Here is a 144,179-nt window from a genome sequence, read left to right on the forward strand (position 1 = left end):
TCAGAGGCGATGGTGACTATGTGATGCTCATTCTGGTATCTCCAGAGCCTCCCAGCACCGTGTCTGTCACATAGCAGGCACTCAGTAAACATTCATTGAATGAATAAATGAAGTTGCTGATGCCCCTTTTTAAAATTTCAAATGGGAAAATAATGGTTGGTAATACTACAGACAGATTTTTAATTTTAAGAGTAAGGATCAAGGTTTTGATGAATGGATACTGTTCCCTAGTTTTAGAGGCTAAGTATAGACTTTGATCACTAAATGACTCATATTAGTACTAAACTAGCCAAACACGTTCTTTCTCTCTAAACAAACAAACAGAAGTCTCATAGAGGTTTTTTGTTAAAGTTTTTACAGTGTAAAATTGTAAGCTTGGACAAGGGGATAGACAGTTCCCAGCAACTTGGCTCCTGGTTGGATGCAGGTTCTACTGCTTCCGTGTGCATGGGTGTCACCACCCTCCAGGCTCACCCAAATGGAAGGGGCAGCTCTGCCCACTATTCACAGACAAGTCCCAGCAAAGACTCACCCCAATCTTTTTGGTACAAATTTTACAAGGGCCAACCCAAGGTATATCCAGCTTACTGTAGTTATTAGCTCACCTGGCAATTCAGGGTCAAGGGACAATAGGATCAGGGAACAAAAAGGAAAATGGACTAGTAAAACAGAATAAAGCAACTGGGATAGACTTCTGTTCAACACTCAAGCAGAGTCATTGTCCTTTGAAGGATAGGAGGTACCAAAAAACAGCACAACAGGAATAAACCCCATATAAATCACTGGAGCATCCACTTTCTGTTTACAAGGAAAAAGCTCTAGTCCATCTTTTACTTTCTATTTTTATATTCATGAGAAACAAACAAGTACATTATAAAATGAATTATGGATCTCAGCATTAACAGCTGAACAGATAAAGGAATTTAAATAAAAAATTATGATCACGATGAGATACCATTTCACACCTATTAGGATGGCTCTTATCCAAAAAATGGAAAATTACAAGTATTGGAGAGGATGTGGAGAAGTTGGAAGCTTTGTGCATTGCTGATGGGAATGTAAAATGGTGCAGACACTGTAGGAAACAGTTTGGCAGTTCTTCAAAAATGTATACATAAAATTACCATATGACCCAGCAATTCCACTTTTAGGTATATATCCAAAATAAATAAAAGTAGGGACTCAAACAGATATTTCTACACTAATGTTCATAGCAGCATTGTTCACAATAGCCAAGAGATAGAAACAACACTATGTTCATTACAAGACAGATGAATGGATAAACAAAACGTTTATCATACAATTCAGTCTTAAAAGGGAATGAAATTTTGATATGCGCTACAACATGGATGAACCTTGAAAACATTGCTAAGTAAAATAAGACAGACACAAAGGACAAATATTGTGTGATTACACTTATATGAAGTTATCTAGAGTAGTCAAATTCATAGAGCCAGAAACTAGAATATAGGTTACCAGGGGCGAAGGAGAGGGGATACTTATTGTTTAGTGGGTACAAAGTTTCTGTTCGGGATGATGAAAATTTTTTGGAAATGAATAGTGGTGATGTTGTACAACATTATGAAAGTGCTTAGTACCACTAAATTGCACACTTAAGAATGGTTAATATGACCAGTTTTATGCCACACATCTCTTACCACAATAAAAAAGAATATATTGTAAAACCTGTGAATATTTCAAGTATCTTCACAATATCGTACAAACATCACCACCAGCTGCTGCCACCTCCCCCAGAGGAGGTGTTCCATAACACAGAGTCAGGCGAAATGGGATCTGCTGACGTTCACTGGATGCTCGGCTGGCCTAGAATCGTTTTCCTACACCAGGAACTGGGGGAAATGGGAGCTGCCCCTCGGCTTCTAAATCCCCTGGAATAGCTCTTGCACAACGCAGGGCTGTGGGGAAGGAGGGACTGGGCTCACCACTGCCCCGCTCAGCTCCTCCTTAGTGAGCAAAGGTTTGGGTGGGGGGAACTGACACCACCGCCTGGTCACCCATCCAGGATAGGTCTTCTGCACGGAGCTGGGGAGATGGGAATTACTACCTGGCTGTCAAGCCCATGGCAACAGTCTTGTACAACATGGATCTGGGCAGGTGGGGGGCAGGGGCGGTGCAGACATGCCTACCACTGTTCCTACTGAGTTTCTGCAGATTTTGTTGAATACACATTCCTGAAATTGTAAGTTCTTTGGTCCATCTCCAGAGATTTTGAATGGTTATCTTTGCTAGTTTTTACCAGTTTAATAAAGGTCTCTCTGGGAGTGAGGTTGCACTGGGATCCTCACACCGCTGTTCTGGGAGCCCCCTCCTTCGCCACAGAGTTTTAACCATAATGGAAAGATGCGTATATTTGAATAGCAGCATTTTGTACAGATCCCCTTGAAGGATACTCCTGGTAAGTTCATGTGTCGATTTTATACCCTTCTTACAGTATTCCAAGGAGAAGCAGAGATGATGGCCACATCCAATCTCAAGTCTGTCTAAAACCCTGCTGGAGGTGGTGCAGTGGTGGCCAAGTCCTTGGCTCAGAGAGCTAACAGTCTGAATAAGGAGAAGCATCTGATTAGATAAATCTGAGATCAAAAGTGAAGTGTCCCTGCAGGAAGGTAAGAGGATTAGCATCTTGGAGGCACACAGAGCTTTTGGAAAGACAAGCCCTTTGAAATCCACAGAATCACCTGTGTTCTTCAGAGAGGCACTCAGAGTGACTTCTGCAGGGATTAGACCCTGTCTGCGGTGCTTGCTTCACAGAGACGCATCATCACATTTGATGAATGTTTATCGAATGTCCCCTGGGAGAGTGACATTGTCATTATCTGTTTCTAAGGCTCTGGATAACCTTGTTTCGATTTGTGCTTTCTCTTCCTGTAAAGATGTGGCTATTGCTGGGGATTTCATACTTCTTTTATGTTTAGTTGGTTTTTAAAGAGTGAGAAGAGGTAGCTGACTCAATGTTCTATACATGCAGTCTTGCAGAACCACAGCTGAGGGTATTAAATAATATTCTGACTTGGATAAACTGCCACTCAAAGTGAAGGTGTTTTCTTCACCAGGCTTGCTACAGGTTGGAAGGGAAACTGCCCTTCAACAGCGGCAAATGACACAGCCGTCATGTCTGCAAGTCCAGAATGATTGATAGATTTTACCTCATCTATTCCCTCATCTCACACAGGTTGGAGACCAGTTTCATTATTACTACTTTCTAGAAGAAGAAATAAAATTATTTTCCGGCGTGCTCAATGTGATGAATTGCTAAAACGAACGAAGTAACCCCTTTAGGTTTCTCTTAATGTATCTCTCCATTTTCCTTCCAAAGGCCATTTGTTTATTAAGATCTGCCCAGTGAAGAGACCTGTAATGCATATTTCAAACATCAATTTAAAATGATTCTTCATGTACGCTGCCAGAAACTAAGAGCCCCCCCCTCCCATTGCCTCTGTGATCTCCGGCATGTCCTTCCAAGCACCCTCCCCCTTTCCCCCTCCCTGCCCACGTGCATGCTGAATAGCAAGGATTTCTGGCTGCACTTATTGTTTGGGTCAAGTTCAGAGAGTGTTCTTGTGTTTCTTTCATCATCTAATAAAGATGGGGGGCAGAGGTCAGGGGAAGTACGTCTTGGAGATGAAGGGCAAATTGAGATCTTTGATTCAAAGACTGTGGCTCCATCACTTTCTCTTACATTGAAATGGTATTCATCCCACACTTCCTACTGCAAATCACTCTGGTACGACGTGACAATGCAGCAGATACACAAGGCCTTTTCCCACATCACACTACAAACACAGACACCCTCTCCGGGGAACCTAAGAGAAACTTTTGGGCTTCCACTTCCCCTCGTTTGTTTGAAGGATCAAGAGAACACAGTTCCATTTTCAACAAAAATTAAAAAGGAAAATCATGAAAAGAGCCAACCTCCTTTTTTTCTCTCTTAATATATTGTTGCATCCAGGGAAGAGGAAACAGTGAGCGCCACTGATACTGGGTCCCCAGAGACCCTGTAAGGGTCACTCCCCAGCTCTCAGATGAGCTCCTCTTTCTCCACTTGCAGAGCAAGTTCCTAATGGGGCTGCAAGTTACTCTTGGCTCAGGGCTGCTGTGCAAAAATGAAATGCCATGGTGCTTCAGGGGACCAGGCTGCGTTCGCACCTGGGATTTTACAAGGAGGACAGTGTTTAGCTTTAAGGCTTTGGAGATTCGGATAAGGAGATTTGAAAAACCGTGTTCCTGCCACCCTCCATAGGCCTGTAAGAACTGTGTGTTCCTTAAGGGCAGGGACAGACTCCTGCCACACATTTTTGTTTTTTATTTCTTCTTAAGGTACTTACTGTCTGTGGTGCCGTGGACCAATTCACTTTGGGACGCAAAACATGACAACATCTTGTTCATTCTGCAGTGTTGCAAAATAATGTGTGCACTGGATAAAATTTTCCAGATAACTGGACTGTCACCCTTTGAGAACTGAATAGTTTAAAATGAAAATGGATTTGGAGTACATTTAGTTAGTAAATATGGTAGAGAGGATGAACTGTTCTTTGACTGTGCAAGTCCATTATCATGAACATGTATTATTTTACTGGCTGGATCAGAGATGTCTCCAGGGCCTGGGGAGACGAAAAGGACTCTTTGAGCCTCACCTTACAGTCTTGGAGTTCTAGCCTCCTTCCCTTGGTTTACTGAGTTCTAACTCTGTGTCCCTTTCTCTTCACTGCTGCCATTTCTTCCCAGGATCCGTGTAATAAGGTTCACTGTCTTTTTCAGTCTCAACTATTTTCTTTTTCGCCAATCATAACCCAGAACAAAATTGAGAGAAACCAGATGGACTTACTTTTACGTATATTACTTGGCGAACATGCTCTTGCCAAGAGAGTAAAGAGCGTGGGTTTTATGATAGCTATAAAAATCTAATTCATCCTTTCTGTCATTATGTGAGGAGATGGACTTTATATCAAGTGGCATTCTACTTTGTACTTAGAAAAATATGTATTTATCTTGTTATTAAAATTAAAATGTGCTTTAAGCAGAACAAGTCGATGGGACCTCCAAAACAGATTTGGAAGCATCCATTTCTAACTTCCTCTTTGCTACCTTTTAAATCCAGGCCAGTATTATCTTCTACAGACTATTAAAACTGCCTCTTACGCAGACGTAGAGAGTGGACTTGAGGACACGGGGAGGGGGAAGGGTAAGCTGGGATGAAGTGAGAGAGTAGCATGGACATATATGCACTACCAAACGTAAAATAGATAGCTAGTGGGAATCAGCCGCATAGCACAGGGAGATCAACTCGGTGGTTTGTGACCACCTAGAGGGGTGGGATAGGGAGGGTGGGAGGGAGGGAGACACAAGAGGGAGGAGATATGGGGATATATGTATATGTATAGCTGATTCACTTTGTTATAAAGCAGAAACTAACACACCATTGTAAAGCAATTATACTCCAATAAAGATGTTAAAAAAAACAGAATTAAATGTAAGACCTGAAACCATGAAACTTCTATTAGAAAACATAGGAATAAAGCTCTTTGACATGGGCAAAAACCCCTGCCTCTTAATGGTCTCCCAGCATCATCCTGGCTTCCTTTCAACCCACCCTTCACACGATAGTCAGAATGAGCTTTAGAAAATGTAAATCTCATTATTTCACCCCCATGCTCAGTGGCTTGCCGTGTCAGCCTCACCTTGCATCACCCTCCCTCTCCTGCTGTGTTCTCCGCACTGTCCTTCTTTCCTTGGCCACGTCCCCTTCAATCACAGACCTTTGCAGATGCTGTCTGCTCTGCCTGAAATGCTCTTGCCTTTGTTTTCTCCATGGCTGGGTCTTTCCATCCTTCAGTTCTCAAATTAAACGTCACTCCCTGACCACTCTAATTAAAGTAGATATTCACTATTATTGTCTATCTAGAGTAGAGGTGTGTGCATAGACATATGGGAGTGAACACAAAGTATGAAAATCTTTGTATCACATGCTAACACCCATCAGATAGCATCCACCATGGAGGAACATTAAATAGTGAGGCAGACACGTGACCTTGCCAGTTGACTTCAGCCCTCTGTCAACAGCCACTCCAGTGCTGTAACAAAGAGCATATGAATGAAGGGGCCACAGTGGCAGAGATGCAGGCTACACATGAGCACAACAGCATGAATTGCATTGACCAAGGCTGATCTATCGCTGAATATCCAACATACCAGCAATGAAGACTGATGCTGAGCTTGCAATATGGCACCGTTGCTCAAGAAGACCAATTGGTCACTTGGTGAGAAGTTGACTATACCGAGTCCCTTTTGACTTGAAGAGCCAGTAGTTCTTTGCCTCAGGAATAGATGCACAGTACTTCAGATGTAGGTTTGCCCTTTCTGCTGGTAGGACCTCAGCCAGCACTGCTTTGCAAGGGGTAGGGTTATGGAGTGTTTGTTCTATCGGCACAGAATCCTATATAATATCACATCAAACCATAGAATTCACATTACAGTAAATGAGGTGAGAGGTGGGCCTATGACCACAGGATCTATTGGTCATATCACATACACACCACCCAGAAGTGGTTAGCTCCCTAGAGCTCTTCTTGGAGGAGATACCCCACAAGGATGGGGTGTCATCCTCCAGTGCATTCATTGAATCAAAGACTTTTATATGGTCCTATGTCCTCAACAGGAAGAATGCCTGGGTCCAGGGGTAAAGGGTGGAAGCAGGAGTGGCCCTACTTCCCTTCACTCATGTGACATGCTGGGAGACTTAGTATTTCTCGTCCCTGTGACACTGAGCTCTGCAGGGTTAGCAATTCTTCTCCTCAAAGAGGGTACACTTCCACCTGGGGCATAGCAAGAGAACCACTGAATGATAAGCCATGTCTGTCGCCGGGGCACTTTTTATTCCTTGTTTCCAGGGACCAGCAGATAAGGAAAGGAGTCACCATCTTGGCAGAGGTAAACCACCTGATCAGCAGGAGAGAGTAAGGCTGTTGTTACACAAGGGGTCAGGGAAGAATGCGTACGGAACCCACCTAGGGTTAATTTGGCATTTCCTTCCCCACCTGTGACTGTAAATGAACAGGTACAGCAACTCCATTCTGAGAAGGACATCTGTCTTAGTCTGTTTGGGCACAGACTGAGTGGCTTACACAACAAACGTTGATTTCTCACAGTTCTGGAGGTTGGGAAGTCCAAGACGAGGTGCCGGCAGCTCCTGTGTCTGGTGAGGACCCTCCTCCTAGTTTGCAGATGGCCACCTTCTTGCTGTGTCCTTACGTTGTAGAGAGAGAAGACTCTGATCTTAGCACGATCCCATCATGGGGGTCCCATCCTCATGAATTTATCTAAACCTAACTATTTCCCAAGAGTCCTACCTCCAAATACCATCTCACTAGGGGTTAAGGCTTAAGGGGCACAGGGGGTGGGAAGGACAAAGCCATTCGGTCCAGGGCAACATGATGACCAAGGCTCAGACCCTTTGGAGATGAGGGTCTGGGTCAAGCCACCTGGAAAGCCACTGAGCCTGGCAGAGAGGGATCTAGACAGGTAATGGGGGAAGGAGAAAATGAACATCAGCGTGTCTCCTAGACTAATGGCAGCGATGGGGCTGAAGTTTACCCACTACTCTCCCTTTTCTTAGTTCTCCCTCAGGGAGAGAGGCCCACTGGAATCCTGGAGAAGATGTTCTGTGAGTGTATGTGAAGAAGTGGATTGGAGTGATGCAAGAGGTGGGCTGCGGCAGACGCAGAGATGAGTGACCCGGTCTCTCTTCAGAGACGGCCTTGTGCTAAGCTGTGGGCAATGCAGTCAGCAGACGCCTCCAGCCAGCAGCTCCCTGAGCCCCTCAGGGTCTGTCCCTGCTGCAGGGTCACACCTTCCTGAGGTCACGCTCTTCCTGGACAGCTCACATCTGGAGACTGAGCAAGGCGGGTGCGCAAAGGCCTGGACGCCTCTGCCCAGTGTGGCACAGCTCCGACGGGCAGACCTTGCCCCGGGGCTGCCCACCATGTTGGGTGAGGCTTGGTCAGGCATGCATTACAGTCTGGATTCTCTTTGCTCAATCTTCTCTCCTCTCCCTTCTTTTCACTGGTACTGATCCCTATAAACATCTTACACCCAAATCTGTCTCAGCATCTACTTCCAGAGAACCCAACCTGCTACAGGCTATATGCTTGGAGGGCAAAGGAGGAACTTGCTAACTAAGTAATTTGGAGCAAGTCATTTCACTCTCCTGACCCTCCAGTTCCTCATCAGTAAAATGGAGATAATAACCTTTGCTTCTCAGGGTTGCATGAGGCTTAAATGAGATTGAGTGTATAAGTCACCTGGCACAGTGCTTGGCAAGTAACAGCATATAACGTTTAAAAGGGAGGTTTCCTGAGAAATGGACAGCTTCCCATGCTGACACAGCTTTGTGAGTGCTCTGGTGAAGGGAGACAGCTGAGTGTTCAGTTTTCTGGCCAATTCACTGATGGTAATAATAATGGCTAAGTCTTACAAGGCATACACTGTGAGCGAGGCACAGGAGTGTCTTCGTATATTAACTCACAAAACCATCTGGTGAGAAGGTGCTGTTCTGGGTCCCATTTTACAGATGAGGAGACTGAGGCACAGAGAGATGTTCACAAATTCATCTCAGGTCCCAAAGACTGGAAGTGAGAGAGCTGGGCTTTGAATCCAGGAACCTGGCACCAGAATTTGTGCTCTTGCCCACGAGAACATACACTGTACAAAGAACTCGACGCAGAATAAAGTAATCCTGCCTCTAGCCTCCCACTTCTCCATGACACCCTTCCAGAACTAATTTTTCTGAATAGGAGAGAAGAGGATGAGGAAGATGTCACCTGCCTGCTGCTGAGCTGAAGTTTATTAATCCTTTTGAAGCCTTAAGGGAGGGAGACATCACCCGTGTCTCCCTGGGGCCAAGACGCCCACCTGTAGGAACTGCTCTGGCAGATCATCTGACGGCAGGAGTAAGACATTGACAGTGGCAGCTTCCTTGCAAAATTTCAGGTATTCACAAATAATTAACTCAGTTTTTTCAACACGTCTTTATTTGCTTAAATTAACAAAATATAGGTTACATGCTATGTTCAGGTAAACTGCTTTTTCACTGAAGCAGAAAGCAATATTCACAACTTGGGTTGCTACACACTTTGAGTTTTATTTTTAAATAGCAAGCCAGAATTCTGTACAAAATCAACATCTGGTGTAATGTTGTCCAAATATGTGAAGGATTTTAAATGTTAGCTCTGTTACATTTTGTTCCAGCAAAGCAGACAAAGATCGTAATTCAAAACACGATGTTAATATTTTATTAAATGCCCTCAGGGCTTAATAAATACAGTATGCACATTGGGTTGTCTCATGTAACTACTCACATACAAATATACCAGTTACCCTTCTGGGGTCATGGAAAGTCAGCCTCAGTCTCATGGCCAGTGGGGAGTCAAATTTTTAAAAAGAGAGAATGAGTTGAAAGGCAACAACAGGGGGTAATCATAGGCCGGAATAAGAAGGATAAAAGAAAAATATGCCAGTTGGCTGGGTCAGTTGGTTGGTTCAAAGACAGTGGTCAAAAGCCTGGAAAGCATTTGGTAGTGACCTATTTTCAGAGTGTCACAATGTGATGGATTTCATGCTATCCTGGTCCTGGGATTGCTGATGACCTTGGATGGTTTCCTCCCTTAATTCTCTTGAGGATGGCCTCATGGCTTCTCTTTCAGACTTGCATCCTGGTTAATTAGCTCTAGGCAAGGTTGGCCAACCCTTCCCTTAGCTCTGCACTTAATGCATAGGGTGCCTTTTTTTTTTTTTTTTTTTTGCGGTACGCGGGCCTCTCACTGTTGTGGCCTCTCCCGTTGCGGAGCACAGGCTCCGGACGCGCAGGCTCAGCGGCCATGGCTCACGGGCCCAGCCGCTCCGCGGCATGTGGGATCTTCCCGGACCGGGGCACGAACCCGTGTCCCCTGCATCGGCAGGCGGACTCTCAACCACTGCGCCACCAGGGAAGCCCCTAAACTGGAACACTTTTAAGAGTTAAGGTGACACTCTTAGTAACTACCTGGGGACAACAGGTATAAGCCCGGGTTGTCCCAGGCCAACCAGGATGTTGGTCACATACAAAACCAAGGTTTTAGCCTTGGTTCTCAGAAGGTCAGTGCATATGAACCAGTGGGTTATATCTAATTAAGTCTCTCGTATCCAGAGTCAAGAATGAAAAACAGGCTTTAGAATACATTCCATAACAATTTTTTATGACTTTTCCTAGACCCTTTTCTCTTCCTCCAAATGAAATTTTACTTGGAAGCCTAACACATAAAACAGATGGAATTTGAGCCGCTCTGAGTGAAGTGGGGATATGGGTTGAGAATTTTCCCTCCCCTGGCAGCTCTAGAAGGGCCTAAGAGGGACCTCTTGCTTCTCAGCACACAATGTGGAAACCAGCATTCTAGACCATACTCTTTCCATCTCAACATTAACTTGTTCCTCAAACACTCCCACGTGATTCGTTTTGGGTGGAAAAGTCTACAGCTTGCTATTCTAGTTTTTCTAGTTCCTATTCCAGCTCCGCACACCCAGAACAAACTGGAAATCTGCAGCCTTTGTAGCAGGTCCTCAACACCTTGCTGCTGAAAGAATGAATATGTAACAGGACCCCAGGAGGAGGCCTCACAGAACACTCTGCCAGCCTCTGAGTGATGTCATCAGAGGCACTGATGAGCTGTATTAAAAATAATGGATGGAAGGCAAATTGCCCCTATGAAGATCTGGATGGATTCTTGGCCCAGAGTTGTGCTGGTAACCGCAGAAAACCACACTCTTCCCTTCACCATCCCCTTTGCAGGTGCTCTGACCTTGGGGCATAGATGGCAGTAGCCAACACAAGCAGCTTTGGCACGTTGTAGTGGTGGTGAGGCTGGGCGAAGGAGGCTTAAGCAAGGCAGCGGGAGGAACACATCAGGGATTGACAAAGCGCACGTGTGACTGACAAGAACTAGATGAGGCTGACGGGGAAGCACCTTGGCCAAGAGAAAAAGCCAGCATTCCACAGGCAGAGATGGGCCAGGTCGTCTAAAGAAATGTACTGGTAACTTTGGGAGGAGAAGAAGCAAATAATAAACAGTACCTAGCTCTACAAATACGAGTTGAAACTACCAAGGGACAGTTTTTACATAAACACAGACACAGTACCAGAGGGTCACTGCTTATGGTCAGTCACACATATGTGACATCCTGTCAGCACTGCTTTATTCGTCAGACGCCGGTGCCTAAGGGAAGCCTACCTGTGGGGCTCGACCCACCCTTGACAGTCACTGCCACTCACTGGACTCACGATTCACACATCTAGGAAGAAATAGTCACTATAGGCTGGCTATGTATTTTTAAACATTAAGTGACCATAAGCAACACAGGCATCATTTCTAGTACAAAAAGTGTGTGTTTATACAGTGTGTGTGTGTGTGTGTGTGTGTGTGTGTGTGTGTTTCCTCTCGTGAGGCTCTTACAGAACAGGTAAAAAGGCCTAAGTCAGCAGTATGATTTCAAGGTTTCCTGCTTTCTATCTTAATGAGTCTAAAGCCAGAAGCTGAAATATTTATGGAGTGCCTGGGAGGGGGTCTTGGGAGCCACTATTTCAGCCTAGTCAATCTTTCTCAACCCTGGCTGCACAGAAGAGTCATCTGGGGCAACTTGGAAAATAACCAGTGCTAGAGCTCCACCCTAGACCAATTAAATCAGGACCTCAGGGCGTCAGGCCCCAGCGTTGGTATGTTTTAAAAGGCTCCCTGAGATGATTCTAATGTTCAGGTAGCATTGAGAATACAGCCCAGAAAATCCTTTACTAGTGATTAGCCTATGGTTATTCTAATACTCTAAATAAGTTAGAGCTTAAATTTCAGGGAGAGTTCCTCCCCCCCACCCAGCTCCAGCACTGAGGAGGAATCCACTGCTCATGGGGTGACAACTCTTCCTGCAGCTGCTTTACGGGGCACGAAGCCTCGAGCAAGGTCTCCAGGAGGGAGCTCTGCTCAGGACACGGGGTTAGCCTGCAGACGCTGAGCACTGGCGGGCTATCTGAAAATATGCTCCAAATGCCACATCTGATGAAGGTTAGCAGAAGCCAAATGAGGCAGACCCAGGCAGGAATCTAAGTATTGCTGTTTTTTTTCCTTAGTCAAAATTATTCTTATTCTCTTGAAATGTTATCTTATATCTGCAGCAACTACTTGAGAACGTCCTCTTCAATAACTCACCCTCCTGTGTCATTTCTGGCGTTTTTTGATTATTTAATATAGCAAATTTTAAACTATATACAACTACTCATATTTTCATCTATCTGGAAAAATATTATACCTTTTACACATTCAACTAAAGAGTCATTAATAAGGTAACATGTCAAGCACCATATTTTTGCAACTAGAAAGAAATTTACCGTATTAGTCAATGGAAGATATAATTTCTAAAAGCACCTCGGCATCAGCTTACAGTTAGATGTCTAGAAGAATATGTACAGTTTATTACACTGGAGATCCACGAAATAACACTGAAGAAGACCTTGCATGTGTGTTAAAAATCAAGGGCCCAATGAATGACCTGAGAAGCATTTACGTGAGTGAGGACATCCCTGCTCACTTAGTCTGAGCCATTTGTAAAGATTCGTGCCCTTCTCCGCCTCCAGCAAACGAGAGCTCATGCGGAAAGCTGTACTTGCACAGCCTAGTGCTCATTCTCCAAGTGTAATTTTTAAACCGTCCACTTAGATCCCTAAAAGCACTGCTTGGTTTTCCATTTTCCTCTCCAGTAATTCTTTTAAACTCTCATCTCTGTGCTTGAAGTACAAGTAATCAGAAAAGGAGGGGCCCCGCCGAGCGCTCTGCAGGGCCCGGAGGAGGCCGGGACACTCGTCTCTGCGGGCAAACTCTCTCTCCCGGACGCCCTCGGGCCCGGGGCTGGCCCGGCTCTTCGGCTGGAGGTCCCCTTGCGGCGCGTCCTCCCCCGCCTGCGCCTCCGCCCTGGGGCCCGGGTCGGCCTTGGCGGACAGGTCCTGCGGCGCGCAGAGCGGGGGGCTGCGGGGCCCGAGGCCCGGGCTGTCCCGCCCCGCCTCGCAGCAGTTGTCGTCGTCGTCCTCCTCGTGGCAGGAGCTGCCCCTGGCGCTCTCCACATCCGGCTGGAAGGCTGGCCCCTTGGCCCGACGCCTCTGGGACAGGTCGAAGGGTTCCTCCTGCTGCAGGCTCCTCAGGCCCCCCGCCGTCTGCGCCCCGGCAACTCTCCCCCTTCCAAAACCTGCCGGAGCAAAGGCACGTTCAGGCCCCGGGAAACGTTCAGGTCGCTGGGCGGAACCCAGGGCCGGTTAGTGTAGCTTGCTTTTGCATTTGAAAAGCAGAGAAATCCCCAGGAAGGCTGTAGAGAGATGGGCCCTGTCACAGATGGAGTCTACATCGGTATGACTCCTTCCAGGGGAATTTGGCAACATGCAAGAAAAGCTTTAAAAATAAGCACACCTTTGACTCAGCAGTTACACTGCTGAGAATTTAAACTATGAGAACAGTCTGGCAGGTGCACAAGATGTATATGTAAGGATGCTCATCACCACGCTTCTAATAGTGAGACTGTGAAAACAATTATCAATTTAACGATAAAGGTTTGTTTAAATAAATAATAGTACCTCCATACAATGAAGGTATGACGTGTGTAGAAGGTACTTCTATGTGTAGAAGATGCAGAGACCTATTACTGATCATAAAAGGTATTCTCTATATCCTTTAAGTAAAAGAAATATATATTTATCATATATATTATTTATCATATATATTAATAGTGTAGATTCTATTTTATATATCAAAAACTATCTGGAAGGACATATGCCAAAATCTCAAAAATGATTAACTATGAGGTGATTTTTACATTTTCCTTTTCACTTCAAATATATTTCTTTTTATTTTAACAGTGAGCACACATTTTACCATAAGAAAAAAAATAAAACAATAATAGAGATATTTTCAACTTGAAAAAAACCCCAGATATTCCATTTGGGACCAAGGGGGCCACCCCATAACTGGGCCCCCTGAGCACAGACAGAGTAGGTAGGGAGGGTGCAGGAAGGTCCTCTGAGGAGCTCAAAAGCCCTTGTGTCCCACCACAAGGGTCCTTGCTGTTGGGCACAGTGATGTAAGAGGGTCTCATTTTTAGTTTCAGTTTGAAGGCCCTTGTAGGGATGGACTTTTCAGCAGCCAACAGGCATGTGGTAGCGCTCCACCTGATTTGATCTTGGAGGTGTCTGCCCGTGGTAAGCCAGCAGCCAGGCCCTGAGGACCAGGCGGGGAGGACTGAAGAGAGGGATGGGAGGGAGGGGGCTGGGGTGCGGCCAGACCCTGCTGCACAGGGGGAAGCAGGCTTCTGGGGCGGGGATGCACAAAGGAAGCCGAGGTCCAATGCTGCCTGCTTTATGGTGTGGTCAGGCGATGAAGCTGTCTGTAGCTTTAATCTTGTCAGGGGCACAGGGAGGATCTTTTTAATCTGGGTCTTGATTTTGGAGCCATTTCAAAACCTAGAGTGAAGAAATGCTAACACCTTTTGTAGTTGAAAACATTAAAATTGTTGAAAGTCTGTTAAAAACTTTCAAAGCAACTCTCTGATATATGGTGATGCTCTTGATTTGTCCAGAAGAATGACAGTCTTTAGTTGCCTGTTAGGATATGAGTATCTGTATGGGGTACGTCCTGGTGACCAAGTCAGGCTTTCAGACGGAGGACTGTCTCCTCATCACCTCCTATGTCTCTAGCCCTGGTGACTGAGCATACTTCACCTATTCTGGAAGAATCCAGGCCTAGCTTGGGAAGTAGCTCAGGCAAGCAGAGATGCAAAGAATGATTCAGAAAAAGAACATTCTCAGGGAAATAAAGTGCTTTTGTTTTTTAACCAGAATTTTTTTCAGGGCTTTTGTACAAACTCCAGGCCTTGTTTTATGATGATCACAGTTTCCTCTCAACCAGGAGTCACCGTAAACTCAGTGGGTGTTTGAGAAATCTGAAAGCTACCATCATTTTGTTTCACGCTGGGTGTGCACACGTGCATCCTATTCATGAATACGGGTGCCTAGTTGACCACCTCTTTTGTAAAGGGGTAGGAGAAGCAGCAAACGTGAACAAACCCCCCCCCCATGTTTCTACTCAGTGCAGTAAGCACTGGCTTGAGCCAGAAATTCTTGAGTTAGAATCTCAGTTCTGCCTTCAGACTTGCTGTTTGACCTTGAGCAGTTTATGTAACACCTCTTGGCCTTGGTCTCCATTTACATAAAATGAGAATTACGCAGTCTACTTTGTGGAATATTGGGGACGAGCAATAAAATCTAAGTGCGTCACCCTGTGCTTGGATCATATGTGAATCAGAACATATCGGCCAGTTAGCATGATATTGTAAGTTACGTATATGTGTGTCTTCTCTCCCCACACACAGGCCTCCCAGAGGGCGAATGAAGGTGGTCTCATTCCCCTCGTATCTGCCATGGCATACAGCACACTGCATTGGACAGAAAGCATTTACTGCCCATTTATTGAAGGACAACCTACTGAACCCAGTACGTGCGGAACATAAACTCCTCACTGCTAAGGAAGGGACCAAGAAGATGAAGGAGGCAGAAACTTTCATCAGTTCAGTTAGGGCTCAGCTAGGGAGACTCACTACTCTGCCTATGGGCCAATCAGCCCTACCAAGCAGGAAAACTGTCCTCGCGAGTTTCTGGTTGTGAACAGATAGACGAGACCTAGCCTGCTACAGACACACTTTTGCTGACAGCAGAACTAGCAGACCTGCCCCTTAACGGCAGTGCGATAAAGAGGATACAATAAGGCTTTAGAGTCAGAAAGGTCTGTGTTCAAATTCTCGGTCTGCTACTTTTCAGTTGAGCAAGTTAATGTTTCAAAGCCTCATAACAGAAGTTCCTCCACCCTGGAGTTACTATAAAGATTCACAGAGACCAAGCACCTGCTGCAGGGTCTGGAACAAAGAACTAATAGTGGTACCGAGTGGCATCATTATGATATTCTAATCTACCTCCTAAAATTCACTTTTACTTACTACCTTCAGATACCAGCTTTACGTGTGTTACAGCAACACTGACAACCTGCTCCCGCTACTCTGCTGTGGTCTTGAGAATTATGCTCCCTTTTATGACGGTAAGAATAACCCCCCAAAGTAAAGCTCCCTAAAGACAAGTTCAGCTCCCATTTGTTCCTCACTGGCCTGGAAGGGTGATTACCTTGAGAGTGGAGGCCCCGCTCCATGACCCCATGCTTCACTTTCATGTGGCGTGTCAGGTTCCCCTTCAGGGTGAACTTGCTGGGGCAGTAGAGGCACTTGAAGGGTTTGCTGTCAGAGTGCAGGTGCATGTGGCCCATTAGGTTGTGCATCCGGTTGAATTCCTTCCCACACAGCTGTGAAGACAGTGATGAAGAGGACACAGGTTACTCAAAGGCGGGGACCCTGCCCAGGCGACCACACCCAGGCCTGTGTGAGGACGGATGCGTCGCTACTTTGTCTGGATCTTGGCATTTTTAAGTTGCTTCCAAAGAAACTGTCCCCATGGAAGTCAAGGAGGGGCTGGATCGAGCCCAGGCTCAGCGGTAGCACAGGTAGGGTTGGATTCACGAGATTTTACTCCTGTTGTATTGGGATTTTTAAACTCAAGGTAAAAATTGCAAAGCTATTAAAGCTTCTTTTGAATGCAACCTTTTGGAAAGGAGAAAAGCTGCTCTGAAAGCAATTGCTCAAAGTGTGCTTCGCTTGAATGATGAGGATACGATGACTTGTTTAATATTTATGGAGTGTTTACAATATGGAAGGCACTGTCCCAAGTCTGCCATGGAATATCTCATTTAACCCACATCAGTCCTATGAGATGGGTGCTGTTCTCATCCCTATTTTACAGATGGACAAACTGAGGGATTAAGAGTAAAGACTGGCCAAGGCTCACAGCTGGAGCTGGGATAATAAACTCAGGTCCTCGGACACCAGAGGCCACACCGTCAATCACCACATCATACTGTGTCCCCCCAGTATAACTCTTCTGTTAGATTATATCAGGCAATGCTTTTCTAATTTTTAAATTTGCTAACTTTGGGGATGGATTTCAGAGTTAAAAGGAAGGAGTGTGTCTTTTCTCTGGGTAGAGATCTGAAGTACTGAAAATATCATCCTAGGTATACAAAAAGCAAACATATTTTATTCACTTTTTAAAAATTTCTATTTCCATCAAATTGCAAATACATGATGGACCACAGCAGTTCTCCAGCTCCTTTGGGAAGAACAGAACTGCCTTTTCAAAGGCAATGTGTGCAGATGCAGATGGTGTAAGACAGAAGCAGTTGCTCTGGGGTGCTTTCCTTGCTTTTCTTGTCCCCAAGCTTCAGCACAGCAGGGTGTGGAAGCTCCAGCCCTTCCTTGACTGTGATGTGAGGAATGCAAAGAAGGATTCTGTGTCTGTGCTGGGACCAGAGCATTAAGGGAGGAACATTCTCCTTCCCTTTTCCCTTCCCACCCTCAGAGGCTCATGTCGTGAGGGTAGTGATATGAGGCAAGAGGTGCCCAGAGAGAGGATGCGGGGTACGGCATCCTCCGAAGCTGACACCCGTCTTCCTTTCTCACCGAGAGATGTTTTCAGGGCCATTGTGGAGGTTCTGGGGTGAACTTTTATTAATGAAGACAGTGTTTTCTTCAGGTGGCTATGGAGGTGAGAGCTGAGCTGGCCTTGGAAGAATGGGTACACCTAACAACTGTGACCTTGGGAGATTAGCCTAAAGGAATGCGGGGCAGGAAGAGGAAGCCATCCTGGGATTACAGATTTGTCACAGATAATCCATGCATGAATAATAAACGGCTGGTTCTGTGTTTTTAAATGATTCCTATTTGGGGGTGTTACGTATTTTCCCTTTTTACTTCCTTACTAGCGAGAATGAACTCAGCATACTGGTGTACCCCACACTCAGTATTCAGAGCACCCCTCACCACATTCATTTGGAAAAGGTGACCCAAGAGGGGAAAAGCTGAGAGAGTGGGTCTAATTTAGGGGAAAGTATGGATACCGGCTTTCTCTTTATTCTCAACCGGGACAATTTATAAAGCTGTATCAGCCTGTGGCTGTTTTGCCCATGTGTGAGAGTTCTGGTAGAGTTCTCTTTATTAGCTTAGTTTATCCAGTTCTCCATCCTGGCTAAGAAAAAAAAAAAAAATTGAACCTAGAGCTTCTACATTAGGTATTTCCAGTCATGGGTCATTCTAGAACAGATATATCTCATTTGGTTCATGGGACAGTTCTGATTGTTTGGGGCAATGCTGCTGCTGGACTTGCTGAGCTGAACTGTCCTTCAGACCGCAGCATCTCTGAAGGCTCTGCCTGCCTTTTGGTTATAATCCCTGCCTAGCACCAGGCTTGACCCATGATAGTTCCTTAGTAAGCCTCTGTTGAGTGAGTGAAGGGGTGAGGCACATCGTAGCAGAAGATCTGAAAACAGCAAAAGCCATGGGTAGTTAAGCACAAGACATGTAGGTGGAGGGGAGATAGAGATTGGAAGGCCACTGCAGTAGCCCAAGCCTGGATGGGTCTCATGGTCCTATAGGCCAGACGGAGAGAACTGAAGGAAGAAATGGGTTCCTCTTTCCTTCAATGACTTCCATGGAGGGTGATACTCCACTTTTAGTTATCATCTGTGGTTGCTGAGGTATTAGAAGCTGGATTGGTCTGAATGGGTTTTATAAAGGAGATGAAATTTTAGCCTAACCTTGAAGAATATGTGGAGTGCCTTTTGATTTTGTTTTGACACAAGAATAAAGTCTCCTCATTAAATATGTTCAGACACTTCAATCAACCTTAAACTACAGGCACAGTAACTATTACTATTGTGGTAATGATCCACTGCTTGTTGCTGCTGCAACTGCTGTAACTCTGGGGTTGGAGCAGATCCTGTAATTCACCTGCCTGAGGTCGCAGCTCCCTTCCCCCGTCACCCTGCCTCCACCCAACACACGTGTGCACACGTGAAGAGGGCTACTGCTGGGTATTTTCCAGATTCTTCTGCAGCCTCAGAAAAGCAACCTTTTATGATCATCATAGCTGAGTGTGTGTTTTCTACTCTAATGCTTTTCTGGATCAATTCATTCAGTACTGAACTTCCTGGGACATTTTAGTGGTATATGGGGACATTAGGATGTTTTATCATTTTAATAAATGATATTGTCTCCTGAAATCAAGGCCTACAGCCTCAGGGAAGAAGATGCACTGTGGAACGTGGCTGGTCAGCTATATTATCTGATGTGTGATTGGTAAAGAAGACTAATTTTGTTGCTGTGGATAAAATTTAATTTTTATATACCAGAGTTACCCTTCATGGTTTATGATAGCCTACTGATAGCCAATGGAGAGCTTTCCCAGGGCTAAGCAATAATGTGTCAACTCTGAAAGATGTTTAGGGCACTAAAAGGTGTCCCAGGTAGTATTCAGAAACATAAGAACTATCTTCCTCTTCTCTGAGGCCAACCCCAGTATCAAGCACAGGGCTACACACGTAGTAACACTTAATGAATATCTAAGTATATGGTTAGGAAATAAACAACCAAGTCAGGAAAAATATCACGTCCTTATGCAAAAATTCCACAAAGCAGCCATGGCCAACTCTCTTGCGTGCCCCCTTTAAAGCTATACACATTAGTTTGCAAACCAAAATCCTCAGTGGCAGGAGGACAGAAACAATTAACTCAGGACCTGAAGTACTTGGACACCACTCACATCTCAGCGGTTGGGACCCTTAGCTTCTTCCTCTCAGCCTCTGACGCTTCCACAAAGCCCTTCGGTCCTTATCCAGAACACCTGGCCTCTTCATCCTTCTCAGAGGATTGTCCTCACATAACTATACACAAATGAATGGATATATTTTGTGTCTGTGAAATTTGGAGAGGTCTCTCAGTCACCACGAGTGAAGAGGGGCCACAGAAGGAGGACTGGGGCAATTAAAGACGGCACCCTCAGGTGGGGTTTGAGTGTGAGTGAGCTCTAAGCAGAATCCTTGTAGGAGAGGAGAGGAGTAGACAGGAAGGAAGAAAAGTTGGGAGGGAGCATCAAAACTCTAGTTTCTTCTCCTGGGAAAAGCAGTCATCTACAAGGCCCGCTTTCATCATGAGACATGAGGCTAAGAGCTTGCCCAAGTCAAGACTTGCTGAATCACCTGCTGCCAAAGTCTGTGGAGATGAAAGGCACAGTATTGGTACAGGAAGCTGCTGCAGTGATAAGGAGTCAGATGTCATCTTGCAGGTGGTCATCTCAACCAGTCCAGCCCTTTTGAACTCTCAGTTGCTCTAATGAGCAGTATTAGTGTGCTTCTGACATTAAATATCAGTTTTTCCACCAATACCCACTTTTATACCTACTTTTAAAGAGAGAGGTGGAAATCTGTTGCTTACTTCCCTGGTGGCACAGTGGTTAAGAATATGCCTGCCAATGCAGGGGACACGGGATGGACCACTGGTCCGGGAAGATCCCACATGCCGCGGAGCAACTCAGCCCATGTGCCACAACTACTGAGCCTGTACTCTAGAGCCCGCAAGCCACAACTACTGAGCCCGCAAGCCACAACTACTGAGCCCATGCGCCACAACTACTGAAGCCCCTGCGCCTAGAGCCTGTGCTCCACAACAAGAGAAGCCACCACAATGAGAAGCCCCCGCACACCACAACGAAGAGTAGCCCCTGCTCACCACAACTAAAGAAAGCCTACACACAGCAACAAAGACCCAATGCAGCCCAAAATAAATAAATAAATATATAGAGAGAGACGGACCTCAAGATGTAATAGGAAATGGGAACAAATGTTTTGAACTGTCCTTTTAAAATGGGTTGCATGGATCACTGGGCTTTGAGATGGCAGAACAGAGAGGCAGTGGTGAAACCCCAGAGGGATACAGAACTTGCTCCACTTTCTCTTCTGTAAAATGTCGATGATAATCTTAGTTTCCCATGAAGGCTTTTTTCAAAAAAAATAAATTTATTTATTTTTGGCTGCATTGGGTCTTCGTTGCTGCCCACGGGCTTCCTCTAGTTTCAGTGAGAGGGGGCTACTCTTCATTGCGGTGCGCGGGCTTCTCACTGCAGTGGCTTCTCTTGTTGTGGAGCACGGGCTCTAGGCATGCGGGCTTCAGTAGTTGTGGCTCGTGGGCTCTAGAGCGCATGCTCAGTAGTTGTGGCACATGGGCTTAGTTGCACTGAGGCATGTGGGATCTTCCTGGACCAGGGCTCGAACCCATGTCCCCTGCATTGGCAGACGGATTCTTAACGACTGAGCCACCAGGGAAGCCCCTCCTATGAAGGTTTTTGATTCAGGTAAAGAGATTGGCAAATAGTAAGAGCTCAATAAATATTAGCTCTTAGACTATCATTATCATGTACATTCTACATTCTAGAAATGGTAAGTTCTTTGTGGATAAGGGTACTGTCTTTTTAAACCAAATTATGTGGAAGGAATATTGAGGAAGGATCTCAATATTAAGGTATTGAGTAAATACCTGCCAGGTTACTTGAGGCATAAGAGAAATGTAAGCAGGTGTGGCTGAGGCAGCCCTGGGAATGTGGATGGAAAGAGAAGATTCATCCTAGATTGCAGGCTTTGGGGAGCCTATTATCTGGCTCTCTGATCCTCCGTCAGCCCTTTAAACAGCTGGCAGAGGCCCTGTCCCCTTATCTTTATAGAAGCTCCTAATTCTGGCCTCCTGACGCCCCTTCCCTCCCGGGTCCAGGCAACTTCCTGTGAGTCCCAGAGACAGCGCTGACAGCCAGAGTCACAGAGAAGTCGCTGTGCACAGAGGCAGAGTGATGGCAGTGGGCAACCACTGGGCTGGGGCCAGAGGCCCACAAAGCCAAAAAGAGGCACACTACTGAGACTGCGATGCACCAGGAAGCCTGTGTTTCCCTATTCTGAGAGGAAAGGTCAAAGAGCTGCAGCCTGCAGCCTCGGAGAATGGCCTCCGCTAAACTGCCCTTCCCTTACATCCTTCTCTCTCTCTCTCTCTTTTAATAAGAAGGGTGTTCCTTTCCTCAAAGGGAGAGAGAGGGAGGGAGGGAGAGAGAGACTGTAAACTGTCCAAAAGGACCGTGAGAAAACAGGAAGCTTTGAAAAGTACAAGAGAAAGCAAGATGAAATCTATTTGCAGGCGGGCCCCTGGGGACATGCGGGGCATTGTTAAGCAGGCAGTTCATACAGCTATATCCTTCCTTCTGCTGAGGAGGGCTTTGCTGCCAAAAGGCTGCTATCTGGTCACTGCCTTAACCCCCTCGATGCCAGCCTGAGAACCCTGATCCCAAGCACTGGGCCCCTGCAAGTCCCCACTGGGTTTCTCCCCGATGGAGCATCCAAGAGCTGGAGGGGGAGATGGAGCCAGTTTGGCGGAGGCGGCAGGGACCCTTTTCAGGGAGACCTCATCCTTTTCCATGTGTTCTTGCCTCAGCCTTCAGCCCTCTGCTTTGGGCCAGGCTGCAGATGACCTGGTGATTCATAACATCGGCAGCTCCCGGCTTCACCCATCTCAAAGGAGAATTTGTCCCGGAAATTCTGGATGACTGCTTTTCCTGGACAGGTTTCCCAAAGACAGCAGCTGGTTCTTTGCTATTATGGAGTGTGGCTGCTACGAGGAGAGCATCCAAGTCAACCCCTGCGTGCTTGCGCAGAATCTGGGAAGCGTATTTCTGAAACGTGGCTTAAGTCTACAGGCGCAGGTCTCTGGAGAAACTCCAGCTGGCTCCAAGAAGCAAGGAGTCCAGAAGTCGAGCCAATAGCAAAAGAACCCAGAAGGGCAGTAATTTTTTTATAAGAAGAAAAAAAAACCAGAAACCTTTCCTCCTCGAATTTTCCATCCTATTGTTAATGCCTAATCCCGCAGTAAACGAATGTTTCTGTTTGCTGTGGACAGCTGTTTCCACTGAGCCAGGGCCGGAGAGAACCAGTTCATGTGGCCACAGCGGGAGGGATTTATGTTAGGAAGAATTTTTAGTGGTGAGAATCCCAGGAAATTAGAATCTGTTACTTAAAGAGTCTCCCTTTTTTTTTTGGCAAGTTTTGGGGTACAGGAGATGGAGCCAACTCTTGGAATATGGCTGGAGCAAGGTCTGCCTCTTTTTTCCAGCCGTGTCAGTCCCATACATGGAATAACCCTTCCCCGTTACCGCAACAGAGCTCGGGTGTAGTTGTCTGGGCCTGTTCTCCAGCATCACCGTGTAGCCAGCCATCCACTCTTCTCTGAGGGCTGTGAACTGCATGGTGATGGGCAAATGGCCCTCTGTTCCTCTCCCAACTCTCAGACCCCAGCAACCCCTACCCAGGGCCAGATTTCCAAGAATACAGCACAACGTGAGTAAGAAGCAAAGTCCCCAGGACACCATCTGGAGATGGCCTATCCCACAGTGGGATCTGGAGCTAGTTTATAAATACACAGGGCCCCATTACATAATCTGCAAATTCAGACATGCTCTGAAATTCCTTTGAAATGAAGAAGGGTGATGGTATGAAGAGGACACCAAGCAGGTGGCACTGTGCAGGGAGACGGGGACGAAGAGAAGAAGAACCTGGCAGTATGTTCTGGCACTCGCCAGAGGACAGAGGCTCTTGATCGAGGTGACTGACACCTGTTCTTATTTCAGGAATGTCTAAGAATGGAGAAGGGCCACCTAAGTTTGACCAACATACACTTTAACATCCAGTTCTTTTTGTTCAAATGATACATACTGCCTTCTAGGCAGCCTCCGACCTCCCGTGGTCTCCTGAGAGAACCTGCTCATCAGGAAGAAGTGACCTGTGCAGATGACCAGTCCAATTCCTGTGCCAGGCCCAACTCCCACTGGAGAGTTAAACTGTATTCTATCACAGCTGGCATTTCCTGCTACAAGCCCCTCTCTTATGGGGTTTCATGGTGTGACCAGATATCTGGAGCCTTATCCACCCTCAAGGAGATGTCAGATTGAGTTTCTGAACTGTATAGTTGACCAGCAGACACCCTTTGAACCATGTGTGGTGTGCTATCATTGGGGTGAAGGGAGGCCTGGCATCACTGGGCCCATCATGTCCCATCATGTCCCGTCTCTATGCACTGGTACCAGAGAGAACACTCTAAATCCTCAAGGACCACTTGGTCCAAGATCCTCCAGGCCCCTCTGAGGCCCTTGAGGTAGAGAAACAGAACTGCTTCTGTGCCCCCAAATCACACACAGCTGGCAAGTCCTTTTCCTGCATTGGCTCTGCCCTGACGTATCCCTCTGTTTCAGGGATGTTTTCTGCCTGGTTTAACCACTACTGCTGGCCCTGAATTGGTGAGGTGGAGGAGGGAGCTGGCTGGTCTGGATGGACGTGGATTTTGGGGGGACTACGAACTATGCAATGGCTCCTGAGTATTTTAACGACTTTATGCGCCCCACCACCAGCTCATAAAAATACAGTCCATGCTCGAAGCCCAAGAGTAAACTCAACACAAGGAATGAAGAGGGGCGATGAGCCGCTGATAGCACCTCTACTGTAGGAGACAGTAAATCCCTGGCAGGCGGGAACAGCTCTGTAAAAAGTGAAGCGTTCAAGGGACTCAGCGAGGCGAAAGGGAAACCAAAGGCGTGTCTAAAGGGAGACAGAAGAGCTGGTCTGTAGAGTCCACAGGGTCCCGCAGTCAGGCCTGGCTTGACGGGTATGTGGCCTATGTGGTCACACGAGGCCCTGAACTCAGAAGTGTCCCGGGTTTGGTGTTTACGCTCTGCTTTCATCATCTTGAAATTCTGCATAGCATCTGAACAAGGGGGCCCCGTGTTCATTTCCCACCAGGCCCTGCGAATTACGTACACCATCCTGCACGCAGCTTCCTCCCCCTTCAGCTCAGATCACTCAAGATGGACATAAATTGACTTTCAAACCACTGGGAACTTGAAGGAAAGGAGGGGAAACACAAGTGGGTGGCAGGAAAAGGGCTGGAGGGAGACCCCTCCCTCCCCCACCTCCGGAGAATGCCCACACAGGTCTAGGGAAGCTCTGGCTCCTGACCCCTCTCACCCCGTCCAGGAGTGGCCAGCACAGGAAAGAAGTCAGCTTCACAGGGGGTTCCTTCAAGTGGGGGCACATGCTGCTGAGGGATTAAGGCAGGAACAGCCCCTGGAAGCAGGGAACCCTACTCCAGGAACAGGCATTGACAAAGAATATCATTGGGACCCCATCAGACACGCAGGACAGAGAGAAGGCAAATCCATTTCAAACAGAACGGCTCTAACGATATCTGAACGTGGCGATTTCCCTCTGCTTCCCCCTCAGCCCTCTCCTGTGACTGAGGTGTCACTTGCCAGTACCTTCCTTGAATTAAACTGCCCAATCCTGAGCAAGATTCCTTCTCATCTTAGAAGTGGAGGAGAGAAACAATGAGGGGAGGGGAGCCAGCCTGGGAAGCCTGAGCATTTCTGCGTCATACCCGTCAGCACCTTGGGCTTTACACGTCTCCAGCTCACACTTTACCTTAGAGCATGAAATAAAAACCCCACCAAGTTAATGTGACACAGAGATTGTAACGAAGATGCTCCATCATATTCAGGAATAAACGAGAAGCACCTCAGCTGACCCTGCACACAGTTGTTCCTCTGCCCACGCAAGCATCTCTGAGGTCACCTGAGGGGCTAGCCTTGGAATCTCTTCCATCCCCTCTGGGAGACCTGCCTTCAAATTACAGTGCTCAGTCCAAGTGTGCAGAGGGCAGGAGCGGGGTGGCAGGGGGGAGTGGGAAGGGAAGGGGACAGGGCTGGAAGCTTCTCTGACTCCTCTCTGTGTTCTACTCACTGGCTTGTAAGGGGAAGAGGGCGACACCTGACTGCTGCTTTCTAGAGCACCAGCTCTCACACCGCCTTCATCCTTTAACGACCTCATTCCTCAAATGGGCCTTCCACCCTCAGCGCTCCCTGCACTGGCTGTCTCCACGCCCTGTGCACCGATTCCACAGCGAGACACACAGGGCAGCTCCTAGGGCTCAGCTGAGCACAGCTGCGGTGGAGAGAGGCACAGAGCAGCAGACAGGCCTGGGCTTGGCTGCAGACCTCTCTGAGCCGCAGAGGTCCCTCTGATGAGACTGAGTAGAAGGTTCCCTGGAGAGTCTTCCTGCGCACCTGCACAGCCCTCTGAGCCCTCCCTCTCCATGCTCCTCCCGGGCAGCCGCCCACCTTGCATTTGAAGGGCTTCACATCCGAGTGGACGATCATGTGCGCCTTGAGGGTCTGTTTCTGCACGAAACTCTTGTAGCACAGGTGACACTGGTAGGCGCGGATGTTGGTGTGGATTAGCACGTGTCTCTTCATGTTGGCCAGCAGAGTGAACTCCCGCCCGCAGATCCCGCATTTGTGCTCCTTCACGCCCTGGGAGGGGTCAAGACGCAAAAGAACCGTGGTTAGCAGGTAGCAGACTTTCATCAGGACAGTAGTCTTTGCTTTTCTCTCTGCCACATAAATCCACGAAGGATTTGGTGAAAGACGTTGAGTTCCAAATGGTGTGCCTGTAGCCTTGTTAAACCACGATTTTCTTGAAAAGTGTTGATTACGTAATCCTTTTTTTCTTCTAAAAACCATAAACTAGCCAGACTGCTAGAGGAAAAGAAAGCTACTGGTTTTGTTGTTCCTGCTGCTGCTGGGGTTAATTCTACGGTAACAGTTCTCAGGGATTAATAAGACTTTGGTAAGAGCATCGTGGAATGAATGGTATGTGAAATGAGTCTAATCCGGCTTTCGTGATAATGAAAAAACAAAACCCCTTAAGCTGATAATATCATTTCCCATATGAAAACCAATGTCCTCTTGAGTCCTCATTAATGGATTTGAAAATCCAAGAAGAACAACTCACATCCACACTTCAAAAAATTACAACTCGATAATCGCCTCTTGAGATGGTCCCCTGGGCTCCCACGGGCCACAGTGGCCTCTGTGATTTGGCTACGGAGCCTCCAAGCCGGCTTCTGTCTGATAGAGCAATTCGGCAGAGGAAAGCTTTCTGAATTAGAAAAGGGGAAAGAAGATTTTCTAGTTCCCTTGCTGTTTGTGAAGTGTTTTAATACGTAAGCATCAATGCCCTCAACTGAAAGCACTTCTGGGGACTCTCGGCGTGAGTAGAGTATTATCTAATCCTGACTAACCAGTGCTTGTCTGAAACGGCCGTTGCAAGAAATCTTGACCCAGAATGACTTTTGGAAGGACCCAGAACCATGGTATTAAAACTAGGTTATTACAGGTGTAGAACAAGTCATTTAGCTAACAACTGTATCTTATAAAACCCATACGGCCTGATAGTCATAGTGACCTAAGGCAGGAGGGGCTCCAAGGTTCCCTCTGCCTATATTTTCATTTCTTTAATTTGGGACATGGTAAGAGAGTACCACTCCTCAGTTTAGGTGAGCCCATGGCACTAAAGGGTGAGTTGGGGTCTCTGTCCAGCTGCTTACTGGCTGCATAACCTTAGATGAGTCCCGCAGCCTTTCCTGGCGAAGGCTTCCTCATCTCGAGTTGAAGTGCTGGGACATGAGAACCCGGGGGCTCTTTCTAACTGGAATACTGTCTAGTCTAGATGATTGCAGATGGGTATGGATTTATGCTAATGAAGAGATCTAAATTTTAATGTCCTCCTAAGAAGATGAATTTTTAAAATGTGTTGCGTATTCAAACTGAGTTTAAAAGTATTAAATTAATAAAAACTATTTTCTTGATGGGTTTAAAATTTACTTCAGCATCTTTCTTCTCAACATCGTCCCTATACTTGGTTATGGTCTAGTTAGCACCTACTTACCACTGTTTTTGGAATTCTCTAAAGAGAATTCTATGAACAAAGTGAAATTCACATGTGGGCTGGCCTAGACCTCAAGTAAATGAGAGACTGGACACAGCTTAGGGGACAAAGGAAGCTGCTGTGTCTTTAATAAGATCAATGAAATCTCAGAGAGGGGACCTGCGGAGCTGCTGGGTGAAGGGAAAGAGGGAGTAGTCTTGATAGTTGTGTTCAAGAGCTCAGGTGCTAGAGATAGAGATGCTGGGTGACTTCCCATGGCTTGGTGTCTTCATCTGCAAATCTGGAGTAACGATACCCATAGGTAGCTCTTACAGTTGTTGAAGAGGATTAAATGAGAAGTACAGTACCTGGCACTTAGCAAGTGCTCAGTAAATACTACCTCTCACTGTTTGCTGACTTTTAATTAAAATGCATTTTGCTTCCTAATTCAAACAAGACCTATTTCAGATACTAGGCTGTTTCTTCCATTTTGAGTTCATTTTCTACCATCTTACAGAATTTTTATGTGTTCTAAAATGCATTTCTGATTCCTCTTCCACACATGTAGGAGTCCCTGAAATGAGCACATGGCCCTCCTGGTGGCTGACTCTCAGCTCAGGCTCCTTGTTGATGGCTCCTGCACTAGGCAGGCTCTGGATGCATCTAAGGTGCCTTTTGCAGGGCAGCTGTTTGTGCAGAGCCCACAAGGCAGTCATGCATTTTGTCCATATTTGGTCCTAACCTATCAAATGAAACCCACAATGCCACAGCAGAAATATTATCTTGGCTGAGCAAAGCCCTCCCCTGACCTTTCAGAATGAAAGAATGTTTTAGAAACTCTGGCTTGCTAGAAGTTTCTTCTGCCAAGAAAACCATTTGAGGTCAAGGGTGTGAGAGTAGAGTTCAGTGGGGCAAACTTCCCCTCTTGGAAGCTCAAAGCAGACCCAAGTTAGCTTGACTGGGTAAGATTTCAGGAACGCACCGGGGCCTTGTTTTAGTTCATCCAGAATGACTCCAGGGCTTTGTCTGCAAACTAGGCTGAACTTAGACATGCAGGCCTATATTTCTCCTTGAAGACCTGAGGCTGGGGAAGGTAAAACCAAACCCAACAGAGAAGAATGCTCTCTCATGCCTCCTATAATACAAGCCACAGAGCACTGCCACCAACTAGGCAGAAGCTCAATGGAGGAAGCACAGACCCGGCTGGACCCAGGCCAGGCTCTGCTCCCCTCAAAGCCACCTGCAAATGAAGCAGTTGAGGGAGAAAATAAAGCAAAAGGTAGCCACAACTTTAGCAGAAAAAGACCAAGAGAATGTTCTAGAGTTTTCTAGAAGGCTCCGATTCATGTATCCCAGGCACAAAGCTGGTCTTGGGTAGATAGGGACTGATGCACCCTCATGCTAGCGCCCCGGATGAAGTTTCCAGAAGTAAAATTTTAGGGATTCTGGGAGGCGAATAAGCAACAGCCCAAGCACCAGCTGCTTCCTTCATCCTTCTGCACCCTCCTCTCCAAACTGCACTCTTTCTTTCTAGGACCGCCCGAGACTCCAGAAGTCGAGATGGGAAAGGGCTTGATGGCTAGTCTCCTCATTCTCCCCCATTTCAAGGTGAGGAAGAAGAACGTCTGGGCTCAGGTAAGGGACGCCTCCTGCCCAGGGTTACACGTGTCAGGGGTGGGAAGCAGCGCGGGTCTCCTGGGCCCTCGGCCCGGGACTCGCTCCCCTCCCCTGGGGCCCCGCAGTACCTTGTGCGTGAGGGAGTGCTGCTTGAGGTGGTGGGGCTGCACGAACTCCATGCCGCACTCGGAGCAGATGTAGGGCCGGATGTCCTTGTGCTTCATCATGTGGTTCTGCAGCTGACTCGGGTACTGAAAGGTCTTGTCGCATTCGGAGCAGCTGTACTGGATGGGGCCGCGGTGCGTGGTGAGGTGCCTCTTCAGCTGGGCCAGGGTGGGGAAGTCGAGGCCGCACTCCACGCAGATGTTCTCCCGCCCACTGGCGTGCTTGGCCTCGTGGGCCTTGAGCTCGCTGGGGTAGGCGAAGCCCCGGCCGCACACGCGGCAGTTGTGCGGCTTCACCTCGCTGTGCTGCATCATGTGGCGCTTCAGGTGGCTGGTCTGGGTGAAGGCCTTGTGGCACACCTGGCATTTGTGGGGCCGCGTGCCCTGGTGGGTCAGCATGTGCGTGTGCAGGTGGCTGAGCTGCTTGAAGAGCTTCCCGCAGCGGCTGCACGCGTGCGGCTTGATGCCGCTGTGGCCCAGGATGTGGGTCACGAGGTTGTACTTGGAGGTGTAGGACTTCTCGCAGGTGGGGCACTGCCAGCGCTTCTGCGCGCCGCCCACGTCCACGTAGTAGCTGTCGTCGATCTGCACGTTCACGTCCACCCTCTCCACCTTCTGCTTGGTCTCCTCGCTCTCCCGCGGCTCGGCTTTGCGGGGCAGCAGCGGCTCCGGGGGCCGCTTGGGCAGGAAGGTGTGCCGGCTGAAGGGGAAGGGCGAGGCCGAGGGCACGAAGAAGGGGAACACGAGGCCCGGGGGCACTTTGGGGTAATAGGGGTAGGGCGTGGGCAGGAACGGAGGGGGCGCGGCCCACGTGGCGCTGGGCTTCACGGGCTCCTGCTTGACGGCCTTGCCCCCCAGGTGCTCCAGGCTGCGGTAGAACTGAAAGCCCACGTTGCACAGGTCGATCATCCGCGAGTCGTACTTGGGCCGTGGCGGCGGCGGCGGTGGCGGCGGCGGCGGGAAAAGCAGGCGGAGTTCCGGGGGCCCGGGGTTCTTGCTCTCCTCCGGGTGCAGGGCAAGAGCCGCTTCTTCCGAGGGGTGGTTATAGGGCATCTTGGTGGGCATGCTCTTCCGTTTGCGAGACCCTCCTCCTTCAAAGACCCCCGGGAATCCGTCTAGGTCTCCCGGAGGAGGCTCATACCGGAACTGGGAAAATGGCCCCCGGAGAGCTTCCGGGAATGGGTGTCTTGGAGGAGCTCTTCCTCGGGAAACCACTGGCTGCAGGCCGTGGGGGAAGGAGGGGGCCCTCTTTGCACCCAAACTGAAATGCACACCCTCGTCTTTGACCATCTTCATTTCCTTCTGCATCCTTGGCAATTTTCCTTTAAAGAGAAAGAAACTTATCGTTAAAAAAAAAAAAAAAAATCCCTTTTTCCATAAAGAGTTGTGGCTAGATGTCGGTACTAATTTATGAAGAGTAATGTTTGTTTAATACCACTCCCCATTTATCCGAAGGCTGTTTAAAATATCATATTTTCCCCCTTGCAAACCCGGTTACTAATATGGAAAGCACTGACCTCCTGGAGTGGGACCCTAGGGCTCCTGTGTAAATCACAGCCACAAAACCGTAGCTGGCGGCGGAGGAGGGGAGGTATGAGAGTGGGCTGGATTGGGAGGAAACCTGAGAACTCATCTGGCCATTGTCCCCATATGAGATGAGGGTACCAAGGCCCAGAGAGATGAAACAACATGCTTGAGTCCCACAGCCACTCAGGGCAGGAGTCAGAACTGGAACACATTCTTCTGCGACTTTGCAGCCTGAGATGGAATTGCATCTGCCAGATGGCGCTTTAAATGTCTTTTAGGGGCAGTTCTTCTCTAAGTGAATTGATTTCCACTGCCTCTCCCTGTCTAGGGGCCTTGGCTTCTGGAGGACGGGGATACTGAAGGCCACACAGGAGAAGGGACTTTACTGCTTAACTCAGATGTCAGGCTTTCTGAGTATCCACCCCCAGCCAAGTGTGCTGCTGGGATATATGGAGCAGATGAAATCAATGTGATTAAGAAAAGCATATAATCCAATGTTACAGAGTCATCCTGGCAATTCATGAATTCGAATCCTCCACCTGAAGCAACTTCAGGGAAAAAATTCCAAGATCGTGAGTCTCTAAAACTGCACTTGTGTCTCTTCCGTCACGTTGGTGTCATTCAGAATAAAGCTTGGCCTTTGGTGTTGGTGACTCCTGTGGTGCCTGTCATTTCCCTGCTGAACCAGTTACTGTGTCCTGGTGACAGCATCAGGTATGTCTAGGAGAGCCCGTAGGGCCCGAATCTAAACCAGGGGCCATGCTTCCTTTCACACGTCTCCTTGGCAGTTTTCTATCCTCCTCACTTGGATACAAGTGGAAAGAGCCAAGTGGCTGACTTCACATTTCCAGTGAAGCCCTTTCTACCTAGATCCTCTGAGCTTGAATGGGATTGGCCCCCTTTGCTCAGCAGAGGCTCCCACAGAACCAGTCAGCCTGGTCAGGTGTCAGGTCTGGCCTCAAGCCCCTGAAGACAGGGCTGGGATAGGTTCTGGACTAACTCAGCTCTCTGGCCCCGGGAATGACTACATGCTGAGCAGTGCAGGGTGAGGGTTCCAGGGGTGAAAGGACCAGTGATTTTCTGTAGTCCCTCGTGAGGCAAATGCAGTTTTTACAAGTACCTGGATATTCCCAAATCACATGTGTGTCTTTATGAGAGGTTTGAGAACCACAGCACAATTAGAACAGAAAAGGGTCTTTTTATGTTGGATTACCAATTCATACGCAGAAATCCAACAGAGGGAAAAAATATGTGCCCTTATTATATGAATATTTGGACATTCTTTAAAACTGTTATGTGAAAGTGTTAGAGAACTAAAGCATAATGTCAATTAGTCTTTGCTTTGTGTTTCTGTGAGTGGGAAGATAGCCCTGACTTGTCTTCTTTCTGTGGGTTTGGGGCTTAGTAATTAAGAGGGGGAGTTTGACTGTCCAGCCTGTGCCCCATCCTTTTTTTGCTTCTTCCTAAAATTCTTACTGAAATGCTAGGTCTTCTACCACTGCTGCCTCAAGGACCACGTACTTGTAGGAAGTGATGAGAGCAGTACGAGAATGCAATGTCTAGCTTTGTGAGTCCAGGAGGGGTGTGGGGACGCCATCAAAATGAGGGGAGTAGTGCAGCTGCTGTGAAAGGACCAGGACAAGGATGGAGAGGGCAGAGGCTCTTGGATCATTTCCTAGATCATCTCTTGCCTAATTCATCAGGTCCGGAGCCCTGGATTCACACACAGCTAACGAGGGGGTGGCCCTGGCCCACGAACTTGTTGCATCTATGAAAATAATTGGCTTTCAGACAAAGCTAATATGTCCCATTGAAATAGAGGGGGAAAAGTGGCAGCTCCTTTCTCTGGAATTTCATTTTGGCCACAGTTGGTTGTATAGGAGATCCTATTTGCAAAAAGGCTGCTCAGACTGGAGAGAACTGTTCCAGGCTGCAGTGACTAGGGCAACCCACAGCAGAGCCCATCCAAATGCAAACAGGTTCTGTTTTATTCTTATCTGGTTAAAAGTGGCAATGGCTCCTATGTCACATTAGAGAGCTTGATTGGAGAATTGGTAAAATAGACACATATCAGAACATGGGCCTTAACTTATTGAGTTTTTTTGTGTATTTTATCGTTAAAAAGCTATTTGAAAGTGCATGGCTAATGCGCTGTATCATACCAGAATGTTACTTACTTGGAAAGGAGTGTTATCACTAATTTTGAAACTGAAGTTATTTTGGTTTGTACACATTATCATGGTCTTTGTTTAATACTTTTGTTTTTAGTTGTGACATAGTCTACTAATTCACTCATTTTAATATATTAGGAGTGACACTTCTAATATAATGTTAAGTTCAAAAGCATATTTATTTTCAGTGTTTACATTTTTATTTTGTCACCATTGACCTAGTAAAGCAAAGAAACATTGTTGAACAGAGCTGATGTGATTTTTAACATAAACGGCAGAATTATGTCTCCCAAATCCAGAGATTTTACATATGTACATTTTCATTTCCTCCCTATTTTAATACGGTAAACATTTTTACCCAGTTTCTGACGTGTGCATATACATACCCCACCTCTAAAATAGTAGTCTGCCTGCTCTAGAATAAAATCAGTAACTCAGGAGGTTTCAGAAAGCATTGAGATCCATCCATGGACATTTTCCCAGACCCGTTAACAGCAGCCCCTTTCTGCATAAAGATCTGAAGGAGCACTGCCAATCCCTGCAGAGGTCAAGGAGAACTAGATCTGCTTCCTCCCGACTTTCTTGAGACATAAGCCAGCTGTAGCTGCTGCTAGTTATTAATACCGCTGTCTTTTGAGTCCAGGGTGCCAAGGAGAGCCCTGGGGGGTGGGTAAAAGAATTACCCCCCAAAACAAATCCATATCAGGGATGGGGAGTGTTGAAGGGATGAGCAGGGAAAGGATGTCTTCCTCTGGAGGTCATTTATCAGTCAACTTAAAACTCTGAACGGCCTCTGCAAAAATATTAACAGATTCCTAGAAAACCTGAATGTGTGCCACCGCACGCTCCCCTCTGTCTCTAAAAATAGCTCCGCAGGCATCCAGGACAGATGCGGGATTCCTATGTAGGAGGCAAGAGAGTCTTGGGGGCAGCATAGGGGGTGGGGGAACCACAGCCCCTCCCCTGGCCAGTAATCTGTGGCTGCTCCCAGAAAACCAGCAGGTTAGAAGACCATTCGTCACCAGGATGTGCCGAAATAATGTGCAAAAATAAAGAACTGAAATTGTCAAAGTAGACAGCTATAGGAGAGTGCAGAGCCTGAGGATCTGGGCATGAATGCTGGCTTTGTGTTAGCAGCTGTGGGAACATGAGCAAATTAATTTGGAGGTTTGATTTTCTCATCCATGAAATAGGGGTTGGGCTGTCCCCATGGGGTTGTTGGAGACTTAAAATAGAATGTGTATGTGAAAGTTTATTAACACTGGACAATATGGTAGTGCTCTTGAGTGGTAAGAAAGAATAGACACGAGAGGAGGGTTGGAGTGATGACCAGTGGATTGAAGCTGACTGACCTCTTCTCTGTTTTCCAAGCGGAAGCTCTTGGTCAACAGTGGCTGGCATCTGGGCCTCCTCAAAACCAAGGCTTTACCCATTTAGCCCGAGCTGGTCTTATCCCAGCAGTGAATGTGAACCACACTAAAAAAGGCCAATGGGTAAAGCCAGGATGAGTTTATTTATTCAGTGTGGAGATCAACCTTCTAGTATAAGAATACTCCCCCGTCCCTTCTCTATGGCTCTTTCCTCTTACGGACATATCTTTGAGCCTGCATTAGTAACAGATGACTTTGGTTACAAAAGGGATTGGGGATTGGGTGGGGACAAAGGGGACTGGGTGGTCTCATGAGCTATTTTAGCCAGTCTGTGGGAAGCTGAGGAATTGTTCCTATTTTAATATCAGAGGTCACCTTCCAAGAGACAAGAGGACCTGTTTGTCAAACCCAAAGTCTCAGACACTGGGACAGTGCTGGGTCAACACTGGCAAACCAGCTCTTGCAATGCCTGCGGGACTGTGAGGGCAGAGACTGGGTCTGTTTGATTCACTGCTGGGTTTCCAGTCCCCAGCATGATGCCTGATGCAAAGTAGATGCTCAGTAAACTGCTGTGGGATGAGAGAAGGAATGAATGGTTCTTGTTTTTAAAGTCTCCATATGGAACTTTAAATGTTTAATTTTATCTTACATTATTTAGACTGCAGGTGACTTTTGAGGGACATCCCTAATCAGATCATGAGCACACTCATATATTCTCGGGTAGTTATTGTGGGAAGAACCTGATTTACACACCTTGTGTGTGCTCTTGCTTGGCTCCGTTCCCAAGGTTACCACTCTCTGAATTGACCCTCAGGTTTAGGGTAAGCCCTAAATCCTGGCTATACTAATGCTAGGATATAAGATTCTGCAGCTCAGTCAGAAAACAGATGCCTGAAAAGTCCAATAGGCAGAAGATAGAAAGACCCCTGGACTGAAACTGAAACATAAACCAAGAGTGGGTGGTCACCCTGCACTCTTCCACCCCAAGGAAATGTTTGGGAAGTTGGTAGCATCTACCCCTTGTACTAATGTGGGGTGGAGAGGGAGAGGCCTCTGAATAATCATGGATCTTCATTGCTAGAGTCAGACAATGTTCTAAGGTTCCTGGCTTTCTTCCATATACACTCAATCGCCAAACCCAATAGGCTGTAAGTCAGGAAGCAAATGGTTTGAGGAGGAAAATATTCGGTTGATCCGTGTTAAAGGAAAAAGGGACTCAGGATGTCTTCTGTAACAGGTATTATCCATAAGAGTTAGTTATGAGGAAATGGGGAATGAATGGATTTTAAAAACAAAAACAAAATCTCTTTGAACCATAAATACCAATTAGAAATGCAAGGCTTAACCAAGATGAAACTACTTTTAGTTTGGGGAAAAAATTCTTCTAATAATGCCCTTTAATTGGGAATTCACCTACTGCACCAAAATATAAATATCCCCCAGATAAAATTACTGGTATTTTGTGGTTCTCATTGGAATCGGAGGTCAGTCCAGTAAATGCTATTAGAAGAGTCACTGTGAGTCAGCATCCCAGGGGCAGATCTATTTATCCCCACTCTACAACACTGATTTCTATTCATTCTGAAATTCATGAAAGAATATATTCTCTCACATTCTTTATTCCTTGAACGTTTCCAGTGTTTCATTGGAAAACATTACATTTTACTACTGGAGACAATGACTTCCCTTTTACTTTGAGAGGATAGCACTTTACTTACGTGGTCGGCCCTGGAGCTCTGCCCTCAACAAAGATGGAGGCAGTGAGGAGGTGCAAGTGGAGGAGAAGCTTAAGAATAAGAAGCAGTGCTGAGAGCAGCGAAGGGTGGAGAGTTGTGGGAGGATAACAGAAGGGCAGGATGGGAAATGTATGGACTAATTGCCAACCTCTCTCTGTTCGTACAAAGGGATCCTGTTATAAGGCTCCTCCAAAGTGGGATTTTATTGGATCACCTGGTTCTTTCTGAATTTGTGACTACAGAAAGAGACTTTGAGTTGTAGAATTAAACATTCTAATGATTCAGCATAATTGTTTTAATATATATGTAGTTGTACAGTTGAGTTCTTCATCTGCAGGTGTTTCGGCAAGTAATGATTCAGTCTTGCATCCCTGATATTGGCAGGAATAGAAGGATCTCCACATGCATCTGGCAGGTAGAGCAATATGTTCTAAAGAGATAAATGGTCTGCCTTGTCACTCCCTGGGTTAGAGGCAGAGTCAAGAAGAGGGAACCAGAAGCCTGGTAGCCTGATCTCAGAGCCCTTCTGGATGCCCCTGTGGCCCCTGTTTAATGTATAAACCTGAATTCCTTGCGCTTTGTTATAAAATGTAATCTGTCAGCTATGGCATGAGCTGAGTTTTCTAGGTTGGTCAGAAAATATTACTTGGTGATAAGACCTGTTCACATGTGAAATAGTCAACTGAACTCATATATTATTTTTTTTAAGTTCCTAAATACCGCCAAGACATAACATAAAGTCAAGTTTAGTTTTCCATTGTTTAAATTGTCCATAATGAGCATGCATATGTACCATTTACATAGAGATATATGTTGTAAAGAGCCTTATTAAGACAGCGACAAGAAATTCAGCTACTAACTCGCATAGGTTAAATGGATATGGGTTTCATTTAGGAAAGTGCTTAATGCCTAGGTCTAGTGTCTGAAAAGCAGGGATAAATATAATTACTTGAGCCCTGGAACAGTTGCTAGCATGTTGGGGTTATCACTGCCCTCATGACCCATTTAAAGGAAGGAAATGAACTGGAGATATGACTTAGCAGTTCTCTCTCCCATCTCTCAGAGCTAATATATCTCTTGGGGATGGAGCTTCAACTGGAATGTTAGAATTTTTCTCCTAATTTCTTTGGAGTAATGTCCTTAGAATATATCTCAATTTCGTTGTTGTTTTATGTTCACAGATCAAGTAAACTTGATACACCCACTCCTAGCCAAGCAAATAGACACATGCATATTCAAAAACTTCATTTTGTCTGTCTCTGAGGATGACTGCATATACGGTCTGATGGGCCTTAGAATTGGTAGATAATACCAGAAAATATGATGTCTGGCAAGCAAAAGTAGTAAGAATCAACACATAATAGATGAGGTTAGCCATCTGTGAAGGAACCTATTTAAAAATGTCACTCAAGGCAATATTTTTGTGGGGAGGGGAGTAAAAAACTGTTTTGTATCATGATTGTGGTAGTGGTTACACAACTCAAATAGAACACAAAAAATGAATTTTACTGTATATAAACTCAAATAAGTTAAAAAATATAAAAGCAACATACAACAAGTGTTACTCTGTACATTATAAAAGGAGTAATTGAGGATATTTGGGAAATATCCAACAACAGTTAAGGTGACCAGATTCTACTCTCTAATCAATTCATATCTTTGGAATGCATCCAATAATATGCATATGGTATATAAATAGGGGTACTGGGTTTTAAAAATTTGATGATCTAAATTCCTGCTCTATCCAAAGGGGAGACTTTATATATGGCAGATACTAGCTTTTTTTTTTTTTTTTTTTTTGCATGTATTCTATTCAATAAGAGCATTGTGAGGCAGGGATTGTGCATTAAGTTATACTTCAAGGTCTTCTAATCTTTGGCCCTTCTTGGATGTTCAGCAAATAGTCTTTAATTCCTCCAACACTCCTTGAACGTAAAGTAGTCTGCTATTAGTGGATAAGATCATTCTGGTGACTAGAAAATATACTCCTACCCCTTGTCAATTAAAATAGGTTGATATTGACAGTTAGGTCCATAGATCACTCTTATGAATGAATCACTTACCCTGAGACTGATGAACTGAGTGCTCTTACAAAATGGAACTCATGACTCTCCAAACCCACTGACCAAATCCTGAGTCATGTCAGCCCCACCAGGAGCTGCTACCTCATGAAGTCTACCTGAGCAGCCAGCTGCCTTCTTTCTCTGATACATTTCACTGAATATATTAGCCACACTGTCCCAAGTTTCTACAGGGCAGGAAGTGGAAAGAACCTCACCGACTGGTGGCTTTATGGAGACTTAGAGGTGAAACTTTCCATTCCACCAGAACTGGAAGAAAATTCCTCACTTCTCTGAAGTCTATCACATTTGTTTGATGTTCCACTCATTGAGTGGGTCCTGTGCTGCTAGTCACCTTTCTGTGTGGGTGGGTAGCTTATATTTCTAACAGAATCTGGTAGAAAGTCAGAAACTTTCCTGTTGCCTTATATATTGTTGGGATCTAATCATTACTTGGGAATTTATTTGACAAATGCCATGTTCTAGCTTGCTCTTGCTCCGTGATCCCAAGCAGAATTTTGTGTTACATGAAAGAAGGAATAACTGCTTTACCTGGCCTGTCCCAATTCATCCTGAGCCAACTTCACATCAATAAACTGCCAAGAACATCTCCAGTGAGGAGAGGGGTTTAGTGAAGGTATAGCAATGACTAGGGTTGTGCTTTTCAGAAAACATGGCCCCCTCTGCTTTATCCTGGCTCAGAATCTTTGGCCAGTATGTGCTGTATTCCTTTGACCTGGAAGATGGAATGTCTTATTACACTGAAGTAATATGAATGATTGTGGGAGGGCTCTGGAAATGCCCGAGGGCACAGTGATCAAATGCCACTGAGTCTCCCAGGGAACGTGTCACCGTAGAGTACAACATGCCCACGTTCTAGCAAACAATATCCCGGGAGGGCAGGCCACCACCATTTCTCTCACTCGACAACTCCAAGTGCCCCGTGCTCTCCTGGCAAATGCTCATGAGCTTTGTGGAAACACCCATCCTAATGGGCAAGTGGATCTGTGACCTCACCCTTTCTTTTTATTTTTACATGCGTAGGATCCCTGTTCTTTTTCTGCCTTCTGATGAACAATTACTCTTCTTTTTTTCCCTTATACTTTTTAGTTCAAAATCTTCTCACTGATCTGCTTTCTGTTGACTTTTCTATTGATTCTGCTCGCTAAAATCATTCTTGGAAAATATATATACTTACAAAATATATAGACTTATCTCCTCATGTACTTGTACCCATAACCTATCTTTGGCAAGAAACACAGGCATCTTGTAATATTAGTTGCCTCTGGGGAGAAAGACTGTATGGCTCGGGGTGGAAGGCTTGGGAGTCTATCTAGCAGCCAGGTTACCCACTTTAGGAGGGACCAGTCCCATCAGAGTCTATAGGAAGGTGCCGCTCAGTTGTACAGCTCCCTGGGCAGAGAGGAGACTTTTACATGTATACCCTTTCAACTTATATTTTTGTACACTGTGACTGCCTTAGCTATTCACATACTTGCATTTAAAATATAAAAATGCATATTGTCTTTCAAACAGCAAACATTCAGACAAAATTAGTCTTGAAAGCCCCTTCCTTTTGAATGCTGAACAATTCTCTTGAAGCGTTTCTTTGGACTCTCCATTTTTCTGCCCCTGGCAGAGTTTACCCTGGTTTATACTTTGGGCATGCAGCTTTATGACCCAGGCTTATATCAACAAGGAAATAAGTATAAGCAGCCACAAAGACCGCATGAAGAAAGTCAGGTGTGTATAAGTCACAAATAAACTACATTCAACCTTGGACGTTAAGATAAAGATGAGTCTGACTTGAAGATTCACAATAATTACAGAATCACACTGCAAATATGACTAATCCGGTTTCTCCGTTCTAGCCACCCCTGAGCTTTTCCTTGGCTCCTTCCCCAATGCTGAGAGGGAACACTAAGATGCTAAGGATGAGATTGTTGGATTGGGGGCAATGTCAGGTCCTCCCCCCGGGCCTCAAGGTAGTTAAGGATAAAAGTATGATCGTATTTATGCCACTGCAGAATCGTGAAATGTCAAAGCGCAAAGCATGCTCCAGCCCTCAGATGGGATTAGCCCCTCCTTCCTCTCAGCCCCCGAGTCTGTACCCACGCCCCTGATGTAGCCTCCGCCCGGAGTATTGCAGCCATCTGCCTCCGCAACACACTGTGGTCCCCTTGCGGTCGGGACTAATTCCCAGACTTTTCTGTGTCTTCGCTGACTTGTACAATGACTGGTACTTACTAACATTTTTAAGTGATACATTTTCAAATCGCAATAATTTTCTAGTCTTAAAATGATTTCATTCTGTTTTTATATGTAATAATATATAATGTAAGATACTCTAGGATTTGTTATTGCTTCAGCATGTCTCTGATTCTGGAATTTTTCTTTATCAATTTCTCCTTTCTAATAAGTTCTGTCTCATCCACCCCAAATGTTAACTTTCTACATAGAAAAAAGGACCAAGAAGTCAGTTTGCCAACACCTTCCATCCTGACCATTCATTCTTGGGTGGTCTTTACAAAATCCTGTTCGTTGTTCCTTGGACATGACTATTAGCTTCTCACCTTCTTCCCATTCCCATACCTAGTCTTCTAGTTCAAGTGCCCACCACATCACTGTAGGGTTACTTTCAACAGTTTCCATCCACTCTTCCAGATCTTCCTTCTCCTTCCTTCCAAATCCCTTGAATACCAATGCCAATTCCATCGTCTGAAAATTCATCAATTTTCAATATTTTTTTGGCTGCACTGCACGCTTGCAGGATCTTAGTTCCCTGACCAGGGGTTGAACCAAGGCCCCTTGCAGTAGGAGCTCAGGGTCCTAACCACTGGACCGCCAGGGAATTCCCTGAAAATTCATCATTTTTCCTAAGACAACTCTCTGTTCAGGATCCTACAACAATCGTGTGTAGAGATTGCTAATTGCTGCTCCAACATCCATTCCCCCTTCCTTGAGAAATGGAACCCTGATTTTGCTTGTGGTGACAATGTGCCCAGCAAAAACACTAAACTTCCCAGACATTCTTTCAGTTGGGGTACCTAGTGCCACAGTTCTGGCCAATACAGATGTAAGCAGAAGGCTGCTAGGAATTCCTGAGAAAGCCTTTGCATTCCTAATACAGAAACCACCCACTTTATCCTTTCCTGTCTCTTTTTTCTGCCTGAAATGTGGTTATAAGGCTGGAGGTGGAGCAGTCATATTGGAACCGTGAAGCAATAAAGTTAATGACAATGCCTTCCACAAATCGTGGCAGAGGGGAAGAGGGAAAGTGTCATTGTGGAACTCTTGAACCCACTTGGTGCTAGTCTTCTTGCTTTCTGAGAAAATGAATCCTTTACTTGCTTAAGAAAATGTATTCAGATTTCTGCGGTTTGTAACTAAACACATTCCCCATCTGATACACAGAGCAAATCAAATGTAAATATCTCTCCCTGACCTTCCAAGTCCTTTATAAGCAGGTCCAGCTCAATTCCCTTTTTCTCTAAAATTCTCTCAACCCCAGTGAGACCAGGCCTTCACTATTCTCTACACGGGGCAAACTAATTCCTACCTCTTTGCCCTTACTTAGATTGGTTGGTCATCCAGGAATATTCTTTCTATTGACCCACCTCTTCTTCCAGACTGAACTTAGATTCAGCTTCTTTCTGGAAACGTTTTTCCCTACTCTTATGCCCAATTATCTCTCCCAAGAAGATAAATCCTACTGCATCATCTCATGGAGCCCTGGAGATTCCCTAAGAAATTAAAAGTAGAACTACCATACAATTCAGCAGTTCCACTGCTGGGTACATATCCAAAGAAAACAAAACTATTATCTCAAAGAGGTATCTGTACTCCCATGTTTGTCGCCGCATAATTCACAATAGCCAAGGTATGAAAACAACCTAAGTCAATCTAAAGTTATGTAATCTAACGTTACAGATCTCCCCACCTTCCACCTCTCTTTCACAGCCCCAGCTTTACTTTCCTGGCAGAACGATTAGAATATATCTTGGCCATTCATTTATTTATTGTCTGTCTTGCCCCACTGGGCCATAAATTTTGTGAGCCTATGTTCTTCACTGTTTTACCCACCTAGAAGAGTGCCTGGCACATAGTAGGTCGACACATTAGGATCATTTGGGAAGTCTTAAACATGTAACACCCCCCACACACATGCACACCTAAAATAAATGCAATGCCTAGACCCCTCCCCAGACCTGTATTACATCAGGATATCTGGGGGTGGGGCTCCAGGTAAGGCACTGGTGTTTTTTAAGAGCTCTGTAGTTGATCCTCATGGCCATTCAAGGTTAAGAACTACATTAGGGAGGTGCTCGATACAGAGCCTACACAATTAGGGAAGCACGAGTGGGCATGAGGGTGGCGGTAAAGGAGGGATTCTGATGGAAGAATCCCTGTGACTTGCAGTCATCCCTGCCTTTCCGCCTCCCACCCAGGCTCCTAGTGATGGGGTGTGAGGGTGAGGAGAAGATTCTTCTCTATGCCAAGGCTGAGTTGATGAAGCGTAGTCCATGGCAGTGGCCACTTTGGGGTCCAGGTAATCCACAAAGGAAAGCATCCTGGAGAGGTCATGCTGTACCTGGTGAGAGGGAGGGCACCACAGTGCACTATTGTCACACATCCAAGTCCTAGACTGGAGAACCCTCCTGACCCCTTTTCCTCCTCCCAGGCCTCCAACCCACCCCAGGGCCCTGCCTAGCCACCTTGCAAGAAGCTGAGCTGGAGGTTTGCACCCACCCTTAACGCCCCACCACAGGGATGGCTCTTCTTGGCTCTTTTAACCTGCAAAGGTTGACAATAAGGAAGAGGTACAAGAAGATTTTCTCCCTACATGATTATGATACTTCTGAAAGGTTGAGCTGTGGGATTTTTTTTTTTTTTTCACTTCTCTCCTGGAAATCACCTCCATATGCTGACTGGACTGTAGGATAAGACTTCTTCTTTACACTGAGAAAGCATTTCCCGCTATATTTAGGAGACAAGTGGAACTGCTATTTTTTCAGCTTCCTTAATGGCTTTCAATGCTATTTGTCAAGGTTGATTTACTTAAAAAAAATTTTTTTTAAATTTTCTAACAATAAACAACTAGATGTAAAATCTTCCCTTGTACTTTGATTGGTGGTTCACACCTTTTGGAATATCTAGCTCATAATTTCAGAAGGAAGCAGCTGGTACTTGACGTTTAATTCCAACAAAATGCCTCATTCAATTCCCCCTCTCCCAGATAGGGTATACAGGCAATTGGAAAATATTCAATGACACTGATCCAAGTGTCCACATTAAGTGTGGAGAAAAGGTAGAGTATGCTTTTAATATCCTGGAAACTGAGCTAATGGCATTGAAATGTCTGATCTTAAGAAAACATGCTTGTGGCAAGAAAGGGTGACTATTTTAGCTGCTGTTGATATCTGCATGGGGAACCTTTGAAACTAGGGTAAACACACAGGTTTTTGTTCCTGAGTCTGAGTGAGTGTTTTACCCAAGGAGCTTTGCTGTAAATCAATGGTTTAAGTATTAATAATGATAGGTATTGTTAACTGAGGACTCACTGTATGCAAGGCTTTTACATAGATTATCTTGTTCAATCACTACTATAATTATCCCTATTTTATAGATAAGGAATTTGAGGCATAATGAGTATAAATAATTTGTCTAAGGTCACATAGCCTGGAAGTAGTAGCTCGTAGCCAGGGGTTGGCACACTTTTACTGTAAAGGGTCAAAGAGTAAACTTTTATGGCTTTGTGAAGCCTACAGACTCCATTGCAACTACTCAACCCTGCTGTTGTAACGAAAGCAGCTATAGTCACCAGGTGAATAAATGGGAGTGGCTGTGTTCCAGTAAAACTTTACTGGAGGGCTTCCCTGGTGGTGCAGTGGTTGAGAGTCTGCCTGCTGATGCAGGGGACATGGGTTCGTGCCCCGGTCTGGGAAGATCCCACATGTCGTGGAACGGCTGCGCCCGTGAGCCATGGCCGCTGAGCCTGCGCATCTGGAGCCTGTGCTCCACAACGGGAGAGGCCACAACAGTGAGAGGCCTGCGTACTGCAAAAAAAAAAAAACCCAAAAAACTTTACTGGAGATAGGTGTATAAATGGGAGAGAGAGAGAGAGAGAGAGAGAGAGAGAGAGAGAGAGAGAACTATATCTCAATAAAACTGGAAGAAAAGTTCAAAAAATAAATAAATTTAAAATTATGAAATTAAATTTTAAAGGCTACTGTACTGTATATTTGAAAAAAATCCTTTAAAACAAAAGCAGGTGGTGGCAGCCTACATCGTTCTCAATGGTGAAAAACTGAAACCATTTCCTCTAAGATCAGGAACGAGACAAGGATGTCCACTCTCACCACTAGTATTCAACATAGTTTTGGAAGTTTTAGCCACAGCAATGAGAGAAGAAAAAGAAATAAAAGGAATCCAAATTGGAAAAGAAGAATTAAAGCTGTCACTGTTTACAAATGACAAGATACTATACATAGAGACTCCTAAAGATGCTACCAGAAAATCACTAGAGCTAATCAATGAATTTGGTAAAGTATCAGGATACAAAATTAATGCACAGAAATCTCTTGCATTCCTATACACTAATGATGAAAAATATGAAAGAGAAATTAAGAAAACACTCCCATTTACCACTGCAACAAAAAGAATAAAATACCTAGGAATAAACCTACTTAAGGAGACAAAAGACCTGTATGCAGAAAACTAGAAGACACTGGTAAAAGAAATTAAAGATGATACAAACAAATGGAGAGATATACCATGTTCTTGGATTGGAAGAATCAATATTGTGAAAATGACTATACTACCAAAAGTAATCTACAGATTCAGTGCAATCCGTATCAAACTACCAATGGCATTTTTCACAGAACTAGAACAAAAAATTCCACAATTTGTATGAAAACAAAAAAGACCCTGGATAGCCAAGGCAATCTTGAGAGAGAAAAACGGAGCTGGAGAAATCAGGCTCCCTGACTTCAGACTATACTACAAAGCTACAGTAATCAAAACAGTATGGTACTGGCACAAAAACAGAAATATAGATCAGTGGAACAGGATAGAAAGCCCAGAGATAAACCCATGCACATATGGTCACCTTATTTTTGATAAAGGAGGCAAGAATATACAATGGAGAAAAGACAGCCTCTTCAATAAGTGGTGCTGGGAAAACTGGACAGCTACATGTAAAAGAATGAAATTAGAACACTCCCTAACACCATATACAAAAATAAACTCAAAATAGATTAAAGACCTAAATGTAAGGCCAGACACTATAAAACTCTTAGAGGAAAACATAGGCAGAACACTCTATGACATAAATCACAGCAATATCCTTTTTGACCCACCTCCTAGAGAAATGTAAATAAAACAAAAATAAACAAATGGGACCTAGTGAAACTTAAAAGCTTTTGCATAGCAAAGGAAAACATAAACAAGATGAAAAGACAACCCTCAGAATGGGAGAAAATATTTGCAAATGAAGCAACTGACAAAGGATTAATCTCCAAAATTTACAAGCAGCTCATGCAACTCAACATCAAAAAAAACAAACAACCCAATCCAAAAATGGGCAGAAGACCTAAATAGACATTTCTCCAAAGAAGATATACAGATTGCCAACAAACGCATGAAAGGATGCTCAACATCACTAATCATTAGAGAAATGCAAATCAAAACTACAATGAGGTATCACCTCACACCAGTCAGAATGGCCATCATCAAAAAATCTACAAACAATAAATGCTGGAGAGGGTGTGGAGAAAAGGGAACACTCTTGCACTGCTGGTGGGAATGTAAATTGATACAGCCACTATGGAGAACAGTATGGAGGTTCCTTAAAAAACTACAAATAGAACTACCATACAACCCAGCAATCCCACTACTGGGCATATACCCTGAGAAAACTGTAATTCAAAAAGAGTTGGACTTCCCTGGTGGCACAGTGGTTAAGAATCCACCTGCCAACGCAAGGGACACGGGTTCGAGCCCTGGTTCGGGAAGATCCCACATGCCGTGGAGCAACTAAGCCCATGTGCCACAACTACTGAGCATGCGCTCTAGAGCCCGTGAGTCACAACTACTAAAGCCTGTGAGCCACAACTACTGAAGCCCGTGTGCCTAGAGCCCATGCTCTGCAATAAGAGAAGCCACTGTAATGAGAAGACCACGCACTGTAACGAAGAGTAACCCCCGCTCGCCGCAACTAGAGAAAGCCCACACACAGCAACAAAAACCCAATGCAGCCAAAAATAAATAAATAAATTTTTTAAAAAAAGAGTCATGTACCACAATGTTCATTGCAGCTCTGTTTACAATAGCCAGGACATGGAAGCAACCTAAGTGTCCATCGACAGATGAATGGATAAAGAAGATGTGGCACATATATACAATGGAATATTACTCAGCCATAAACATAAACGAAATTGAGCTATTTGTAGTGAGGTGGATGGACCTAGAGTCTGTGATACAGAGTGAAGTAAGTCAGAAAGAGAAAAACAAATACCATATGCTAACACATATATATGGACCCTAAAAAAAAAGGTTCTGAAGAACCTAGGGGCAGGACAGGAATAACGACGCAGACGTAGAGAATGGACTTGAGGACGTGGGGAGTGGGAAGGGTAAGCTGGGACAAAGTGGCATGCACATATATACACTACCAAATGTAAAATAGATAGCTAGTGGGAAGCAGTCGCATAGCACAGGGAGATCAGCTCGGTGCTTTGTGACCACCTAGAGAGGTGGGATAGGTAGGGTGGGAGGGAGACACAAGAGGGAGGAGATATGCGGATATATGTATATGTATAGCTGATTCACTTTGTTATAAAGCAGAAACTAACACACCATTGTAAAGCAATTATACTCCAGTAAAGATGTTAAAAAAGAATAAATAAATAAGCAGGTGGTGGGCTGGATTTGGCCCCGGGGCAGTAGTTTGCTAACTCCTGCTTTTAGCCAAGATGCTAAGCTCTGTTTTGAGGTCTGTTGCTGGACTCTTTTATTTCAATAATCCTCTTTCAAGATCTTTTACATTTACGTATGCGCCATTGAGCCTACTTACACGATGACCTACTGAGCAAATAATTGTGATTTTTTAATAAGTCACATTCTTTAATGCCAGCAGCACTCTAAATGTTACAGGAAAGAGCTTCTGGATGAGTGGGATTATAAGCCAACCAGGACTCTTCAGAGGAAAGCCTCCGTGTGCATCTTAGCTCTCAGGAGCTTGTAAGCTGGCACGGTGGGAGAGGAGCTGGGTTTTGCAGCATCCGCTCTGTGCCAGGCCCTGTGCAGAGGCTCTTCATGCTCTCCATGTCCTCAGAATGTCTATATACCACTCTTTCCATACAGGCTTCAAGGAGGCCCTCAAAAACACACAACACCAACAAGATAAAAGAACTGAAGAAGATGGAGTACTGTATCATTTAATCCCCACATCAATCCTGCAAGACAGGCACCATTATTCCATTTTATAGGTGAGAAATAGAAGCTCAGAAGGGAAGTTACTTGCCTGAGGTCAGAGAGTGAGTAAGTGGCTGAGCATTTCACCCCAGACGTGCCCAGTTTCTTTGCCTGTACACCTTCCGATTGGCTACAATGCCCCTTTGTAGTGGACTGCACGCCTCACCTTACTTCATAACTCAATCACTGAATGAGTTTGGAAAGTCAGTTCAATTTGAAATTCTGTTTGCTTCCACTCTGTAAAAACGAGGATAGGAAACCTTGGTGTATCCTACTCGCTTGACATAGTTGCTAAGATAGTCAAGCGAGGTAGAGTCCGTGAAAGATCCTTGCAAAGTGTGGAACTCTGCCAAGGTGCCACGGTGGCATGTGCCAGAGAACTGGTCAGAGTTGCCGTGAGGCAGCAGCTTCCACCCCCTTACCACACTGCTGGCTACTGCAAGGGTTCCCCTGCCCCCAGGGGACCCTGGGCCACTGAATCATTCAGATTGCCCAAGTCTGGAGAGGAATTGGCCCCCTAGAATCCCCTGAAGTCAGCCCAAAGCTCAGGAACTTGGAAAACGTAATGGAATTGTCATCCAATTTCTATTCACATAAATGACTCTTACGAAGGCACTCATAGTGTCATCACCATCCCTCCCCACACCGCCTTCCTCCCAAGGGACCCTCCTCCTACTTCTATTCCTCTAGTTTCAAAAAGGGCTCTTTCTCTTCAGGATATGTATAAATCCAACCCTTTCTCCCAGCTCTAACCTCTGCCCAGTTGTTTCAACGATGTGGTAAGGAACGTGGTGTGAGACGGCTTTCATGGGTCTTTGCCTCAAAGCTGTGACGTTTCAAAACTCTTGGCTGAAAGTTAGAAACTAGAAAAGTGGAATAGCTTGATTATATAAGGAAAAAAATGTCTGTATGTCAAAAAGCACATAACATTCAAAAGGAAATGGCAAACTGGAAAAATATTTGCAACACAGGACACAGAACTAGTATCACTCGGTATCTAAGATCTTCTACGAATCAATCACAAAAGCGACTACTTAAAGTGGGAAAACTGGGAAAAAGCCATCAAAAGGCAATGCACAAGACCAATTCTAAAGACAAATTAAAAAAAACTTTTTGCCTAGTTTGAAGTAACACCAGATATCCAATTCTTATGGAAGCATCAATAAAGGAAACGTTTAGACAAAACATACAGGATAACACCGGCATATTTAAATTGTGTGTGTGTGTGTGTGTGCACTCACACGGGTGTGTGTAATCTCTCTGTATAAACCTACACCTGCCTGAGCCAATTTGGATGACTGAAGAGAGTGATATTGGAGACGATGATTGGACTGAATGTCAGATTTAAAACTTATGAAAACCACATATACAAACATAGACAGGATTTCAACTCTGAGAATTTTGACAAAGGGAGAAAGAAGCAGATATGTTTAGGGAGGAAGCAGCCTCATGAACTCTTGTTTTGCAACAGTGTCTGGAATGAAGTATATAAGGCCTGAGGCTCCATCTAAGGCAAAATCACACTGGAGAGAAATCCATTCATGAAGCTAAGTCATCCTAATGTAAATGACATTTCATGAGTAGAGACTGAAACTAGTGTGAAGGACATTTTCTAAATCAATGTAAAAGTGTGCAGAAATAGCTGGATCTAAATTGAATAAGAATTGTGTGACAAATCGATGAGGTGGTGAGGAAAAGCCAATTAAGGTACTGATGGGCCTGTCAAGAGAATCTGAATGCTACAAGACCGAATCTAGAAGATTCTGGGTAAAGATGTTTCCTTGGAAGGGTTAGCAAAAGAAAGAGTTCTTTTAAGTGCTTTCCCAAAGCCTATTTTCTGTCCTTTAGAGCTTTTTGACTTTGAGTGGTTGGGAATGATTGGTTTTGATGATCTCAATCGTTCTCTCTCATTCTCTCTCTCTCTCTCTCTCTCTCTCTCTCTCACTCCCCCTCCATTACCACCAACAGGCTGACTCCCCTTGCCCCCTCCAATAACAGGCTGATTCTATTAGATCATTAACTTTCTCTTTCTTATAAAAAGAGTGCATTTGATAACATCATTTAATGGGGCGCTTGAGAAATGGCCCCTTTCAAAGTGTTCATCTTCATTTGTCCTGGTTGAAGAACTGGTGAGGCTAACTTAAGACAGAAGTAAGCACCTTTCTACTGAGGGTCTCACCTGGTAAGAGGTAGCTCATTTGGGTCCATTTAATGATAAAAATATGAACAAATCCAATCTAGAGGTTAGGGAATTGCCTATATTTTGAAAATCTTTGAGTTTCAGCTATTCTGTAAGGATTGACAGGAAATTCAACATGAGAGAACATTCCTGCCTTAGAACTTCTTAGGGAGAATCAAGCAAACCACAATGTAAGAGTGACCCTTGGTATATCTTATTCTAGAAGAAACGAGTCCTGGGCCAATTCATGTTTTCTGAACTTCATGTGAAGAGTGTGTGGGATATTCAAAGAAGGAGTGAGCACCATATGTGGACACCTTAAAATTGACAGGTGACTCAGCTCTCTTGGCACTATCTAGGCTGCTGGCAAATGACAGGCGTAATACAAAGCCCATACGGTGTCGTGGTTAGCAGAAAAACTGGAAGAAAGTCATGAAAGCAGTTGAGATAAACTGGCTATTGATCAAGATGGATTAAAATACAAAATGAGTTGGCACCAGAAATAGATTAAGATGAGCAACTCTACACACTTTATTTTTAATGACCTTTAAATAATATAAATTCATTACCATTTTTAAATTTAATACTGCAATGTTTAAATTCTTAACCCTGGTGGTGCAGTGGTTAAGAATCTGCCTGCCAATGCAGGGGACACGGGTTCGTTCCCTGTTCCAGGAAGATCCCACATGCCGCAGAGCAGCTAAGCCCGTGTGCCACAGCTACTGAGCCTGCGCTCTACAGCCCGAGAGCCACAACTAAGCCTGTGCGCCTAGAGCCCATGGTGCCCCGAAACAAGAGAAGCCACCACAATGAGAAGTCCACTCGCCGCAACTAGAGAAAGCCCGCGCGCAGCAAGACCCAACGCAGCCAAAACTAAATAAATTTTAAAAAAAAAAAGAAGAAAATGAAAATAATCAATAATACCACCACCAAGAGTAACTGTGTCAATATTTTGGTTTGTTTCTTTCAAGCCTTTTACTATGCATGAATACATTTTCTTTTCCAACACCGATTATTTACTATGTACCTCTATGCAATATACAATTAACTCTGTAGTAGACAACTTTGTATGTAAATCTTGGTTGAGTGTCTGTCACTTCCTTAGATTAAATTCTCTAGAAATAGAATTACGGAGTCAAAAGATATGAATTTTGGACACGTGGACACGGGGGGAAGGGGAGGGTGGGACGAATTGGGAGAGTAGCATTGACATATATACACTACCACGTGTAAAATAGCTAGCTAGCGGGAACCTGCTGTATAGCACAGGGAGTTCAGCTCAGTGCTCTGTGGTGACCTAGATGAATGGGATGGGGGGCAGGGAGGCCCAAGATTGGGGGATATATGTATACATATAGCTGATTCACTTCGTTGTACAGCAGAAACTAACACAACATTGTAAAGCAACTATATTCCAATAAAAAAAAGATATGAATTTTCAGGTCTTAACACGTATCACTAAATTGATTTCTGGGAAGGTCAACCTAACTTATTCTTAAATTATCCATTCCTTTAAATGCATCTTTTTACCTTCTGTGGAGCCTTTTATTTTCCCCTTGAAATTAAATAATCTCCTAAACTTGGCTCAATATTGTAATAGGAATAAAAAACAAATCCAGGTTTATTGAGAGAACTATTTTGTGATTTTGTTGTAACTTATACTGAGATAATTCTCAACTTTCTCAAATACTTTCATACCCGTTATTACATTTAGTCCCCACAAAAAATCCCATGAGGTGAATAGAATTAATTAGAGAATGTTTTAAGCTTTGGGAGAGGGTTTCAGGCATTATCTTGTTCAGATTTTATTAATGTTTCCATCTGACAAAGGCACAGGGAGGATATGAGACTTTTAAAGTTCTAGAGCCTAAGTGTTTGGAATCTCAGTTCATATATCACCTTCCCACTGGATGACCTTGACTTTATACTGGTCCATGTAAGGCTTTGTGGCACTCCCAATTTCCTCCTCCTTCTGCACTGTTTTATCAATGCATTGGGAACTACACCATTCAATCTCTCCTTATTATAGGGATATGCAAATAATTGGAAATCTGGACTGAGACTCATAAGCAGAGACAGAGCAAACTTGAAACAAGCACTTTATCTATGATGTGGATGATGACCTAGAAAAGTATCCCCAAGAGTATGTAGATGAAAATGAGCCAATGGACTTGAGAGAGGTCTGAACTTGGGGTGAACTTGATAAACCAAAGTGGGCAAGGGAAACTTAGTGAAAACAAGTTTAGAGCTCCAAGCTCAACCTATTTTAGTACTGTACTGTTCTGACCATGAGGACTGCTGAGAGCTGGAGTATGCAGAGACTCAGAGGGAATTGTTTCCACTAGTAATTCTCACCTGCTCACGTGATTTAAGTAGCATAGGTGAGTTTTGTCAACAGACAGGAAGAATCCTCAAGAGGAAACATCAAGCCTCCTTCCACCCCAAATATTTGGACATTCTTTACAGATTATCATCTGCCTAAATCAGTGTGGATTACAACATACTGCATAGAAGTTAAAACAGCACTCTGCTGATGTTTGATGACCAACCAATGGTCTATCATGGTCTCTGGTCAGTTGTTGCTTTGTTTTCCCCCAGGGGTCAAATTTATTTTATTTAAAAACATCTCCATAGCATTTCCGTTTATTTTGTGTGTGTGTAATTTTAAATTCGGAGGAACCACTTCTTAAAATGCCTGACATTTAAGAAAATCTGGTGCTGTATTGCCACCACGGAAGCCAAGTATCGTGTGTATAGAATGTAGCACGGTTTAGCACGTTGAGTGTACCAGATTTTCCTTAAAATTAACATTCATGCCATATGTTGGTGCCCTAAAATCAATACTACTTTGGCTGATGAAAATGCAAAAGGAAAACATTCTCAGACTGAGTGCTGTTCTCTTTCTTTGTAGACAATGTTTTCTGTAGACATTAGCAATTATCTTTGGGAGGGAAAATGATGAGTGCCTGCTCTGTAATTCTTGGTGAGAGGTCAAACACCCAAAGGCATGGAAGCCAGGGATCCAGCTTGTAAGGCAAGGGAACCTCAAGGTATTGGCCCTGTAAGATAGTCCTGTGTCCTCAGTTTACTATTCAGCTCCAGACAGTGCCTTGGCAGAAACTTGGAGGTAGACTCCAGACTCATCCACCATCATTATGTTCAAGAGGGCAAAGGGGAGAGGAGGAGCCCAGAAATCTTTCACTGAACTTAGAGAGGGCATGACGACACCAGAAATTTAGACAATGCTCTGGCAACCCAGGGCAACAAGTGACCTATACTCACACATTTCCTTGTGTGTCCCAGCTGGTGGGCCTTGTGACCTTTGAGGTCACACTCCCTCTGAGTTGCTCCTCTGCCCCTACCTGCCTCTGCAGCATATGGCCTCCATGGTGCCAACAGGAAGTACATCTTTATGCCTATGGTTCAAGCATCTGCACTGTTCTGGATTTGCAATGTGCTTTGCCTATGTATTTATATCACTATGCTCCCTGGGCCCCTCTATGGCTTGGGCAGAGTCTGGGGCTCTCCCTGACACACAGGGGGCACAGCCTTTTGCTTATAAATATTGATCCAAAACCCATACTAAAGGGAAGGACAAGAGGGCAAGGTCACATTACTCCTAAAACCACCAGACATATTTGAACTATGATGGGCATTTTGTGCCTGGGGCTTCATTCTGCTGCAGTATTAAATAAGAATGGTGTGTTCTCAAAGCTGAAGCAGGCTTTTACATCTGTACTGTAAAGGATATACAGTATTTAAGGGAAACATCTGAAAATCCTACCAGTAGTAGAACCTAAGAAAGTCTGGAAATCTATCTTTTAAAAAAACTTTTTGTTGTGGAAAAATTCAAACTATAAAAGTAAAGAGAATAATATAATGAATCCCCATGTCTCATACCAAGTTTCCATTATGACCAAGCTTATTCCACCTATACCCATTCACTCCCTTACCTCCCAACTAGGATGATTTTGAAGCAGATCCATGACATCTTATTATTCCATCTATACCTATTTTAGGATGTATCTCTTAAACATAAGCACTTTTTTCTTAAAACATAGCTACACTACTATATGTAATATCTAAAATAAATCAGTCGTTTCCTTAATCATTAAATATCCAATCAGTATTCAAATTTCACTAGAAAATCCAATTTTTTGCCTTGGAATGAAAAACATTCTTGGAATTGTGTCAGTTTACTAGTAAACTAGCCAGTTTTCCACCTTTCAGATATCATAGAAGAGTTTGAAAGGTTGAAAAGAAAGCTCCTTTTGGGAGCTCTGATAATGAAGATAAAGAAAGGAAGAACTACTTGGACTTCCTTAACCCGATGTCAATGAGTGTTGAGACTGAAAAGGTTGTTACACATTATCCAGCTCCACCACACTTCCTTGTTGTAAGCTGAGGCACAGAGGAGTAAACTGACTTCCTCAAATTCACACAGCGAATTAACGACAAAGTATTCAATTTTAAAATTTAAGAGGCTCTATTTAAGATATTACTTATTTTGTTTTTAGAGTTGTTTTAGAAGGACCTCTATTTCCAGGGCTTGGTGCATGGATTTAAGGTCTGTGTGGCTGCTTTGACAGTTTAGAGCTGTGCTGTCCTACTCAGTGCTAATCAGCTATACGTGGCTCATGAGCACATGAAATATGACTGATCTGATTTGAGACATGCTATGCATGTAAAATATATGCTGGATTTCAAAAATTTGGCAAAGGAAAGGTAAAATATCTCATTAATTGTTATTTTATTGATTAATGTTAAAATAACATTTTTGAGTTGCTGGGTTAAATAAAATAGATTTGTTCAAATTAAGTTCACCTGTTTCTTTTTACTTTTTTAGTATGGCTGCTAGAAAATATAAAATTACATTTGTGTCTTACATTCTATTATGTTTCTGTTGGACAATGCTGGTTTAGAGATTGTGTTTTTGATCCAGGCAGGATTCCATCAACTCATTACACAACCAGGCCTTGGGGCTGGAGAGGGCTGGGGGAGGTCATCTATCCTACCCGCCTCCTACCACTAAGGCTGGAAACTAACTAAACCACCCTACCGTAAATCTTATTTTTAAATATTTGTAGAAAAATAAGACTTCTAACTTCGCATGGCTTTGCCTAATATAGGTAGGTGAGTTCTACAAGTAGGAGAGTCATACATCTACTTGTGCAAATATTTTAAACAAAGCACTAGGAATTATTCTTGAACTCTCCCTCCATCAACCCTCATGGCCAATCTAAAAGCAAGTTCTACTTTCAAAATACCTCTCAGATCTCTACATTTATCCTCGTCGTGACCTCCCCAACCAACTGCATGGTCCAAGCAACAACGATCTCACCTTAGCTGCGGCGTTAGTCTCATAATTAGTCTTCCACACCATTCTTACTCTTGTAATCCATTCTCCACGAAGCAGGGCAGTGGCTTCTCAGAGAGCACACACAACCATGTCATTCCCCTCCTTGAAGGTCTCCAGTAGCTCCCCATTTATTTCAGGATAAAATTCAAAATCTGAACATGGCCTTCAAGCCCAGTATGGTCTGATCCATTTCTTTGGCTGCATCTTGACCACGTTCCCCAAGCTCTCTGCAGTTTACTCATATTGGCCTTCTCTCAGTTCCTTATCCATACCGTGCTGCTCCTCCTTTCAGAATCTCCACACATGTCATTCCTATTGCCTGACAACTCTTCCCCTCCCTCCATCTACCTCCGTCTAATCAATACATATTTATTCAGATCCAGCTCAAAGCATCCCTTCCTCAGCACTTCCTGACCAGAGCAGGTATACTAATTTCAACACTCAGCACAGATCAGAGTGGTCATTTTCACTTATTTGTGTGATTATTCACTTAATGTCTAACTCCCTTTGTAAATTGTTTGCTCCATAATTGCAGTGAGCTCATTAGTTCACATACACTATTGTATCCCAGCACAGTTCCTGGCACGTAATAGGCCCTCAATTAAAGGGAAGGACAAAGGAAGAAAGGCGAGGTGGTTGTACCAACAAGAATCCTGTCTTGGGCTTCCCTGGTGGCTCAGTGGTTGAGAAGCCGCCTGCCAATGTAGGGGACACGGGTTCGAGCCCTGGTCCGGGAAGATCCCACATGCCGTGAAGCAACTAAGCCCGTGCGCCATAACTACTGAGCCTGTGCTCAAGAGCCCGTGAGCCACAACTACTGAAGCCCGTGTGCTGCAACTACTGAAGCCTGTGCACCTAGAGCCTGTGCTCCACAACAAGAGAAGCCACTGCAATGAGAAGCCCGTGCGCCACAATGAAAGGTAGCCCCTGCTCGCCGCAACTAGAGAGAGCCCATGCATAGCAACAAAGACCCAACACAGCCAAAAATAAATAAATTAAAAAAAAAAAAGAATCCTGGCTCTTCTCTCTTTACTACTCTCGAGTGGAGAGGAACACCCCTCATCACCATTCCTTCACAGCTCGTTAACTTATTCCTGGACAGACTACCTGAGTATCCCAGTTATGGATCAGCAAATTCTATGGGCTCTATTGTCAGTGTCTATCCATAATCCAGCCACTTCTCACCACCTCCACTGCCTCTACCGTGGTCCAAGCCACAGGTTTCTTCTAGGAACTTTGACCTTTACTCTGAAATAGTGGAAAATTGTTTTCTACTAGCCTCTTAACTCTTCTTCGTACTTCCACATTTGGCTCCTTGTAGCCTACTCAACACAGTAGTCAAACTGATTATATTAAAGTGTAAGTCAGATCTTCTTACTCTCCTGCCTTAAACTCTCCAACAATCTTCTATTTTAGAGTACAGCCAGAGTCCACCCTGTGGTCTGCAAGTATCTCCATGATGTCGTTACCCCGCTGACCTCATACCCTACCACACTCTCCCTGGCTTACTCCACTCCAATCCCAATGACCTCTGGTTTTTCTCACACACACCAGGCTTTCTCCCACCTCAGGGCCTTTGCACCTGCTGCCCTTTCTGCCTGGACAGCCCTTCCTCTGGATACCTACATGATTCTCTCTTTGCCTCCTTTAAGTTTTTGTTCAATATCACCTTTTCAACGAGGCCACCCTAACCCCGCCCTGCTCCCCACCCCCGCACTCCCTATTCTTTCTCCTTCCTTGTTTTATTCATTTACTTTTTTAAAAATTTATTTATTTTTTGGCTGTGTTGGGTCTTCGTTGCTGCACGCAGGCTTTCTCTAGTTGCGGAGAGTAGGGGCTACTCTTAGTTGCGGTGCGTGGGCTTCTCATTGCGGTGCCTTCTCTTGTGGAGCACGGGCTGTAGAGCACAGGCTCAGTAGTTGTGGCACACAGGTTTAGTTGCTCCATGGCATGTGGGATCTCCCCGGTCCAGGGCTCGAACCCGTGTCCCCTGCATTGCCAGGCAGATTCTTAACCACTGCGCCACCAGGGAAGCCCCCTTGTTTTATTTTTCTCCATATCTTCTAACATATTATATAACTTATTTATTTTATTCATTGTCCACTTCCCTCTGCTAGAATGCAGGCTCCATGAGGACAGGGATGTTTGTCTTCTGTTTCCTGTTATATCCCCTAACTCATGGCCGATCTAAAAGCAAGTTCTACCTTCAAAATACCTCTCAGATCTCTACATTTAGAGAGATCTGTCTATCAGATCTCTCTAAAGTGCCTAAAACACTGTCTATCAAGAGGTGCTTAAAACACTGTCTATCAAGAGGTTGTTGCCAGATAAATGTCTGCTGAAAAACAGGCAGGCTTGCAACCAGCCATCCAGCGTGACCAGGCAGAACTGGCCTGTGTTGTCAGCAGGGCCAGCTTGGCTCTACCTCAGAGCTAGTTCAGGAGACTTGGAGGCTCTCTAAGCCCAGGTCAGCTGCCCAATGTCCTAGCTCAGTTCTGGTAACTGTCTGCAAGGCCAAGGAAGAAATATGGTTCCAGAGAGCATCTAAATGGCTCCCCCTAACATCCTCCCCACCTCCCCCTCCTCCATCCCCACCACACACAAATACACCACACAACCGTCTCCCTTTCCAAGGACACAACTCAGGCTATTTCTAAAACTGAGATTCTGATCCAAAACAGTAGCCAACACACAGTGCATCTCCATGTGCACAGGAAAAGACAGGAGACCTCTGAGCAATTTCCTGGCCCTATATTTTTCCATTCCAGTAAATGAGGCCTTCTTTAGCTCAGGAATCTATCTCTGAACCAAGCCAATGCCTTAATGGTGCATTCCATTCATTACTGCCTGGGCTTGTTTCTTTGTTCTTGGATTTTCCATTTTAAGTGATGGACACCTGGATCCCTTCTGTCATAAAAATTTTGACAAGGAGCTCTCCTGGGTGTTGACTACTAGTTAAGGTAACGCTAATAGAGAGTTCCTTTCCTAAATAGGCATTTTATTTAATAATATGTAATACTTAAATTGCACTCTCTGCCTTCAAAGGGTTTTGCAAACTTTACACTCTATTAAGCTGAGCAGCGTTCATGCTTTATGGCTGAGAACCCAGCAAGGTTAACTTGCCTAAGGCCACAACTAGCTGTGCTTTGGACAAAGTACTTTGCCTTTTTTAATAGATAAGGAAAATATCACTAATACAAATTGTAGTTATTTAGCAACTGTCATGATCAGTAAATTAGTTTTGAGTTCTGTGTGTTTTTTTAAGGCCCTGTTTGGAGTTCTTTCTTGGCTGTACTAGCTCCTCCATGTCTCCAGATACAATTCCATGTTCCTCTTCTTCTTTGTCCCCAACCCCTACCCTTCCTCCTCTTCCTCATCTTTATTCTCTGTTGGGTCTGGGATACTCTAGCTGCCAGGAGGAACCCACCATATCCCCAACCTGACAGTTACCCTTATCCCTGTTTCTCTGGGACCTACTTTCAGGAGATAAGCATATTGTCATTAATAGATTACGAAGGCTTGAAGTCAAGTTCCAAAGGGTGGAGAAAACCAAAGAATAAGTTGTATAATATCTTCCTGGCTTATCAGTTTTAGTGGTGAGTAATTTAAAACATTTTAAATGCAAACAAATATGGATATGTTATGGAGCAGAATGCAAACACTAGGACAGGCTAAAGGCTGAAATTCTACCTAAGCAGATGACTTAGGATTTCTTTTCTAGATTTTTCTCTCCCATTAGCAGTACTTGGATTAGAAAAGTCTAAGAAGAACTGATATAACATGGCACTTCCTCTGAGCTCCATGGAGGTGAAATATCAGGATTGATTTTCTAAGGGCTGGTAGAATCAGTCTTGTTATTGTATTGTGCCTTTGAGCAAGGAATGCTTTTTCTGGGGACTGTCTTGAAGGTAATGGAGGGAAGCTGGGGCATCCTTTCCTCTGGATCTTGAACATCCACCAGGCAGCAGCCTTACCAAACTGAGGGCAGAGTGGCCTTTTTCTCATTATTCAACAAATAAAAGAAATACGCAAGGAAACCTATCATACCTGAGACTATGATTACAAAGAAAAATCTGGCATGTGTTCAAGGATGAAATTTCTGTTACAAACTGATTTCACACTGAATGTGTTGAAGACCTTTAAAGAGAATGGAAATATGTGAAATAAAAGCTAAGCCACGATTACTTGGATTTGGCTTTAACCTTTCCACACTGAGGTGCACATAACCTCAAGCCCCAAGGATAATTAAGCTCATCACAGCATGTGGAGATAAGGTATAGCGCCATGCATGTAACGTGCCTGTAGAATGCACTTGTTATGGAAGAGCAAAGAGCTCAGGACACAGAGTCAGAATCCCACCTCCCCGACCTACTAACTTTCCTAAGCCTCCCTTTCCTTAACTGTAATAACGGGATAATAACACTTTATCAAATATTTCTAGCTCTTCTTCTGAGCACATAGTCAGATTGCACTTCCCTATTCCCTTTACTTGTAGGCATGGCCGTGTGACTTGCTTTGGCCAACAAAATGCGAGCACAAGTGACGTGTCATTTCCTTGTGGAATCTTTGAGAATCAGTCCATGGTTCCCATAATTTTCTTTCCCTCTACCATAGCAACCTGAAACATTTCCAGTATAGCTGTTCTGTCAGCCTAGGTCCTAAAGCTAAGGTGACCTGGGTCAAAGCCACTGTGGATTTACGAAATGGATATGTAATGGAAGGGAGATATAAATCCTTGTTTTCTTTCTTTTTTCTTTATTTTTTTAAGCCGTGGGGATTTAGAGTGTGCTTGTCACTGAAACGTTACCTAGTCTATCCTGACTAATACACTACTTCATGGATCTGGGGAAAAATTAAAACGAGATACCTAATAGTTGTTACTATTGCTATGTACCTGCATGGCGCATAGCAAGTGCTAAATAAATGCTAGTTCTTTCCTCCATTACTAAATTTCTCTGCTTTGTGATCCTTCCCAGCCCTTCCTTATCAGCCCTGAGCTATGCTGCTCTTCAGATGGTTGTTTTCAATTTGAGAAGAATGAAAATCTTCGTTTTAAGACTTTTTAAAGTATTCCTTCATACACTTTAAGAAAATGAGAGAGCCCTTGAGTGGAGCAGACTGGGAACTCCCATGATGGGAAGAGAACCTCCTCTCTGAAATTTAGAAAAGAGAAAGGAGCTAAGTGTCTTATCAAGGAAATCAGCCAGAAAGTAAAACCAGTGAACTCTGAAAATTTCCAACCACAGAGGACGTGCCTCTATCATGGAGCTGGGAGCACAGACCTTTCATGGGGATCCGGTTCTGACTCTCCTTTAACAGGCTCTCTGTCCTGGAGGGAGGTGGAGTCCCTGATCTACTTAGTACCTGCTTTTACGACATTTCAATAAGAATGATGAAGATGGTCAGACCTCAGACTTTCAGCTTTTTCCTCACTGGCTTCTTAAGGGGCCTCTCCGTTCCTCTACCCAATCCAGGCTGTAGCTTCATGGGTCTGAGAGGGGAAGCCAATGGGCCACTGCTGCTGCTTTACCCAAATCACTTAGACTTAATCATTAACAACTCATTGAATTAGTCCATCAACCTAATACTTTTTTAGGGTGTTTAGCTCCACGTTGGAGGGAAAAATTTCCTACCTAAATTTACTCTAGAAAGCCATGTCTTTGAGACCCATTCAAAGGGTAAATGTTTGTTGATCAATTTAGAAGGCATTCATTAGGGCTGTTGTGCTCTAAACTGTTGAAAATTTCGAGCATAAGAGAAGGAAAGAGGAAGGGAATATATATGAGACAGAGCTTAATAAGTCCTCCACTTTTGCAGTCACTTCCAGAAATTAGAGGCAAGCAAGACAGCTCTATTTCAGAGCCTCCAGTGAGAGAAGAGACATGCAGAAAAATAGGAAAGGGGACAAAGGAGAACGTTCATTCAGAGATTTGTATTAAGCATCTGTGGAAGGATAGGTGCTGTGCTGGGCATGGATGGACATTGGTGAGAAAAGTCATGGTCCTGACTTTCTCAAGGGGAGAGGACACTATTGCTATTTTGTGTGGGTTCACGGCAGAACTTTATCATCCCTGCCCACCCCCAACCACTAGATGCCAATAGTGCCCCCTGGTCATTGTGATAATCTCCCTGTTTCCAAATGCCTCCGGGGCAGACTCTACTGTCCCCAGTTGAGAACTACTGAACTTGAGTATGATAGTTGTTGACGGTGCTACATTAGAGAGCTCTCAAAGGGGCATAAAGGACCCCAGTGAGAGGAGGAGACAAAGAGAGGCTCACCCTGAGATGAAACTTGCTCTCTACATCTTGCCCTGGTTTACAGATCCGAAGTTCCAAAGGAGGCAGGACTAGGTTTGAGGTGCTGGTGGCTCTGAAGATACTCTGAATTTCCTTGAAGTTTCGGGAATGGATAGAATTATTTGAAGAGGAGGAAGCTATAAGGGGTGCGGATTGGTTAGCAAGAACCGCTAGACATTCCTCAATAGTAAGCTAGTCGGCTAGTAGATTAACAGGGGCCCTTTAGAGCTGGCCCACAGCTCCTTGGAAGGAGCTTAGAGGGCTAAAGGCCCATCATGTGGGCACTGATGTTGCACGGCCACCTCAGGGGCCTGGCACATACTTCTGGCAACTCACAACCTTCTTCCTCATTTTTAGGTTGCATTAGTTGGAGGACGAGAAAGGCTGATAAGAGAAAGGGAAACTAACATTTATTGAGTGCCTAGTATGGTCAGATAAAGCACTAGAAATGTTCCAATGTGCTATATCACAGAGAGGCTGAGTGAGGTAGGAGGAGCATAAGCTGAGAAGTTAGGCAGCCCAGGGTTTAAATTGTAGGTCTCTCACCTACCAACTGTGACCAGCTACTTAATCTCCGAGCCTCAGGTTCCTCATCTTGAAACAAACAAAAAAAAGAAAACCACCTCACGGGGTTAATTATGAGACTTCATAAAATAAGGTATACAAAACACTTGACAGAAAAAAAAGCCCTCAATAAATATAACTATACTAGTATTTTTGGCTTCCTAACAATACTAGTAAGAAGAGATTCTCGTGGTTGTAAAGAGGAAGGAGGAAGACCTGAAACAAGATTAGGGCTAGAGATCTAGAAAAATAACAAGACAAATCAATAATGCTCATTCCAAGTTCCTAGTTTGTTACTGCAGGCCTTTTCATCTGGACCTTTTGAGGGAAAATCTCAGCAATTGCTGCAGCTCTGAAAATGGGCCTCAGAGAGCCCCTCTCTCTACTGTGAACTGGCCAAACCATTGGGATGCGGGGTGAGGGGGGCATTCTGGATCAAAACTTACGGACAGGGACACACTGGAGAGCACACAGAGGAGTGCAACCTGCTGGTGAGGAGATGCAAAACCACACCTTACTGAGATGGCTGACGGAACCTGGAGTGTTAAGAAGGAGGCGTGTTGGAGGTCTGGGGATTTGATAGCTTCTACATGAATACTTCAAAGGGCCGATACTTGCAAGGACTGGATTTGTTCTGTGTGGTCCCAGTGAGTAGAAACAGTGTCAATGGATGGAGGTGACAGGGAAGCATATTCACCTCCATTCAGTATAACCATTAATTTACTGGAAAGCTCGAACTGGGTTTTATTCATGTAGTGCCCACAGCACCAGCACAGAGCCTTGCCCACGTGGTACAGCCAACAATGAGTAGCTGCTACGATTATTACTGCCTGGTCTTGGGAAAAGCAGCCAGTTTGGAGAAGCTGATTATCTCTTCATCGGCCCATCAGCCTAAGACCTTTGTTAGAAACAATTACGTCAGGCAGTAGTGACACTCAGGGCAGCCCATTTTTAAAAGTCTAGCAACAGGTTCTTTTTTTCTACCTTAAACAACTCACTTTGCAAACACTGAAAAAAAAAAAGTTTCTGTCGGGCTCAAAGGTTGTTCATGGCATAAAGCTAAATAACTATCATGGGATGATCTGGAAGTGAAATTTTAAGCTACATAAACATTGAGCCTGCTGTGAAAGGTCATTCTGACTTCCTTTGACCCTCTCATAACTGTGATCCTCAGCATTTTGGTTTGTGGCAAGAAAGCATTGCTTCTCTCCTCCTATCTAGATGGTTTATTGGTCTTGTTTCCTCTCATGGTTTCTAAGGAGGAATAAAGCCTTGACATCTGCTCCAAGCCCAAACTCTTCCTGCCTGATCTATAAATGCATATTTTGATGACATAAAGTTGATAGATTTGTAACAGCTACTGGACCAGAATATATAGAAACATCATCGTCTCTCTAGCTCGAGCTCATTGAAGCAAATACTCCCAAACACAGTATCTTCATAAAAGCCGCTGTCCTAACTGCCTGCCTGTGACTAAGGAAACGTAGATGAGGAATTACATATCTAGAATTGCCCTTTCTTCCTATTCCACATTTTCACTTATTCATAAATTTATCCCCCAAATGTCTATCAAGTTCCAACTATGTGACAAAAAGTGGTGCAGCAAGTGGTGCCTAACACAACAAGAGCACATTTGCTCTTTCCTATGTGACAAGAATGTGTTAAGGCATCACGTGCATTCACTCACGTGACCGTCACAGCACCCTATGAGGTAGGCTCTACCCTTTTCCCCATTTTGCCAATAAGGAAACTAGTACGCAAATAGGTGAAGCAGATTGCCCAATGTCACACAGGTCAGGAGGGAATCTTTAGGGAGACAGCTGTTAGACGAAGGAAGAAATTAAACAATAATGATGACTACTTCCAGACACTTTCTATCAAATATAGGTATAGGTAGCAGTTTAAGAGTAGAAAATCTCACTGCCACCAGAAGACCTAGATTATTCAAAATACCGCCCTGTAATTTATTAGTGAATACCAGCTTTGCTCTACAGACAGTGGTTCCCAGGTTTTTCAGCATGATGCCCTTTGTAAATTTCATAAATAAACACATTTTGCAAATCCCCAGAAAGTTTGAAAAAATACAAAATAACCAAAAGCTATTTTTAATTCAGCAACATTTGAAATTAATTTATATTTTATTAATTACCACTATATAACAAGATTTGAAAGCAGAGGTACGTGTACTTTCAAAACATTATTTAGTCAGTGTGCAAACAGTAGGTACTTGACATCCAAATACAGACCCCTTGACTCCTTGCAATAACTCCACAGGCCCTGGAGATTCACAGAACTTATGACTTCTGCCTATCTTCTCTGAGTCTCGGTTTACTCATCTCTAAAGTGGGGATAATAAGAGCTTTAATGTGAGACCAACAAGAATTTGGAGGGCTCTTGTCTGAGAGAGTATAAAAATAGTTAAAAACAGCCTCTGACAAATACAGTTCCAATGTCGTTAGGGAGAACAGACACACGTGAAAGAATTAGTAGGCAGGGCAACCCACTAAGCTAAACTATGCCTTCTGGAATCTAGTTCTAGAATGTGATCTGATAATATTTAAGTGTATGCAAAGAGGGTTCACTATCACCTTACACACAGAAGGAAAATTCAATTCACTTAAAAGCTGTCAAATATTTTTTATTGTTTTTGCTGGAGGGCTGCTATCCATGGCTGAGACACTTGAAGTTACAGGGGCGCACAGATACATCCCTTGCTGGGCTGCACTGAGACTGAAGCTGGGAAACACGGGCATATGCACGTCATGGTGATGGAAGGCTTTTGGTCTGGTTTGGTTTGGTTTGAAGCTGCAACTCATATTTATTAAATGACTACCATGGGGAGGAAGTTATACAATGGCCCTAATATTAATATTTAATGATATTTTGATCCAAATGTGATTTAAGGAACATTTTTCATGCAAATGGAAACTTGCTGCTTAACTTAACTGGCACAACCCCCCGCATAATGTCACAATCTTGCAATTTTCCAGCCTGCCTTTATCACGTTTTCAGGATATAATTGACTCCAGGGGATAGAATTGTGGAAGTAGTTTCCCTGAATGATACTAGCTTGGGGGCAGCAGAAATTACTCCAGTCTCTCCCTTTGTGTTGTTGGATTGGGGAAAAAAAAAAGCCTTTGAATCACCCCAGGACTCTCAGTTCATGGTGCTAATGAGTACACAGCTTGATGACTTAGATGCTCTTCCCCACTTCCCCAGGAAAGCTCCAGATCCCATGAGCAGGGAGACTTCAGATAAATAACTAAAAGGGCTAATATTTATTGAATATGACTATAAGGCAGGCACTGTGCTAAGCAGTTGCATGCATTATCACTCTTAATCCTCACAACAAACCCTAAGAGGATGGTGCTCTTTTATACCTGTCATGCAGATGAAGAAATTAAACTACTCATGAGCACACCGCTGGCAAGCAGGTGCGCGGGGACTTGATCTCAAGCAGCTGCCCCCAGAACATGGGTTGTAACCACTCCTCTATACTGCCTTGCCACTCCCCTCTCAAACTCGGCTTTCTGGGCTGCTTTCTCACCCTGGTTGACACCCATATTTTACACGTTGCCAAGGGAATGGGGACCCTACGATTTGAGAGTCAACTGAAGGAGGAGGAACAGAGCTTTTGGTTGTGACTTTGTATGTGGCATTTAGTGACATGCGGGCAGGGAAAGGACAAGAGGAATGTAGATGGATGTGAAATGATCATCCTTAAAGAAATTATCAGAGCATGGAACATAAAATCAGAAGCATTTTCATTATATATATGTACTGTACTTAATTGAGCCAATCCCTTATTGGACAATTATGCTATACCTAATCTGTTTTTTCTTTTTTCTTGTCTTGCATTGTAGGTATGTCTTTTTACATCTTACAGGTATATTTGTAATATAATTTCCAAGAGGAGTCACTTTTACATTTTGATAGACACTCACAAATTGCTCTCTATAGTAAAGTTTTACTAATTCACTATTCTACCATCGATATATGACAGTACTCTCCAGATCCCCAGAAACAAATATGTTAATAAATGTTTTATCTTTTGTTTCATCAAGTAGGTAAAAAATGTTATCTCATAGTTTTAATTTGCATCCATTTTTATGAAGTAGGTTGAGTATTTTTTACATGTTTAAGAACCAAATATATTTCATTTTATGTGAAATGTGTTTCATGTCATTTGTCCATTTTCTGGTCATATTAAGTTCTTTGTGATACATGTTTAAAATGTTTCCCCCAGCTTTTTGTTTGCCTTTTTCACCTTGCTTATTGAGTTTGGGCCCTACAGAAGCTTTTTAATTTTAATGCATAATAAATGTTAAGGCTTCTAGATAAAACTAGAAAGACTTTTCCTACCCTGAGATTCAAAAAAACTAAATCTGACATATTCCTATTATTTTTATGCTTTTATTTTTAACATTTTAAATCTTTGATCTATCTGGAATTTTAACTTAAGAAATAAGGAAGAGATATGTTTGTTTTTCCCCAATAGCTACCTAGGTATGCCAACACCATTAACTACATAATCCAACTTTCCTCTCTGATATGCAATGCTATTTTTGTCATATACTAAATTTCCATATGCTTTTGGGTTCACTGACTTGCCTTCTATTCATGTGTCAGCGAGCACACTCAAGCCTCTATCTCTGACTCCAAGTTTAGCCTTCTCTTCTGCATTACTTATATTTTCAAAACAACACACAATAAGTGAATGGAACCCTTTATGAATTTTTTGCAGTAACACTTAAGTCCTCTCTCCTTCTCCCCTACTGCCACTAGCTAACAAAATTCAAGCTTTTTTTTATTATATCTAAGAAAAATATAATTATGATAGTAAATCTGTTTGAAAGTATAGGGGACTAAGAATCAGGTACTACATTCTTGAGTCAAATAAACAGTTTGGGGCTAATCCACAGTTTCCTTCCATAAGAGCCAATGATTTTGGATAGTCTGTGTGTGTGTGCTTATACACACGTGTGTAAGGCACATGTGCCATGTACAGGAGAGATAGCACTTTATTAAGTAAACCAACTCCCCCTCCCCCAAAATCCATAGTGGTTGAAAAGCAAATAAATTTAGCACTTTATGTCCTAATCCTTCTGGGATAGGATCTGCTCACAGCAGATTGTCCTTCCTCACTGCAGGTACCGAATATGTGATGCCGAAATCCCTCTCCTAGGAGGCTCAGAAAGAGCCCAAGGAGCCAGGGTAAAGTATGGAATGTCTGAGCACTTAAAGGTTGTAAAGACAAACCAAAATGATGTAATATTGAGCTGCACCTTCTTTTCCAAACACTAGGCTCTCCACTCCTTCTCCAACATCCTCTTTAAGACTCACGACTCAGGCTACAGCTAGGAGATAAGAACTCTCCATCCCTGGGGATCCAGAGACAGGGGTTGGTGCTGATGTGACTGGGATGCAGGAGAGCTCTGGATGATGTTGGAGGAGACGCAGACTTGCTTGTTGCATTGCATACTGAATATCTCCTGAGTGTTAAGAAAGATGGTGCTTGCCCAACTCTTTTTTTTTTTTTCTGGCTGCGCTGCATGAGCGCGCAGAGTCCTAACCACTGGACCGCCAGGGAATTCCCCACAACTCTTAAAAAATCCGGTGGGAGGCAGGATTCTGGATATACCTAGGAGTAACCTTGTAGAGCTTTTTGCATATTCTTCACCCTAAGATTTCAAGTTCTAGTAGTTCAGGAACCCCACCTTGGTGGATTAGGTACGGTGCTCCTTCGCACCTTAAAAGTCTTCAATGTATACATTTTTCAGGATAATGCTGAAAGATCCCCTTTCGTACATTTTTTTAACTGAAAAAGCTATCTGGGGTGGAGGGGAGGGGAGGGAGCTCCACTATGCTGTGGGGAAGAAAACTGCCTGAATTAGAAAAACAGTAAGAGACAAGCAGTGGCTTTTGTGGTGGGTGTTCCATAAAACAACGTTGAAAACACAGAGTTCTTTCTCTCCCTGCACTTCCCGTGAGGAAGGCCAGAGGGCCTCCATTAAGGGGGAGAAGCCACCGTCTCCATCCAGGCAAAGGCCTTGTGTCCAGGCTGAAGCAAACCAGAGGTTATTCCGGTCCTCTCCCTCACTCTCTTCCGGCCCTGCTTCCTTTCCCCCACCCCTCCAACAATAGCCCCTCTTGATTTCTGTTCTAAGTGAGAACGGTGAGTCCCCAGTGCAAAGGAAGCTCTAAGGATTCTTTCGAACTGGGAAGAGTGAGGGGTGTGTACTGGCATCTGCTCCTTGGCGGTGATGCTGGGGACCCGCCCCCCAACCTTCTCCCAGAGGCAGGTAGCAGGGTTTCTTGTCCCCATTCTCCAGCATTCAAAGGGAGAAGCTGGCAGCGTACCTCTTCTTCCCAGAAGGGCTCTGAGATACTCTCTCATACTGTTGCTTTTAAATATTTTTTCAAACCGCTGAAAAAGCTGGACACCTTTTTGGAATGATGTTCCCAAAACTTGTCACTGCCCCTGCTGGGTCTTCCTTACCTTGAGCCAGTAGCCTGTGGGACAGTCAGAGCCTTAGGCCCCTCCCCAGATACATTAGAGCTGGGAAAGGCCTAGTAATCGGCCCCAGGTGATTCTGATGTTTGGTTCTCAAAAGACACTTGAAGAACAATACCCCAGACCTTTACTCTCTGAGATTATTAGGGTACCTTGGTACCGCGTTAACTTGCTAGGTGAGACCACAAAAATCATGCCTAATGCTGCTCAGAGGCTTGTCCAGTAACACCATTATCCAAGAGGGAGTTATGTTGTCCTGGACAAGTTCAAAGTTTACAAAAGGACTCTGTAGAACAGGGACCTACATTCTGAAATCAATCTGTGTATACAACAGATCCAAACCCTAAGGCAGTGTTGCTCAAACTTGAATGTGCTCCTGAATCATACGGAGATTATGTTAAAATGCTGATTCTGATTCAGGGGGTCTGGGGTGCAGCCTGAGATTCCGCTTTTCTAACAGACTCCCAGGTGATGCCATGCTGTTGGTTCTTGGACTACACTTGAGGAACACTGCCTTAAGGGATACTTAATTAAAAAATAATAATTATTAGCTGCTTCCTCCTTAATGAGAAACCTGAAAACAAGGAACATCAATTCAGTGACCTTGAGTAAATCACTTAACTTTTTCTAGCCTATCTGTTAAACAAGGTGGTTGCCTTTCCTCATCTCTGAAATGGGGAGAATAAAGCACCTATTTCTTAGAATGGGAGGGTTAAGTGAAATAATGTATGTAAAGTTCTTGGCGGTCCCCAAACTTCGTCATGACTCCTCCAAATGTTGCGAGTGGTGGTGATCCTGTGGTTATCTCATTCTCCCATTAATACCAGTGGCCGTCACAGAATGAGGTCAAAGCGGGGCCGTAGCAGATGATAGGAAAATTGGAGAAGGGGTCAGAATTCCTTTGTGTGGCCCTGGTATTTGGCACTAAAGAGACAGGCTTTATCAATGTGAACAAAGAGAGGTTTTTCCGTTCCTACTATGGATAATGGAAACCTAAGACCCCAATGTTGTTATATTCATACTTATATTTACCACTTTAAATTTGCCAAATAAGTGCGAAACTGCCTCAATCCAGGATTTGCTCATTTTGGCTGTCTCCAGTGCCTAATTATATAAAGGAAAAGGTATTGTGTGCCACAAGGATATCACATTTCCCTCCCTGAATTCACTCCTTCGTGTTTGTGTAAACTCAGTGGCATCCCTTTAACTTGGATTTACAGCCCTGCCTATAAAAAACCTGAGAGCACTGAGCATTTCCTACAAGGCTAAATCCTGGCTCACAACTCTTTTAGTCAAGGAGAAACAAATGACCACTCTCTCTCTGTCTCTCTCTCTCGCCAAAAACAATGTGCTAACCCATCATCTGCCCAGAAAACGAATGGAAAATGAAATGCAACCAAAGTCTTTTCTGTGTATCTGATATATGTTTATCTCCCAGAAGCAAGTGGGTGGGTTCCTTGCCAAGATGACACATTAATATACATGTAACAGCCCCATGCATGTAATGGTGGAACAAGCCATAACTCCAGTCAATTCAGGTGGGAATAAACATGTCAAGCTGGCAGTTTGGCACTGTCCAGAACCCCAGAAACTTTTGACTAATTTTCAACTTACTAACTGCTGTATTTAGCATTATATTAAGATAGCATATTTCACTCTACAGCCCACTTATTTATTGTCATCTAGTCCACAAATATTTATTGTGCATCTATCTTATGCCATGCACTATTCTAGGCCCTAGGCGTATAGCAGTGAATGAACAAAGGCCCTGTCCTCATGGTGCTTACTGTCTAGTGAATTTACATATTATACATAACTTCTGATGAAGACATGTTCTTATTCTTTTATCTATATGTCATTGTTTTATCTAAATGTATTTGATATTTGAATGGTTAAAAAGAACAGCCATCATTAGGCTAGCTGTTTCTGAGAGTGCACATCAAAATATTTGCTGCCTCTCTGCTTCTGTCAGGTGGAGACCTGTGTCCACTGCTGCTCTACTTATTAGCCATATAAACATGTGAGAAAAATATTCAAGAGATTTGGGTAGAAATGAAATTAGGGAAATCAGAAATTTTTCTCTAAGCTACAGATTTTTCTTATGATTAAAGCAGATTTAACAGGACTTGTGGGTGCCAGTTTTTCAAACACCATTATCAATCTTTTGCCTTTCCATGTCAGTATTAACTTAGGGACAAGGATCTAACTTCTAAAATAGGCTCAGCACAACACACACTGTAAAAAGGTAAAAACAAAACCAAAAAACTTATGAGATTGAATCTACAAATATTTTTTTAAAGTGAACAGAAAAAAATAGTATCTGTGTTTTCCTTGATTAAAGAACGAATGCATTTGTATCTTAATGTAAGATGCAAATAATATATAAATGCATAAATCGAAGAGTGCTATTCATACAGAATTACAATATTTATAATTCTAAGTAATTGCCCTTTTATGATACATATGTTGTTATAGAACATTCATCAATCTCATCCGACTGGTTGCATATTCCTTACTCCATAATGCTAACAGCTTCTAGAATAACAATTGATACGTCCAAACTAATTTCTGGAGAGAACATCAAATGCCGAATAGGAATTATGCTTAAAAGTATGGCTCTTAAAACATACGTTTTAGTTTAATGTCAATGCAATCCTGAAGAAGACAGAGCAAGACAGTGACCATCTGTTTTAGAGAATCACAGGATGTCAGCAGAAGAATCTCATAGATCGTCTAGTGCAGTGGGCAGGGGAGAAGAGTGTAAACAAGGCCCAGGTGAATTCTGATACGCACTCACACAGACCACTTTGAGAGTCACTGATTTGGTCCAACCTCATCATTTTACAGAGAAAACTGAGGTCCAAGCAAGTGAAGAAACCTATCAGGTCACACGTATAGGGGGCAGCAGAGGTTGGACAAAACAGAGCAGAAGTGTTCTCACTCCCAAACTGGTCTTTGTTCCCCTGCTCTAAGCCACCTTAGAAGACACATTTTTTGCACATTAGGGTAGAAAACCCCAGCTTCAATTTGCTCTCTGAGGGTTAAGTTGTCCAAACAAGTCTCTATTGTATCAGAGCCTCTTATTCTAACAAAAGAACCTCAAAGTTTCGGGTTATTGGTGGTAGATTTCGGTTGTTGCTCTGGTTGTGTGTTTTGCTTTTGGAAGATGGAGAGGGAAGTTTAACTAAGACCTAAGTTAAAGTATCATTATTACTTAACAGACTAACCAGGATGTAGGTTTTAAAGGTTAGAGTGAGAGAAAAATAGCAGTTGGATCTCACACACACACACACACACACACACACACACACACACACACACACACAAAGTGGTGATACTGGTATTCTATTCATCAGTGATAAAGTAAGTGGCTTGCTGCTAAAATATTTGAGGAGAGGGATCTGTTAGCCTTCACTGTCGGGAGAACATGTCACTTCAAGTCCTCTTCTCTTTGGCTGAGTCACTGCCACCATGGTCTCCAAAAAGAAAGCCTCCAGCCCTCCACTGCTAGGGAAAAGGTCACCAAGAGCACAGAGCTCGAGAGCTTGGGGAAGTGGGTGAAAGGGAGAATGAAACATCTACAATATCATGTAGTCTCTTCAAACATTCATCTAAGTTCAAGACTTTTATCCCAAGACAAACTCTTCCTTACTCGCCCCTCTATTGAACACAGCTGGCATTTTAATGAGGCTAAATCTGGCGTTTCTGCCATTAGTGAAGATGAACATCAAAATATTAAGCTCTGCTTTCCTTTGTTTTAAAAGAATTGAGCTTCACTCAATGTGTGCCCAACTCCAAAGCTATGAGGCATGATTTTTGTTCTGACAGACCCTTGGTACAGTATTGATCAAGGATAATGTCACAAATTATGGGGATATAGTCTACTCCCTACATTCCAAAGAGACAGTACCCTTAAGTATTAACATAAAAAAATTACAACTGACATTGGTTGACTCCTATTACTTGCCATGCTTTGTGTTAATCGTGTTACATAAATAATCTTATTTAATCCTCACAACAACTCTATTATAACGTAGATGCAATTTTACATTAGGGGAAACTGAGGCTTAGAGAGGTTAATTACCTGGCCGAAGTAAGTGTCACACAGTAAGCAACAAAGCTGGAATTCAAACCCAGATTTGTATAACAACAAAGCCTGTGCTTTTGATGTTCTGCTTGCTCTCATTTGATTCACGTCCCAGCACACAGACCTATAGGACACATCCTAACGTAATTTAACATTTATGTGACAAATTTATAATTTAGTTATATGTACAGTTTGGGCACAAATTAATTAACACAACCTCTGTGTGTCAAATTATGGCTCATTCCAAGCTGGAGTTCCCCTAATGTTACCACAGAAGAGTCTCTGATGACCCCAAAGAAGAATCACACACTGGAAGTTTCCACAAATGCCAAGTCACTCCTTGGAGGTGAGTGAAGACAAATTGGTAGCAAGTAGCCTAAACGAGTCAATGGCTTTCTTCTTTAGGGAGCTGATTTTCCCCCCAGTATCCAACAAATATTCTCATGGCAATGACTTAACGACTCAAATGGAAATACTGAATACATACTTTTTTCTTTTAAAGAAAAGAATCTATCCTGAGCTCCTTAATCTTGGGCCATAGTGGAGACACACGCTCGAGGCTGTTTTCTGCGCCATTGGCATACCCACCTTTTGCCTTACTTGTCTTTGGTCAGTGTGACTCTGCTGTCCTTTTTCTCATACTGTGTTGCATCTGATGCTTTTATTCAATAACCCGAACGAGAGAGTGTTCTCTGATGTTGTTCTAATTGGATGTAAAATCAAATACATTATCAAGGAAAAATGAAACTGAAAGAAGCAAGAAAACTCGCAGCCCTAAGTTTTCTACTGGGGTCACATTTGCTGATAAAAGATGCAAAATAAAAGAAGTGCCCAAGCTGATCAGTCCCGGCTCCCTTTTGACCTGAAGATCTATGCGATGGGGTGGCTGGGTAAGTGGTAGGGGAGCTGGAGAACACTTTCAACTGTTATTAGCATGATTTTGCCTCCTCAGCAGGCAAACGCTAATCACATCTCTTTTCCATTGCTCGTTTTATAGTGCTCCTAAGGAAAGCCTCTTGAAAAAAAGGAGAAGAAAAAAGAGGTCTGACTAATGGAACAAAACCCACATAACAGTCCAGTTCTATCATATTTTCTTATTCTTATTAAGATGATGGCTCGGTTTCGAATAAAGATTAATTACTTGATTGTGGTTAATGCATAGTCTGGCCAAGTTAATTTATAAATGAGAGAACAGCTATTTTTATCACACTCTTCACATCCCAGATGACTTCAATCAGTAAATTTCATAGAAATGAATATATGAAAAAACCTCTGCCTGTCCTTTGTCTTTCACCCATTCAACACCTCTCTGAGTTGAATGATTAATATTAGTAAATATACACGGTCTTTCAGAGTGACCTTGCTGGCCTGTTTCTGACGATGTGATCTTGGCTTCCTTGTGGCTTGCCATGATGAGTTCTTCAAAACATTATACTTTCCGCCGAATTTAATTGAAGTAAGTTAGACTTTTAAAAACTAGTTGTGTGTGTAATCTTGACTAGTTTGCTGTATTCTATTTGGTGCTTTGAAAGCCAGGCGCGGGGTAAGTATTTTTCAACATTTAGCTTGGTTTTTCACTCCTGATCACAAGAGATCAATCTCAATCTTCCTGTTAGTGGCATGTTGTTTTCCAAAACTAAAGCTACATGCCCCAAAATCTTTGACTTCTTTTGTGTGGCAGATGACATCTTCCACTGACAGTGGATAATAAATTTACATTCAACCCACATGTGGAACCTGAACACATAAGCCCCCCCGCCATGAAGTACAATTCGAAGTGACATTCCCTTCTTTTTTTCCTCCTACCTCAGTGATGCAGAATAACAATCATAAATTAACAGTTCTCTTTGCGGGGGATGCTGAATGAAAAGAAAGGAACAAGAGAAGGCACCTCAATCTAGACAATGGGTAACAAAATCCCCACAGCAAACCTCAGTTCTTAGCAGACACCCTGATAAGGTTCTCAGGACACAGCGCTGAGGAAGAGTGAATTCCCCAGTGAGACACATCACATACTCCAGTGGCTCCTGGTTAACCCGGCCATCTTATCTGTGCCAAAATTCAGATTTAGCACAATGTCCTCCTTAGCCCAATGCAATTCTATGCCCAGTTCTGCCAGCCTCAGCTCTGCAAAACATCAGTATTCTCTTAAAAAAATATATAAGCTTAAATGCTGGGCCATCCTTCAGTTGTACGCTTTGATTAAGGATTACACCCAGTAAAGCATTTTCTGTTGAAGATGCCCACAGCAATATTCATCCCAGGGACAGTGAAATGGAGGTAGAAAGGATTGCATGGGTAACTTACCAGCTCCTGAGTCTCAATGGCTGCAGCAGCCCCCGTGCTTTACCTGATCCCTTGCCTCTCTGTCTCTCTCCCTCTTTCTCTCCCTCCTTGTCTTGTGTACAGATTGCAGGGAACTTAAAGAACTCGCAGGGACAGTGTTCAAATGACTTAAGAAAGAGAACAGGAACAATACTTCGTTCTCTTTTTCTCAGATGAGTACCTTCGGGAAGAAGGAAGGAAGGGAGGGGAGAGGGAGGAAGTCAACAACCCTTTGCTTTCCTGAAAAAAAATAAGGAAACAGAAGATAGACATCTCATTTTCTCTTAAACAAAATGTTGGAAGGGGCAAAAAAAAAAAAAAAAAAAAAAAAACTTTGAAAAAAGGAATTCCTCAAATATGCTCTCTGCCCTGGGAGCTTTAAAGAGATGAAAAGCCTTACTGGCTTGGCCTGTCCAAACAAATGGTGTTCCAGAAAGTCAGGCTCTCCTGAGCTTGCAGCCTCTGGTATCTAGTTTGCAGAACTGACACAGCCAAAGGGGAACAAATCATGTCTTGTCCACTCTGAGCAAGGGAAAGTTTGGTCTGTCATGCTAACTGAGGCAAAGTGGCAGCCTGTGAGGCCAGGCAGCGTGCAGGTCAGCCAGAATGCATGGTTCTTCCTAGGCTCTTTGAAACACCAGTGTTGCTGCAGTTCTTCAGCCTGACTCTAGAGCCTTATAGTTCTTCCCAGATCAAATAACAGATTTATGCACTGGTCCCTGCCACGGACCAAGACAATAGACTACAGCAAGCTTCCATCTCTGCTGGTGGATGAAAAAGAAAGAAAGAAAAAAAAACAACTTGCCACACTGCTGTTGGACATAGTTATCTCAGAACTGTTGTTTACATAGTCCTATCCTTTACATTCTTAATGTTTCTTGGATTTGGTCTCCTCTGGAAAAACTGGAAGGTGATTTCTAATTTGTTTTCTAATATTGCACAGGTCTTAGATAAGTCAGCCACAGTTTGTGGGGGTTTTCAGCAATATGTAGATTTTTTAACATTTATTTTTTTATTTTATTTATTTTTTAACATCTTTATTGGAGTATAATTGCTTTACAGTTAGTTTCTGCTTTATAACAAAGTGAATCAGCTATACATATACATACATCTCCATATCTCCTCCCTCTTGCGTCTCCCTCCCTCCCACCCTCCCTATCCCACCCCTCTAGGTGGACACAAAGCACTGAGCTGATCTCCCTGTGCTATGAGCCACAGTGTTTGAAAACGGATAGGGAGGTTGAATACAAAGAGCTAGAAAATGGAGGGAATATCCTTTACCAAGTTAGGGGCCCTAGGAGTTCAGTGGGCAGGCATGAGCTCTGTTTAGGGTTTGTTTCGCTTAGGAATAAGCATGGTTTAAAATTCTCTGATTTGTGTTGTTGTGTCTTATGCCCTTCATTCATCTGGTTAAGACCATTTTTCACCACGAACAGGAACCAGCAGTTATGCAGATCTTTGTGGCAGCAAAAGAAGAAACAACTTTAAGTACTTCCTTATTTCAACCAATTATGAAAAAATGGGGTGGAGAGTCACACCTGAGCACGAGGTGCAAGTCAAGGGAGTTCTGGAAAAGAATGATTCTGATTCAGTCTCTCTGTAAGACTGTTATGGGATTCAATGGACTATGAGATCATTCATTTATCCAGTTTTCTTCCACCAGTAGTTATCTATCAATTTATCTCTCTACCTGAATATGTGTGTGTATGCATATGTATGTGTCTGTGTGTGTATCATAGAGAATATAATGTCATTCGGTAAGTTTGTAAGAGCCAGAACAGTCTTACTCTTTGCATTCCCGTGGCACCAATACTGGCGCAACACATGGCATTGGATTTCTGCCATGGGTGATCCAACCCCATCTACAGATGAAAAAACTAACGCCCAGAGAAGACTCTGTACTGTTTGCCCGAAGTCACACACACAGTGACTAAAACCAAAATGCTCATCTCTCTCCTGATTCAGCTCCGGTGCTCTTTGCCCTCTGCTGGCCTTCCTCTATATCCTGCCTTTGTAGAAATGGAAAAGAACACGAAAATGAAAATCTGTGAAAGCAAGAGAACACCATAAAAGAATGGCTTCGGGGAGGGATAGGAATCGATTCTTGTAGAACAACAGCGATACTGGGGGCAAACCTTTGAGTAACTGCGAGGTTTAAGAAGCGCTCTGCTGAAATGTACAATAAAAAGTGGAAGTAGGTGGGAGGGAGGTGAGGGTGAGTGAGGAGAAGGGGGGAAATGCTGGGCTGGGTGTCTGAGGCACCAGTCAGCGGAGGCAAAGAGGGGACGTGAAGACCAAAGAAGACCGGGCTGCAAACGTGTCTGATCACCTGGAGAAGCGATGACAGCAACACGCAGCCCTTTCCTTGTTCGTATTCCTCTTGCAGCCTCGGGGCAGAGCCAGGGCTGAGCCCCAGGAGCCCAGTCAGAATCCAGAGGATTTCCCTTTCAAGTCTGCAGAATGTGGGGACTGTCACGTTGAGGCGTGTTGTTTTCTCCAAGCCAGCGGACCCGCCCAAGGACAGCCTGGATGGGGACATGTGCCATCCGAGCTGGACGGCTTTGATGTCGTGGAGCTGCATCCAGCTGGGAGCTTGTGACTTCACCTCTGGAAAAGCTGGAAGGTGATTTCTAGTGTTTTCAAAATACTGGGAAGCAGCATGGGTCTTAGGTAAGTCAGCCACGGTTTTTCAAAAGGGATTCTCAGCCCTGCCTGTGCCCAGCTGTTCCATTCACAGAGCTCGTTGTAACCCTCCTGTGAGATGCATAGAATGGGCTTCTCCCTCTTTCCCTGCTCTGCCAATCATAAGAAGATGATCCCCTACTACCTGTAAAATCACCCACTGGGTGTCTAGAAGCTGAAATTCCTAAGTCCCTCCCATCAGGTTTCACGGGAGAGATTTCTCATCAGGTCACTCAGGCTGGTGAAGCTTCCTCTCCAGCCATCTCAGGATTTATTCAGATTCTGAAGGAAAGTGAAGGGAATGGATGTTTGTACTGCAGACAACTGAGGAAAGGCTCGTGTAGAACTGGACTATGGCCGGGCCTCTGACCCAACGGGTGAGCTCCACATTGCACTCGATATTATAGAGATCATTTGATTAGAAAGAGAGGGCTACAAGATCAGGGGACAAGGAGAAACACCAAGGTTAAAATTCAGTGAGGCAAAAGCAGTGACCCAAGACTCAGAACCAGCACTGCAGAAACATTAGCTCTACTCAGAACGCTTCCCACTTCTGAAGCGTCCTGACTGGTACGTCTCCCACTTCTGAATATCCAGAGCTCTAGGGCTATGTGTTCACCCAGGACTAATTTGACGCCTGGCCATGGAGGGCGGGGAAGTGAAGAACGAATTGAAATATAACATATGTTTAGAGCAGTGCACAAAAAAGTAAGTGCATACATCAGTGAATTTTTATAAAACCAACACATCTGAATAACAGAAACCTAAGAGGAGACACCCTGTGGCCCTCCAGCCTTCTACCTCTCCTCAAGGGTCACATGGCCCTAAATTCTCGAACCTGACGTAGATGATATTACCTGGTTTACATAACAAATGGCACCAAATTGTACTTTCTGTTTTGTGTTATATTTGTAAGATTCGTCCCTACTGTTGAGTGTACTTATGGCTCAATCACTGTCATCGCTGGAGAATACTTCATTCTGTGACTGTACCACAATTTACATATCCACTCTACTGAAGATGATATTTGGGTTGTTTCTATTTCGGGGCCATTAACAACAGGCTGCCAGGAATATTCCTGTCGCTGCCAGATGTCTTTTTAAAGCCTGGTGCAGGACTCCCCTCTCTCCAGGAAGATTGTCCACTCCAGTGATTCACAACCTTTTGTTTGGTTTCTTTGCACCTACTTCCTCTCACATGGGACGCATGGCATAGTTTTTTTTTCTTTAATTCAAGTGGATTTGGTTTGAAGACATGGTGATGGCTTTGGAGACCCTGGCAGAGTTCCTGAGTCGTTTCAGAACGGATTGGGAGCCACGGCTCTCACTTCCTGCTATGACCTGGAGATGCTGGTCCCTGCTGCTCTGAGTCACTCTCCATGGACTCGCCAACTCCCTTCCAGACTCTGTGCCAGTTGGGTCTCCCCTCCCTCGTGTAGGCTTCTCACGCATTAGACTAACGTGCAAGGAGAGGGCCAAGTCCTGAGCCTGAAACAGCTTTGAAACTTCCTTTGTTTCTTTGATTTATTCTCTTCATCTTGCCAGGCCCTAATATCCTCCAAGTCCCAACTCCCAAAACGTGAGAACATTCATTTCTTTCTTTCTTTTTAGTTTTTTTTTTTAGCATGAAAAAACGATATGAAGGATTATAAACAAGTTACTAAAGAAAGCCTGTTTTATGCATCTAGTTTCCTCATCTGACAAGTGGGGATAATAACATAACATCTATTTTTCATATTCTTAGGAGTAAAGAGGAAGAGGAGCTAAAATCTTTCATACACTTACCATGTGTGAGGCACTGTTCTAAACATACTACACGTCACAACTTATTTAATCGTCACCACAGTCCTCTGAAGTAGGTGCTATTGTTGCCCTTTATCTCCTCCTCTTTTTTAACAGATGAGGAAACTGAAGCATGGAGACGTTACACTACTTCCCAGTATCACACAATCAGTAAGATTCCAAACCCAGGGAATTCTAGCTCAGAGCTCTATTTCAACCAAAAGCTAACAAACACTGCCTGTCGCACAGTAAAAACTGGTCCCTAGAATTGGAGAACATGCTGTATAATATAAAAGGTAAAAGTGTACAGCACAGAGGCGCATTCTGCAACCATTTAGTGAGCATGTCTCATGGACCAGACGGCTCCATGCTAGGAGTGGGCAAGGCACTTATGAATTTTACTTCCTGGCAGAGAGAGACACTTTCAATTAAATAAATCATGCTTGGGTATCTGAACAATTACAATTGCAGTCACTGCTCTGAGAAGGAAACCTAAGAGTTAGGAGAGCATATAGTCAGGTACCAAATCTGTACAAAAGGTCAGGGAAAGTCTTCTTAAGAAAATGAAACATAAACTGAGACCTGAAGAATGAGCAGGCATGTGCCAGGCAAGGAGGGGAGGCAGCAGCTCCTGCAACGGGCAGCTGGGGGGTCCGAGTTCAGATTCTGAACTTGATCCTAAGATGGTTGGGAAATCATTAAAGATTTTACACAGAAGAAGGACATGATCAGATTTGCATTTCAGAAAGCCTGTGTTGCTCACTGTGCAAAGAATGGCTTGTGGAGGGGCAAGAGTGGAAGCAGATGAAGAGTTGTAAAGTCTAGCCTAAATCTGGTTGTGTCGAGAAGGGCCGTCAGGAGCTGCAGGTGGACGTGTTGGTGCCTAGAGAGGTCGTGGGTGGTAAAGTCTGAGCGCCACCCTCATACACTGTGTGGCAAGGGTTTACTGGAGAGTGAATATAGGCAGTGCCTGGCACGCAAACAGCTGGCTCATGAAAGATTCACACTTTTGAACAGCAGCACCTTCTACCATGTACCCACCCCCACCCCCAATCTCCAGAGATTCCAAACCTGAGTACCTACCTGCCTTTGCTCCACCCTAGCCTCTTGGTCGGCTTGCCTTACTGTCACCGTCCTCACGTGTATCCTGTGCCTGCATTTCTTAATACTCACCCAACAGAGCTCCCTTTTCTCCAGCACACACCCATGCTGCTCCTGAAAAGCTGGTAGCGTTCTCAAAGCTGGCCCAGGAGGGATGAGTCTGAGGGATAGAGCGGAACTCAGGGTTTGAACTAGTAGGGTTGGGGAAAATGTACTCTAGGTATTCCATGTTAGGACCCGGGCTGAAATTCTCTAAGGAAAGTCTGTTAGATGTGGTAGATGGATAGGGTTATGATTTAGTTACAGGACTAAATCTTAAGAACTGGCCTGTGGACTTAATCACCAAGGAACACATGGTTTCTACAGGAAAATGTATTCTGAGCTCCAAATATCTGATAGAAGCAAATGAGGATTTTTAAGTTGGGGAATGGCAGTAGTTGTATTAAAAAGCACCTGTGGGTTTCTTGTCAGGCCAGAGGTGAGCAAGCATCCTCCTCCAGTACTCACTTCCATTATTCAGTAGGGCTCATTTTTCCACAGTCTTCCTCCAGAGTGGTCATAAAGGCCTTTTCTTCTACTTACAGGCTCTCTCCAAGCACCCTAAGACCCTATGTTTCAGTGACACACAAGAGGCAAGAAATAACTTTATTTTTATACATTACATGAAGTGTGATTAAAGTTCCCCCTCCTTGGTAAAGTTGGCTAACAGTTCTATATCATTATTTTTCATGACTCTCACACTCTTCCTTAGGTTGTACCAGACCCAGGACTTTCACAGCCCTAAGAAAATAGCACTGAGGCTTGATCCATGTTGGCTGATTCATGGTCCCCTCAGAGGTGGCTGGCTCTGCTCGTGCCTCTACACCCTCAGTGCCAAGTGCAGTCACAGGAACGTCCACCCAAACTTCCAAGGCCATATTGACCAGATCTCTATGGTTATCCTTGTCATCTTTACAACCCTACATAGATGAGACCCAAGGTTGCTGCAACCTGTCTTCTTTCCTAATCTTCTCGGATCCAACTCACACCAGGGGTCAAGCTACCCCCTTCTTCAACCCCATTGCCACACGTTTCAGCCTCCTTGGACCTAGACCAGGGGTAAACTCAAATGTTAAATGAACCAAGCAGGTTCATTTAACCAGTGCCCCATGTGAAATGCAACAGGGTGTGGTGGGGATCAAGGCAAATCGAAGAGTTCATATCCCACCTAGAGTTGTTTGTGACCATGTGAGAACATAGGCCTAGTGTGACCCAGACCATCTTATTTTTTAAAAAATAAGCTGAACATCTGAACTTCTAACGTGGAATTTCTTGATTTTAAAATTTTAGAATTGAAAAGAGACTATTTTTAAAAGAAATTAAGGAATTATTATTCATCATTTGGGGTGTGATAATGGTGTGGTGGTTTGCTTTTTAAATATACAGTGAAGTATTCACAAATGAAATGTGATTTGTTTAAGACTCTACATGAAAAAGTAAAATTTAAATCTGAAGGGAGTCTAAATTTGACGGTTTTAAACTATGCCCACAGATTCCTTACTCTTCTCTTTGAAAGACAGAGTCTAATTCTAACCACGTAGACTTCGTGATTTGTTCCCGACACTAGAATAAGGCAGAAGTGATGTGGAGTGACTTAGGAGACCAGGGCACAAAAGGCACTAAGGCTTTCTTTTCCCTCACTCTCAGATTACTTGCTCTGGGGGAGGTCAGCTGCCATGCCATGAAGACCCTTAAGCAACCTGTGGAAAGGGCCACATGGACAGGGACGGAGGCCTCCTGCTGTGATCTCAGCAATGGATCATCCAGTCCAATCGAGCCTTCAGATGACTGAAGGCCCTGCCACATTCCGACGGCAACCTCACCAGAGATCCTAAGCCAAACCACCTAGCTAAGCTGTCCCTCAACTCCTGACCCGTAGAAACTGTGAGATAATAAACGTTTGTTTTTTTAAGCCACTAGGCTTTGGAGTAATTTGTTATACCCCAAAAGATAATTAATACATTAGCATCAGGAAGCCTGCGTAGTTTACGACTTTTGGCCTTAACCTTTTCAAACCAAAACTCCCAGGTAGGAATATTTGCTGGTGGCAATCACAGTTTGACTCTGAAACTCAACAAGGCTGTTAACTGTTACATCCACCTCCACTCACCACCAAACAAAGGGGGTCAACTTTAAAGGATCACATGCTTATCCTATTCTACATGGAATTCTTGAGAAGAGAATGTACTAGTGACCCCTGGTACCAATATAATGGACTATAAGAGTTCAGCTCAACATCTATACCATCAATTTGTTTCTTTATTTCACTCCCACATTTGTCAGTGAGTGATAGTGTCTTGGGCAAGTTTTCTTTTTAGGTGTCTTTTTTTGATAGATTTTAAACTGTCAGAGTCTGGAAGATCAGCAGCTGATTTGTTTTATGTAGTGGCAAAATCTCTACTTAATGTTGTGAGTGTTTGATAGGTACCAGTTAATGCTTCGAAAGCTAGATATTGGAAAGATTTTATTTGCTTTAAAAGAAAAAAAAAATGGACAGAACCCTTTGACCAAAAAGTAATCTTACTTAGAAACTAATACAGAAAACAGAATATAAGTTTCGTGGGAACCCAGGCTTCGCTGGTTCCTTGCTGTATCTCCAGTGTCTGGAAGTCACTGGCACATGGAAGCTGCTCAACAGACATTTGTTAAATGAATGAATGAGTGAATGAGTGGATGAGACCAAAGAGAAGAGACTCCATTGAAGGAGGAGGGTGGAGTTCCATCCAGTAAGTATTCTCCTCCCTTCCCCCATCCCCTCTCAGATGTCACCATCACTGAGGTGCTTTTGAGGCAGGCTGACTGCCTGAGAAACACAGTTCTAAATGGGAGGCCTGGCAAGAACCCCTTGGAACTAAACGCGAGCAGACCTGGGCCCCCCGTTCTTCCACTTACTGGCCACAAGGCCCGGCAGTGGTTTTCAACCGCTCTTCTTTGGTCCTGATTGCTTCTTCTGCAAAATGAGATAGAAGCTTCCAGCCTTAATTCCAGCGGTGTCATGAGTATGTCCAGGCTTCCCCTTCTTTTGACATCCACCCGGAAGGAGGCAAGTCACCACTTGTGAGGCACTTTGAAGCTGACAAACAGGAGGCCTCAGAGCGATGTGACCAGAGGCGCACAGCCTGGCAGATGAGCTGCTCTGACAGATGCTCAAAGCAGCTGTCGGTGAACAGAAGGCGGCCTGCACAAAGGAGCTAGCCAAAAATAATGAGGGAGGTGAAGAGAAAAAAGAAAGAAGGAAAGAAGGAAAGAAAGAGAAAGAAAGAGAGAGAGAGAGAGAGAGAGAGAAAGAAAGGAAAAGAGAGAGAGAGGAGAGAAAGAAAGAGAGAGAGAGAAAGAAAGAGCGAGTGAGCGAGCGAGAGAAAGAAAGAGCGAGTGAGCGAGCGAGAGAGAGAGAGAGAAAGAAAGAGAGAGAGAGAGAGAAATAAAGAAAGAAAGAAAGAAAGAAAGAAAGAAAGAAAGGGAGGAAGAAAGGAAGAAACAAAGAAAAACAGGCAGGGCAGGGCTTGGGGTCACTTGGGCTTCCTCTGGTCTCACCACCACCCCCACCTCCCCGCCCGATGCTCCTCCTCCGCCCAGTCCTCAAACAACCCTCTTCTGTCTCCTCCAGAAGAAAAGTTAAAAGCTTTCTTTTGGGAAAAGAGCAGCTGTTTACCTTTGGTAGGACAGCCATTGGTGGTGAGTTCAAACACAGGAAAAGGCCTCTTGGTTACAGGAAGAGCTGCAGACAGGTCTGGAAGACTTGCCACGACGCTGCGGAGATGCACCTTCCCCGCCATGCACAGCCCCGGGACCGACACTGGGTCCTTGCCTCCACATCAGGCAACCCGCCTTCAGCTATTTCTTGAACTTCACCTATTCCTCCCTTCCCTCAGGGATATTGATCCTAAAGCACAGAGACAGTGAGGGATGGCCGATAGGACCGGAAAAGGGGAACAAAAAGAGAAAAAGAGGCTTACATTACAAACAAAACCACCATGACTTTATTTCCAGTCTAGTATGGAAAATACAATTATAACAAGCAGCAAACCTTGGGTTTACATTTGGGGGTCTTATTTGTTTTCGGTCATTAAAATCATCCTTCATGAACTAAAGGGGCCACATTTGCCAAAACAGGGCCAAAATTCTGCCCCAGAAAACTGATTTCTCTACAGCTACTTCCAGAACTGCATGATTTATTTGTGGAAGGGAAGGGAAGGAATCTGCCTTCGTATTTTCAAAGCGCTTGCTCATGAGACCTACCCGCCCCAAGAAGGGTTAGACTAAATTGTGAGAGAAAGGAAGAAAATCACGCTAAGGGAACAAATGCTGTCAAATAATCAAAATCTTCTGGGTCTTTCCCATTTCCCCCAAATTTCTTTTCTCTAACTCCACTTCAAAAATTCCCCTGGCTCCAAGAAGCTCTAGACTTTCTGTTCAGACCATTCACAAGTTTACCATGAGGATCTCACTTCTCTTTCCCTGATTTTAGAGTCATTTGGGTCAAAATCTTTATGTCTTCCAGAGAGCCTGCAGCATCCTGCTCCCTCCAGAAGACCTTACCCAACCAAAATCAAAATGAAGGGCTGCTAATCTCTTTTCCAGCCACCAACCTCCATCCTACCTGGCACTCATCGTCAATGAACTTCTCACATAAAGGATGTGCTGTAGAGAAAAGCAGCAATTTCTCCTCCCCTGAAATATTCCTCTCAGTACTCCAAGTCCACTAAACGTTAGCTGCAGTATTTTACTTGGTGTGGAATGAGTCTGTAACAAAATCCTTTGGGTTCTTCAAGATTTTTCTCCTAAACTTTGGTTTTTAGCAGTTTGACTCCGATAGGCCTGGGCATGTGTGTGTGTGTTTTTAAATCTATCCTGTGAGAAGTCTGCCCTCCTTCCTAAGTCCATAAATTCATCTCGTTCTCCAAATTTGTACATTTTTTATCTATTCTTTTTTTTTTTAATATTCTTTGCTGTACCATTTTTTTTCTGTTCTCCCTCAGAAACTCCAATTGCACATATATTAGACCTTTTGATACTGTCCACAGGTCCCTGTGGATCTGCTCATTTTTTTTTAATCTCTCTTCTGTCTGTTCTTCATATTGGATAGTTTCTATTGAACTATTTTTAAAGTGCACTGATTTTTTTTCTTTTCTCTCTAATTTACTGTTAAGCACAACCAGTAAATTTTTTTTTTGGATATTGCAATTTTCAGTTCTAGAATTTTCATTTTTTTAAATAGTTTTTTAAGAATCATTTTCTGATCTATCACCATACTCATCCGTGAAACATCCATACGAAGAATGGTGAGATAATTTTCTTAGTTCAATTTTACATCTATAAAAATCAAAGAATTGAGAGGTTAAGCAGATTTATCAAGATTGTAGAGGCAGTGATAAATAGAGCCAGGATATATAATATATAGTATATAATATGGTGGAGGGTGATGGAGAGAAGAACAGGACAGGAAGAGATTAAGAAGTGTAGGAATAGGGACTTCCCTGGTGGCACAGTGGTTAAGAATCTGCCTGCCATTGCAGGGGACGCAGGTACGAGCCCTGATCTGGAAAGATCCCACATGCCGCAGAGCAACTAAGCCCGTGCACCACAACTACTGAGCCTGCGTGCCACAACTACTGAAGCCCACACACCTGGAGCCTGTGCTCTGCAACAAGAGAAACCACCACAATGAGAAGCCCACCCACTGCAACGAAAGAGTAGCCCCCTTTGCGACAACTAAAGAAAGCCCACGCGCAGCAACAAAGACCCAACACAGCCAAAAATAAATAAATTAATTTATATTTAAAAAAAAGAAGTGTGGGAATGGGGGGAGTTCTCAATTTCAAATGAGATGTTTAGGGAAGGCTTCATTGAGAAGGTGAGGATAGAGGAAATATCTGAAAGAGGCAAGGTAAGGGGGAAAGATTTTCATTCAGTGGGAAGATCAAGTGCCCTCAATAAGTATATATTTTGTGCATATGTTATATATGGATCACTGGATCTTCCATTATATTCTTATGAGTTGGTGGGGCACAAGTTCATCATACAGAATTTCAAAGGCCAGAAGTAGTCAAATTGTTTTATGAACTATTTTATTTCATACCAGATTGGGTTCTTTTAAAGGATTTGATGAGTCCTACATTGTAATTTTGGTTCTACAGAATATATTACATCCTTGGCATGTGTAAAGTGCTTTATAGGAACTAACAAACTGGTAAGCATGAAGTAGAGATAGAAGACTATGAAAAATTTTCTTTCCTCTGATGAATATATAAATTGTAACTTTTACTCCCTATAATTGATGACTAGGAAATTTAGACCAACCCTCCCACTAAGGAAACCTAAAAAACTGTATAAAATATAAAAAATATTTACTTAAAAGCATCAAAATGTTAACCAAGTAGTGAGGAGCTTAAAAGCCAAAATCTGGAAGTTAAGAACTCAGAGAACAGGACTGATATTCAAATCTAATTTCTCCCTAAGAGCATTTGCCAGTCCTAAAGAAACAGCTGCAAAACTGAGCTATACTTTCGACAAATTTCTGGGGCCAGGGAGCAAAAGGCAAGACATGCAACCTACCAGAGGTAGAAATTCTAATAAACTACCTCCACCTTAAACTGGGGTCCCAAAGAGTTGCAGCTTCAGGTAAGGTGAATCATGAGTAAACCAATCCTTGCACATAATTTCCTTCTGGCTTCATGTTATCTGGGTGGTCCAAGGAACCTCAGCCTTGAACTTGGTTTGAGATGGATCCAGACTGGTAGGACCTCAGGTGTCTGGCAGAGGCAAATGAAAATCCTGTTTGGAAGAAGATGCTATAATACTAAGCCTCAAATTATTCTTACAAATGATTTTTGAAGTACAAGGCCCAACCACTATCAAAAATCAATAGTCATACAGGGAAACAAAATACATTGAGCAAGAACCAGCAGAAAAAACAGAAAATTAAAATAGGCTCATAAGCACTGGAGTTAATATCTGTTGAAATCATTAGCCACAAACTATGAAACCACCTTGCTATGTTTGAAGAAGAGAGCAAGAGGGAGACTTTTGTTTAAAGAAGGTTTTATGCTTGAGGAAGAGAGAGAGCCAAAGATAATATTTTTTTAAGATATAATAACTGAGAATATTCAGAACTGATGAAAGACATCAATCCATAGATTCAAGAAGCCCAATTGTTTCTACACATTGTATCCACTCAGCACTTCCAGACACATCAGAGTAAAACCATAGCAAGCCAAAGAAACGGAACTGTATATATACCATACGTTAAAAATAGCCATAGGGAAAAGGACATAATGCCTTCAAAGATGTAAAGTTAAATTGACAGCTGACTTCTGAAAATCAATAATGGAAGTCACAAGATAGTAAAATGGAATCATCAACAGGCAGAAAGAAAACAATAGCCTGCTTAGCATTCTATTTCATATATATATATATATATATATATATATATATATGTAGAGAGAGAGAGAGAGAGAGAGAGAGAGAGGGAGCACTCAATAATAAAGATGAATGAAGACTTTTTTAAAAGAGAGAGTTTGGGAAATTCTAAAAGATGTATGTTAGAATTCTAAAAAATGATCCAGATGGAAAGTTTGGGATACAGAAAAATATGAAGAACAAAAAAACAATTAAAGTATCTATGGAGTTTTAAAATTATATAGAATTTAAAATTTTGACAACAATAGCAAATGAGTTAGGATGCGGGTAAATGGGGTTAAAGTGTGCTTATGTTTCTGAATTGTATAGGTCAGTGATAAAGATCAATATTTATACTAGACTTAGATAAGTTAACAATGCAAGGTTAAAAATAAAATAATAAATATTAAAAAAGTAGTTTCTAAGCTTTTAACACTGAAAGAAGAGGTAACTAGTGTAAATCTTCCAAAATAGTAAATAAGAAAAAATAATAATAGATCTTAGTCAATCCAAAAGGAGTCAGAAAACAAAAGACAAAGAATCATAGAAGAGGTTGGACATAGTGAAATCATGAAATAAGATGATGGATTAAAACTCAAATATATCAGTAATTACATTAAATGAAAATGGGCTGGCATTACTATTGCTTAACAAGTACACATAAGAGGGCTGTGAAGAATATTAGAGAGTGCACTGGGCAGAGTGTGGGAAACTTGAATTCAGGTGCTGGTTTAGTTATCAGCTAGCCATGGAATTCTGAGCAGTTCTCTGGACTTCGGTTCCCCCAAGAAATGAATAATGAATAGAGAGTGAGCTCCATTCAGCCCTTACAGATGTAGAGACTGCTCTCATGACCTTTTCATAGGTCCTAGGTCTTAAGAGAGCCTCCTGTTGCTAAGGGCTTGCTACATTCCTAGAAGGAAGGGACGCCCTCTGCTGAGATAAAATTGAATTCTCTTAAGCCCTTGTCAGCTACTGGGCAAGAAGATATCTGAGATGGCATACGGAAATGGTATATTTAGAGGTGGAGAGGCCTTAGTTAAAGGTAGCATAAACACCCTTTAAATGACTGTTCATACTCTTGACAGAATCTCCAACTTGAGTTAGCAAATGAACGATGCAACTCATTGGTCTCTAAAGAAGGCTGGGCAGAACTCCCAAAGAAACTTATATTCATCCTCCTCCATAAGAAATTTAGATTTATCAACATTTAGTATACCTAATCACACTGGTGCCCTCACTTGGTTCATATGTAAGATTGTCACAGGTCACAAACAGAGCTGGAGTTATCCTGAGGGAAAACTGGGAATTCCACAATGGAAAGGGGTTCACCCGAATACCATCATTCCTTCATCGGCTTTCGGTGTATTGTAACATAATACAGCTTGTATGTTGCCAACTAACAATTTGAACAATTGGCTTAAAAATATTCCTGCCAAAAAATTACAAACTGAATAGAATATTAATAGTACAAGCTTAAGCAAAGAGCAAGAAAATGGCAGAGCTGACCTTTTTCCTGCACCTTCATCCACATTACAAAGTAAAAACAAAATAATTATTCAGATCTGCAAAGAGGCTTGCTGAAAATACTATCAAGAAAGCTTTTTGAAATACAGATTTATACCTTATGTCAATAAGGAAAACCTCAACTAATATCAGCTGATAGCCGCTCATGATCGAATAGGGCCACTGCAGTGAGCAGGAAACCTTAAAGTATGATTTATTACAATTTTTCCCATCCTTTTAAAATTTCTTTTGCATTTGTTTTATAATAAGCTAATATGATTGTTTGTGTGTATAATTAGTAAACAGATATTTTGGAGGTGGGGTGGGGGTAGGGAGTGGGCACTACACAGAGAAATCTGGAGACCCCAGGGCTAGTTAAAACCCAGATCCCTGGGGCTGACCTTGAGAATGACATGAATCCTAGGGCTACCTGGGAACTGAGTAGCCACAGGTCCTTCGACCAGAAGGGGTGAGCACTGTGGTGTAGTGGCTCTGAAGCCACACAGAGACTCCAGTTCCAGTCTGAGTCCTCTAGGCAAGTGGAACATGTCTAGCCATTGCTGGGTGGTCAGGCAGGGTTATTTCAGTCCCAGTTCCCTTGTGGATGTGCTGTCTCAGCACCCAGCTTAACTCAGAAAACCTGGTCCACCATGATGCATACAGTCCACTTAGCCCCATTTCCAGCGGAACTCTGACAGAACCTACTTTCCACATGCTCCATGACTTCAACTTTCCAAACATTTGCTATTTTTAATTTTAAAATGAGATTTTTCCTTTAGTTTCTGAGTATGAGTGATATTGTGATTTGTAATAAGAAATATGTATATTTGGTCTTCCTCCACTGTTTCTGACACAGAGCTCCTAAAACCCTTGGAATTTCCGAAGTGGTGTGAGCGGAAAGGTGTCTTTTGTTATGTTAAGGATTTGACTTTTGGAGGCACCTAAGGATGGGGGCTGGTTGCCAGTAAAGCCAACCATGTGGTGAGAGGGCTGGAACTTTCAGTCCCACTCCCAGGGAAGGAAGACACTGGAGGTTGAATCAGTCACCAATGGCCAATGACTTAAACAATCATACCTATGTAATAAAGCCTCCGTAAAAACCCAGAAGTCCAGGGTTTGGAGAGCTTCCGAGTTGAGGAACACACTGAGATTCAGGGAAGCTCCTCAAACTCTTCCCATACCTTTGTCCTATGTGTATCTTCCATCTGGCTGTTCCTGATTTAGGCCCTTTTATAATAAACCAGTAATCTAGTAAGTAAACTGGTTTCCTGAGTTCTGTGAGTCACTCTAGCAAATCAGTGGAACCTGAATAGGGGGTGGTGGGAACCTCTGAGCCTTAGCAGTTTGGTCAGAAGCACAGGTGACAACTCGGACTTTCAGGTGGTGTCTGACACGAGTGGGGTGTGGACAGTCTTATGGGACTGAGCCCTTAACTGGTGGGATCTGACACTATCTTCGGGTACACAGTGTCAGAATTGAGTGCAGGACACTAAGCTGGTGTCCCCAAAATTGCCTGGTGGTATGTGGAAACCATCCCCTGTGTCCCCCTCCACATTAAAATTGGGTCCTGAATGTTTTGGTATGACATATTTTTTTAATGTTTTGTATTCCATTTATATCACCATTCCTATGTATTAAAGCAGGGAGAAATATTCATGTGATTATTTTGCTATCTTGACTCAAAATTTTTGAACATTGATTTGGAAGGTTAACAAGCTGAAGCCCAGACAGGGTCGTTGAGCCTTCACAGGTGCCACAGCAAGGTGTTATTAAAGTCAGGTCTCTTGATTAGGATACAGTGCTCTCTCCTTTCCACCACATTGAGCTATGGGATTTTATTTGCTTTGTTGGTCTATTTATGTAAACATATTTATTAAGCTTCAGTAGCCTGGGGATCAAATAAAATAGCAGCTCTATTGTATTTCAAGCTAAATCAGCTCAGCTGGGATAGCAGAATGTGTAATGACCCTTGCGAGACATGTGCCCTCTCCCTGAATTGTCCAAGAATGTCAGGGGTTGTTTAGTCCAAAATAGCCATTCTTCCTGTCATGGTCCTGGTTCTCTTTCCAACAGATGTCTCACTCCAGATTACTTCAAGCCATGCAGTATCCGATTACTGAGCTGGTGAGTGGCTTAGCATGAACTATGTGACCCAATTCTGGCCCGTTAGATAAGAGGGCAAGGGGGAAGGTGGGAAGGGAGGGTACATCTGGAGAAGACTTCCTCACTCCTAAGAAGAGAGGTAAGACAGGTAACCACCCCCCTCCCCTTTTGTTTCCTCTGGACATTAAAAATGTCTGCATGTGACTTTTGGGACTTCCATAGATACATTCCCCTTGAGCTGAGCCAGATCAGAGTAAAGTGGAAAAGTGAGAAGCACCAGGTCCTAATGATGCCACCGAGCTACTGTGTTAGCAATCCCAGTGCTGGGGCTTCCCCGGCGGCACGGTGGTTAAGAATCCACCTGCCAGTGCAGGGGACACGGGTTCAAGCCCTGGTCCAGAAAGATCCCACATGCCGCGGAGCAACTAAGCCTGTGCGCCACAACTACTAAGCCTGTGCTCTAGAGCCTGTGAGCCACAACTGCTGAGCTCACGTGCTACAACTACTGAAGCCCGCATGCCTAGAGCCTGTGCTCTGCAACAAGAGGAGCCACCGTGGTGAGAAGCCCGCGCACTGCAACGAAGAGTAGCCCCCACTCGCTGCAACTAGAGAAAGCCCGCGCACAGCAACGAAGACCCAATGCAGCCAAAAATAAAAATAAATAAATTTAGGAAAAAGAAAAACAACAATCAACCCCAGCGCTTCCCAGCCCCGGACTGTTTTCGCATTATTATTTACATCACTTTGAGTTGAGGTTGCTACTACTTGAACACTGAAGCATCCTAACCGATAATCCCTGCTTCCAAATGGCTCCAGCCTTGAGAACAGGATCATCTAGACCAGCACTGCCCAATAGAAATATTGAATACAATGCAAGCCACAAGTATGGGCCATGTATGTCACTGAACATTTTTTAGTGGCCACATTAGGATGAAATTAACTTCAATAATGTATTTTTAACCAAATGTATGTAAAAATTTATCATTTCTACATGTAGTCAACATAAAAATTATTGAGATATCTTACAATCTTTTTTTGTATGGTTTTCAAAATCCAGTTTGCATTTTACACTTATAGCACATATCTTTATTCAGACTACCCACATTTTAAGAGTTCAAAAGCCATCATAATGGAAAAGAATATGAAAAAGAATGTATATAGGCATAACTGAATCACTTTGCTGTGCAGTAGAAATACAACATTGTAAATCAGCTATACTTCAATAGAATAAATTTTTTTAAAAAAGCCATGTGTGACTAGTGGCTGCTGATCTAGGTTCTCCAGCAGGCTGCGCTGGGGACTGGGTTGACTCTCTCACTGGGGCATTCAGGATTGGAAATGGACTAAGTGGGGACCCCTGCTGGGGCTCCCGAGATAAGCATTTTGGTTGAGTCCATTATACCTGGGAAGCTGGGGATGTGTTCTAACTTCAACCACGTGCTGACCTGGACCAGGTCTCTTCACAAGGACATCCAGGCCTGATACTCAGCCCAGGTCACCAACCAGACCCTCCTCCTTCCCTGTGGGCTTTCCTGAGAGAGCCCTCGATGTCTTTTCCTGCTGGTGTGTACTTCAGTCAGGATCACACTGGACTTCAAAACAGAAGAGATCTTACATCTCTCTTCCCAGTAAGTTTCTTCATCTCCCCCCTTACAATTTTTTTTTAACTCTTTATGGGCCACCTCTTCATAACAAGGGCCACTGGGGTGGGCAGAAACTTGTTTTTTAGGCCATAAATGTCATTTTACCTTCCAGGGCATTAAGTCCCAATTCATCTTATGTTTGGATAATTGAGAGAGGACACTTAAGCCCCAGGCAGGCAAAGAAATCAGTAGCTACTTTTAAAAGGAAGCATTTCTGCTCAAGTTCCATCTAAGCAGCTAACAAAACAAAACTGAAAAAACAAACAAAAAAACCTTTCATGTTTTCTTTCAGTTAGAGATTTGGAAGTGTAGATAAACAGACACAGTAGGTGCCTGATGAAGTGTAACTTTATTATTTCTCTAATAGTTGAAGAGCTATAGCTGGTTGCTTCCAGCAAAGGTAGCCAAAGACAGTGCATCAACCTATCTTAAATAATGGGTGTCATGTGGCAGTAACAGAAGGAACGGCAGGAAAAGATAGAGGACCTGCTGGAGAAGGGAACAAATTCTACATCTCTTTCTCTGTGAGATGCTTAGAATCAGAATGGCCCTTTGGACTGAGTAAGCTGCAGAGGTTTTCTTGGACAATTCCAAGGTCAGAATGAGGGGGAGGTCTAGAGAGGGACGTAGGGTTTCCTATGAATTAGTGCTGGTTGGGGGCGTGTGTGGGGAGGCTCACATGATTATTCTGAACACTAAAATTGAGTTTTAACCTTGTTTATACACATGGCAGTCCATACAATTACAGCAGATAAGAAACACCAGATATTGACCGTTATTGACATTAGCTTTTAACTGCAACTACATATCTAGTTCTGTTTTTTATGTAGAATGTGTAAAATAATGATGTACTATGATGATGTTTCTCAGATTTTCCTGTTTTTAGAATCACCTGGAGAGCTTTTAAAAATTCCCATGCCCAGGTTGTGCCCCAGACCAATCAACCCAGAATCTCTGGAGGAAGGACCCTGGCATCACATTTTCTAAAGCTCCCTTACGTGATCGCTTTGTGCGGTGAGGTTTGAGAACAAGTAAATTATGAAATTCATGGTGTCCCTTTTAACAACGACTTCAAAACATTAAATAGGTTTAATACAAAATATCCAGGTGAAGTTGGTGCTGTTGACTGTTTGCTCAACAATTCTTCCCACTTCTTGTTTTCCAATAGAGCCCTCATTGTGGCCTTGTGCTTCAAAGAGTAAATCATGATGGGTCTTTCCTTTGTGGTAGGGGTGGAAGGATTGGGGATTACATGCTGGGAATGGGGATAACATCCCTCCGTGTACTTGCTGAGGCCTGACCTTTGGAAAAACCAAGTAATACTCCTGCAGCAGAACAGAGGAGAAGGTGAGGAGAAGAAAGTGTTACATTGTTCAGTGTGGGTGGAAAGATGCCAGTAGGGTTCTTTCCAGTCTAATGATATTGTGCATAAGAACCAGTCACCAAGTTGTGTACAGGGTTCCGAGAAAAACATGTGCTCCCAGGGAGGGGCACTATTGGCTCTATTCGCTTTGTCCTTCCTGTCCCAATCTGGGTCTGTGATGCCTGGTAACATTCCTTGAGCAGGAGAGCTGTTTTGAACTCCTGCCACTCGGAGTGACTTTGGATGCTGGGTGAACCAATTGTCAGTCACTCAAAACGTGCCCAGAGAGGCAGGATTCCCGGGGAGCGGGGCAGCCACTGGAGAGTCCAGTCCAGCACACAGAGGAGGCAGGTCCCTGGTCTGTGTCTGCCTCCGGGGACACATTTCTAAAGGACTGTTGTTCTGGAGGCTGACTCTCCATACCCAGTCCTAGCCTGTGGGAGGATTCTGTGAGCACTCTCCTGCAAGTAGGCAAGAAGTCCTGGCAAATGGCCTCTGAGAGGAAATTAACTTTAACTTGTTTAAATGTAAGGCAGTCTTAAAAAAAAAACAAACAAAAAAAAACTCCAGGGAAAGCCATTCCAGAGACTCACATATACATGAGTTATCATACGATCTATAAGAAAGCCTATATTTATATCTCTTCTCCTCTTTGATCTTCTTTGAATTGTTATAGGAACTGGACACCTCCCACAAGGACAGGGCCCACTTCCAGCAATATCTGAGGCACTCTTATTGAATCAACCTCCCTGAAAATAACAACTATAAACGTGTAACAGGGTATTAAGAACCCACTACCTCAAAGCATTGAAGAGTAAGAAAAAGCAGGCAGATGTTGGAGAGGGTATAAAATCTGGAAGAAGGGAAGGCCACTGGGTGAGCATCCTATTTTTTGTTTTGTCTTGTTTTTTGATTAATTAATTAATTTATTTTTATTTTTGGCTGTGCTGGATCTTCATTGCTGCACGTGGGCTTTCTCTAGCTACGGCGAGCAGGGGCTACTCTTCGTTGCGGTGTGCGTGCTTCTCGTTGCAGTGGTTTCTCTTGTCGCAGAGAACTGGCTCAGTAGTTGTGGTGCACAGGCTTAGTTGCTCTGTGGCATCTTCCTGGACCAGAGCTCGAACCCATATCCCCTGCACTGGCAGGCGGATTCTTAACCACTGAGTCACGAGGGAAGTCCCTTTTGTTTTGTTTTGTTTTACAAATTTTAGCCTGAGGGCAGACCCAGTCCCCAATCTGCAGCTCATAGAAACCTGTAATCTTATGCTTGAAGAACGAGGGGGCCGAGTTCAGGGCAACTGTAGCATCTTGAAAGGGAGAGGAGAAATTCCAGAGGCCGAGTCAGAGAAGAGAAGCCCTTATAAACTGCTTATAAACTCTGCTTACGTTTCTGGCTGACCTCTGAATTGTTCATGTGCAGGGCCAACTCCAAGCAGCCCAGCTGCTAAGACTAAAGCACTGAACTGATGTTTTAGACTCGGGTTCTTCCTGCTTAAAAAAAAAAAAATCTATGTTCTTTGGAGAAACATAACAGAATCAAGATTCCCTATAACATTTGCTCATAATGTCAAGGATAGGATAAAAAATTATTTCACATGAGATTAGTTCAAGATGGCAGAGTAGAAGGATGTGTGCTCACTCCCTATTGCAAGAGCACCAGAATCACAACTAACTGCTGAACAATCATCGACAGGAGCACACTGGAACTCACCAAAAAAGATACCCCACATCCAAAGACAAAGGAGAAGCCACAATGAGACGGTAGGAGGGGCACAATCACAATAAAATCAATTCCCATAACTGCTGGGTGGGTGACTCACAAACTGGAGAACACTTATACCACAGAAGTCCACCCACTGGCATGAAAGTTCTGAGCCCCACGTCAGACTTCCCAACCTGGGGGTCTGGCAATGGGAGGAGGAATTACTAGAGAATCAGACTTTGAAGGCTAGTGGGATTTGATTGCAGGACTTCGACAGGACTGGGGGAAACAGAGACTCCACTCTTGGAGGGCACACACAAAGTAGTGTGGGCATGGGGACCCAGGGGAAGGAGCAGTGACTCCATAGGAGACTGAACCAGACCTACCTGCTAGTGTTGGAGGGTCTCCTGAAGAGGTGGGGGGTGGTTGTGTCTCAGTGTGAAGACAAGGATGCTGGCAGCAGAAGTTCTGGGAAGTACTCCTTGGAGTGAGCCCTCCCACAGTCTGCCATTAGCCCCACAAAAGAGCCAGGTAGGCTCCAGTGTTGAGTCACCCCAGGCCAAACAACCAACAGGGAGGGAACCCAGCCCCACAGATCAGCAGATTAAAGTTTTACTGAGCTCTGTCCACCAGAGCAACACCCAGTTCTACCCACCACAAGTCCCTCCCATCAGGACACTTGCACAAGCCTCCTAGATAGCCTCATCCACCAGAAGGCAGACAGCAGAAGCAAGAAGAACTACAATCCTTCAGCCTGTGGAACAAAAACCACATTCACAGAAAGACAGACAAGATGAAAAGGCAGAGGGCTATGTACCAGATGAAGGAACAAGATAAAACCCCAGGAAAACAACTAAATGAAGTAGAGATAGGAAACCGTCCAGAAAAAGAATTCAGAATAATGATAGTGAAGATGATCCAGGACCTCAGATAAAGAATGGAAGCAAAGATCGAGAAGATGCAAGAAATGTTTAACAAAGACCTAGAAGAATTATAGAACAAACACCTAGAAGAATTAAAGAACAAACAAATAGAGATGAACAATACAATAACTGAAATGAAAAATACACTAGAAGGAATCAATAGCAGAATAACTGAGGCAGAGGAATGGATAAGTGACCTGGAAGACAGAATAGTGGAATTCACTGCCACGGAACAGAATAAAGAAAAAAGAATGAAAAGAAATAAAGACAGCTTAAGAGACCTCTGGGACAACATTAAATGCAACAACATTCACATTATAGGTGTCCCAGAAGGAAAAGAGAGAGAGAAAGGACGTGAGAAAGTATTTGAAGAAATTATAGCCCAAAACTTTCCTAACACAGGAAAGGAAATACCCACCCAAGTCCAGGAAGCACAGAGAGTCCCAGGCAGGATAAATCCAAGGAGAAATATGCCGAGACACATAGTAATCAAACTGACAAAAATTAAAGACAAAGAAAAATTATTGAAAGAAACAAGGGAGAAATGACAAATAACATACAAGGGAACTCCCATAAGGCTAACAGTTGATTTCTCAGCAGAAACTCTACAAGCCAGAAGGGAGTGGCAGGATATATTTAAAGTGATGAAAGGGAAGAACCTACAACCAAGATTACTCTACCCAGCAAGGATCTCATTCAGATTCAATGGAGAAATCAAAAGCTTTACAGACAAGCAAAAGGTAAGAGAATTCAGCACCACCAAACCAGCTCTATAACAAATGCTAAAGGAACTTCTCTAAGTGAGAAACACAAGAGAAGAAAAGGACCTACAAAAACAAAGCCCCAAAAATTAAGGAAATGGTCATATGAATATACATATCAGTAATTACCTTAAATGTGAATGGATTAAATGCTCCAACCAAAAGACACAGGCTCATTGAATGGATACAAAAACAAGATCCATACATATGTTGTCTACAAGAGACTCATTTCAGACCTAGGGACACATACAGAAAGTGAGGGGATGGAAAAAGATATTCCATGCAAATGGAAATCAAAAGAAAGCTGGAGTAGCAATACTCATATCAGAAAAAATAGAGTTTAAAATAAAGAATGTTACAAGAGACAAGGCAGGACACTACATAAGGAATGTTACAAGAGACAAGGCAGGACACTACATAATGATCAAGGGATCAATCCAAGAAGATATAACAATTATAAGTATAAATGCACACAACATAGGAGCACCTCAATACCTAGGGCAACTGCTAACAGCTATAAAAGAGGAAATCAACAGTAACACAGTAATAGTGGGGGACTTTAACACCTCACTTACACCAATGGATAGATCATCCAGACAGAAAATTAATAAGGAAACACAAGCTTTAAATGACACAATAGACCAGATAGATTTAATTGATATTTATAGGACATTCCATCCAAAACCAGCAGATTACACTGTCTTCTCAAGTGCACACGGAACATTCTCCAGGATAGATCCATCTTGGCTCACAAATCAAGCCTTGGTAAATTTAAGAAAATTGAAATCATATCAAGTAACTTTTCTGACAACAACGCTATGAGATTAGAATCAATTACAGGGAAAAAACCGTGAAAAACACAAACACATGGAGGCTAAACAATATGTTACTAAATAACCAAGAGATCACTGAAGAAATCACAGAGGAAATCAAAAGATACCTAGAGACAAATTACAGTGAAAACAAAACGATCCAAAACCTATGGGATGCAGCAAAAGCAGTTCTAAGAGGGAAGTTTATAGCAATAAAAGCCTACCTCAAGAAACAAGAAAAATTACAAGTAAACAATCTAACCTTACATCTAAAGGAACTAGAGAAAGAAGAACAAACTAGACTCGAAGTTAGCAGAAGGAAAGAAATCATAAAGATCAGAGCAGAAATAAATGAAACAGAAACAAAGAAAACAATAGCAAAGATCAATAAAACTAAAAGCTGGTTCTTTGAGAAGATAAACAAAATTGATAAACCATTAGCCAGACTCATCAAGAAAAAGAGGGAGAGGACTCAAATCAATAAAATTAGAAATGAAAAAGGAGCAGTTACAACAGACACTGCAGAAATACAAAGCATCCTAAGAGACTACTACAAGCAACTGTATGCCAATAAAATGGACAGCCTGGAAGAAATGGACAGATTCTTAGAAAGGTATAACCTTCCAACACTGAACCAGGAAGAAATAGAAAATATGAACAGACCAATCACAAGTAATGAAATTGAGACTGTGATTAAAAATCTTCCAACAAACAAAAGTCCAGGACCAGATGGCTTCACAGGTGAATTCTATCAAACATTTAGCAAAGACCTAACACCCATCCTTCTCAAACTTGTCCAAAAATTTGCAGAGGAAGGAATACTCCCAAACTCATTCTATGAGGCGACCATCACCCTGATACCAAAACCAGACAACGATATCACAAAAAAAAGAAAGTTACAGACTGATATCACTGATGAATATAGATGCAAAAATCCTCAACAAAATACTAGCAAACAGAATCCAACAACACATTAAAAGTGTCATACACCACAATCAAGTGGGATTTATCCCAGGGATGCAAGGATTCTTCACTATATGCAAATCAATCAATGAGATACAGCATATTAACAAATTGAAGAAGAAAAACCATATGATCATCTCAATAGATGCAGAAAAACTTTTGGCAAAATTTAACACGCATTAATGATAAAAACTCTCCAGAAAGTGAGCACAGAGGGAACTTACCTCAATATAATAAAGGCCATATACAACAAACCCACAGCAAACATCATTCTCAATGGTGAAAAACTGAAAGCATTTCCTCTAAGATCAGGAACGAGACAAGGATGTCCACTCTCACCCCTATTATTCAACATAGTTTTGCAAGTCTTAGCCACAGCAATCAGAGAAGAAAAAGAAATAAAAGGAATACAAATTGGAAAAGAAGAAGTAAAGCTGTCACTGTTTGCAGGTGACATGATACTATACATAGAGAATCCTAAAGATGCTACCAGAAAACCACTAGAGCTAATCAATGAATTTGGTAAAGTAGCAGGATACAAAATTAATGCACAGAAATCTCTTGCATTTCTATACACTAATGATGAAAAATATGAAAGAGAAATTAAGGAAACACTCCCATTTACCACTGCAACAAAAAGAATAAAATACCTAGGAATAAACCTACCTAGGGAGACAAAAGATCTGTATGCAGAAAACTATAAGACACTGATAAAAGAAATTAATGATGATACAAACAGATGGAGAGATATACCATGTTCTTGGATTGGAAGAATCAATATTGTGAAAATGCTTATACTACCCAAAGCAATCTACAGATGCAATGCAATCCCTATCAAATTACCAATGGCATTTTTTTACAAAACTAGAACAAAAAATCATAAAATTTGTATGGAGACACAAAAGACCCCGAATAGCCAAAGTAATCTTGGGGAAAAAAACGGAGTTGGAGCAATCAGACTCCCTGACTTCAGACTATACTACAAAGCTACAGTAATCAAAACTGTATGGTACTGGCACAAAAACAGAAATATAGATCAATGGAACAGGATAGAAAGCCCAGAGATAAACTCATGCACCTATAGTCAACTAATCTATGACAAAGAGGCAAGGATATATAATGGAGAAAAGAAAATGTCTTCAACAAGTGGTGCTGGGAAAATTGGACAGCTACATATAAAAGAATGAAATTAGAACACTCCCTAACGCCATACACAAAAATAAACCCAAAATGGATTAGAGACCTAAATGTAAGACCAGACACTATAAAACTCTTAGAGGAAAACATAGGAAGAACACTCTTTGACATAAATTGCAGCACTGGGATGGTGGGAGGTTGGAGGGAGAGATAAATTAGGAGTTTGGGATTAATATATTCACACTACTATATATAAAATAGATAAAAAACAAGGACCTACTGTATAGCACAGGGAACTATATTCAATATTTTGTAATACTTATAATGGAAAAGAACTTGAAAAAGAACATTCATATATTTATATATATATAGTTATACATATATATGTATATGTATAACTGAACATATATAATACACATATATATGTATAACTGAATCAGTTTGCTGTACACTTGAAACTAACACAACATTGTAATATATTAACTATACATCAATAGAAATTTTTTTAAAAAGAGCTATCTTTTCCAGAGAAGGGTGGAAAATTAAGGGAATATGGGGCACTGACGAAAGTTGAGGATTTTTTTAGCATCTCCATAATCTCCATTGTCACCTCCCTAAGATCCCCCTAAATCAGTCAACTCTCTGGCAAGTGCAGCTTTAAGACACACCCCCCTGGCATCAATCTTCTAACTGGATTGCCTTTCCTAAACTCTCTAAGCTTCTCTTTTATAGAAATATAAGAACCTTGAAGACTTCCGGGAAGATGGCGGAAGAGTAAGACGCGGAGATCACGTTCCTCTCCACAGATACACCAGAAATACATTTACGCATGGAACAACTCCTACAGAGCATCTACTGAACGCTGGCAGAAGACCTCAGACCTCCCAAAAGGCAAGAAACCCCCCACGTACCTGGGTAGGGCAAAAGAAAAAACTAAACAGAGACAAAAGGATAGGGAAGGGTCCTGCACCAGCGGGAGAGAGCTGTGAAGGAGGAAAAGTGTCCACACACTAGGAAGCCCCTTCGCGGGTGGAGGCTTCGGGAGGCGGAGTGGGGGAGCTTGGGAGCCGCGGAGGAGAGCACAGCAACAGGGGTGCGGAGGACAAAGCGGACAGATTCCAGCGCAGAGGATCGGGCCGACCGGAACTCGCCAGCCGAGAGGCTTGTCTGCTCGCCCGCCGGGGCGGGCGGGACTGGGAGCTGAGGATCCGGCTTTTGTCGGAGCGCCGGGAGAGGACTGAGGTTGGCGGCGTGAACACAGCCTGCAGGGCGTTGGTGCACCGCGGCTGGCCGGGAGAGAGTCCGGGGAGAAGTTTGGAACTGCCGAAGAGGCAAGAGACTTTTACGTCCCTCTTTGTTTCCTGGTGCACGAGGAGAGGGGATTGGGAACGCTGCTTGGGAGGGCTCCGGGGACGGGCGCGAGCCGCGGCTGGAAGTGCGGAGCCCAGAGACGGACATGGGACGCTGGGGCCGCTGCTGCCGCCACCGGGAGGCCTGTGTGCGAACACGGGTCACTGGCCACACGCCCTTCCGGGGAGCCTGTGCGGCCCGCCACTGCCGGGGTCCCGGGATCCAGGGACGGCTCCCCCGGGGGAACGCACAGGCGCGCCTCAGGCTGCAACTTCTCGCCGGCCTCTGCCGCCGCAGGCCCGCCCCACACTCCGTGCCCCTCCCTACCCCCCGGGCCTGAGTGAGCCAGAGCCTCCGAATCAGCGGCTCCTTTAACCCCGTCCTGTCTGAGCAAAGAACAGACGCCCTCCGGCGACCTACACGCACAGGCGGGGCTAAATCCAAAACTGAGCCCCTGGGAGCTGTGAGAACAAAGAAGAGAAAGGGAAATCTCTCCCAGCAGCATCAGAAGCAGCGGATTAAAGCTCCACAATCAACTTGATGTACCCTGCATCTGTGGAATACCTGAAAAGACAACCAATCATCCCAAATTAAGGAGCCCTGTGGATGAAAGGCTCTTGGTGCTGCAGCCAGGAGTCAGTGCTGTGCCTCTGAGGTGGGAGAGCCAACTTCAGGACACTGATCCACAAGAGACCTCCCAGCTGCACATAATATCAAACAGCAAAAATTTCCGAGAGATCTCCATCTCAACGCCAGCACCCAGCTTCACTCAACGACCAGCAAGCTACAGTGCTGGACATCCTATGCCAAACAACTAGCAAGACAGGAACACAACCCCACCCATTAGCAGAGAGGCGGCCCAAAATCATAACAAGTCTACAGACACCCCAAAACACACCACCAGACGTGGACCTGCCCACCAGAAAGACAAGATCTAGCCTCATCCACCAGAACACAGGCACTAGTACCCTCCACCAGGAAGCCTACACAACCCACTGAACCAACCTTAGCCACTGGGGACAGACACAACAAACAACAGGAACTACGAACCTTCAGCCTGCAAAAAAGGAGACCCCAAACACAGTAAGATAAGCAAAATGAAAAGACAGAAAAACACACCGCAGATGAAGGAGCAAGATAAAAACCCATCAGACCTAACAAATGAAGAGGAAATAGGCAGTCTACCTGAAAAAGAATTCAAAATAATGATAGTAAGGTTGATCCGAAATCTTGGAGATAGAATGGACAATAGAATGGACAAAATGCAAGAATCAGTTAACAAGGACCTAGAAGAACTAAAGATGAAACAAGCAACGATGAACAACACAATAAATGAAATTAAAAGTACTCTAGATGGGATCAATAGCAGAATAACTGAGGCAGAAGAACGGATAAGTGACCTGGAAGATAAAATAGTGGAAATAACTACTGCAGAGCAGAATAAACAAAAAAGAATGAAAAGAACTGAGGACAGTCTCAGAGACCTCTGGGACAACATTAAACGTACCAACATTCGAATTATAGGGGTTCCAGAAGAAGAAGAGAAAAAGAAAGGGACTGAGAAAATATTTGAAGAGATTATAGTTGAAAACTTCCCTAATATGGGAAAGGAAATAGTTAATCAAGTCCAGGAAGCACAGAGAGTCCCATACAGGATAAATCCAAGGAGAAATACGCCAAGACACATATTAATCAAACTGTCAAAAATTAAATACAAAGAAAACATATTAAAAGCAGCAAGGGAAAAACAACAAATAACACACAAGGGAATCCCCATAAGGTTAACAGCTGATCTTTCAGCAGAAACTCTGCAAGCCAGAAGGGAGTGGCAGGACATATTGAAAGTGTTGAAGGAGAAAAACCTGCAACCAAGATTACTCTACCCAGCAAGGATCTCATTCAGATTTGATGGAGAAATTAAAACCTTTAGAGACAAGCAAAAGCTGAGAGAGTTCAGCACCACCAAACCAGCTCTACAACAACTGCTAAAGGAACTTCTCTAGGCAAGAAACACAAAAGAAGGAAAAGACCTACAATAACAAACCCAAAACAATTAAGAAAATGGGAATGGGAACACACATATCGATAATTACCTTAAATGTAAATGGACTAAATGCTCCCACCAAAAGACACAGATTGGCTGAATGGATACAAAAACAAGACCCATATATTTGCTGTCTACAAGAGACCCGTATGCTAACACATATATATGGAATTTAAGAAAAAAAAAAATGTCATGAAAAACCTAGGGGTGAAACAGGAATAAAGACACAGACTTACTAGAGAATGGACTTGAGGCTATGGGGAGGGGGAAGGGTAAACGGTGACAAAGCAATAAAGAGGCATGGACATGTATACACTACCAAACGTAAGGTAGATAGCTAGTGGGAAGCAGCCGCATAGCACAGGGAGATCAGCTCGGTGCTGTGTGACCGCCTGGAGGGGTGGGATAGGGAGGGTGGGAGGGAGGGTGACGCAAGCGGGAAGAGATATGGGAACATATGTATATATATAACTGATTCATTTTGTTGTGAAGCTGAAACTAACATACCATTGTAAAGCAATTATGCTCCAATAAAGATGTTTAAAAAAAAAAAAAAAAAAAAAGAAATATAAGAACCTTCCTTGTTTAATCCTGTTCACAAAGTTAAACTGTGTTTTCAAACAACTGTCTTCCAGCAATCATCAATAGGAGAGTCATATATATATATATATATATATATATATATACACACACATATATCTGAATCACTTTGCTGTATACCTGAAACTACACAACACTGTAAATTAACTAGACTTAATTTTTAAAAATGGTTTAAAAAGCATAGAAAACTTAATTATTAATTCAGGAATAAAACTGGAGACAAATGAACAAATTACCTGAATTATTTTTAAAGCTGAAAGTTTAATCTTTTTCTCTAGGCCATATCAAAACGCCATGTATGCATCCCAGTATTAACCATTACTGAGTCTTATTTGTGATGTGTGCAGTTTCAATCCTTTTTAATAAAACCATATGCCACTAATTATTATAAAGGAAAACAAGTACTTGGAGTAGAAATAGTGAAAGAGTTCCATCTTCTTTAAACCATCTCCCCAATTAAAACTAGAAAGCCTCAGAGATATGGCAGATTTAATGGCATTTTCCTAGAGCTAACTTTTGAGGGTAACTTTTTAAGTCAGTTGTGATGACCATTATTCCATATAGTCAATTCTGCTTAACTGAGTTGGGTCTTAACTATGAATTTAACTAGCATTTCCCAAATAAAGATTCTAGAGTACACTTTGTATAGGAGGTCAAAACATAAGTCACAAAGAAAGGGTTTAATGATTAGATACTTTTGAGAAATACTGAGTTAAACAGATCTGTTTTTCTGCCAAGGCCTTTCAGAGCCTTCAACATGGGAGTGTGCATTGTGAGTCAACAAGAGTGGCAGGTGGCACAAAGTCTGTCAATCAAGTGTAGCACAGAGGCCATGGATATGGCAAGGACTCTGAGGTTCTCCCAGGGGAGGAGCTCATTTATTCACTTGACAAACATTAATTGAGCACTTACTACATTCTAATCTAGGCACTCGCAAATATATGATAGATAAGACTGCTCTCACTGAACTTATTATTTAGTGAGAGAAGCAGACACAACCAGGTAAATAAACAAATAATAATATAATTTCAAGTAGTGCTATAAAAAAAGAAGCAATAGAGACGAATGGTGTGGGATGGGAGGCTAACTAGATAGAGCAGTTAGGAAAGGTCTCTCAGAGGCAGTGATAGACAACATGAGACCTCAACAACAAGAAATTGACCATGCATGAAGAGCCAAAGGACGAGTGTTCAAAGGAGAGGAAGCAACTTGTACAGAGGTTATAAGGCAGGAAGTAGTTCTATGTGTTTAAGCCCCTTAGAGGGGACCATGTGGCTGGAGCATAGAGAGGCATTTAAAGACGTAATGTATTAAAAGGAAGAAAATGTCCGTTACAAAAAGTGACAAAATGAGAGCTGAGTCTTAACTTGCCAGACGGGAAACACATACCAATAAAGAAATTCATAGAATTTTCTGCTAGTGAAAATGTAAAATAGTACAATTACTTTGGAAAGTAGTCTGGCATTTTCTCACAAAGGTAAGTGTATACCTATAACATGAGCCAGCCATTCTACTCCTTGGTATTTACCAAAGAGAAATTAAAGCCCATGTCCACACTGAGAATTGTAAACAAATGATCATAGTAGCTTTATTTGTAATACCTCAAAACTGAAAATAACCCAAATATCAATTACTAAGTAACTGGATGAAAAACTTGAGGTATTTCCATACAATAGAATACTCAACAACAAAGGAACAAACTACACAATACATAATACACAAACAAATACGCACAATAAAAATAAATGATTGGGGCTTCCCTGGTGGCGCAGTGGTTGAGAGTCCGCCTGCCGATGCAGGGGATACGGGTTCGTGCCCCAGTCCGGGAAGATCCCACATGCCGCGGAGCGGCTGGACCCGTGAGCCATGGCCGCTGAGCCTGCGCGTCCGGAGCCTGTGCTCCGCAACGGGAGAGGCCACAAGACTGAGAGGCCCACGTACCGCAAAAATAAATAAATAAATAAATGATTGGAAAGGGAAAAGTAAATTTGGCTTCATTTGCAGAAAACATAGCTGTAAACAGAAAATCCTAAGAAATCTACAAATTAATAAGTGAATTTAGCAAGGCCATATAAGGTAAAAAAAAATCATCTGTACTCATATATTACGATTAAGAATTAGCTAATTAAATTTTTAAAATTCAATTTATAAGTTCATCTAAAAACACGAAATGGGGTAAATTTAACGAAGTTTTTGCAATACTCCTACACTGAAATCTAGAAAATATTGCTGAGAAAAATTAAAGACCTAAATAAATGTAGCAATATGCTGTACTCTATATTGAGAAACTAGATATTAAGATGTGAATTCTCCCCAAATTGATATATAGATTCAATGCAAGTCCTTTCAAACTTTCAGCAGGCTTTTTTTTGATAGAAATTGACAAGCTGGTTCTGTAACATATATGAGAATACAAAGAACCTAGATGAACCAAAAGAATTTTGAAAAAGAACACAGCTGGAGGATTTACACTGCCTTATTTCAAGATTTACTATAACACTAGAGTAATCAAGACTGTCTGGTATCAGTGGAACAATAAGCATATGTATAGATCAGTGGAGAGTCCAGACACAGGCCCACACATAGACAGTAGTTTTTTTTAAAAGGTGCCACAGCTGGATGGGAGGGGAGTTTGAGGGAGAACGGATACATGCATATGTGTGGCTGAGTCCCTTTGCTGTGCACCTGAAACTATCACGACATTGTTAATCAGCTGTACTCCAATATAAAGTAAAAAGTTTAAAAAATAAAAAGTAAAAGGTGCCACAGCAATTTGATGAGGAAAGGATAATCTTTTCAATAAATGTCAGTGAAACAATTGGATATCCCTAGGCAAAAGCCTTTGCAAGCTTGGAGTAAGTAAAGATTTCTTAGATAGGACACAAAAACACAAACCATAAAGGAAAAATTTATCAAATTGGACTTCATCAAAATTAAAACTTTAAGTTCCTTGGAAAATACCATTAAGAAAATGAAAAGACAAGACACAGACTGGGAAAAAATATTCATGATACGTATATCTGATGAAGTACCAGAATATATAGAGAACTCTTACAACTCAATAATAAGACAAGTAATCAATTAAAAATAGACAGATTTGGGCATTCACTTCACAAAAGACATACAAATGGCAAAAAAGCACAGGAAAAGATGCTCAACATCACTGATCATCAGGGAAACGCCGCAATGAGATATAATTACAAAACCTCTAGAACAGCTAAAATGAAGAGGAGGAGGATTGGTAAGGATATGGAGCAGCTAAAACTCTGACATCTTGCTGGTGGGTACATTTTATTATATGTAAATTATATCTCAATAAAGTTTTTTTAAAAAAAGAGCTTAGCCAATAAAGTTTCAAAACTGGCTAATGATTTCCAAGAAAGGCAAAAAGAAAAAATTACAAAGGAGTAGTGAAGTACTACTGCTAATATTTAAAGAGGCACTATGCTCATTTTTTGCTATATGTTTCCTCATTCGATCTTGGCAAAGAGCTTATGAGGTAGGTATAATTATTATCTCAATCTTAGAGTTGGGCAAACTGAAACTTATAGAGCTTCAGTGGTGAGGTCTGGGCAGGCTGACAACAGTATCTAAAGCATTAAGCAAAAGAAGCTAAAATTGCCAACTTTGCCGGGCTTATTTAAGGCTGGTCATAAAAGTGGAAGATGATAATGCTCAAGAATATATGTTAAATTTACTTTAAACCAAACTCCAGTTTTATACACAGCACTGGATGTAGTAAGATCTTTATGGAAGAAAATTGATTTGAAAGGCTTATGCTCTAATTCTGGCTCCACAACATGCTACCCTATAACCATGTGGAAATTCCTTACCCTTTGTTTCCTCAGCTGTGAAATGGAGATCTAATCCCTGCCTTCTATACTCAAAAGTCTACTGTGAGGATGAAATAAGCATCACATTTGAAGATGCTTTATAAACTTACACAGCCTGACACGGTTGCAAAATCATCTGAGTAAGCGAGAAAGTCATGGTGGAGATGACCTGCGACTTACGTTTCCTTCTTCGACTTCTTATTTAAGTTTAAAGGACCTGCAGGTGTATATACACTTTCATACATTGCATGAGTGAACCAACTAACTAGTATTCAATTATTCTTACTGTGTGACCAGTGCTGGACTATGGTAATTAACAGAAGATGCCTCAATTCTTGCCTTCAATCTCTGACAGTCTAGCCAAAGAAAAAAAGAACTTACACAACACTGCAGAGGATTGAATTTCTTAACCCAAACCAGTAAGCCCACACCTCCTTGCTCATCTTGTCAACTTTATCTTTCAGTGCCTAGTGCCACCTCTCCCATGACACCTTTTATATCTCTTCTAGGAGGGATTCCCTAATAGGACCTCATTTAACATCCATCTACTTTCACTCGGTTGAATTTCATTTACTCATTAACGCAACATCTTCCTACAAGTTGATTATATACGTAATACGCTCTAATCACTTCATTTCTGTGGCTCTAATTTCTCTCAAATTAGTAACCTCTCCAAAAAAGGGTTCATCTTGTTCTTTTGTATTTGCCACACCACTAGCAAAGTACCGGGAACAAAATGAATTAAAACTAAATTGAATGTGGTGAAAGAAGATAGCAGAGATGTGATTTGACAAGACCACATGGAACAGTGGCTTTGGACTGTGGGTTACAATTCTGGCTTTGGCTCTATAGCTGCTGTGTGTGCTCTTCACGTTTATTCATTTGTAAAAGAGAATAAAATATCTCCTTGGAGATTTATGGTCAGGATCAAATAAATTAACATATATCAATATAAAGTGCCTAGCACGCAGCAGGCACTGAGATATATTTATTTTCTTCTCCTTCCTAATGGAAAGCAACATGTTTCATATTCTGATAGAAATTTAATCCTTAGGTCATATAGCAGTATTGAGTCCAGAATAAACTTGACAGTCTCTTTGGTTTAGGTTTTGAGTATTCATAGAGAAATCCCCGCGTACATTCATTCTCTAGTCCCAAACAAAACCCCATCTCCATGTAAATTGTTTAGAAAGTGAGAAATATTTATTCTAATTAATCCTTGATATTTGAAGGTAATCAAAATATGCTCACATCATTATCAGAGTCGGTGCAAATACAGGAAGAATCTGGGTTTGGTTAATCAAAAGAAGATCGCCCCTTTGAGGACGAGGGTTAGTGGAAGCTATAAGGAATCAAGTAGGAAGTGGGTTAAGTGGATTCTGCAAAAATTCAGATATAACCCAGTGCTCTTCCCTAGTATAATTCTATTTCTGGTTCTGCCAGACTCCGCTCTATAAAGCTCTGATTTGCTTTGTCTACTCCATCTCTCTGGATTTGGCTGTCATGTCCTTGTCTGCCTTGAGTAAGGACAAAGACCATTTTCTCCACTAAGAGGATTCAGCAATTATGTGGACATCTGTGGCAGCAAAAGAAAACCAGCCTTGAATTGTCTCCATTTCACCAAAGCTTGAAAAATAAAATGTGGTGTTAAGTTACACCTGACAGCAAGGAGCTACTATGATTCAGTCTCTAACTGTGTGTGTGTGTGTGTGTGTGTGTGTGTGTGTGTGTGTGTGTGTGTGTGTGTGTGTGTGTGTGTGTGTGTGTGTGTGTGTCAGAAAAAATGTAATGTTATTCAGTAACTTTGTAAGAGCCAGGACAGAGTTTTACTCTTTGCAACCCCATGGCACCAATACTGACACAACACATGGCATTGGATTTCTGCCATGGGTGATCCAACCCCATCTACAGATGAAAAAACTAACGCCCAGAGAAGACTCTGTACTGTTTGCCCGAAGTCACACACACAGTGACTAAAACCAAAATGCTCATCTCTCTCCTGATTCAGCTCCGGTGCTCTTTGCCCTCTGCTGGCCTTCCTCTATATCCTGCCTTTGTAGAAATGGAAAAGAACACGAAAATGAAAATCTGCGAAAGCAAGAGAACAACATAAAAGAATGGCTTCGGGGAGGGATAGGAATCGATTCTTGTAGAACAGCAGCGATACTGGGGGCAAACCTTTGAGTAACTGCGAGGTTTAAGAAGCGCTCTGCTGAAATGTACAATAAAAAGTGGAAGTAGGTGGGAGGGAGGTGAGGGTGAGTGAGGAGAAGGGGGGAAATGCTGGGCTGGGTGTCTGAGGCACCAGTCAGCGGAGGCAAAGAGGGGACGTGAAGACCAAAGAAGACCGGGCTGCAAACGTGTCTGATCACCTGGAGAAGCGATGACAGCAACACGCAGCCCTTTCCTTGTTCGTATTCCTCTTGCGGCCTCGGGGCAGAGCCAGGGCTGAGCCCCAGGAGCCCAGTCAGAATCCAGAGGATTTCCCTTTCAAGTCTGCAGAATGTGGGGACTGTCACGTTGAGGCGTTTTGTTTTCTCCAAGCCAGCGGACCCGCCCAAGGACAGCCTGGATGGGGACATGTGCCATCCGAGCTGGACGGCTTTGATGTCGTGGAGCTGCATCCAGCTGGGAGCTTGTGACTTCACCTCTGGAAAAGCTGGAAGGTGATTTCTAGTGTTTTCAAAATACTGGGAAGCAGCATGGGTCTTAGGTAAGTCAGCCACGGTTTTTCAAAAGGGATTCTCAGCCCTGCCTGTGCCCAGCTGTTCCATTCATAGAGCTCATTGTAACCCTCCTGTGAGATTCATAGAATGGGCTTCTCCCTCTTTCCCTGCTCTGCCAATCATAAGAAGATGATCCCCTACTACCTGTAAAATCACCCACTGGGTGTCTAGAAGCTGAAATTCCTAAGTCCCTCCCATCAGGTTTCACGGGAGAGATTTCTCATCAGGTCACTCAGGCTGGTGAAGCTTCCTCTCCAGCCATCTCAGGATTTATTCAGATTCTGAAGGAAAGTGAAGGGAATGGATGTTTGTACTGCAGACAACTGAGGAAAGGCTCGTGTAGAACTGGACTATGGCCGGGCCTCTGACCCAACGGGTGAGCTCCACGTTGTGTGAGATTTACAGTTTAAATAAGAACCAGAGGTCTGAGAGCCTTGAGCTGGGATGCAAGAAGGAGGAGAAGGACTATGGTTCACAACTGATGGGGTGGAAGCAGTACCAGCAGAACTCTGAATGTGCACTCCCAAATCCTAAACTCACTCAAATGGCTGCCCACCATCTGGGGTAACTTTATTTCTATTTCCTATTTCAGGTCCAATTTTTCAGACTAGCAAGCTTGGCCATTCAATCCAAGACTGATTTAACACCAGACTACTATTGTTTCTTGTTTGTTTATCTAATTTTTTAAGCCTAACATTTATACACAATAACACCCAGATCATAAGTAGTCAGCTTTTATACCCAGCCAGGTCCAGAGATAGAACATGGTCAGCACCCAGAAGCCTCCTCAAGTCCCTTTCAGCAACTGCCTCCTCAGGGATAACTATGACCCTGACTGACTTCTAACCATGAGGATTTGTTTTGCCTTTTTCTGGACTTAAAGGTCACACACTGCATCCTCTTCATTGTCATTTTTGTTACTCAACCTTGTGTTTGTGAGATTCGATCTTGCTGTGTGTAGTTGTAGTTTGGTGACTCTTTCGATGGTTGTTGTAAAAGTATTCGGTTGCTTAAACGTACAGGATGCGTATAGCCTGTCTACGGGAGAGGACATTTGACTTAGTCAGGTTTGCCATGGCGTGCAGAGTGTTGCCATGAACATCCTGCACATGTCAGATCATATTTTAAAAGTTTGATGCAGTGCTGCCTACTGTTGCTCTGACCCTTTCTACCAGGAAGATGGTTCACTCTCAAGGTTCACAACATTTTTGGAGTTATGATACCCTATTTTTTATTTCATTAGGGCATCTACTTCCTCCCCAAATGGTGTACTGTATAGACTTTTTAAAATAAGAATTAACCTAGTTTAAGGACATAGCAATGTCATCAGCATTTACTCATTTCTGTGTGCCCATTGCACCTTGTCCTGCGCAGGGCAAGTCATTACAACATTTGTTCAACTGCACTGAATTCTTTGAGAACAATCCCCCCGCCACACACACACCAGCAGCAATTCTCGCCTCTCTTCATCTTCTTTAACTAAAATATCATTGCTCCCTTAACAATTCTCTACAGCAATTGTACTCTCTTCTTTGGCTTTGATATCCCCAGGGTAAAATATTTTTGGAAAACTCTATACCCATTCACACATTTTTAAGCTGGCGTCTAAAAAATTTATCATCAGTTTAACTAAATGTAAAGACTAGAATTTCCACCATGTTTTAAATCAATATTTTAACTTTTAAAAATTTTAAAACTACAAGCTTAAAATAAATAAAATGCAGGAAACAAAAAGTATCTAGTGGCTTTATACCAATAGAAGATTGCATTTCCATTATAATACCTACAGAAATGGAGACAAATGTCATCAGGTCACAAAAGATCCGTCAGTTTTACTCTGTGACATTTGGGGAAGAATGTGAATGATTAGTGGTTTTCAAAACTTCTTTGTAATTCAACGTCCTGTGTAGTTATTACATGGAAAATATGTGTAGGTTCTGAGTCAGTGAGATGCAATTTATTCCTCCATGGAATTCATTCTAGAATGTGTGGAATATTGCCTTGAACCTTAGTTATTCCAATATATTCCCTGGAAGAATCATTATTGTCAATAAACAGGTTGTTCTGCCAAAAAAAAAAAAACAAAAAACTACAAGCTTAGCTCATACAATTTATAGAAAATGGTGCACCACGTTACATAATTGGCAAAGCTGTCTTCATTGAAAATTAATTAGCAAAGTCAGATTTACTTTCATTCAGATATGGCTTTCTGTATTTAAAAATTTTTATCATTTCAAATAAATATGTTAATACACATCCCTTGGCAAAAATTACATCTAAACTTTAATCCTAAACTACATGTATGGATGGACGGAGGGAGGGGTGGAGGGAGGGATGAAGGCATGGGTGGAGCCTTGGAAACTCACCATGACCTTTTCCCCTGAATGAAACAAAGTGCCACACCTTCAGCATTTCCTCCCAAAGCTCCCTTTGCTTTGCTTTCATGTGACTCTCTCAGAAGGGATGCATTCTTGGATGTTTATTTGTTTGGTGCTCAGAAGGCTTTTACACTCCAGGGTAATAATGCTCCCCAGTAAGGTCCAGGGTGGATGAGAAATCTGTTTTTCTACCCTTTAAAAAGTGGGACAAGGGAAAGCGGGAAAGCGGTGCTCTGAACCAATTTGTTTCGTATTTTCTTTCTATAATCATGCAGAGGAGAAAGTGGTGTTTTAAAGATGTTGGATCATTTTACTTTCTCTTGGTATTAGGCCAAGCTGTGATCCCTATTTCCAGCTTTATCGGAGATGTAAAAGACCCATGGGACTTCACAAACTAGTCAAAGGATAGGTTTTCCAATCTCTTAAGAAAATGGACTCAGAGATTTCCTGATAGGATATTTGCTTACTATGTTCAGGTGTTTTCTACATAGTACTAGAATCAGCAGTATCATCAGTTCTTAATTATATAACAATATTTATTGCGTTCATTACTGAGGTCAGTTTTTGATTCAGGTTGATTTTTTCCTGAAATTTAGCACAACAAACACCTTGGCTCATTTGCCCTCCGGTGCTCAACTAGTTTGAGCCAGTGGAATGCAAACTAACTCTAAAATAAGCAAAGGACTCCAAAGGGAAGACTTTGCTGCTAATAATAATAATAATAATAATGCATTGAGCCAACTGATATTACTCTGACATCTGGCACCCCCTATTCTCCACTACAGCTGCAAACCTGAAAATATTTCCAAAAGCCTCTGGGAGTGAGCACTCTGGGAAGATTCAAACCTTGAAGGCTACAGAAGACATAAGACAATCAGTTCTTCCCCCAGACGATAGAGCACACCCAGGAGAGAAGGACCTCTGAAGGCTATAAAAGTCAGCCACGGAAATGTCAAAACTCAAAAGCCCAGGAGAGTTAAGTGGGAGAAAAACAGAAGTGGGAGCAAAACAGAATTAGCAGAAAAACGTGATGAAAAATGAGAAGCAAGTGGCAAAAAAGAGAAGCCAGGGCAAAGCTAGAAATGTTGATGATTCAGGAAGAAAGAGAGTCCCCAAGGGTGAGGAGAAGGGACTTAGGGAAACCCAGAAGACAACGTAGGAAAAACAGTAGCAGCCCAAAGAGCCGAGCAGACTGGAAACCTTCACTGTTGACCCCCCTGCCATCAGGACCTGTACATAATATACAGTAAGGGTCCTTGTTCCGTTTCTGTCCTTTGAGCTTCAAGGAACAGAGATCCACTGATGAGCCCAGAAAAAAAGGAAGGTACTGAAATAATCCATGTGTATCACAACACAATTTAGAACCGGAATGCCATCAGGAAGTAAGATGGCTCAAGCAGTTGGCTATTCCCCCCTCTTCCTGGATCACAGTATCCCCAGAGACCCTGCTTCTCTCTGCATATAGGCTCCTTAACCCTCCCTCAGTTAACTTTTTATCTGCTTCTTCATGGTTACTGCTTCCTTATAGCTGAGCTTACTTACAGACCTTCATGGAGTCTTCAGCCCCAACGTTCATGTCACTCAGTTTGCCAGAGATCAGCCTGCCAAGTATATGTCTGTTCCCATATCCGTCTATACCAGGAGCGTTATTATTATAATTACATAATTTAATTAATTGATAGGTAAACTCAAGGCATGTAAAAAGAGAAAAAAAGAACTGTTTCTACAAAAACTAATTTGAATGCTTTGAAAAGATTCATAAAGTTGAATCTCACACACACAGAAACCTCGCTATCAAATTAGATTGTGATAAAGACAAGTCTAAAAGATTAGGGAGGGGCTTCCCTAGTGGCGCAGTGGTTGAGAGTCCGCCTGCCAATACAGGGGACACGGGTTTGTGCCCCGGTCCGGGAAGATCCCACATGCCGCGGAGTGGCTGGGCCCGTGAGCCATGGCCACTGAGCCTGCGTGTCCGGAGCCTGTGCTCCGCAACGGGAGAGGCCACAACAGTGAGAGGCCCGCGTACCGCAAAAAAAAAAAAAAATTAGGGAGAAATATCCCCAAAATCTAGAAGTGTTCTGTACTCAGCTTACCTGAAAATTGTCTTTAGGTTGTTGATTCACTTGAAAGAAACCCAAACTGGAAATGGTAGGTGACTCACCATGGGTGTCACTTATTCCAGAAAGACAATACAGAACTCCAATCAGCCAATCCATAATCAAAGCAAAGGTCTTAGCCTTACATGAAAAGACGGCAGTGAATTTACATTTATAGGTATTTATATGAATTCATGTGTGCATCTACTAATTTACATGTATACATACAATTAAAATAAAAAATTTTCGGTAGTATCATTTTTTAATTATTTTCCACAGTAACTGTCAAGCATCACTACAGTCAGATTGGGTAGGAGGATTTCTGCTGCAATGTTCATCCTTCCCGCTGCTCCCCACTCAGTGACTTGCTTAGCACCAAGTACATAACAGGTATTAATGGACCCTTGTTCCTTGACAACCTCAGAGGAGGTAAACGGGCCAAACGGTGATAACATAAACCCTGCTCCTAAGTTATCTTGAGGAGGCCGAATACTCTTCAAGCACTGAGCCAAGCATAAGTAATAGTGAACTCAACCCAGTTCACTGTTGGTTCCAAGAAATAAAATAACGTAGTCTCTTGCTTTGAATTAATTGTTAAAGGATTTGGCATGCTTTTAAAGTCCCTTAAAGAGCAAGGAAACTGCCCTAAATACTGCCCTACCCCTGGAGGTGGGGTAAGCAGGACAGTGGAGACAATCCCAATAATGACATGTGTTCTCTGTCCTCCCAGCTACTGTGACAGGTAAGGGTACAGCTCTGGAGTCCGAAGCTCCTTGGCTTTAACTTGCCGTAAGGCCTTGGCAACTACTGTCCTTGTCTCAGTTCCTCTTCTGTAAAATAGGTGTTGTAAGAACTAAATGAGGTAATGGATAAATGGCAAGATAAGGTTTTCTTTCCCCTCCATCCTCTCCCTTTGTTACCAAACCTGGTCTGTTTGCCAGATGAGCAGCTTGCCAAATGCTGAGAAGCTGAGGTTTACAGCCAAAAATGAGTTTACCCACAAGGCAGCCAAGCAAGAAGATGAGAGAATAGGTCTCAGATCCACCTCCGTGAAGGTGAGAGGGCTGGGGTATTTATGGGATAAGCAGGGCAGGTAGGGAGGTAGGGAAAAAGCGCGGTCATTGGTGTTCTGTGCAGGCACCTCTGGGTTACATGCTCTGTTTATTCAAAATGGAGACGCTTAGCACGATCTGAGGGTGGAGTTTTCCAGCCCTCTGACGTCAAAAGGCCATTCACCTGGACACCTGTACAGGCCCAGTTGGAGGGTGGGTGGCCCCAAGCAGCCTTAGCCAGCTCACACTGGGCAGGAGCTGATTCCGTATTCCTGTAAAACTACTGGTCTATGTGAAGCTGGGAGGGAATGCAGTTAAAGAGAAGACAAAGAAAAACAAAATAACTTAAGTGAGCTTAATCAGGTTACAAGCAGAGGGGTTTTAACTAACTGTTCCCCTATCTGTTGCTCTGCAAGACAAGCTCAAGGATTCCTCTTCACCATCAGTTTCTGTTTCTTTAGGGGGCACAGCTTCCGTTTCACCTTTTCTTCCCCTACCCGTGGTAAGCATGGTAAAGAGAAGAAAAAGCACTCTAAGAAGGCCTAGAGTCATTTGCAGAACAGTTAACTATAAGAATAAAAAGGTACATCATTATGTTTGCCACTCTCTGAAGTATATAAAGGGCCTAAAACCTCCACGGCATCTCACTGTAAGGCCCGCGGCAGAGTTGAAGACATCCCAGTTGAAGAAAAGACAGAGACTAAGAGGCTACCTGTGAAACCTGTGCACAATGCCATAGTAAGCTCTCAATAACCACCAGCTATTTTAATTATTGTCATTATTATTAAAATATGGCCTTTGACTTCATGCCATGTATAGCTGTTTCCTACCCTAAAGCTGGAACCACCTTGCACTAGCTTTCTCAGAAGCCAACCACAGGACTCTTGTTGCCAGGACTCAGAGCACAAAACTCCTTGGATTTTATTATCTTTCCCCTCCCCCAGCTTCCTACCTGTTTTCAAGAATCACAACCCTTTTCCCAGTGGTCCAGCGGTTAGGAATGGAAGCTGGGGAAGTCAGAGCTATAATGCTCTATTAAAATATGAATTATTGATGCTTCACCTCCCATCCTATTCTAGAAGAGAAAGACAGCCACCCACTTCAAGGGTCTCGCTCAGTGCAAATCTGTGGACACAAAGAAGCACTCCTAAGGGACTGCCCTGGGGCAGGGGTAACAAATCTGCAGATGGTCTCATTCCTTCCTGGCACCTTTCCATCGTGTGGTCCTACCCGGGCTTACCTAGGCCACTTGATTTTATATAGGAATCTATCACACTCTGATTCCCCCCTGTGATTTACGTGTTTAAAATATCTTCTAACATGTAACTCACTTATTTATTAGGTATGTTCTTTATTTTCTTTTTCCTCCATGAGAATGTAAATTCTTATGAGGGCAAAGGTGTTAGGTTTGTTCATTGGGGCTGTGCCTGGCACGTATTAGGCACTCAGTAAATATTTGTGGAATGAATGAATGAAAACTTCAGAGGAAAAAGCTTTCTATCGGTCCTGGAAGGACCTTGTGGCCCTTAGCGAAGGCTCCAAAAAGCAAAATCAACCAAAACTTGGACAACTGACTGCGACTCTTTCTTGCAAACAGGAAAGCAAAGATGGGGTGGAGGAGGGTGTCCCCCAGCCCCTCTCCCCTTCTCCCTTGCAGAGGAGGCCAAGGCAGCGAAGGGAGGGCAAGGTCTTTCCCGCTTTCTGGAATAGTGGCTGTGTTACCTGCTTGTCTTGCTCCCATTCTCTTGACAGCCCTATTCCTGGATTTTATACTGCGTGCCTGTTCTTTCCACATCATGGCTACTGTGAATAAATACATTGAAGAAGGATGAAAGCACCCACCACCACCACCACCCCCCCGCGAAGCATGACTAGCAGTTAGTGGGATTCGGTAGACGGGAAACACAAATATAATTGAAACCGGGATTTTAAAGCTGCACCTTCAGTTGCGGGATCTCGTTCTTAAGAGGACGGATTGCAGAGCGGAGGCGGGTGGGGCTGCGCGCAGGGATGTGGTCCCAGGCCTTGGAGTGCAGGGCGAGGGCAGAGGCAGGAGGCGGAGGGGGGAGAAGAGGGGAGCGCTGGCTCCGCACGTGTCCCCGCCCCAGTTAGCTGGAAAAGGCCGGGTGTGCTGTGCCGCCCGCGGTGGGTCGTCGCGGCTTAAAGCGGCAGCAGGCGACCAAGGAAGCGGATGGAGAGGCCGCGGGGAGCCGGGGATGGCAAAGCCGCTCCCTACCCGAGGGCTCTCTGCCCTCGCTGGCAAGGCGAGGACTCACTCTGCAGAGGCGTCTCCGAGGCTTTTCCCAGTTTTGCTCCGGGACCCAGGGCGCTAGAGCGGGCTGGATGGGGGCGCGGGCTCCCCTGGCTGGACCCGGCCGCAGAGGCGCCGCTGCGCTCTCCGCCCTTCTCCGTGCCTCGGCCGGCTGCCCGGCTCCCCGGCTCCCCGGCGGCCCCTCCGCATACGCCCGTCTGCCCACCCCGCCCTTCGTGGCTCCCCCGTCCCTGAATTCCTGCAGCGTTTTCACAGTTCACACGGTCATTCATCTCTCAGTATGTTATATGTCTCCCCAGTTAAATTATAAAACACATAAACAGCCATATGCTCTTTTTTTCTTAAGCTTTCTTTTTTTCCGATTATAAAGTGCTTCTCTAGTTCCTGTTGTGCTCAACCCAAAGCAATGGCCCTCACAGGCCTCTAATTGCGTGACTTCAGGAAAATCCTTCTGGAATGGTTTTCTCATGTGCAAAATGAGATTGTTAAGGTCCCTTCCAGCTTTTAAATTCACGGACTTCCCAAGGAGAACTAGAGTTGGTTTACCGGATAGAGCTGCTCTGGCTACAGTGGTTTGGGGTCCAAATGTTTTGTTTCTGGAGGTTACGGGTGGGTGGCATCTGTGAGTGGCCACCAGGAAGAGGAACCCACAGTGACTCCTGGCTTCTTCTCTCCTGGCCACTCACTATCTACCCAGCTCTTCTAAAACGCGGTCCCCAGGCCACACGCATGAGACCACTTTGGTACTGACGGAGGGGTAGGAAAAATCCCTTCTCCTGTAAGTTCTATGCTGAAAAGGAAGAAATTTTTCAGAAAGGCTTTTTGCTAGGAAATTATGAGGTACAAAAACACAAAACCATGGAAGCATCCAGTCAGAGCCCACATTCTTTGAATAACTTTGATAGAAGCCAAACAATTGTTAGCAAACGTTAGGCAACCTTGAGCCCCATGTCATTGCCCTCAGCTGAACCATGAAGGAGAAGGGTGCCAAGCCAAAGATACTCAAACTTCCCCCCAACAGCCTATTGGCCCCTTTCCAGGCTCTGCACAGAGCACAAGGCATGGCTCTGCGATAATCACATGGGAACTTGACTTCAGTTTTGCTCTTTTTTTGGCTGTCTGGCCTTGGAGAAGCTTCTTAACTTCTCTGATTCCCACTTTCTTTCTATTCAGTAGGAATAATATCTTCTGTCTTGTTGATTTGAGCGAATCTTAAGTAAGCATGTTTGTGTATCATTCAGAGTTCTTCATTGAAACACGGGCTTACCCCAGTTGCCTTAATCACAGCAGCAGTTTATTAAGACATGCAGAGGGACCACAATCTCTAGGAAGGCCTGGAGGCAATGAAACCGGGAAGGCTTCCCAGATAACACTACCAGTGCTCCCGGGAGATGCCCAAGCCCCATCGCTTGACTAGTCCGAAGCCTGCAGTGCCTCATTAAGGCTTCTGATATCGCTGCTTCTGAGAGCTACACTTCTCAGAATACCGCCTTCGCTGCAGCCATGCCTTCCAAACCAAAGTCTCTTGTTCCCTCTGTTATCATTCCTGAAGATCTCTCTCTGGTCCTGGCAAGGCCCACCCTCTCCAACCCATTTTCCTCCATCTTGTTGTTAAGGCTGATTCTACCCTTGGATGAAATTCAAATTCTTCAAGAATAGAACAGTGTGACCTTGGCAGGAAGCACCAGTTTTTCCTGCAACCTCACCACTTTACCCCCTCACAGCCCTAAGTTAGTACCTTATCCCTCCCTGTTATAAAGCCTACACTATCTTTAGACTACCTGCTACACCGCCTTGTCTAGTCTGAGTCAAGTTCTGTTACCAGCTGAGCCACCACCTGGATGTTCTTTGATTCAAATTCAAATGCTTCCAAGGCCTAGACCAGTGGTTTTCAGCTGCTGGCTGCAGAATGAAGGAGGGTGGGAGGCTGGGCCTTGGAGAGTCTGATTTAATTAGTCGTGAGTGAGCCCAGATATAGGCATTTTTAACAGCTCCCCAGTTTACTTCAGCAGGGGAACTGTCTTCTAAAATCCCATCAAGGTTTTACTTAATAACACTGAAAGTTTTAAGCAAGGAGTAAAAATTGAAAGCATAAGATCAAACAAGAGTGGAAGAGGGTAATATACTCCCAGTCTCTAACAACTATCTGCAAATATTAACGTTTGAGTTAACAATTTTGCAAGTAGGGACAATGAATTAGGCTTTTAGGGCCATTTCAGCTTCTGGGTTTGAAATGTGAATTCTTCTTGGTCGTTGTGTACCTATTAATATTGAATTTAAATCGAAAATGGGCAGGGGGAGAGAAGGAGTCTTTTTACAGGATGTGACACAATGCCTGGTTGTCTAGTCTAAGACAAGTGAGGAAGGGCAGATTGTAAATTCTGTTTATCTCAAATGTTTGGTTCATTCAATAAGAAGCCACCTTTTTTTTTTTTGCAGTACGTGGGCCTCTCAGTCTTGTGGCCTCTCCCGTTGCGGAGCACAGGCTCCGGACGCGCAGGCTCAGCGGCCATGGCTCACGGGCCCAGCTGCTCCGCGGCATGTGGGATCTTCCCGGACCGGGGCACGAAACTGTGTCCCCTGCGTCGGCAGGCGGACTCTCAACCACTGCGTCACCAGGGAAACCCACAAGCCACCTTTTGACAAAGTGATTGAGATAAATATCTTGACAGCTGTGAGGATACCAGGGTGTTCATTACTCATCCCTGACTTCACAAATCTCTTTTCAATAGATTTCCTTGTGTATTCACCAGGCTGAACTGTCAATTACAGTGGTATGAAGGGAGCAGGAGGAGGGGATCAATATGCCTTCAATGAGGGAAGAGGTAAAATGCTATAGAACAATGGAAGCAACATCTCAGCATGACTCACATTGTGTACCTGAATCACCAACATTGTGAAGGTGCGGTGTGGATAGCTGTGTGGATAACTATGGGAACAACTGTATTCCACTGCTGCTGCCGTTGTGGAAAAACCATGAGAAGACTTACCCCAAACTGCCGTTTGGTACACAGCCAGGCAGAAGTGCAAGGGCTAAGGAACAGAAGGAACCCACCAGTTGTGGATCCTTGTCATTCGTTTATGGCCAATTAACATTTTAAATCCGTGTCCCTGTGGTTGGGAATCAGCCATCTCCCGCTATAGAAGTTGAGAGTGTCAGACTCTTATTTTGCTTCCTGCCCTTGTAGCTAGAGCATGGGCATAGCTACCTGACCCAGGCCCCACCAATCACAGGTAACCTCCAGACCTAGAATTAGAAGCCCAGTGATCAGAAGTGACATATGATGACATTAGGCAGTGGTTTTTAGCAGATGGGTCCAGCCTCAATGGCATTTGAAGCACAGGCTACAACATTGAGGCAGCAGTGCTGGCAGTGGAGAGACATCACAGGGCCAGTTCTACACTATGACAGAGCTGGCTTTTAGACCTCTCAGATATTTGATAAGCTACCCAATATTCTTTTAATAAAATTTTTCTTTTTTCCTTAAGTGACCTTGCATTACTGCAGTCATGTAATTGCCACTCTACCTCAATCCTTGCCCCTCTGTAACCTATTCTCAATGGAGGAGCTAGAGTGTTCCCATGAAAACGTCAATCATAATATTTCTCAGCTCAGAACCCTCCAATGGCATCCCCTGTCACTCAGAGTAAAAGCCAAAGACTTAGAGTGGCTTAAAATGTTCTGCGTGGCCCCTCTGACTATACTGTCATTACGGTCTCTCCCACTCAAACATGCTTGCCTCAAGGACTGTTCACTTGCTGAAATTCTCCCTGGAAAGTTCTTCCCCCAGAAATCCACATGACTCACTCCCTCATCTCCTTTAAGCCTTTGCTGAAATATGCCTTCTTGGTGAAGACTTTCTTGAAAACACTCTTCAAAAAGCAACTGCACCCCCCTGGCATTCCTTATACCCTTTCCCTGCTTTAGTTTCCTCCATAGAACTTATCAGCTTCTATCATATTTTATGCTTGCCTTATTTGTTTATGTTAATCTCTCAGCCCCCACTAGAGTGTAAGCTCCAAGACAGCAGGGATCTTTGTTTTGTTCACTGCTGCATCTACAGTGCCTGGAAGAGTGAGTGCGTGGTGTAGATTAGGTCCTCAACAATTATTTGCTAGATGGATGGATGGATGGGTTGGCGGATGGATGGATGGATGGATGGATGGAGAGGATGTTAATGATTAGTGAAAAGTATAAGTTTACCTGACAAAGGGAAAGCAGCAGGAACAAGAAGATGAACTTGCAGATGCACAACTAGAGCTCCAGTTCCATTGGAGGGTACTGAGCTGAGAAATGTTATGCCATGATTTATATCTTGTGAGGGATGGTCAAAGACATCTGAGGACTCTTTGCTTTTGCTTTTTAAGGAGTAGGCTGATTTTTGCTGGTTCACGAGGGCCAAGAGGAAACCAGCAATCAATCTTGGTTGTCAGAAATTCTGATCATGGGACAACTGTACAAATTCATTTGAGGAAGATCTGGTCGGTATAATGGCAGTAATAGTAATAGTAGCTTACATTCATCGAGTGTTTACTGAATGCTGGGTACTTCTTTAAATGCTTTACATAGACTGTCCCATTTAATCCTTACAACAAATATATGAGGCAGGAACTACATTTTTCTTTCCCATTTTGCAAATAAGGTAATCAGAGGCTAAACAATTTGCCAAAGGCCAGGTATCTAGAAAGATTTCATTTAATTATTTGGCTATGCTTTGAGATGAGACAAGAAAAAAAATGAGATTGATCTGGCCACCCAGGATTCTGAAAATGACCCTACAGAATGATAGATACCAAGTATGATGCTGTGGAACACGAACAGGCAGATGGGGTTTGAACATCAGTTTTGCAACTCACTGTCTGCATGGCTTTAGACAAGTTACTTGTCTCTGAGTTGATTTCCTCATTTGTAAAATCATATGCTCCTTGCAGAGTTATCAGGATTAAATAAAATCACACATGGAAACACATATAATGTCTGGCCCAGAGAAGGCACTCAAGAAATGACATTACTACTACTACTACTACTACTACTGCTGCTGCTTAATACTACTACTATTATTACTGTTACTGTTATTATTGAAGGAATTCAGAGTCCATCCAGCCTCTTGGCTCCATACTTGTGAATGTCCCTGTGTGTGCTTTTCAAACATTAGCCAATAGCATTTAGAATCAACTAGACAACAATCTAAAAGCACAAATTCCTGAGTTCCACAAATCTCACTCTTGGATGGAAAATTGACATTCTTTTAAAGAACTCTAGAAACAGAGAGAAACTCCACACCTCCTTTCTAATGTTGTGTAAGCCAAATTCCTTATGGGAAACTGATGCCTCAAGCAGTGTGGCCTAATGGTTAAGGGAGTAGGGTCTGGAGTCCTACTGCCTTGGGGTCTTCGGTCAGATGGACCTCTTTGTACTTGCCTTTATGTGTAAAACCGGGATAATGATAACTCTTACCTCATAAAGATGAAGCTTAAAATAAACATGTAAAACAATTACTAAGAGCTTGGCAAAGATTAGGTTCAATAAAGGTTAACTATTATCATTTGAATTCATTTTCCTTTCTTTGGGCTTCCACTGATGGAACAATTTAAAAAAAAAAAAAAAAAGTGGAGATTTTTCCACTCCCAAACTTTGCAAACAAGTATCCCTGTTTGGTCTTCACACGGAAAGAGACAACATGCTGAGCCCACTTCTGACAGGTCCTGTGCTGAAGAAGTTCAGGCCAGCTGAGCAGTTCCAGACTCATCTTAAAGAGCCTTTGCCAGGGTTTCATATATGTAAACTTACGAAGGTATTCTTGACAGCTAAACTAAACCTTACAAATTAAAATTCCATATATGATAGTGTGTAGAAAAGAGCAGGTGCATTCACTTCCCAGTGCTCTGGGGATCCATCAATTCCTTTCACTAGTCACTCTTGCGTGCCAGAGGCCACTACAGTTTTGCTCTGCCCAGAATTAGGTCTGCATTCTTGGCATAACTGCTTTTCCTTATCAACTTTTAGAGGAAGTGTGACCTCTGCAAAGACACCTCTGCCCATACAGAAGAGTTCCTCTTACCCCTGCCCCACACCCAGATGGCTTCACCTTCACCCGACCATTTCCCCTCCCTCAGCCCTTTGTGTACTTCATAGCTCTCATCATAGTACATAATCACATAACTTATTTTCTGCTTTCTTGTTTCCAGGCTGTGCCCCTCCACATGCACACCTGTCTGAAGCTACCAAGAAGCCAGGGATCACATCTGTCTTGTTTCCTCCTTTGTCACCAGCATCTATCTCAGGGCTAGGTCTCAACACCTAGCAGCTCTCAATAAATATTGGATAAATAGTGAATGAATCTAAGGACACATTTCCTCTGGACTCTTCTATCTGGAAGAAAAGGTGAGGGATGGACCTGAATAAACAGTAAAGGAACAAAAACATTAGACACAACCTCTGTAATTTCCCAGAGTGTGGCCACGAGTGAGCTTCAGATCCAAACTTTTAAGATCCTTAAATGAAGATCTCCCACCTTAAATGTGAAAACCAGTAGCTACACAGAGGCTGGTGAAGTACTGAAGTCATTACAAGGGATTATGTGTAAAATACAGTATGATCTTTTTTTTTTTAAGAGAAAAAAGAAAAAACTTTGATGAAATCATATCTAAAATCTCCTGATCTTTCTGAGAGGAGAGAAAGATCCTGGGTCCTTTCTTCTCTTTACCATTTTTGCCATTTTGATGTTTAAAGGCAAACTGTACCCTCGGCTTCCAACTGAACCATTCTCTATGCCCTGTGTGCCCTCATCCCCCTACCCAACCTATATGAATGAGTATTAGAGCTGGAGGGACTTTGAAAATAATCTTGTGCAATCCTCCTTTTTGTTGAAGAGGAAAGAAAAGTCCAGGCCACACTGTGAGAGGGTCTCAGGAACCAGAAGGGGTCTCAGGTCGCTCGACTCCCCTGCTAACCCTCCACTCCTCCATGTCAGATTCATCTCACTTTGGACTCATCCCCTCTGACTCTCCAGGGCCTGATCCACTTTTCAGCCCCAATACAATCATCCAGGAGGCAGCTAGTCAATATCCTGTCTACTCTGAAGACAAGAACAACCCCGCAGTTGTCAGCCAGACCTTTCTTTTCTGGCAGCACTAAATGAGCCTTCCTTTCTCCAGTCAGTAAGTCCAGCCAGAAAATTTCCAACCAGGAAGTGTCCCATCTCTGAAGACAGTTCTTTCACTCCTTAATCAACCTGGGTTCACTCTGTAAGTCTGAAAGGCAGTGAAAAGCCCCACAGTGTACATCCTAATCCTCAGAAAGCCTTGCTTTTCTCTCCCTGAGATGCCGAGGCCAGAACATTCTTAGTCCTCTTTTGCCCTACCCCTGACTCCAGAAGGTGAGAGGACTCCCCCAAATGCTTTGGTGAAGAAAACAATAGGTGTAGGTCCTGACAGGCCATACAGAAGTTGAGGAAACACAGAGTCCTCATTCACAGCCAGTCTGGGGCAGTGCCCTGGACCCACACAGACCCTGGAGTTTGGCGGACAGAGTTGAGCTGGTTAGTTCTGCCTTCCCCTCCTTTCTGTATGGCAGAAACTGAGATGGGCTGAGAAATCCTTTGCTATAATCCTTTGCTCCCTAGAAACTCTGTTCACTCAACAACAAACCCCATGGGCCATTCACTTTTTTCACATGGTTTCATATACTGTCTAAGTCCCAGTCTATTCTTGATTTTTTATTGGTTGGCTTGGGATTTTGGGCCAATGTGTTAGGAGGAGGCAAGGAGGATTTGATGGCTTTTAAGACAAAGTGTCTCACCTTCATCTCAATCTCTAAAATTGTCTTTGAGCTCATTTTCCCTTTATCACTGGAGTCATCCACTCACCAATACCAGTCTTTCAGTTGTTTGTTGATTTTATTGTTATTGTTGTTTATGGGTTTTTGTTTTGTTAATGTAAGAGAGTTATTGATTTTAAGATAAGGAGACCTCAGTCTCCAAAACTTCCTATGCCTGAAGTTATATTCTTCACAACACTCTAGTTTTTTAGGTACCTTCACTGGTATCAACATCGTGTTCCCTCAATCTGTGAGCTAAGATTATCTTTATCTCTTTCTTCTTTTCTCCACTTGGTCACCCATTCTTCTTAAAAGAGTTTCTCATAAGAACTTAATTTTGATAACTTCCAGCTTTGTATTAGTCATAAATTTTAGAAATTATTGGCATGAACTCTAGTCAAGATGGTGTTGTAAGTTCAAAATCTGAGGCTTTGTTTTGCTCCAAAGGCATTGTTGTGATACATAAAATAGAAAAAAAGGAAATAGAAAAGCATGGCTGGGACTTCCCTGGTGGCACAGTGGTTAAGAAACCGCCTGCCAATGCAGGGGACACAGTTCAAGTCCTGGTCCAGAAAGATCCCACATGCCGCAGAGCAACTAAGTCCACAATCTACAACTACTGAGCCCACACGCTGCAACTACTGAAGCCCTTGCGCCTAGAGCCCGTGCTCCACAACAAGAGAAGCCACGCTGATGAGAAACCCATGCACTGCAACGAAGAGTAGTCCCTGCTCAACGCAACTAGAGAAAGCCAGTGTGCAGCAACGAAGACCCAACACAGCCATAAATAAATAAATAATTAAAAAAAAAAAAGCATGGCCATGTTCCAAAACAAGATAATTATCTCTATGAGCTATAATCAGAGGAGAAAAAGTGGAAAGTGGGACCACTGAGGTCTGAACCATAAGTGAGCAGAAGTGGCCAGGAGTTCTAGCTCCTGTGGGATAACAGGAACCAAAATACCCCTGAGAACATAGGGATAGAAGCGAGGCCCCCTGTTGGTTACCAATCCACAGCCCCTTCTAAAGGGACAGTGCTAGGAAGCCGTATTTTGGACCATATCACCCTGCCCTACTCCCTCCAAAACTGCTGACTGGACCAACGGTGGGCTCCTTACCCAAAGGCATCCAAGCCATAGGGCTCCTATGAGGGGCCATGGAATGAAAAGTTTCACCAAACGAAAAGGAACTGGCCCTATAAGATTCTTGATCCAATGAAGTTAAACTGGAAATACGTGAAGAGGTAAACAATTTTCAGTGCGAACTAAAGCTGAAAGATCCTGAGACAGAGAGGAGACAAAAGGGCTCTGATGGATCACATCAAGCCAAAATCATGAGGAAGTAGAAACCCTGAGATCACAAAACTTACAAGCTTTAGAGTGGAAGATGAAGATGCAACTTGATAGCTGAAAGAGGAAACCAAACCCATAGAGAAATTTGGAGTCATGATAATGTAGGAAAGAAAGCAAAATTCTACAACTCGCACCACAGAGATCCAGAGGAGTGCTGGCGATTGCCAAGGTCTTTCTGATTTCAGCCTCCAGGAGACACAGCTCTGCAGTCATTTCTGCCCTTTCTCCCAGAGGCTGCTTGTTTGGCTCCACCTTGGTTACTATGAAGCTTGGCCCTGCGCTTGGACCTCTACTTCCCTGCTTTCACGCATAGCTTTCAGCTGTCTCCCTTCTGTCCCTCCAACTACTTGAAGTTCTGTGTGTGAGACTATTCCTTACAACCAAGAAAATTCAACCGAAACATATGTTAAGTCATGTAATCACCCCAACACCATAAGAGGTAGGAATAATATTCCCATTTTACAAATGAGGAAACTGAGGCTATAAACATTAAGCAGATGGATCACATAGCTCCTGGGCCGGTCATTTGCCTGTTTGCTCTCATACTTATTTCCTGGCCTTCCTCTGCTTTGCTGGCTGTGCAACTGTATTTCCTAGGTTCCCTTACCAACTGGCTTCTGGCTCACAAAGAGGTTCACTGGCAAGAAATTGAAGAGCTGAAGGAAAGGAGAAGCCAGGATATTTTCCCCCCGTGCTTTGGGTAGCATCTCTGGCAATAACTGCATCTTCTTCATGTCCCAGATCCCACAAGAGTGCCTTTCTTCCATGTTCCCAGCTCCCATCCTCCCTTTGACTCTTTAGGCTCCTACTTTTGCTATTCTTTGGGTGTTCTCATTGTCTCCTGTTTAGCTTTTTATTTCTTTCATTCCATTTGTAATTTGTTTTCTGTATTAAGTCTCATCTGGTAACTGGCACGGCTCTGTTTTCCTGAAGGGACCCTGACTGATACAGCAGTTACTGAGTGGCTAAGTGAGGATTCGAGGTTCAGTCCGTTTGATTCCAGAACCCACACTCTGAAGAACACATAACATTGACAATTAAATGACAGACAGATTTCTCTGGACTTCAACTACAAACTGGTGAGGTTTCCTCCAGAGGAAGCCTGTAGAGAGGGCTTCTCACTTTGTGTTTTTACTACACACAGTCACATGCTAACTTTACAATGCCACCAACCCCAAAATCAAAATGCGGCTGGAAGAGTTCATTTCTAAGGGCTGCCTCTGGCACCACAACTCTTTACCCTGTTCTGTTCTGATTCCGTTCCCTAAACCCTCAGGGCCAGTCTAGTAGCTCTGGATTTGCTGCCAGAAGAGGAGTTCTCACAACACTGAGTGTGCACCACTGAGGCAGGCTTAAATCTCATGTTGTGCAGTAGGTTTGTACTGCTTGAGAGCAATACAGTCCCTTCCTAACACTATTAGTTTCTTGCCCCTCTCCTAAGCTTCAACCCTTGGAGTCCCTATCCTTTCATGAAAATCTGTCCTACTTCCACTCCCTATTTGGTCTAAGTGTTTTGTTTCTTCTCATTCTCTCTCTCTCTTTCTCTCTGTCACTCTCTGCTAGATTCCTGGATTTCTGACCATCTGATCTCCAGGTCAGAACTTACCTGCTAAGGTAAATCATGTATCAATAGTCCTCTGTTGGTCAGTCATCAAGAACCTCATTACTCCTGACAAGCAACCACCATCTATCTGTTTAACGTTGCACTAAGGTCTGCCTTACTGTACTGTATTGCATTTAGGGGAGACTAGAAATAGGTGAATATCAAATTTCTCAAAACTAGATACCCTGTCAGAGGGAGCAGAATGTTCAGATCATCTTCCCTGAAAAAAAAAAAAATCAAAGAAAGAATTCTCAACTTTATGGTCTTTAAATAAACCCGTAATTGCTTCCCTAATTGTGAATGCCTCCTGCACTTGGTCTCAATCCTTTAAATACTAAATTTAGTCCATTTGTCGGTAAAGGTGGATAATTTCAGCATTCAAGTAACAAGTGTACAATGGAAAATATGCTAAACTCTTGAGGTTTGTACTACACAATATCCTGTAACTACTGACGAGTGACAGTCTATGTTTCACAGACCACAGTTGAACGGTCTGTACGATCATTTGTAAAAATAACTTAAGTCTTATAAAAATGGATGCTATCTTTGGCATCTCCCTCTTTCCTCCCTCCAGCTACCACTCCCACATCCCAGCTGTCTCCTAATCCTATGAGGGTTCTTGTTTCCCCAAAAAGCTTCCGTGGCTTCTCTGTTCTTTCCCTTTCCCTCTCTAAGGGAATCTCAACTAAATCTCAATCAGGGACTAAAATGGATGGCCACATGTCACAGAGAATGAAATATCTTTTCCCAGCCTGTGTCTTCTGAGCTGACCTAGAAGCCTAGGAGCCATTCCACTGAGACAGATGAATGGACCACATGACCTGAGGAAGGCTCCTCGCTAGCTCCTACTCACCAATCAGGTCTTGAGCAAAGAGTGACATCCTTGAAAAGATATTCTCCAACCTCCAGCCTAAGTCAGGGTCTTAAGAGTAATTATCTCAGTTTGTAAATATATCTTCCTCTGCATCACCTGGATAATTACTGTCTACCCCGGTAGTCTGTAAGAACCGTGAGTATTTACATCCCAAATTGTATTTCACAAAAGCGGTATTAGTGGGGGTGTCTGTGGCAAGTAAATGTGGGAAGAGTCAAATTAAGCAAATTTCTTGACTGTAGGACTTCTTGGAGTCTTTAAAATGTTAATGTGTGTTATAACCACCACTGTTTCACAAACCATACTCACCATGGAGCCTTTTCTCATAACGTACATTGACATTTGGATGAACTAGTGTTCTGTGGAATATAGTTTGAGAAAAGCCAGTATAAAATGAATTACAATTTCTGCCTTTGCTCTAACATGACAGCAGACTGGTAATTGTTACTAGCACCCAGGTTTCAAATGACCGTGGAAGCTACGGTGGAAAACTGTGACAAAAATGAAATTTTTGTCACAGAAAGAGATAGTTGGGCTAAAGATAAGTTTGAGGAAGATACCCAAAAAAGGGAAGGGGGATAAGAAAGAAAGGTGGTTTACAGAATATGCAATAATGGAGTTTCAATTAAAGAAGGAATCATGCCAACTAGCTGAGTAAAAAGAGAACTGATAAGATTCTCCCCAATACTTGATACTGATGAGTGAGAACCAGTATGGTACCTGCTGCTGGTCCAAGACAACAGGGAGAAGTGTGGGGACCTTGGGTCTTCTGGCTGGCCTTCACATAATAACTGAGCCATATGGTTGACTTGTTCGTGATAATGTGAATTTCAAGTTCCATAGGGTTACATTATTCAGGAACACGGAAATGTACAAAATTACAGTTATCTTAAATAATATAAAATATATAAAAATGTATTATTTTTAAGCTTTTGACAAAATCATTTAAATATTTTAAAAATGAAAACATATAAGTACTACTGTGAGCTGTTGTTATATGTGTGACCTGGAGATAGATGTTTATTGATATTCCAATGGGCTGCTTCAGATCCTTTGTGGAAGCAGAGGTGTACACTTAATAAATAGATGCAGAAACAATTATTCTAAGCTTTGTGGCTAATAAAGTGATGTCTAGGAGGTTACTATGGCTACACATTATCTTTTAGAGTTAATCCAATGAGTAGAGATTTTCTTTTTGGATATAAGTTCACAGCAAGCAAGGGATCACATGTGAACAAAGCGAACTCAAAACCTTGTTTTGAAAATCAACAAACATTGAGTTTTCCACTTTAGCCAATCAACTGAGAGGACAGTTCTTATGATGAGAACTCAAAACAGCATTAAGTAAAATTTACTTTTTTATGTATGAATAGCAAAAAGAAAGACGTTAGCTGTTGGAGAGTCTGAAGACTTTCATACATTTGCATTATTGCTGAAAACAAACTTAATCCATAATTTAATGTAGACTATTTCTGGGTACATAAACACACATATATAGTGCAAAGGCAAAAAAAGGAAAAGAACTTTGGAAAATGCTAAACAATGGGGATTAGGCTTTTCTCTGGTTGTTTTTTTTTTTTGCGGTACGCGGGCCTCTCACTGCTGTGGCCTCTCCCGTTGCGGAGCACAGGCTCCGGACGCGCAGGCTCAGCGGCCATGGCTCACGGGCCCAGCCGCTCCGCGGCATGTGGGATCTTCCGGACCGGGGTGCGAACCCGTGTCCCCTGCATCGGCAGGCGGACTCTCAACCACTGCGCACCAGGGAAGCCCCTCTGGTTGTTTTTTATGTTGACCCTGGAATCTATCTTCAATTTAAAAAGTTAAGAGAGGTTTAATTCCAAAGGATGGCTACCTTTTAAAAGGGTTCTTGGGTCTTGACACTTAGATGCCAAAGCAGAATTTGCATAGTCTGGACAAAGCAATGGTTAGAAGATTGTTTTAAGCCTCTGTGTTCCTGAGATCATGGCCATTTCACTAAGTTCTGAATTGAGGAGACAGAATACTGGGTGAGAGGTCAGAGAAAGGTTATTGAGGAATGGAATGTGGACGCCTCGGTAAGGGGAGGAGGGCTGGCTGGCTGATCACGTGATCAAGTGCAAATCCAGTCCACTTTCTCATGCTGTGGTCCCCTGTCTGCTTCTTCTCCATCTTCCCAGGCTCAGGGAATTCCCTCAGCAATCCCTTTTGGGTCCAGCCACTTCTACATCCCTGACTCAAGACCTATCCTCTATCAACCTTAACTCCTCCAGAGGGAGTACCCAGTTTAAACTTCCTCAAGGGGCCTGAAAACACAAAAGCTCTTTACTTCCCATCCCAGAGGTATATGTGTATGTTGCGCTGGGGTGGGGGGGAGCTGGGGGCGTAGGGGGGTGTTTTTCGGCACAGGCTGTTATGTGAGGGCCTTTCAGACTTTAGAAACATGGTACTGGCCTCGCTTTCCTGAGGGGGTGAGTAAAGAGACACTGAGACTGGTAAGGCTTCTCAACACCTCACTCTACCGTGTGAGGAGTAAGAGCTCTCTGTTCGTTTGGTCCCAGGTTTTTAACCAGACTGCCTGCGCACTTAGCTGGGCTCTTGGGAACTTGCTGCACCTGCCTGCTGCCCCGGTGCCTGCCCCACCTGCCTGCTCACACTTTTTGCTCTTGCCTCCTCCAGGTTTTGGACATTGCCAGCTTGCTCCCATACATGCCTCAGGCCTGCTTGCTCTGAATTTGTCCAAATGTACTCCTCTGGGCCTGGCCCCAGGATTCCAACTCTAACACAGTGCCAGAAAGGTCTCTCAAGCGCCAGGAACCACAGCCACCTTGGGACATTCTGGCTTCTTTCTGCTGAGGCAGACCAGATACCTTTCAGAAGACAGCCCCCAGAACCAGAGGTGGCTTCTGCCTGTGTCTTCAGGGAAAGGAAATCTCTCCTTGAGGGTGACAGAGACATGAATAATTTGATCTATAGCCTTATTATCAGTTCCAGAGCATCCTGGGGACTTACTGTGGTCACCAAACCTTGGCCTCCTAACCCACTGCAGGAGAAAGTCAAGCTTCTCTCCTCCTCCTCTTAGGCTCAGCCTGGCTATTCACCCCAAAAGGGAAAGCTGGGGTTGGGGCCACAGGGCTTGAACCCAGCCTGGAGCTCTCCTTCCCATTTTCTATCTTTCTCACCCAAACCGGGAGGCTACCACCAGTTGTGATAAACACTGCCCCAGTGGTCTCCTTTCCTAGTCATCTAAGGCCTTTAGGTTTGACATCTCTTCGTGTAGGACATGTCACCATGGCAGAGTCCTTTCAGCTCATCTGACAGTCATTTTACACACACTGTACACAAGCCGTCATTGAAGATGAAACTGGAATCTCAACCAGCCCCCCATCTAGACCAGAGATGGGCCTGGGCACCCTCCCTGCCACAGACAGACGCCCAAGACAGGCAGGCAGCCTTATGCCCCAGGTCAGCCCTGGGCCGTCGTGAATCTCCTTACTCATCTTCAGGGCCTTTGTTTCAGCCTAGGGTGAGCAATAGTTTTTTGTTCAAAGTTCAGTTCAGGAAAGTTATAGTATATCCTTACAACCTACTCTCTATTTCATTCAAAGTGAGCATGGCTTCATGGATTCCTGTCGGGGTGTGTATTCTTTCAACTTAGTTTCTTTAATGAATAGGATAAAGCCAAAGGAAATTTGCCATGGGCTTCTTTTTTTAAACATAATTTTATTTATATTTATGTATTTATTAATTTATTTATTTTTGGCTGCACTGGGTCTTTGTTGCTGCACATGGGCTTTCCTCTAGCTGCGGCGAGTGGGGGCTGCTCTTTGATGCAGTGCGCGGGTTTCTCATTGCGGTGGCTTCTCTTGTTGCCGAGTACGGGCTCTAGGCACGCGGGCTTCAGTAGTTGTGGCTTGCGGGCTCAGAGTTGTGGTTCACGGGCTCTAGAGTGCAGGCTCAGTAGCTGTGGTGCACAGGCTTAGTTGCTCCGCAGCATGTGGGATCTTCCCGGACCAGGGCTCGAACCTGTGTCCCCTGCATTGGCAGGTGGATTCTTAACCACTGCGCCACCTGGGAAGCCCTGCCATGGCCTTTTAGACACCAAATGTTAATATTCACAAGTCTGAGAAGCAGCGATATGGAGACAACATTCAGATCTTTCATTCTGAAAGGCACTGTGGGCACTGTGGAAAAGACAATGGGCCACTTTTTCCCTGCATACTGCCCATCGCTGGCCTGTGCCCGGGGATGACAAAGCTAGATCTCACATGGTTCCGAAGCCCCTGTTCGGGCCTTGTCTTCCTTCTCAGAAACTTCAAACTGTGAGGCATATTGGGGGAGACTTTGAGAATCAGGTACAGGCTTCCGGGACATCTGGGTTCGGGGCCATGCCTGGTTCCTTCCATTCTTTATGGACCCTGAGCAGAAGTCGCACAGTCACCATTGAAGACCGGAAAGAAATATGTTACCAGGGAGAGCTTCGCCCTCCCTCTGTTCCTGGAGGGCCTACTGTGCACAAAAGGAGGTGGCCCCCTGAGTTAAGGGAAGGAATGAGTCCTCCAAAGTGAGATTCCTGGATGTAATCTGACTTTTCCACTTAGAGTGATCCTGAAACTATCTTAATAAGTTTCCCAGTGTTTCAATTCATTTCATTTATCTTCTTAAGATAAGATGGAAAAAAGTTTTAAAATTACTGCAAGGCCCTATGCATCAACTAGATAAATGGTGAGGTCTGCAGAGGTTAATACCTTGTAGCATAATCTTGCTCTGGAATCCCATCAGGGCAATTGTGATCTGTTTAATATCAACGGGATGACTACAGGTCTCCAGGAAGGAGTTATCAACTAATTTCAGAATAGAGATAAAAGCCTGTGAAATATGCAAGGGCTCCTTTCTAATTAAATTATTCACTGAACAAATTTTCTTAAAATGTAGTTTCCACATTTAGAACAAGTGCTACCCAACACCTCAAGGAGATGGCAAGGGGAGTGACAAATGAGGCTTTGGTGATCAAATTTGGTGATTATCTGCTCACAGATGGTGTGGCAACCATCTGTAGGATTATTAAAAGGGGACTTTAATCATTTTTGATCGTGTTTTGGTCTCTGCCCCATCCATCCCACAAGCCCTTTAAAAAGAACTGACCCCAAACCATACCAGGGTAGTAAAAGGCTCTAGCTGCTTCCACTCAGGTCCAAGCTACCAGATCACTCTCCCAGATTATTGGAATAACCTTTTAAAGGGATTCCCTTCTTCTTTCCTTGTCTCCCTACAGTCTAGTCTCAACACAGCAGTCAGAGTGATCTTGTTAAAATAGAAGCCAGATCAGAGAATTTCTCTACTCAGAATTCCCCATCTCACCCAAAGGAAAAGCCAAAACCTTCGTGGTCTTCAGGGCTTTTCCTAATCGGCATTCTACCCCGCAGCAATCTGACCTCACTCCTGCTCTCCCCATCCACCCCTCTCTCTGCCTGGTTCCTTACTACCCACAGATTTTTCTAATCCTCATCTCAATGATCCCTTCCCTTACCACCTTGTTTAGCATCACACCTCTCCAATTTTCTCTATTCTTCTTCCCTGTGGTGTTTCAGCACTTTTAGCCCTGCGGTGTAATATATACTTTGTATATACATCTTAATTTATATTTTTCCCCTATCCCCTACCCCTGCTCCACCCCACTAGAACATAAGCTCTAGAAAGACAATCACTTTTGTTAGTTTCTTTACTGCTTTGTCCAGAGGGCCTAGATAAGTGCCTGCTACATGTTAGGATGACTTGGGGCACTTGGAGGCCGTGTGCAAGATAAGTGAACAGAGGGCAGAGAAAGGAACACACATGGGTGGAGGGGGTGTGTGGAGCAGAGCAAAGAGAGACTATGAACCCCTGGGAGACAGAACAGTAGCCTTGATCCTCAATTTACCAGTTCCCAGTTCTGACTCCCTTAGATCTCTGACATGTCATTTGTTTCCTGTCTTGGTATTGTCCACGTATGTCCACAGTATTACCCACTTTATCTTTACAACAACACTCTTTAACTTGAACCAGCCTGAAAGGGAAACTAGAAGGAGACAACATTAGAAAAGGAATAGGCAGGGGGCTTCCCTGGTGGGGCCATGATTAAGAATCCGCCTGCCAGTGCAGGGGACGCGGGTTCGATCCCTGGTCCGGGAAGATCCCACATGCTGCAGAGCAACTAAGCCCGTGCACCACAACTACTGAGCCTGTGCTCTAGAGCCCACGAGCCACAACTACCAAAGCCCGCATGCCTAGAGCCCATGCTCCGCAACAAGAGAAGCTACTGCAATGAGAAGCCCGTGCACCACAACGAAGAGTAGCCCCCGCTCACCGCAACTAGAGAAAGTCCACATGCAGCAATGAAGAGCCAAGTGCGCCAAAAATAAATTAATTAATTAATTAAATTTATTTTTTAAAAAAAGGAATAGGCAGACCAGAGCACCTAGGGCCTTGCAGGCCATTGTAAATACTTTGGCTTTTGCACTGTTTGAAATGGGAAGCTGTTGGAGCATTTTTTTGATCAGAATAGTGACTTGCTGATTTTCATTTTAAGGAGCTCCCTTTGACTGCTCTCTAGAGAGAACCATCATGGGGTGGCGGCGGGGTGTGGATTATTAGCCAGGGTTCTCCAGAGAAACAGAACCAATAGGAGAATATATCACACACACACACACACACACAGAGAGAGACACACACACACACACACAGAGACACACACACACACACAGAGACACACACACACACACAGAGACAGAGAGAGACAGATTTATTTTAAAGAATTGTCTCACATGATTATAGGGACTGGCAAGTCCAAAATCCATATTGCAAGTCAGCACCAACACCACCTCATACCCGTTAGGATGACTACTATAAAAACCAAAACAGGGCTTCCCTGGTGGCGCAGTGGTTGAGAGTCCGCCTGCCGATGCAGGGGACACGGGTTCGTGCCCTGGTCTGGGAAGATCCCACATGGCGCGGAGCGGCTGGGCCCGTGAGCCATGGCCGCTGAGCCTGCGTGTCCGGAGCCTGTGCTCCGCAACGGGAGAGGCCACAACAGTGAGAGGCCCGTGTACCACAAAAAAAAAAAAAAAAAAAAAAAAAAAACACACAACAACAACAAAACCAGAAAATAACAGGTGTTGGCAAAGTTTAGAACCTTTGTGCAAAAAGGTACAGTCACTGTGGAAAACAGGATGTTGGGTTCATCAAACAATTAAAAATTGAACTACCATACAATTTATCAATTGCATTTCTGGGTATATATCCAAAGGAATTCAAAGCAGGGTCTTAAAGAAATCTTTGTACGCACATGTTCATAGCAGCATTATTCAAAATAGCTAAAATGTGAAAGCAACCCAAGTATCCACAGATGGAAGAATGGATAATCAATATGTGGTATATACATTCATAACATATACATACAATCGACTATTATCCAGCCTTAAAAAGGAAGGAAATTCTGACACGTGGTAAACTATGGATGAAACTTGAGGACATTATGCTAAGTGAAATAAGCCAGTCACAAAAAAGACAAATGCTTATATGAAGTACTTAGAGTAGTCAAAAATCATAGAGATAGAAAGGGTTTTCTAGGATCTCTGGGAAGGGGGGACTGAAGAGTTATTGTTTAATGGGTATTGAGTTTCAGTTTTACAAGATGAAAAGAGTTGTGGTAATATTATGGTGGTGACGGCTGTACAACATTATGAGTGTATTTAATACCACTACACTGTACACTTAAACTGGTTAAGATGGTAAATTTTATGTTATATTCATTTTACTCCAATTTTTTAAATTGGGGGGGAAAAGAAAGGTAATGTTTCAGTCTTGAGGCCAAAGTTAGAAACTCAGGCAGAATTTCTGTGCTACGATCTGGAGGCATTCCCTCTTCTTCAGGAAGCCTTGGTCTTTGCTCTTAAGGCCTTCAACTGATTGGATAAGGCCCACCCACATTATGGAGAATCTGCTTTACACAAAGTCTACTGATTTAAATGTTAATCACATTTAAAAATACCTTCACAGCAACATCTAGACTGGTATTTGATGAAATGCTTGGGTACCACAGCCTAGCCAAGTTGACGAATAAGATTAACCATCACAGAGGCCACAGGCCCTGCGCAAGTGGGGAAATTGAATTGACTCCCTGGACAAAGCTGGAAGTTGAGGAAATCTTTGTCTGCAGTTCATAGACTTGGTTTGGAAGCAACTGCCAATCCCTGTTACTGGTAGAAGAGTCAGCCATGAAAAATCAGAGCCCCCAGACTGCTGTGCATGCAGCTGTATGGCCAGACCTTTCCCTGCACCCACACACAGAGAGACAGACATAGACACAAAGAGAGAAGCACAGAGTTGAGAAACTGGCAAACATCTTAGGACGCTGTCAGAGGTGATCACAAAACAGAGCTGAAGGGCTGTCTCCATGACCCAGGTATGCATGGGACACTGAAGAAGATGATTTCCACTGTACATAAGCTGAAGCAAATGAGGAAATGCAGTTTGCCCAGAGCTAATCAACAGTGCAAAAACAGGAGAAATTATACCCAGAGAACTAAAACTATGAGATTAATCTGAAAGTGATTTTCAAACAAATATGTTTAAAATATTCATCAAGATGAGAAAAGAAATAGAACTCATTAGGCAAAATGGGGCATTCCGAAGAAGAGAGCACAGAGATTTGAAAGGGAGCCAAACAGAAAGGCAAATAATGAAAAAATATTTTTAAAAAGAGAATCTCTCTGATCGGGAAAGCAGCAGCAGCTAGAAAGGGTTTAAGTGCCACCCAAACAATAAACAACCAATTATTGATATAACTGGACCACTGAGGAGAAAACTCAGCTCACCGAGGCATGAACATTAATTAATTATATTTTTTTTAGTTTTCCTAATTACTCCTGAATAGGCTCTCTTAATACCCTCCTTTCCCATTTATGGTAACTGGTCCATAAATACCACTTTGCCAGCTTCTCTCTGCTAACACTCTTAACCACCTATAGTGTTTGCAGCCATCTCAGTTTGATATTTAAGTCTCAATCTTACTTACTTTAAAACTTCATTCCAATCTCAGCTCTTCCTCTCCCCTCAGCTCTGGGACGGGAGTAAATGAAATCTGGTCTTCACACTGTTTTCTCTCTTTTTCTGCTTTTGAACCTTCTCCTTCTCCACCTTTCTGACTCCGGGCCAAACTCTTGCCTAATGCTGGTGGCCTCTGCTAATGGGTGTTCTACACACAGATGGCACTCCAGGTTTTCCTAGGGTGGGGTTCTGCTTCACTCCAGCCCCTCCATTGTCGAACCTCTTTCCCCAGAGGGGCATCTGTATCTCCCTTGGGACCCACACACTGCGATTCTTCTGCTGGGTTGGGCATCCCATCATGTAACCCTGAGGCCACCTGGCAGCCCCACACCTCCTGCCTCTCCACTACCCTCTGAGCTCCTCTTTAGGGACACAAGGATCCACTTCCGCATCCTTCCAGCCCAGAGATGGGGTGGAGGTTCCTTCTCTTTTCTTCCTAAGCATACTGGCCGTTCGTGGAACTTGAAATGCAGAGTGCTTAGTGCCTACTGTGCTCACTTGTGCTTTCTCCAAAATCCTGGGACAACAGGAAAAGTCCCACGCAGCATCCCAAGCTCCCACACTGTGCCACATCCTGCACTGGCAGAAAACCAGGGCTCAGGGAGGTTAAATAACCTGCCCAACTAGTTGCCCGGGGAACGTGGATCTTTCTGACTCTAACACCAATACTTTCCAGCATGTTTTGCTATAAAGGAGATTATTCTAAGTCTAGAAAAGAGGTGGAGGAAATTAAACAACTTCCTACCCTGGGAGAGTTACCACAAAACTGCAGTAGGAGCAAAGCATTAGCGGAAAAAGCAAGGGGTGTGCAAGCCTTGGTCCGTCGTGGCACCCAAGCTTCACCCCTGGAGTCCTCTGATCTGAGGAGTTTGGAGTAATGAGATGATGGTAACGTGCAGGCACTGAGGCTCCTGGGGGGACAAGAGCAGGAGGAAAGAGGAGAGGACTGTCTTTGTCCTTTAAGGAGAGGATGCAGGGATCCCTGTCACCCTGCTGTCTCTAGGCCTGAAGGAAGGAAGGAAAGGTCCTTCTGATTTTCTTCCAGGTTGTCTTCATAGCTCAGAGTATCAGGATTGGGGGGAGGGGGAAGCCAGGGGTAAATAGTAGACCTCTGACTGGCATTTCCTTTAAACTCTCATTGAGGAAGTTGAGCAGGGCAAACTGGTTGCAGGAAGGTAAGAAATGACCATCTTCCTGATAGCCCAGAGCCCCTGGGTAGAGTGGGCGGATTCATATCCGTAATTTTCAGATGAGGAAATCCAGGCTCAGAGAGTGAGCGTGACTCGCCCAGAGATGCACAGAGTCAGGACTTAATCCAGGTTGCCAAGACTAGAGTTTTGCCCAGTTTTCCAGGCTGGCTGCCTTTACTGGTTTACCTTCCTTCCTGTGTCCTTCTTGGGTTTTATTTCTTAGCAAAGGAGATACAGGGGTGTGTGTGTGTGTGTGTGTGTGTGTGTAAGGAACACAAGTGATACTCAAAGGAATTAATATATGTAAAAACACTTGGAAAACTGTGATGCAAGGAAGCATTGCTATTAAGTGTGGGAACGGTTTATAACATTTTCCTTCCCTGTGTTGACTAATAATTTTAATTCCCCACCTTCCCTGAGAATTGAACATTAAGGTAGGGGAAATGTGACTTAGGCTGGACAGAGGAATGCTGAAATTGGAACATGAGAAAGAAAGACTGCAGAGACCTTCTAGCAAAGAAACTGGGGAAGAAGCCCATCTCTAGGTGACTTCTCCTGAAAGCAAAATAGATCATGAAAACAGGTTGTGGAAGAAATTCGGATCATTCAATGAGGAGCTCTCAAAAAAAATGGTTTTCCATGAAGGCAACTCTGATTTTTTAAAAGTGACTACTTTGGGGGTACCACCCACCCTGCCAAGAAAGAGTATTGATGAGGAAAAATATGAAAGCTTCAAGAAGAATTTATCCGCCCTCTGAATGAAAAACAGGCCTAATTTGGGGTCCTGTGTGAAAGAAAAAAATAGCATGAACCCAAAGGGAAAGGCCTGAATCGAGAAAGTTCCTCACTTTCCCCCAGAATCCTCAGCCCCCCAGAAAGGGAGACAACACAATCCCATTTAAGAACATTTTAAGTGAGAAACAAGACCAATCATCATCTAGCTGCTGAGAGCCATCTATTGAAGGAAATGGGGCATGTTTACCAGACTCAGACAAATGTGTGAGTGGTTATCTAAATGTGACCCCTAGTGTCCAACTTTCACGGCACTCACAGAGGAAAATCTAGGTGATTTGATGGGCTAGAAACCATAGAACCATGAAATGCTAGGGCTGGAAGGCATTAGAGAGCATCTAATCCAGTTTCTTATTTTACAAATGAGTGATTAAGGCCCAGCAGTGATTAAGTGGCTTCCCCAGAGTCAGACAGATAGTGGCAGAGCTGGACTGGAACCCAGGTCTTCTAAGTCCTGGTCCAGTACTATTGCCTATATCTTTGAGAATATTTTCCATAAAATGCAGTTGGCTTTATGTATTTCATTATAGGACCTATGGAAGATCATGAAAACTCAGTGTTTATTTCCTAGGGGCTGAATTATAAAGAGGATATTGACATTATTTACTTGATCTGAAGCACTGCTAATCAGTGACTGAATCTTAAATTGTTCATGCTAAGAATTGTTAAAAAGATTTAAAGCCTTTCCGTATTTTCCCCATCACACATCACACATTTAAGTGACAGATTATGCCATTTCTTCTCAGCCTAAGGTTTATAGTGATTTTCAAAGGAAAGAAATCACACCATGCAACAGGAACAGTCAGTCAGGGTGGAAATCAGATGCACCAGGTCTCCCGAGATTCCCCACCATGGCCATATTTATCAACAGCTGTTATTTTCTATCCATTCCCTGCCCTTTTCCTCACAGCCTGCTGAGTGAAGCCAGAGGGCATCATGCCACCATTCACGCTGGTTCTCCTAGAGACCCAGATGACCCAACCTCAGCTGGCTGCTCACTACCATCCAGGAGTATCGAGGTCACTCCTTCTCAAGCTCCTTCCAACGGCTCTTCCCCCTTCCAGTGTCCCAACTTCACTGAAAAATAATCAAGGCCATTCAACATGACCTAACAAAACTTCCCTTTTCATCACTCTAAAATGCCTCTTTATCATCTATCCTTTTTTCAAAGGAAGAAATGTCCCTTTTCTTTTCCAAGTTTCTGTTTGTGCTTGTGAATCCTTCCTAGGACATTGTTCCATCAATTATCAAAGTTCCCGTCTCATCCATTTTCCCTTCTCTTCTTTCTGACACCTCTCTTGCCTAGAAAAATGCCCAAATTTCCCTTAAACTTAGAACACAACCTTTTGGCCAACTCCTTTTAAACTAAACCCCATCTCTACCCTTCCTTTTACTGCCAAACTTGATCTATCCTCATCACCTCCTTAACTCCTTGTAATCTCAATTTTATTCCAATTGCCTCCTGAAATCATTTTTCTAAACAATTAAAACAAAAGAGATTTACTCATTAGACCCAATGGCCTATTCTCAGTTTTTAGTTTTCCTTGACCTGGCTATAGGGTTTTGCTCACTCAAGAACTATTTACTAAACATCTATTTGGCAAGGCCCTGAGCTGAGCCCTGTGGGAAATAAAGATGAGTGAGGCCCTGCCAGGAACTTATAAACTAGTAGAAGAAATAAGTACAGAAATGCATCAAGTGAGTGCTTTTTCCTTACAGTCCCAGCAATTTGGTTATAAAATTCAATGATTTTTTTCACATTATTTTGTGTATATGTCTAATCACCGAAGTTAGAATAAAAGTTCCTTGAGGAAAGGGACCTTTTCTTCTGTCCCCAGTTGTGCCCTGCATAGACCCTTGGCCCTGATAAATGTTTGTGGTAGTCAGCTTCTGCAACGGCCCCAGAGATCCTCACCTTCTGGTAGTCGTGCGCATGTGCGGTCTCTTCCCATATTGAATAGAGCTGACCTATGCCACCAAA

The 144,179-nt window shown here is 43.5% G+C and overlaps 1 protein-coding gene across 1 annotated transcript; it reads right to left on the reverse strand.

Annotated features, from left to right (window-relative positions):
* Positions 1-10,840: 10,840 nt before the first annotated feature.
* On the reverse strand, positions 10,841-75,357 carry ZNF366 (zinc finger protein 366). Its single transcript, XM_082652430.1, has 5 exons — positions 75,224-75,357; positions 29,543-30,900; positions 26,210-26,401; positions 16,253-16,427; positions 10,841-13,278 (listed from the first exon to the last, which is right to left on the reverse strand). Exons 2-5 carry the CDS (start codon positions 30,884-30,886, stop codon positions 12,752-12,754), a joined length of 2,238 nt encoding a protein of 745 aa, XP_082508556.1. The 5' UTR covers positions 30,887-30,900; positions 75,224-75,357; the 3' UTR covers positions 10,841-12,751.
* Between the last annotated feature and the right edge of the window lie 68,822 nt (positions 75,358-144,179).

The sequence above is a fragment of the Grampus griseus genome, assembly GCF_964374135.1.
Source record: "Grampus griseus genome assembly, chromosome: 3".
NCBI lineage: Eukaryota > Metazoa > Chordata > Mammalia > Artiodactyla > Delphinidae > Grampus > Grampus griseus.

Excerpts from the sequence above, each read along its gene's own strand:
- ZNF366 (XM_082652430.1), bottom strand. The coding sequence starts at position 30,886 with ATGCAGAAGGAAATGAAGATGGTCAAAGACGAGGGTGTGCATTTCAGT. Across the intron at positions 16,428-26,209 it reads TGAAGCCCTTCAAATGCAAG|CTGTGTGGGAAGGAATTCAA; the intron begins GTGGGCGGCTGC and ends CTGTCTTCACAG. Across the intron at positions 13,279-16,252 it reads GCGGGGCCTCCACTCTCAAG|GTTTTGGAAGGGGGAGAGTT; the intron begins GTAATCACCCTT and ends TTGCTCCGGCAG.